The sequence below is a fragment of the Oncorhynchus mykiss genome, chromosome 10 (assembly GCF_057628025.1).
Source record: "Oncorhynchus mykiss isolate SJ-2025 chromosome 10, ASM5762802v1, whole genome shotgun sequence".
NCBI classification, from domain to species: Eukaryota; Metazoa; Chordata; class Actinopteri; order Salmoniformes; family Salmonidae; genus Oncorhynchus; species Oncorhynchus mykiss.
Window position 1 is genome coordinate 35,434,599 of NC_143031.1, and position 144,179 is coordinate 35,578,777.

Here is a 144,179-nt window from a genome sequence, read left to right on the forward strand (position 1 = left end):
ACACGGTGAATAATGCAGATTCCCCCGAGGATGTGTTTATTATTTTGTGGTTAATTCCCCTGCAGTCCTCTAAACCTGGCCGTCACAAGGGAAGGAATGAAGAGGAAGGAGAGCCATATGGAGCTGACTCACACAATATCAATGTGATGCTTATTTGCACACAACTGGCAACTGGATGTCAATGATAACGTAGCTTACTGTAAAAGAGGCTAGCCAACAAGGAAAAGCAGGGTGATCTGATTATAGGCAGAGTCAGTATAAAGCCTGTCCAGATCTTTTGGGGAGTTGCCTTAGTTAAATTGATCCCTGCATTGCGTGGCAGTGGTGTCTGGGCACGGTCAAGTCTAAAGTCTGATGGATTACTCTGCAGTAGTCCCGGTGCCATATTATGACGTGGCCTGCTCTGCCGCTGGCATCCATCCGCGCGGGTGTGTGTGTGTGTGTGTGTGTGCGCGTGTGCGTGTACATACAGTATACTGCATTGATGAATCTCAGAGATTGGTAACTGGTACAGTTACTGGTACAAGCATTTCCCTACACCAGCAATAACATCTGCTAAATATGTGTATGTGACCAATGAAATTTGATTTGATGAGAATGGTGCCCTCACATGGAGATCTAAGACATTACAACACGTGTGTGTCTGGGCGGTGTCACCGGGTCCATGGCCTTGCAGCAGAATCCTGTTAGAGTGCATTCTGACTGTCTGCAATGGTTTAAACCAGAGACAATCTTCTACATTCACCACTACTTGTGTTACCAATGATAGCAGATATAAGACCTAAAACATAAGAAATGTGAAGATATAATGCAAAGCAAAGAGTTTGTTAGCACGCTTGTATGTCATGACATGAAACATAAACATGCAAAAATCCTGTTCATTATATAAAATGTATTTAATTACAATATCAATGCGAATATAGCACTACAGTGATTTCCAAGGTACACCGTATCTTACCATATCAATATAGAATGGCACTCATATATTGGCCACTGTTTTAGTCAACACACAAAGCTGACAGCTTCTGTAAACTAGTTAGTAAATGATGCATAAGTTATCAATTGTTGTGATGAATTAAAAACAATATGATAACTTGGTATATCTGAAATACAATTGGGCACACTTTTCAATGGATTTGGGATAGAACCCAAACTCTGACATGTTTTCAATGTAAGGAATCCCTGCATGCATTGCAGTTCCTTCTCGACCTCAAGATGGTCTTCATCATTGCTTGTTTGTTTTAAACTATAGTCACATGACTGATAATAACCTGGACCATCAAAACTGACTGGTGAAGGGGGCAAAAAGTGAAGCAGTGACTTAGTAACATTGGTGCAATGTCACCTCAACATTTTGGATACTTTTTCACGGGGTGGAACTGTAAATGTACAGGTTGGTGCGAACTATTAAAACAACAACATCAACCAGGAGACATTCAAGTGCCAGAATACAAGTACAGAGGGATTGACTCATCAAAGTACAAACTCCATCTCACATGGCTTTTTCAGTAAATAAAAACAAGTATGTAACAACCACAATAGTAGTCATGTTAGATATGGCCATGAATACTGAAATTGTATTTGTAATTTAATTAACAACAACAGTAGTAGTAGTAGTTCGAGATAGCAGCAAAGTATTTAAGAAAATGTCCAAACAATGTTCAAACTGAGTTGTTCAAACCTGTACATAAATACAATGTATGTAGAAAAGGGCATAAATACAACAACTGTATGTACTGCTTAAAGGGAATATTGCACAAATATGATACGACAATTGTGAGACATTGCCTTCGTCTTGAGGGCTTGTCATTTATTGGTGGAATCATACAGTAATGTGTGTGTAGACCAATTGCAACAGATAAAGTAACTAATTCTTTTTTTTAAACAATTGAACAAATGTACGTTTATACATTATATGCTACATTATATTTATTGATTACAAGTATGAAAGTGGAAACAATTGCTACATTTTCAATACAGTTGTACATATATTTACAGTAATATATAGGGGTTTTGTTTCTCGTAAGCCTATGCTATGTTTTTATGCAGGATCTTCCAGCATTCTGTTTGAGGTGTGTGTGTGATGATGTTACACAGCCCTATCAACTGCAGCTTCTTCTACTGTCTGTGTTGATAGGTGTGTCCGTGCTTTGTTTTCATCAGCAATATGCAACAGTGAGTCACATGACCAGTGGTGTTTTCTTTCACTGGTGATGTTTTTTTGTACAATTAATCTGTGTCCTTTTGTATTGCATTTGAGTTTACAGAATGTGCCATCTGTCATAATGTATTTTTAAATGATTCCCCCAGCAACACTTTCATATTTTTAAACAACTCCAATTTAACATTTCAGCAGGACTTTTCAAGTTATATGTAGTTATATAATGGCATCTTCAAGAATAATGTTAAAATCTCAAATGACCATCTCCTCACAATTTATTGATGTGGTTTTAAACAGTACTGTATGTCTGATCGATGACATGCAGGATATGACACGTTAACTGTGACTTTGAGTTCAAGTCTGAGATATGTTTTGGCCAGCTGACACACTTTAACATCGTTACTCCCACATTGGGAACATATTGCTATAAAATTGCAGAAACTTTGAGAAAGTCTGTATATTTACATTACAAATATGCAAACAGTCAGGTTGTATTTCCCTCTTCAATCATGATTACTTCATCTCCACAATAACAATCTACTTCTACCCAAACAACAAGGCAAACCAATCCATCTCATATGTACTCAACATCTTTCAATGTTTCTATAATAGTAAGAATCCCTTATCCCATCTTATTTTTATAAAAGGCTAGAGAGAAGTGTGTTTTAAATGTCTGTAACCAGGTTTCCATCCAAACTTTTTTTTGTGAGGAAAGTACAAAAAAAATGTAATGCCAGGCCTGATGGAAACAGAACATTTTTTGGTAAACTTTTCAAACGTCGACAAAACAAAATATGCTAGAGAAGGTGGGATCTTTTTGTGTCTGTAAAATTATTTATGCAAGAAATATAGGTGGAAATGCTATTATGCGCAAATATTAATATTATAACCATCATATCGAAGTAAATTTGAAGTCACGCGATGACATGTTGTGTGGTCATCTCACTAGGACTCGTCGGGAAAGGATGCAGTTCATAAGGCTACAGATTAAATAAATTACGATGAAGTTCACAGGGTGGTGAACGTGCAAGGTGATGAGCTTGATGCTACTTTCCAATAAATATTGATGGTTTTATTCGGGTGACATGATCATCGATGCTTGGCTGCCGTTTGACAAATGCACATAATCTTGCTCTTTTGTCCATGATAATCTTTCATCAATATCGGTGTGCACACTCGCTATAATAAAGCAACATGTTTTGTTCGAAAACCACCAGTAGACTTGAAAAAGTATTTTTTATGCAGTACAATTTAATAGCAACATTTATTTTTATGTGCACTAATTCATTACTCACAGCCTTTTATGTGCAGCAAGTTCATTTAATGGAAACACATCTCTGGTGGGAAAATGCACGTATTGTTTTTATGTGGATTTGAGAATATTTGCATGTAAATCTGTCGTCAATTGGATGGAAACCAAGTTTATGTCTATATGCTTGAACACAAGTGTGTATAAAATGTATCTTGCTGAGGATCAACCTTAAGTCTCATTCAAACTCTCCCTCCCAATGTCCATGACATTTGAGGGAGAGAGGTTTCATGTCAACCATGAGTTGATGTAAGCTGTACTTAAAGTAACTGTTCAGTGAAAATCTCACATCAAAAGTTCATATTCTGTTAACTCATACCAAATAATGTTGTTGACTTGTCCTATACTTGTATTTGTGGCCAAAGTATACATTGGAGAGAAAAAACTACTTAAACTTGTATCTCAGAGGTTTAAAAAATGCATGCTATTTCCTCATACTCCTGAGTGGCCTACTCACATTAATATTTTGAATCACCAGTATACGCCCACACCATTCTGTTGTTCTGGTACGCCCACACCATTCTGTTGTTCTGGTACGCCCACACCATTCTGTTGTTCTGGTACGCCCACACCATTCTGTTGTTCTGGTACACCCACACCATTCTGTTGTTCTGGTACGCCCACACCATTATGTTGTTCTGGTACGCCCACACCATTCTGTTGTTCTGGTACGCCCACACCATTCTGTTGTTCTGGTACGCCCACACCATTCTGTTGTTCTGGTACGCCCACACCATTCTGTTGTTCTGGTACGCCCACACCATTCTGTTGTTCTGGTACGCCCACACCATTCTGTTGTTCTGGTACGCCCACACCATTCTGTTGTTCTGGTACGCCCACACCATTCTGTTGTTCTGGTACGCCCACACCATTCTGTTGTTCTGGTACACCCACACCATTCTATTGTTCTGGTACGCCCACACCATTCTGTTGTTCTGGTACGCCCACACCATTCTGTTGTTCTGGTACGCCCACACCATTCTGTTGTTCTGGTACACCCACACCATTCTATTGTTCTGGTACACCCACACCATTCTGTTGTTCTGGTACGCCCACGCCATTCCAACACAGAAAAGCTCATTTTTAACATACTTAATTATAAAATGTTGGAAGGAAAACTATTTCACTCATAATGTAAGTAGTTATAGGTAATATTTCATAGTAATCTGGAAACACTGGACAGTTACTTTAATTTAGGGAAAATTAGGCCAAATGAATTGAACCAGTGTTGCTCTTATAGTATAAATACTTCCTCTTAGAGTATAAATACTCCCTCTTGGGGTATAAATACGCCCCCTTAGAGTATAAATACTCCCTCTTATAGTATAAATACTCCCCTTTTATTTTATATCAGCGAAGTTGAGTCGACTAGAGTTTAATAAACAAATAAAGAGTCAAGGAAGGGCTTTTAGAATACTACATTTAAAGGGTAAGAAATCACATTTAAAGTGTAAAATATCACACAGTACTGACTGATTGTATGTCTCTTCTTGGTTTCATGTTGTATTGGTATATCCCTCAACTGAATCTTCCCCATATTTTTCCATCTCTACAAAGTCATACTTTAAATCACGTTTATATTTCAGTTGTTCATTATTTTTCTGGCCCACACACCTCTAAACATCTCAGTAACCTTGACGACCTTGTATCAGCTCCACATGAAGTGTGTCTTACCATGTGAGAGCACAAAACTCTCATCTTATTCTCATGCATATTCTCTCTCTTCTGTGGTCAGCGGTAATCACACTGTCACTCCTAAGAGAGAAAACAGTCCTCCACCTTTTGTAGAAAGTGATTTCCACCATCTCTCTCCACTTGTAAACTTCTTGTGTCTCACAACAATTGTGCCCAATAGTTCTTATTTAGTACATAGTACTTGCCCCTATCTTTCTACTGTACCTCTCCTGCCCCAAACGCCCCCCTCAGATGGCAGTGTCCCACACCACAGCCTGGGGCCTCTGGCAGGGAGGTGTGCCCGTCTTACGGGGTTCAGGGGTCCGTCTCCAGCTGGGCAGGATAGGCATGCTGTCCTGCTTACACAGGCTCTTGTCTGGGCGCCGCTGGGCCTTGATCTCTTTGCATAGGCAGCGCTTCCTCTCGATGACCTCCAGCAGCTTACCATCCCTCTGGGTCTGGGCTGCGGATGCGGCGGCGCCCCCGGTGTTGGGAGGCTGTCCCTGGGCTAGCTGAGCCAGGTGCTGGAACTGCAGCTGGAGGTGGTGCTGCTGCTGCAGCTGCTGGAGCTGTTGCTGTAACTGCAGCTGCTGCTGATGGAGTTGGAGCTGCTGCTGCTGTCGAGACAGACTGGGACTGCAGGGTGTCTGGGAGGAGTGAGACAGCCCATGCAACTGGCCAGAGAGAGGCAGATAGGGAAAAAAAGGGGAGTTAAAGGAAGATGCATGATTTGGGTATTTTGTATCAGTACATTACCTTCAATTTAACCTGGGGTATGCATGAATACGGCATCCATGTTGTATCCCTGTAAACACTGAATCTTTGTTGTAGCACTGAATGCCTGAACAGCTTCTATCCCCAAGCCATAAGACTACTAAACAAGACTGCTAAATACCCGGACTACCTGCATTGACCCTCTTGCACTGACTCTATGCACACACACTGGACGCTACCCACACACTCACACATACTTACACTGACACTCCAACACACACATACACCCACACACAAATAACATGCGTACACATGCATACTAATGCCACACTCACACACACCCACACACTTTCACACTCACCACATACGCTGCTGCTACTGTCTATTATCTATCCTGTTGCCTAGTCACTTTACCTGTACCCATACAGTGGGGCAAAAAAGTATTTAGTCAGCCACCAATTGTGCAAGTTCTCCCACTTAAAAAGATGAGAGAGGCCTGTAATTTTCATCATAGTTACACTTCAACTATGACAGACAAAATGAGAAAAAAAAATCCAGAAAGGTCAAATGTTTTGTATAAGTCTTCACAAGGTTTTCACACACTGTTGCTGGTATTTTGGCCCATTCCTCCATGCAGATCTCCTATAGAGCAGTGATGTTTTGGGGCTGTTGCTGGGCAACACAGACTTTCAACTCCCTCCAAAGATTTTGTATGGAGTTGAGATCTGGAGACTGGCTAGGCCACTCCAGGACCTTGAAATGCTTCTTACGAAGCCACTCCTTCGTTGCCCGGGCGGTGTGTTTGGGATCATTGTCATGCTGAAAGACCCAGCCACGTTTCATCTTCAATGCCCTTGCTGATGGAAGGAGGTTTTCACTCAAAATCTCACGATACATGGCCCCATTCATTCTTTCCTTTACATGGATCAGTCGTCCTGGTCCCTGTGCAGAAAAACAGCCCCAAAGCATGATGTTTCCACCCCCATGCTTCACAGTAGGTATGGTGTTCTTTGGATGCAACTCAGCATTCTTTGTCCTCCAAACACGACGAGTTGAGTTTTTACCAAAAAGTTATATTTTGGTTTCATCTGACCATATGACATTCTCCCAATCTTCTACTGGATCATCCAAATGCTCTCTAGCAAACTTCAGACGGGCCTGGACATGTACTGGCTTAAGCAGGGGGACACGTCTGGCACTGCAGGTTTTGAGTCCCTGGCGGCGTAGTTACTGATGGTAGGCTTTGTTACTTTGGTCCCAACTCTCTGCAGGTCATCCACTAGGTCCCCCCGTGTGGTTCTGGGATTTTTTCTCACCGTTCTTGTGATCATTTTGACCCCACGGGGTGAGATCTTGCGTGGAGCCCCAGATCGAGGGAGATTATCAGTGGTCTTGTATGTCTTCCATTTCCTAATAATTGCTCCCACAGTTGATTTCTTCAAACCAATCTGCTTACCTATTGCAGATTCAGTCTTCCCAGCCTGGTGCAGGTCTACAATTTTGTTTCTGGCGTCCTTTGACAGCTCTTTGGACTTGGCCATAGTGGAGTTTGGAGTGTGACTGTTTGAGGTTGTGGACAGGTGTCTTTTATACTGATAACAAGTTCAAACAGGTGCCATTAATACAGGTAACGAGTGGAGGACAAAGGAGCCTCTTAAAGAAGCCTCTTACAGGTCTGTGAGAGCCAGAAATCTTGCTTGTTTGTAGGTGACCAAATACTTGTTTTCCACCATCATTTGCAAATAAATTCATTAAAAATCCTACAATGTGATTTTCTGGATTTTTTTTCTCATTTTGTCTGTCATAGTTGAAGTGTACCTATGATGAATATTACAGGCCTCTCTCATCTTTTTAAGTGGGAGAACTTGCACAATTGGTGGCTGACTAAATACTTTTTTTGCCCCACTGTATGTACAGTTGAAGTTGGAAGTTTACATACACTTAGGTTGGAGTCATTAAAACTTGTTTTGCAACTACTCGACACATTTCTTGTTAACAAATTAAAGTTTTGGCAAGTCGGTTAGAACATCTACTTTGTGCATGACCCAAAGTAATTTTTTCAACAATTGTTTACAGACAGATTATTTCAATTATAATTCACTGTATCACAATTCCAGTGGGTCAGAAGTTTACATACACTAACTTGACTGTGCCTTCAAACAGCTTGGAAAATTCCAGAAAAAAAGATGTCATGGCTTTAGAAGCTTCTGATAGGCTTATTGACATAATTTGAGTCTATTGGAGGGGTAGCTGTGGATGTATTTCAAGGCCTACCTTCAAACTCAGTGCCTCTTTGCTTGACATCATGGGAAAATCAAAAGAAATCAGCCAAGACCTCAGAAAAAAATTGTAGACCTCCACAAGTCTGGTTCATCCTTGGGAGCAATTTCCAAATGCCTGAAGGTACCACGTTCATCTGTACAAACAATAGTACGCAAGTATAAACACCATGGGACCACGCAGCCGTCATACCGCTCAGGAAGGAGACGCGTTCTGTCTCTTAGAGATGAACGTACTTTGGAGCGATACGTGCAAATTAATCCCAGAACAACAGCAAAGGACCTTGTGAAGATGCTGGAAACAGGTACAAAAGTATCTATATCCACAGTAAAACGAGTCCTATATCGACATAACTTGAAAGGCCACTCAGCAAGGAAGAAGCCACTGCTCCAAAACCGCCATAAAAAAGCCAGACTAGAGTTTGCAACTGCACATGAGGACAAAGATCGTACTTTTTGGAGAAATGTCCTCTGGTCTGATGAAACAAAAATAGAACTGTTTGACCATAATGACCATCGTTATGTTTGGAGGATAAAGGGGGAGGCGTGCTAGCCAAAGAACACCATCCCAACCGTGAAGCACGGGGGTGGCAGCATCATGTTGTGGGGGTGCTTTGCTGCAGGAGAGACTGGTGCACTTCACAAAATAGATGGCATCATGAGAAATGAAAATTATGTGGATATTTTGAAGCAACATCTCAAGACATCAGTCAGGAAGTTAAAGCTTGGTCGCAAATGGGTATTCCAAATGGACAATAACCCAAAGCATTCTTCCAAAGTTGTGGCAAAATGGCTTAAGGACAACAAAGTCAAGGTATTGGAGTGGTCATCCTCAAGCCCTGACCTCCCTCCTATAGACAATTTGTGGGCAGAACTGAAAAAGTGTGTGCGAGCAAGGAGGCCTACAAACCTGAGTCAGTTACACCAGCTCTGTCAGGAGGAATGGGCCAAAATTCACCCAATTTACTGTGGGAAGCTTGTGGAAGGCTACCTGAAATGTTTGACCCAAGTTAAACCATTTAAAGGCAATGATCCCAAATACTAATGGAGTGTATGTAAACTTCTGACCCACTGGGAATGGGATGAAAGAAATAAAAGCTGAAATAAATAATTTTCTCTACTATTATTCTGACATTTCACATTCTTAAAATAAAGTGGTGATCTTAACTGACCTAAGACAGGGAATTTTTACTAGGATTAAATGTCAGGAATTGTGAAAACTGAGTTTAAATGTATTTGGCTAAGGTGTATGTAAACTTCCAACTTCAACTGTATATACTGTAGTTACCTCATTCCCCTGCACATCGACTCGGTACTGGTACTCCATGTTATATTTATTCGTTATTGTTATTCATTTTTCACTGTGTATTTATTCCTTGTGTCACTAATTACATTTTTTATTTTATCTTTAACTCTGCATTGTTGGAAAAGGACCCATAAATAAGCATTTCACTGTTAGTCTACACCTGTTTTTTTCTAAGCATGTGACAAATACAATTCCATTTTATTTGAGTATTGAAGACCAAGCTCAGCAACCACCACAGGGTCAATAATAATGTGTTGCACCATTTCCTGCCACTAGGGGGCAGTGTGACACCATCTTTGGGCCTGGGGCTCCCCGTGGTGTGCGAGGGAGGGTCAGGCAGCACACGCAGACAGTCTCTGCAGCACAGCACAGCACACTTGAACTGCGTCAGCATTTGAGATGCAGCCAAGTGACTGGGCAAAACGCAACACGATTGGACATCGGCTCACTGCTCCAAAACACTGTAGAGAAGCATACTCCTTACATCTCCGCATACGTCAGTTAGAGCATTGCTCTCTCCTGGACTTATTCTTTAAGGCTGCTGGCCACATCCTTATTCTGCTCACTGAACATATCTCCACACTATAAATAGCTCAGGAGGAGGGTTGTTGCTATCAGCACAGGGCATGATAAGAATGACCATATTCTTCAGAATAATTCCAATACTACTACTTGTACAAATTATAGTAATCACAGTAATACCAAAGATCATCGTTATTATAATAATAGGTATTATTCACCTGACTCAGTGCCTCTCGATGAGGCAGGCTGCTCTGCCTCTGAACGTCGCATCCACCCACCTGCCTCGCCCCAGAGGTGGATGATGAGCGGCCGAATCGACCCAGTTCTGGAACACAAAAATAACAAGCAATGTTCATACACCTGTCTATAGCCACAAATCAATAATGGTTATTGTGCTGGTCATGTTGCCAGGGAGAACAGCTGTGCATATAGAAGGCAGTGCATTCTTACATGTGTCTATGTACAACCGCTGGTACATGTGGGGGAGGTATTGTGTGCATAAGTATGTGTATATGTGTGTATATATAGCTCTGGTACTACACATGCTGCCACTGATGATCTTAACCCATAACACCATGATCATGTGACTGGGGATGGAAGAAATCCACCTAATAGGATCTTCAGAGGCATCTGCTGATGTTATCTCTTTTCTAAATAACTTTTTGTGTGCAAGTGAAATCCTTGACATACTTTAGAGCACTTTCCCTCAGAAAGATTCTGCTAGAAGGATTCTGTTCTAGGTGTCTAGGTGCTTACCTCCATTGCGATAGGCTGGGAAGGTTTGGCAGGGGAGAGGGAGACCCCCTCTAGGCAGGGCTCGGAACCCCAAGAACCCCTCCTCCATCCCGGCCAGGGACTCACTGTGGCCCAGCCCCCTCCCTCCAGTGAAGCGTACTGGGATCCCAGAGTGGCCTCCTCCTCCTCCTCTTCCTCGATGCCCTGGGACCAGTTCCTCCTTGTCCACCCTCAGGAGGGCATCGGCACTACCATTCCATGCACGTCCTTCGTCCTCTGAGAGGGGAATGACAGAAGGGAATTGTTGAGTAAACATACAATGATTGTCTATTGACAGTATAGTAACAGATGACACTCAATTTACAGTCTAATAGTCTGATTATCCCTCAAAGGGATGAGAGGAACTTCTGATAAAAATACATATTTAATTTTAACCCATGATGCCCCCCCAGCACATGTTAACTTACTTTCTCTTGCTGTCTCTCGGCTGCCATGGCTGAAGGAGAGTTTCCTCTGCAAGGGCCAGTAGGACCCGTCGTCTCCAAAGCCACTGCTGTCCCAGGGCATGAACCCAGCCTTCCCCTGGACGGGCCCAGGCACCGTGCTGCTTTTGGAGGCCACATCACCGTGACCCTGGTGGTGCAAGGAGGGCAGATGAGACCCTCCTCGCAGGCTGTCGTACGCCGGGGGTCTCCGGAAGCCCACTGAGGGGTAGGTCCAGAGCAGGGGGCTGTCTGAGGAGGGGGGCTTGTAGGCAGGCAGGCCATGAGGGGTGTGGGAGCGTTGGAGGTGGGAACGAGAGTGAGGGCGAGAGTGAGAGGAGGTGGAGGAGGACTGGTTTGGGTTTGAACTGGTGCTGGTCTGGGATGAATGGCTGTTGGTGGTGGGAGTGCTCTCAGCCTGAGAGGAGGTAGAGTGGGACCCTGTTTCTCTGTCTCTGTCACGGTCTCGCTCTCTGTCTCTCTCCCTGTGTCTCTCTCTGTCACTGTCCCTGTCTCTGTCTCTGTGATTGTCCCTGTGACCGTCTCTTTCCCTCTCTCTGTCCCTCTCTCTGTCCCTGTCCCTGTCTCCTTTGTCTGACTTCAAGTAGAAGCTCACAGACTTGCCCTCCTTGCCAGAGCCCTGGGTCTGGGTCTGGGCAGTGGACTTGGAGGAGGTTTCTGAGCCATTCTTGTTGTTGGTGTTGGGGTTGGGCGAGTCTCCTCTATCTGGCTTGCGGTAGTGGTGGTAGTGTGAGGGGCGGTGGTGGGGGTGGTGGTGCTGGTGGGAGTAAGGGGAGGTGGACTTGGAGGAAGGGGGCAGCGGTGTGGAGTGGCTCCTGGCCCTTAGACCCGGTGCAGGGTCGAGCTGGCTGTCTCTGTCTCTGTCTCTGTCTTTGTCTTTGTCTCTGCTCTGCTTGTCTCTTTCCTTAGACTCCTTACAGCCTGACAGGAGCATGGGGAGATTGGAGGAGGGGGTGGTAGAGGCAGAGGAGGTGCTGGATGGCGTTGTCATACTGGAGGAGGTCTGGATGCTGATGGTTCCCAGTTTGGCAGCAACAGCTTTGTGTTGGACCCCGACCCCGCTGGAGGCAGCAGCAGGCTGGGGGAAGGCGAGCAGCGGAGGCCGGTGCTGCAGCAGGTTGGGGAAGGGGGCCGGGATCTTACTGGTGGACTCTGTCTCTGATTTGTTCCCCTGGAGGAGATAGGGAGTAGGGGCCCGTGGGGGTTGCGGGCTAGAGGAGAGTGGCTGGGGGACAGGGGTGGTGGAGGTGGAGGAGGGGAGGGGCGAGGAGTGGGAAATGGACACTGTGGCTTTAGGTTTGGAACAGGAGGGGGAGGAGGAGGGGCGAGGTAGAGGGGCAGAGATGCCAGAGGAGTGGTGTTTGGAGGATTTGAGTCTCTCGTGTTTGAGAGGGATGCGTTTGTGTCCCTCTCTGTCCTCTGGCAACGGGTACTTCATCTCCTCATAGATGGCCTCGTTTTGGTCTGAGTCTGAGTCGGGTGTGGTGGCGACAGGAGTGACAGGGTGAGGGGTGGCAGTCTGGCTCTCCCTTGTGAACACCTGGCCCACCATCTCTATGTAGACAGGCTCATCATCCCCCTCCTCACCCTGGGGCTTACCCTCACCCCCCTGGAAAGGCAGGGGCGTGGCAGGAGGGGGCACGCGGGCCGGTGGGGGGTCAAACGAGAGCTGAGTGCTGGGACTTCGTTTGGGCTTCAGAGGCGGCACCTTCTTGGACATGTCCCCCGAGTCTGACTTCTTCATTGCTGGAGGGGAAAGAGACAGAGCAATGAACTAGAGATATTTCAATCATCACAACAGGGACAATAATAATAACCCGAATTTCCAAATTTCCCCACTTCACTGCCCTCATTACTGTTGCAGTAGCCTACCATTCTTCTTCTCTGAGTGTTTGGCCTGCGAGTGAGTGGGTAGGGGCGGTGGAGGGGTGTCCGGGAGGACGTGAGGTGCTCTGGGGTCTGAGGAGCTGAGGCGGGTGCTGGGGTGTCGTTTGGGTTTGGTAGGGGGGCAGCGCCCGCCGTGCTGTGACTGGGTGTCAGAGTAATCCTCCCCATTCTCCAGACCTGTGTCTCTAGCGCCCACGGCATGGCAGGACTGGGAGCGGGGGGCCATGGCAGAGGCACAGGAGTGAGGGGACAGATCCTGGGAGGCAGGCATGGTCATGAAGCCCATGCGGAAGTGGCGTCGGAAGGACGCCAGGTCACGGACCTTGCCCACCGTGGCTGAGGAGGGGTCTTTCTGGCTGGAGCTGGAGAACACAGGAAGCACAGCATTCCGTCATTCAGCAGTTAATCACGTCTCAGTCAAGGACCTTAATTTATTTCCCCATTGTGTTGCCCCTCCCCTTTTCTGCCTCGCTCCCGTTTTCTTTTTCTCTTCAGAAATGTTCTTTAAATAGCTTCAGTCCTGTACTCCTCTTCCTCTCCCTCTGTCTGTCACACACACACTGCTGCTCATACATGGATGGCACAGAGAGACTAGCTTCCCGTTGAAGAGTGAGTGATGAGAGATTGGGCGAGGCAGTGCAGCAGCTGTGCATGCCAGTATTGTGTGTAGGGGGGACTCTTCCGTCCTTCCATTTCCCTCCACATCTGCTCCCCTAGCTCACAAACACATTCAATTAGGAAATTACTTCCCCTAAAATCAAACTCCCCAAAATCTAGCAACTCCTCTCTGACTGTAATCTCCCTGTATGTACATCACTGTGTCACTGGGTATCTCTAACTAATTCTTTATCTGTTTTATTACGTTGTCTCTTCACTACACTCGTCATGACCTCTGCCAAGCATTTGATCTGTTTCCATGGCAACTGGCTTGCCTGTTTATTGGTTTAGTGGTTTGTCTTAAAAACCCATGAAATTTCACATGGTATTGCTTGCCAATGTACAGTACTAAACATACTGCAAACAAGCACACAAAGGAACTGCAATTTTTTGGGGCTATTTATTGCCTGGAAAAAAAGGTGTGGCAGTGCAGCATAAAAATTCAAACTGGAGTTTTCTTCAATTAAAATATATTGGAGTTGAATGTATAAAGTACTGTGCTGTTCCTTTGATTAAACAGAGTACTCCATTCTTATTTGCTCTCTAAAGCCAATTTTACTTTCAAAAACTTCATATGGATAATCCCTGAAGGTCTTTTGAAGGTCATCAAGACCACATCCAAACTACCATCATGCATGAACACCAAAGATTCAGAACATCTTTGGTTTCCTAACAGGTGAAACCAAAATCTATATCTCTACAATAAAGCTACTGATTGATTAAATTGGAGCAGAATCCATACAACAGTGTATCTTGATGAGCAACAACATGGGATGGGGAGTTGCAGCTGACATGGTCCAAATCTGGAGTTATTGCATATGAAATATACAGTATAGGTCTGTAAATTAACCTTTATAAAGCTGACTCAGCTGTAACAACAGTGGCTGAAGTCATTAGAAAAACACTGTGCACAACAACTACCGTGAAAAGAGCTGAAATGATACCGCTACAACCATCTAGAAGGAAATGATTGGCTGTCTGGCACAGAACAGAAAGCCTCTACTGAGTGTCAGCTATGGCTCGTGTCCTTTTCAACCTGTTTCTCCGATTCTATTGATCCTGTTCCACCGTGGCGACGAGAGGAGAGGTAGCCATTGTAAGGAAGGAAAGAGGGGATGAATGGGTGGGATCTGACTTCCCTAGCAGGACCAGAGGAATGGTGCTGGAGGAATGGTGCTGGAGAAATGGTGCTGGAGGAATGGTGCTGAAGAAATGGTGCTGGAGGAATGCTGCCGGGGGCAACAACCGCCTTTTTGTTTCCCTGCTGGGAACGAGTGAGGGCTGAGTGTGTGGGTGCACACATCTGTGTATGTGTATGTCTGGTATGTGTGTGTGTTGGTGAGAAAGAGAGAGAGAGAGAGAGAGAGAGAGAGAGAAGAGAGAAAGAGCAAGCCTAGGTAACTGGGTCTTTACGTGTGTGAGAAGAGGAGGAGGAGATGTTGAGCTTCTGAGCATGCAATCAAAGGCCTCATTTAGGAGGTTATCGCAGGTGAGTGAACCCTGAGTGCATGTTGCCTTGTTTGTTTGAGCTAGAGGAAGCAAGAGCGATAAAACATAACAAACTACACGTCAAATGTAGGCCTCATTTTTAGGTCACAATGTGTCCTGTACTACTGATGAGCCTTCATTCTGCCATCATTCCTTATGAAGCGGTGAAGCAGCAGGGAGACAATGTGAGCTTTGCACCTTCCTTTTGAGGGGAGGAAAGCTGGCGCAGGGAGAGGAAACAGCACTGAGCATGTTCATCATGGAGAACAGAGATGCAACTGTTTTCTGTCTCATTGCATTATGTGAAGAAAAGCCAAGAGCAGAGCTCTCTCTGTGTGTGTGTGTGTGTGTGTGTCTTTAAGTGTGCCTGTGTGTATATGTGTGTGTGTGCGCCTGTGGGTGTGGAAGTGTGTGTGCGTGCCATAATCTAGATAGACACCAATGGGCCACATTGGCCCTGTAATGAAGGCCATAAAGCTCCTCTCTTCCCATTTTCTGTTCCTCTCATCTGGTTTCTTATCTTCCTTTCTACATGCCCCCACTCCCCTTAGGATGACAATTAAGAGGTTGCACATAAAATATGAACAACAAAACTCTTCCACTTCAGTTCAGAAATGTACAATTGAACTGAACTGAATAATCTTCATTCCATCTCTCCAGTGCAGCATGCAGCTGTGAGTTGAGATCAGTTCACCTCTCCTCACCTCTTCTTATTGCCTTCCTGGTCCTTGTGCCTCCAGTCCAGCCGGCTCTTACGATACAGCAGGTTCATGTCGCCGCGGGGACACTGCTCCTCCTCGCAGCCAATCACAGCGCAATGTAGCCGCTTGCCCCTCCTCTCTATGTCACGCAAGAAATGCTCCACCGCCACATCCTGGGCGGAGCCAGAGCTCATGGTATAGAAGACCAATAGTGTGAAGTTGATGAATGTCACTGCAGACCAAGCTTGAGTCACCTAGACATGGAGAAGATGGGGACATTGTCATTGTTAATAGTCATTTATTATATGTTGAGCTGACATGACAGAGCCCTGTCCAGTTGTCCTATTATACAGCTCCCCTACACAGCTCTCATGTCGACATGCTGTATGTAGGGCAGTAGCAATTACAACATGGTTATAGTACCTGGCTCCTTCTCTTCATTACAGGTGAACAGGGCAGGAGGGATTCCTCCAGACATAATGAGGTGCTCAGAGACAGGGTAGGACTTACCAGAAGTGAAAGTTAAAAACCAGAGAAGTCGCATTATAAACCATGTCTGACACAATATCTGACCAAAATATGTGAAAACATCCATATAGATGGACAGGCAGGAAACATAACTAATAAGGCTCCTTGTGTCATGGACATCCTTTCCTCCAGGGTAAAATAAACTGGGCATTGAACCAGGTAGCCAGGTAGCCAGGTAGCCAGGTAGCCAGGGAGCCAGGGAGCCAAGCAGCCAGGTAGCCAAGCAGCCAGGTAGTGAGGTAGCAAGGTATTGTATGTTTACCCAGTCCACTGTGTTGTTTACCCCAACGCCCAACCTACAGTGGATCACATGAAAACACTATTTATATTTTCATTATCCAATTATGACTATCTGAGTAAGCATGGTAACTCAGCTGCAGTGTTTCTCTCTGGCTGGGGGCCTTGGGGTGGCCTAACTAGGGCTGTTTGCTACCCAGGCAGTAATGTGGTTTGTCATATGTAGCGCACGCAGGGCTTCCTGCACACGCTATTCACCCCATGAAGAGTCAGGCTTGTTGTGGGGCAGATATTTGAGGGCCCAACAGTGTTGTGTGCATTGGAGTATGTATGTGAGCGCGGCGCTGCGATTGGCTAAGAAAAGCGCAGCTGTCAGCTGGTGTATGAGGGTTCCCAGTATTTTTCCATCTTAAATGTAATAAAAATGGAGTGTGAGTGTTCAAGTGCTTTTGGTGGTTTAACTTATACTGCATGGGACACTCCTTGCAATTGGTTTTAGTTTGAACATAATCACGCAAACATTGGATGAAACGCACACAATACAATGTAGACTAATTCATTTAGAGGCCTACTGCTACTACACATTCAAGAATGCACTCAATGAACCCACCCATACATAACCTTATTAACCCTTCTCCAACAGCACGGGGAATTCTCTAAACTGATTCCATTAGGTTACACATCAATTATTGTCTCTGTACTTTGTTGTTCTGTTGAACTATCTATTTTTACTGATTGGCATTCTATAAGTAAGAGACCAATTTAATATCTATAACCAATACAAATCTAAACCTTAATCTGATTCCAGTGGAAGAGCGCAGGCTGCAGAGTCATGAACAATATGGCTCTGAGAACACAGGGTTCTCTACAGTGAGAGATGACATCATACAGAGAGCAGTGTCATCCCATCATGATTCTGACATGGCCCTGTGTGTCACCCTGTGTGCCATTGTAGCTCCCGCTATTCCTATTGTCCAGTGCCCTGGCCTCGCTACACACAATGCCCTGCTGCATTGCTGTGGCCTGGCTGCCCTGCGTGGCATGGCGTGGGGTGGCGTGTTGTATGACTCAGTGTTAATTAGGTTAGGGAGTTGAGACGGTGTAGGTTGGGCTTCTGTTAACAGGGCCGCTGATTTGGGCTTCCAGGATCTGGCAGCTGAGTAGGCAGCCGTACAATTGTCGCATTACAGCTGTGGGGAAGTGTGCAATTACGCAGGCTGCTGAGGAAAAGGACACTGCTTGGGAGACGGTTCGTCAGGTTCACTAGTCCACTATACAGCACACTTCCTCTACTCCTAGAGCATGTCTTATCCATAGCCTTGGGCCATACAACATATTTTCCCCCAAAATTATATTGCTCCTGTCTGTACAGACATAAATAAAATTATTCTAAATACTACACCAGAGAGCATCATTTAGCTAAAGAGGATCAATAGCTTCAAAAAATAGCTGTGGATTAAGCTTTATCACAAGTCACAATTTGGGCAGAACAAGTGCTAAATATAGAACAGCTTGTAGCATTGTGGCCATAGATATCAGCGAGAAAACGTAGGCCTACCATTTGGAAAGCAAATGCCTACTGCTGAAAATAGAAGACTAATCTGTCTGTAGAAGCGAACAATTGTTTTATCAACAACTGTTGAGGGATTCTGAGTGAACAGCATTGTTTTTCAAAGTATCTTATCACTGGTGAGTAGCCTATGCTTCATCTTCATCATTGGGTGAGTCAGTGTCACTGGACACACAGTATTTATATATATATATATATACTGTACCAGTCAAAAGTTGACATACCTACTCATTCAAGTGTTTTGTCTTGTTTTACTATTTTCTACATTGTAGAATAATAGTGAAGACATCAAAACTATGAAATAACACATATGGAATCAACAAGTAACCAAAAAAAGTGTTAAACAAATCAAAATATATTTGAGATTTTAGATTCTTCAAAGTAGCCACCCTTTGCCTTGATGACAGATTTGCACATTCTTGGAATTCTCTCAACCAGCTACACGAGGAATGCTTTTCCAACAGTCTTGAAGGAGTTCCCACATATGCTGAGCACTTGTTGGCTGCTTTTCCAACACTCTGTGGTCCAACTCATCCCAAACCATCTCAATTTGGTTGTGGTCGGGTGATTGTTGAGGCCAGGTCATCTGATGCAGCACGCCATCACTCTCTTTCCTGGTCAAATAGCCCTTACACAGCCTGAAGGTGTGATAGTCTAAATGATAGTCCCACTATGCCCAAACCAGATTGTGTATTGCTGCAGAATGCTGTGGTAGCCATGCTGGTTAAGTGTGCCTTGAATTTTAAATAATTCAGACAGTGTCACCAGCAAAGCACCCCGACACCATCACACCTCCTCCTCCATACTTCAAGGTGGAAAGCACACGTGGAGATCATCCATTCACAAAGACACGGCAGTTGGAACCAAAAATCTCAAATTTGGACTCATCAGGCCAAAGGACAGACTTCCACTGGTCTAATATCCATTGCTCGTATTTCTTTCTTTGCGACAATTCGACCATGAAGGCCTGATTCACAGTCTCCTCTGAACAGTTGATGTGAAGATGTGTCTGTTACTTGAACTCTGTGAAGTTTTTATTTAGGCTGCAATTTCAGAGGCTGGTAACTCTAATGATCTTATCCTCTGCAGCAGAGGTAACCCTGGGTCCTTATGAGTGCCAGTTTCATCATAGCGCTTGATGGTTTTTGCGACTTCAAGTGCAGTCGCACAAATTCTTCCATATTGACTGACCTTAATGTCTTAAAGTAATGGTGGACTGTCGTTTCTCTTTTCTTACTTGAGCTGTTCTTGCCATAATATGGACTTGGTCTTTTACCAAATAGGGCTATATTCTATATACCACCCCTACCTTGTCACGACACAATTGAATGGCTCAAATACATTAAGGAAATAAATTCCCCAAATTAACTTATTTTACAAGATACACCTGTTAATTGAAGTGCATTCCAGACGACTACCTCGTGAAGCTGGTTGAGAGAATGCCAAGCGTGTGCAAAGCTGTTATCAAGGTAAATGGTGGATACTTTGAAGAATCTCAAACATATTTTATTTGTTTAACACTTTTTTGGTTACTACATGATTCCATATGTGTTATTTTCGTAATGTCTTTACTAAATCCATCAGGGCATTGCATGCATTGTGACGGTCGTCATAACGAGGAGACCAAGGCGCAGCGTGATATGAATACATTCTTCTTTAATAAACGAAGAACACTAAACAAACTAACAAAATAACAAAAACGACCATGACGCTATAATACGAGTGCTGACATGCAACTACACATAGACAATAACCCACAAAACCAAGATGGAAAATGGCATCCTAAATAGGATCCCCAATCAGAGGCAACGATAAACAGCTGTCTCTGATTGGGAACCAATTCAGGCCACCATAGGCCTACATATACCTAGACATACTAAAACCCCATAGATATGCAAAAACACCTAGACAATACAAAAACTAAACCAACCACACTTGTCACACCCTGACCTAACCAAAATAATAAAGAAAACAAAGATAACTAAGGTCAGGGTGTGACCCCCCAAAGGTGCGGACTCCCGGCCGCAAACCTAAACCTATATGGGAGGGTCTGGGTGGGCATCTAACCTTGGTTGGGGCTCTGGTTCTGGACACCGCCCCCCTTCTTTACACTGAGTCCGCTCTTGTATCACTGACCCGTGGATCATCGTCAGAGGCTCTGGACTGCGGATCCTCGCCGATCCCCGCTGTGTGGATCATCGCCGGATGTTCTGGACTGGGGACCCGTCGTTGGACCCGTTGACTGGCCCGTCGTTGGAGGCCCCGGACTGTGGCCCGTTGTTGGAGGTTCCGGTCTGTGAACTGTCGCTCTGGACTGACGCTCTGGACTGGGTACTGTCGCCGGACGCTCTGGACTGGGTACTATCGCCGGACGCTCTGGACTAGGTACTGTCGCCGGACGCTCTGGACTGGGTACTGTCGCCGGACGCTCTGGACTGGTTACTGTCGCCGGACGCTCTGGACTGGGTACTGTCGCCGGACGCTCTGGACTGGGTACTGTCGCCGGACGCTCTGGACTGGGTACTGTCGCCGGACGCTCTGGACTGGTTACTGTCGCCGGACGCTCTGGACTGGGTACTGTCGCCGGACGCTCTGGACTGGGTACTGTCGCCGGACGCTCTGGACTGGTTACTGTCGCCGGACGCTCTGGACTGGGTACTGTCGCCGGACGCTCTGGACTGGTTACTGTCGCCGGACGCTCTGGACTGGGTACTGTCGCCGGACGCTCTGGAATGCCGAGGCGCACTGTATGCCTGGTGCGTGGTGCCGACACTGGTGGTACCAGGCTGGGGACACGCATCTCAGGGCGAGTGCGGGGGGAGGAACAGGGCGTACTGGACCCTAGAGGCGCACTGGAGGCCTGGTGCCAGAACTGGTGGTACTGGGCTGGTGACACGCACCTCAGGGCGAGTACGGGGAAGAGGCACAGGATACACTGGATACTCCCCCGGCTGTGTCCAGGGTCCTGCTCCACCTAATATCTCCTCCCAGGTCCATCTCCCCATTAAGCGCTGTTCCTCCTTTTCACGCTGCTTGGTCCTTGTTTGGTGGGTTATTCTGTCACGTTCGTCATAACAAGGAGACCAAGGCGCAACGTGATATGAATACATTCTTCCTTATTAAACAAAGAACACTAAACAAAATGAACGTGACGCTATAACACGAGTGCTGACATGCAACTACACATAGACAATAACCCACAAAACCAAAACCTGAATTGGCCTGAGCCAATTCAGGCCACCATAGACCTACATGTACCTAGACATACTAAAACCCCATAGATATACAAATACCCTAGACAGGGAAAAACACCTAGACAATACAAAACTAAACCAACCACCCTTGTCACACCCTGACCTAACCAAAATAATAAAGAAAACAAAGATAACTGAGGTCAGGGTGTGACATGCATATAGGCCTAGGCTTCCACTGTATGATATGAATAGAAGCCTATGATATGTATGATATGAAGAGAAGCCTCGGCCTAGACACAGAGAAAGAGAGAGTGAGAGATATGCTTTATCGTTGTCGGATAGGCTACTGCTGTCTGCTATAAAGATATAGGCATACAGAAGAAGGCAAATGTTTTATTTTTTCGATCAGAATATTTTTTGTAAAAATAAGCATTATGTTGTTAGATTATAGGAGTAACTCTGGTAGGCCTAAAACATTCATCCTCACCTCAAGTTCAACTGTCGGAGTCAGTTGGAACACCAAGTCAAGCCATTGTTTATAGGGAAAATACCAGCAGGATATTATATCATGGCAAACACAACATTACAGTTGGAAACTTAATTTGGCCAAAGAAAATGGCTCAACAGAATTAAACAAAACACTTGCTAAGTGGTTTAAACCTTCATAAAAGTTTTGAAAAGGCTATATTGCCGAAATTACCAAGAAAAGCTAGTGCCTGCAGTACCCAACAAATGACAGCAATAGGCTAATGATATTGAAAGGCCTACTTATAACCTTATAATCTTAAACCAAATAAGGAACACACAATTAAAAAGATCAAAACAGATCAAACTTCATTTAGCCAACAAAACAGAATGAAACAAAACATAATTTGCATATTTAAAGAACTGGTTTAGATGAATAAATAGGTCTACAAAAATAACAATGATTTAAAATAATAATAATGATAGAACAAAAAAAACAAAAAATAAAGTAAAAAAATTGCATCCTACCTGAATAGTGAGTTGCCTGCATTGGCCATTTGTGTGGTATTAAAACATATTCTACTAATGTCTTCTAGCATATAAATGATGCAGAAATGCGTTTATAAAAGGCAACTAAAAACATGTCTGCTCAACTGTATGTGTTATAGATGCATGCAATGCTTTACTTTAAAGGGGTATGTTTGTACCCCCCACCCTCCAGCACCCACAAATCAAAACAAATTCTGCAGCTACTGTATGTCCTTAACGGAGCCTAAATGAATATGGAGGCAACAGCATCGCTCACATAGACGTCCCAGTTTTAATCAGGTCTTACATGTGCTATAAGCATACACACGCGCACACACACACACACACACACACACACACACACACACACACACACACACACACACACACACACACACACACACACTACATAGGCTATACTGTATATGCAGCCCACAATGTAGATATGCAACCAAAGCCCCCACACTGACACATTAAATCAGCAATTCAGGGATTGTAAAAGAAGCTTAAGAGGCATTTACAGGGTCAGAAGTCATTTAAATCCACCTCGTTAGAGCTAGGAGGCAGATGGAGGCAGATGGAGGCAGATGGAGGCAGATGGAGGCAGATGGAGGCGTGATTCACATTCCTGGATCTGCATGCAAGGCTGCAGAAAATTTAGCCATTCAGCACTTAAACAAACACAACACACACACACAGACACACACACACAGACACACACACTGTGACACATGAACAAACAAAACACACAAACACAGACATACACACTGTGTCACATAAACAAACACAACACACACAGACACACACACAAACAAAACACACTGTGACACATGGACACAAACACACACACTGTGACACATGGACACAAACAAACACATTGTGACACATGGACAACAAACACACACACTGTGACACATGGACAACAAACACACACTGTGACACATAAACACAAACACACACATTGTGACACATGGACAACAAACACACACACTGTGACACATGGACAACAAACACACACACTGTGACACATGGACACAAACACACACATTGTGACACATGGACAACAATTACACACATTGTGACACATGGACACAAACAAAACCCTTGGAGCTACAACCCCAAATGCTCCCAGAATTAGAATGTAGAGGCTTGCCACAGATTTAGAATGTAGAGGCTTGGCACAGTATTATAATGTAGAGGCTTGTCACAGTATTGGAATGTAGAGGCTTGCCACAGTATTATAATGTAGAGGCTTGCCACAGTATTAGAATGTAGAAGCTTGCCACAGTATTAGAATATAGAGGTTTGCACAGAATTAGAATGTAGAGGCTTGCCACAGTATTAGAATGTGGAGGCTTGCCACAGTATTGAAATGTAGAGACTTGCCACAGTATTGGGATGTAGAGACTTGCCACCGTATTGGAATGTAGAGGCTTGCCACAGAATTAGAATGTAGAGGCTTGCCACAGAATTAGAATGTAGAGGCTTGCCACAGAATTCGAATGTCGAGGCTTGCCACAGAATTAGACTGTAGAGGCTTGCCACAGAATTAGAATGTAGAGGCTTGCCACAGAATTTGAATGTAGAGGCTTGCCACGGTATTAGAATGTAGAGGCTCGCCACGGTATTAGAATGTAGAGGCTTGCCACGGTATTAGAATGTAGAGGCTTGCCACAGTATTAGAATGTAGAGGCTTGCCACAGTATTAGAATATAGAGGCTTGCCACAGTATTAGAATGTAGAGGCTTGCCAAGGTATTAGAATGTAGAGGCTTGCCACAGTATTAGAATGTAGAGGCTTGCCACAGTATTGGAATGTAGAGGCTTGCCACAGTATTGGAATGTAGAGGCTTGCCACAGAATTAGAATGTAGAGGCTTGCCACACTATTAGAATGTAGAGGCTTGCCACAGTATTGGAATGTAGAGGCTTGCCACAGTATTGGAATGTAGAGGCTTGCCACAGAATTAGAATGTAGAGGCTTGCCACGGTATTAGAATGTAGAGGCTTGCCACAGAATTAGAATGTAGAGGCTTGCCACAGAATTAGAATGTAGAGGCTTGCCACGGTATTATAATGTAGAGGCTTGCCACAGAATTAGAATGTAGAGGCTTGCCACGGTATTATAATGTAGAGGCTTGCCACGGTATTATAATGTAGAGGCTTGCCACGGTATTATAATGTAGAGGCTCGCCACGGTATTAGAATGTAGAGGCTTGTCACGGTATTAGAATATAGAGGCTTGCCACAGTATTAGAATGTAGAGGCTTGCCACAGTATTAGAATGTAGAGGCTTGCCACAATATTATAATGCAGAGGCTCGCCACAGTATTAGAATGTAGAGGCTTGCCACGGTATTAGAATGTAGAGGCTTGTCACGGTATTAGAATATAGAGGCTTGCCACAGTATTAGAATGTAGAGGCTTGCCACAATATTATAATGTAGAGGCTTGCCACAGTATTATAATGTAGAGGCTTGCCACAATATTATAATGTAGAGGCTTGCCACAGTATTAGAATGTAGAGGCTTGCCACAATATTATAATGTAGAGGCTCGCCACAGTATTAGAATGTAGAGGCTTGCCACGGTATTAGAATGTAGAGGCTTGTCACGGTATTAGAATATAGAGGCTTGCCACAGTATTAGAATGTAGACACTTGCCACAGTAATGATGTGGGAAAATATGTGAAAATGAGATATGCCCACAATTTAAACTAATCAAACAATAATTACTGTGAGAAGTATCTCTGGTTATAAAAAAAAGGGAAGGGAGTGGCTAACCATTATAGGCATACAGTATATTGAGGATCTGGGGTGTCAAAGGACTGTGGCTGTTTCTACATTTCCTATTTAAACTCAACCTTGGATGACTTCTGGATTCAGGCTTTGCATTCACTGCCATCTGGATTGTTTGTGGGAGACAGTGCTCCCGAGACAGTGAGCCCAACATCATCAACCCCTTCTCCCCCTCCTACTGTCTCCCTCATTTCTGTCTCCCCACCCTGTCTCCCATGTCTCCCCTCGTCCCTTCCTCTCTCCCTGCCTCTCTGTCTGTCTCCCTCCTCCCTCCCTGCCTCCACCTGCATCTCCCTCCCTCCCTCCTCCCCCATCCTGCCTCCCAGTGGTGGCAGAGACCTAGCTGCACCTAGCTGTCAGGTCGTCTGCTCTATTGGGCCGTGGGGCAGCTGTCTGTCACTCCACATTGCTGGCCTGTTACAGGGCTCCACCACACCGCCACACCGTCACAGCATACAGCACAGATCCACATGGCGTATTATTATGGCCTGACCCCTGTGGCCGTGTTATGCCGCACGCATTCACAATGTCACAATCACCACACTCTGACACGCCCGGCTATACGCCGTGGCAGTCCAACACACTGCAGCCAATCAGTCAGGGAGAGAGGGACCGAGAGGAAGGGAGAGAGATAGCGATTGAAAGAGATACAGAGAGTGAGAAAGAGAGCGATAAGGGAGAGGGAGAGGTAGAGAGGGGAGGAGTGGGTGAGGGAGAGAGAGAGACAGGGGAGGAGTGGGGAGGAGGGGAGAAATAAATGGTCCTCTAGAGTAGGATGGGTAGAGATGCATAGACAAGGAGAGAGAAAAGAAGAGGAAGGGAGAGGAAGGAAGACAGCTCAGGCAGGAGCTTGACAGAGAGAGGAGAGGAGGTATGGGGGAGAGAGGAGAGGAGGTATGGGGAAGAGAGGAGAGGAGGTATGGGGGAGAGAGGAGAGGATGTATGGGGAAGAGAGGAGAGGAGGTATGGGGAAGAGAGGAGAGGAGGTATGGGGAAGAGAGGAGAGGAGGTATGGGGAAGAGAGGAGAGGAGGTATGGGGGAGAGAGGAGAGGAGGTATGGGGAAGAGAGGAGAGGAGGTATGGGGGAGAGAGGAGAGGAGGTATGGGGGAGAGAGGAGAGGAAGTATGGGGAAGAGAGGAGAGGAGGTATGGGGGAGAGAGGAGAGGAGGTATGGGGGAGAGAGGAGAGGAGGTATGGGGAAGAGATGAGAGGAGGTATGGGGGAGAGAGGAGAGGAGGTATGGGGAAGGATGAGGGAATCCGATAAATAGAGACAGAGAGAGAGATCAAGGTAGAGATAAACAAGAAAACGAAATGGGGACAGATTGATAGAGAGAAATAGAGATGGAGAAAGAGAGCGAGGGGATGAGTAAATGGAGAAAAAAGGAGGCAATAGATAAACAGTGAAAGAGAAAAGGAGCTGGACTGTAAGAATGGGGAGGGCTGCATGTGAAACCAACATGTCTTTCACACCAGTCAATGCGTGTGTGGTCTCCTAGCAACACTGTCTGCTACTTGTCTCTCTCCAACCGCTAAATATTCACAAAGGGGGATGTTAGCGCTGTCGTTCATGATTATCTGAATGGGAAAGTTAACATGCTAGGGATCCAATTCTACCCCGCTTAATTAGCCTTTCTGTGTACACCTACATTGTGTCTTAATTTCCATAGTATATCTACAATATAGATACCATACACTGTGTAGAGTGCCATTTCCACATGTTCTCCAAATTATACACAGTCATCTCTAAGGCTACCAGTCGATTCCACATATATGTATTACGAAAATACATACAGGCCTATTATGAAATTAAATTGGACGCAACTTTTCCAATGGTGTGATGATGTTATCACGCTGTATTTGGTGTATATTGTTGTGGTAGTTAAGAAAGTACAGTGTTTTGAGTCACTGTGATGTAATGTATGGTCAGAAAGGAACCCCACTGGGACACTCCATGGGATCACTGCCAACCACTGGGCTCCTCACACTAAAACAAATGAATACAAAGACCTTCATTCTTACAATGCATGAGAAATAGAGCAGTATTGGGTGTCAAATGACTGCATGTGACCGGCAGCACTTCAGAATGAAGATAATTAAATAATGCAATGTATAGAATATAGATTGAGTACAAGACAAGTACAATACAATTCTGAAGGTCAGTGATGGGCAATTTAGAAGGGGTGGGGACCACAAAAAAATCTGAACTCATCATGAGGGGTCGCATTGGCTCAAGAGTCTGCATACCCACATCCATACCCACACATGGAGTCAGAGTCGGTCGGCCCTAGACTTTTGGGGACCCTAAGTGAAATTTTGGTGCAGTTTTTAACCTGACATCTGAGTGATAGAGACTAACAAAATCATTGGGGGCACCCCGTTCTGTAATTCGACCATGATTAATACAAGTTTAGATAGGTGGCTAGACTAATTTACCAATCTGCAAAATGTTAGCTGACATGAGCTAATTGAGTGATTGTCAGTGTCTGACATAGCAAGAGAAAAACTGCTGATGCACAACCACATTTCTAAATTGCACCTTGTGTATTCTACTATTCTAACTCTCAACAGTAAGTTGAGACCCCAATTGAGTCCCCCCCCCCAAAAAGAAAAAAAATGAATAGATTATCTGGCATTCCACAGATGTATTCCCGAGAATACTGGGGGAGGAGGAGCAATGAAAATGTACTGTTAAAATGCATGAGGACTTAAAAATACAATTGACTAAGCTGACTAAAACTGATATGGTAGGCAGTATAATCTTCCATTTCTGTGTGATAATTATGACAGACTCAATTTTACCAGATCAATAAAATTAGAATAGAAAGAGAAAGACACTGAAACAAATTAAACTGAGAGAGTACACTTTTAAATAAAAACATTGGATGCTGACCCTAACAAAGTGCACTGGGTATAGTCACCTAGTTCAAAGAACATACAGACTCGTACACACACACGCGCAAAAACAAGCACAAACACATGCGCATGCACGCACACCACATACACACAAGCACAAACACACTGTATATAAACACACTACATCCTCCTTGGTTGGCATATCCCTCTTCCACCCCTGCAATGGCTGCTCCAGCCCCAGCCCAGTCAACGGCTGATCCTCTTCCTCTGCATTGTACAAACTGAGTGAGCGATGAATCTTTCATTGAGTTGGAACCAAAAAGATACTCAAAATACCTTCTTCCGTCCTCACATATATTTCTGTCTCATTGCATTATGTGAAGAAAAGCCAATAGCAGAGCTCTGTGTGTGTGTGTGTGTGTGTGTGTGTGTGTGTGTGTGTGTGTGTGTGTGTGTGTACAGTGCCTTGCAAAAGTATTCATCCCCCTGGACGTTTTTCCAATTTTGTTGCTTTACAACCTGTAATTTAAATGGATTTCTATTTGAATTTCATGTATCAAGCCCCTAAATAATACACCTGTTCTGAAAGGCCCCAGAGTCTGCAACATCACTAAGCAAGGGGCACCACCAAGCAAGCAGCACCATGAAGACCAAGGAGCTCTCCAAACAGGTCAGGGATGCAGTTGTGGAGAAGTACAGATCAGGGTTGGGTTATAAAAAAATATACTAAACTTTGAACATCCCATGGAGCACCGTTAAATCCATTATTAAAAAATGGAAAGAATATGGCACCACAACTGTCACGACTTCCGCTGAAGTCGGCTCCCCTCCTTGTTCGGGCGGCGTTCGGCGGTCGACATCACTGGCCTTCTAGCCATCGCCGCTCCATTTTTCATTGTTCCATTTGTTTTGTCTTGTTCCCCGCACACCTGGTTTACATTCCCTAATCACACTGCATATATATATATTCCTCTGTTCCCCCCATGTCTTTGTGTGGAATGGTTTTGTTTTGTGTTTGTTGTATCGCGCCAGTCTGGTTTTTCACCATGGGCATTGCCTGTTCCCCATTTGAGGAATTATTGATGAACCTTATTGTTATACGGTATTTTGGGCTTGTCACTTTTGCCAGTTGGCTTGAGTTGTAGCTGTTTGCGCCCATCTGTTTGTTGCTCTTGGCTAATGAAGCCGCCTGATCACCTATTCTCTGCTGTCCTGCACTTGACTCGAATGACCAGCAGCGAAAACCCTGACAACAACAAACCTGCCAAGAGAGGGCCACCCACCAAAACTCACGGACCAGGCAAGGAGGGCATTAATCAGAGAGGCAATAAAGAAACCAAAGATAACCCTGAAGGAGCTGCAAATCTCCATGGCAGAGATTGGAGTATCTGTCCATAGGACCACTTTAAGCCATACACCCCACAGAGTTGGGCTTTACGGAGGAGTGGGCAGAAAAAAAGCCATTGCTTACAGAAAAAAAATAAGGAAAAACGTTTGGTGTTCACCTAAAAGGCATGTGAGAGACTCCTCAAACATATGGAAGAATGTACTCTGGTCAGATGAGACTAAAATGTAGCTTTTTGGCCATCAAGGAAAATGCTATGTCTGGCGCAAACCCAACACCTCTCATCACCCTGACAACACCATCCCCACAGTGAAGCGTGGTGGTTGCAGCATCATGCTATGGGGATGTTTTTCATCGGCAGGGACTGGGAAACTGGTCAGAATTGATGGAATGATGGACGGCGCTAAATACAGGGAAATTCTTGAGGGAAACCTGTTTCAGTCTTCCAGAGATTTGAGACTGGGACGGAGGTTCACCTTCCAGCAGGACAATGACCCTAAGCATAGTGCTAAAGCAACACTCGAGTGGTTTAAGGGAAAACATTTAAATGTCTCGGAATGGCCTAGTCAAAGCCCAGACCTCAATCCAATTGAGACTTAAAGATTGATGTACACCAGCGGAACCCATCCAACTTGAAGGAGCTGGAGCAGTTTTGCCTTGAAGAATGGGCAAAATACCAGTGGCTAGATGTGCCAAGCTTATAGAGACATACAGCTGTAATTGCTGCAAAAGGTGGATCTTTAAAGTTTTGACTTTGGGCAGGTGAATAGTTATGCACGCTCAGGTTTTCATTTTTTTTGTCTTATTTCTTGTTTGTTTCACCCAAAAATATATTTTGCATCTTCAAAGTGGTAGGCATGTTGTGTAAATTAAATGATACAAACCCCCAAAAAATCTATTTTAATTCCAGGTTGTAAGGCAACAAAATAGGAAAATTGCCAAGGGGGTGAATACTTTCCCAATCCACCGTACACTTGCGTACATAGTGAATTAGTGTAACTTTTTTTGAGTATGTTTTTAAGGCCAAAACCATACTGTATATTACCTTATGATTCTTTCTTATTTTTGCAAGCAAATTAAAATTACAGTAAACTAGTCGTGCTCTCTCTCTCGTTCTCCCACCATGGTGTAGTCAACATACAAAGGCACTCAATGACCTCCCTCTCCCCCTCCCTCCCTCCTGCCCTCCATTCCCTACCCCAACCTGCCGTTGGCTTCATCATCTCTGGCTGGTATCTGCAGTAACCAAGGTGACTCAGTGCACTCAGCACACATGAACATTCACTGGCCCCACGCACACACACACACACACACACACACACACACACATACTGTGCTCAAGAAAATTACAAATGGAAGAGAAGCTAAAACAACCCCAGAGCTCCAGACACACACAACCACCTCTACTGTCTCAGACAATACCTTAGTGCTGCTCTGTGAGAGAGAGAGAGAGAGAGAGAGAGAGAGAGAGAGAGGGTGAAGGGGAGGGGAGGGGGAGAGAGAGAGAAAGACAGAGAGCGAGAGATAGAGAGGGGGGAGGAAGAGAGAGAGAGAAGGGGGGACGAAGAGAGTGGAAGTGAGAGAGAGAGAGAGAGAGAGAGAGAGAGAGAGAGAGAGAGAGAGAGAGAGAAAGTTGATAGATAGAGGAGCCAGAGAAGAAGAGAGAGAAAGAGAATGAGAGAGAAGGGGGGAGAGGAAGAGAAAGAAAGAGAGAGGAAGAGACAGAGTATATACTGCCACTGAAAGCTCAGCATGTGTGGTACAGTATGTGCATAATGAGAGGCTTGGCACAACAGCACATCACACTCCTCAGTGACACCAATGGGTTGCTGCTGAGTCTCTCATACAACAGGATAGCTTGCCCTTGAGACACAGACACACTCTGCCTCAGCTGCCTCTGTGAGCCGAAATTCACACACTCCAAATGACCAGGCCAGCTTGACCTGCTGCTGGTGTCCTGCGTTGCCATGGGAAATTTGGTATCCACCATCATGTCTTACACCCACAGACAGGAACACACACAAACACTCACTTACTTACACTCAATCATGCACACACAAAAAACAGCATGTCATGCAAACAAACACACACTGATATCCCTCCCACCTCGAAATCTCTGGGGAGCATCTTGGCTAGTTGAGGGTACTTCCTGTGACTACTTCCTGTCATGTGCTGTCTGTGCTACTGGGTTCATCCCTCCCCTCTGGGTAGCTAAGGTATAGAGAAGGCATGTGAGTGTGGAAAGAGGTGTGTGTGTGTGTGTGTGTGTGTGTGTGTGTGTGTGTGTGTGTGTGTGCATATGAAAGAGAGAGAGAGAGAGTGAGAGAGAGAGAGAATGAAAGTGAGAGAGGAGTGAAAGAGAGAGAGAGAGGATTGGTATCAGTAATGAAAATGGTAAAAATGCAGTTCCTCAGGGAGGACGGGGCGCCCCGTTCTGCTGAAGCCTAAAGACACACACTCCTGAACACTAAGCCAGCATTCTTTCCGAAACAGGATCTGACTATCCTATCGTCTGATGCCAATTTCCCTGCAACATTGCCCTGCGCCCTCCTTGGTACTCTGAAATCTTTTGTATAATTCAGAGCATTTGTTTGTTTCTTGACCAATCAAAAAATTATGAAAATATATGAAACATTGAAAAACATGGATGCAAATTTGTTTTTAGGCAAACCTACAATGCCTCTGACATCATTAAAAATGTAGTAGCATCATGAGGCAATGAATCAGGACTATGTGAAATACATACAACATGATCCACAGTCATGTACCAACCCCTTTCATTTCTACCATCTCCCAAAATTGTCATCATATTCTGTCTGAGAAGACACCAATGTCTAAGAGTGTGTCTGTCTGTCTACTGTAGTTGAGGTTTCTGAGTTAAATATATAAACATTTCTGAGTTAAATATATTTACATACTGTGTGGCAAACCCAGATGAGATGAGATCCATGACAATTAACACAGTATTTGGAGAAGATAGAGCCCTACCCCTGGGGGTGTGTACCCTTTGACCTCTTCTGAAGTGGAGCGAGCAGCAAGGAGCAGTGTTTCTGTAATGTTTACCTGTTTCTGGGCCAGCCAGCGAAAGAGAGGAGAAAGGGATGCTACTGGAAGGAGGTCTGCTGCTCTGCACTGCCTTCCATGCCTGTTTCGCTCCCTCGCTGTTGTGTATGATTCATGTTCCAATAAACCACTTCTTTGAAACATTTATGTGGTTTATTTGTTTTTATCCTATCGCTGCCCTCTTTTGTTCCTTTCAACTGCCTCTTTTCCCCCAAAAAAATTCTGCACTGTTACTGAGCAGGAATCATATTCTAAATCTACCTCTCTCTCCCTCTCTCTCTTGTTCACTACAGTCTAAATAGTTGATTAACCCTTTCCCCTTCATTTATCTTCATTTATACTGTATGTCAGCTTTGTGCAGTTCAGTGGGTGAATGGCTTTTATTGCTGGCTCCAACAAAATGGACTTAATCAACACAACACTAACACTAATCACATTATGGTCATTTCAACCAGCATTCTACTGTAAGGCATATTGTACTGTGCCTCCAATTTGAAAGGTCAACTCGACCAGATCACAAATAGATGTTGGACTAGTCTCGCTGCTAGACTCATGATACAGCGACTGATGTTGGAAGATACTAATGTTGGACTAATGTCTGCGCAGAAAAATATAGTGTTTAATAAATTAATATCTGGGTTTCGATCAGACGGAGAGGAGCTCATCCACACAAGCTGAGTTCTCAAAGAGGAGAGGAGAGAAGAGGAGAGGTGGGGGCTGTTGTTATGAGAGACATACACATCACAATATCTCATTGAAACCCTCATCTCTGTCAAGTTTATTGCCATATAAAGACAGTTATTATGATTGATCTAGACTTCCATGTGACTCAGAACCTTACATCATTTTGGGAATATTCTGTGTAGGGGAACTTTTATTTTATTATAATGTATATGTTTTTAGGGGTTAGATCAGCTTTAATATTGCAGATAGATTGTAGCTTCCATCAATGTAATTTTCTGCATAATTTCCAATCCCCCATATATATTGTATATATATATACAGTGGGGCAAAAAAGTATTTAGTCAGACACCAATTGTGCAAGTTCTCCTACTTAAAAAGATGAGAGAGGCCTGTAATTTTCATCATAGGTACACTTCAACTATGACAGACAAGAATAAAAAAAAAAACAGAAAATCACATTGTAGGATTTTTAATGAATTTATTTGCAAATTATGGTGGAAAATAAGTAATAATAAGTCAATAACAAAAGTTTATCTCAATACTTTGTTATATACCCTTGCCCCTGTTGGCAATGACAGAGGTCAAATGTTTTCTGTAAGTCTTCACAAGGTTTTCACACACTGTTGCTGGTATTTTGGCCCATTCCTCCATGCAGATCTCCTATAGAGCAGTGATGTTTTGGGGCTGTTGCTGGGCAACACGGACTTTCAACTCCCTCCAAAGATTTTCTATGGGGTTGAGATCTGGAGACTGGCTAGGCCACTCCAGGACCTTGAAATGCTTCTTACGAAGCCACTCCTTCGTTGCCCGGGTGGTGTGTTTGGGATCATTGTCATGCTGAAAGACCCAGCCACGTTTCATCTTCAATGCCCTTGCTGATGGAAGGAGGTTTTCACTCAAAATCTCACGATACATGGCCCCATTCATTCTTTCCTTTACACGGATCAGTCGTCCTGGTCCCTTTGCAGAAAAACAGCCCCAAAGCATGATGTTTCCACCCCCATGCTTCACAGTAGGTATGGTGTTCTTTGGATGCAACTCAGCATTCTTTGTCCTCCAAACACGACGAGTTGAGTTTTTACCAAAAAGTTATATTTTGGTTTCATCTGACCATATGACATTCTCACAATCTTCTTCTGGATCATCTAAATGCTCTCTAGCAAACTTCAGACGGGCCTGGACATGTACTGGCTTAAGCAGGGGGACACGTCTGGCACTGCAGGATTTGAGTCCATGGCGGGGTAGTGTGTTACTGATGACAGAACTAAGCCAACCTCAGCGTGAGCTTTGGTTGTGAATGGTATGAACTTTGATCTCTTATTCACTAAAGAAGTGAGAAATCCTAGCCATTGAGTTAGCAACAGCAGCTGTAAACGTGGGCTAGGAAAGGACAGACAGAGTATCCCTTCTACCACACAACGATGACACTACAACATAACCCGTTCACCACCAGAGACACTCTTCAAAGGACAAAGGACTCTGTTGGGCAACACGGCCTTCCATCTACCACCAACCTATTGAAGCGCAGCTCAGAGTAAATATTTATTGCATTTTCCTTTTCCAAATGGGCAGTAATTTAGAATGCATAAGATACTGTATTTACGATAGCATGGCTTCTACCTTTGTTCCTCAAGTCTTCCCGCTCTTTCACTCAAACCCAGCCCCCGTTCTTTGTGTCATATCTGTTCCGCCCACTAGGGACGTTTTCCTTCATGACATAATTTGTAATCAATGTATGATTCATTCTGTGTATATGTAATTCTGTGTGATTAGTTAGGTATTAAGTAAATAAATAAATAAACCCAATTTTGTATTGCTGATTCAACTTGTTAGCCAGGGTTCGTGAAGATAACCAAGAATTTACAACTTTCAGATGAGACTGAAACAATGTGACGATTAATGTTTACTGCTATTGATGTAAAATATTACTAGGTCTTTAAGACTTTATTTTGAAGATAACAGCTCCATAAATATTATTTTGTGGTGCCCCGACTTTCTAGTTAATTACATTTACATGATTAGCTCAATCAGGTAATATTAATTACAGAGAAAGGATTTTATAGCATGTCATATCACTTAATCCGGCAAAGCCAAAGACACGACATATACTATCTATTGCATCTTAGCCTATGCCGCTCTGACATTGCTCATCCATATATTTATTTGTTCCTATTCCATTCCTTTACTTAGATTTGTGTGTATTGGGTATCTGTTGTGGAATTGTTAGATATTACTTGTTAGATATTGCTGCACTGTCATAACTAGAAGCACAAGCATTTCACTACACTCACAATAACATCTGCTAATCACGTGTATGTGACCAATTACATTTGATTTGATTTGACAATACAACTGATTGGCTCAAACGCATTAAGAAGGAAAGAAATTAAGCAAATGAAATTTTAACAAGGTACACCTGTTAATTGAAATCCATTTCAGGTGACTACCTCAAGAAGCTGGTTGAGAGAATGCCACGAGTGTGCAAAGCTGTCATCAAGGCAAAGGGAGGCTACTTTGAAGAATCTCAAATATAAAATATGAGTATATTTAAATATAATATGAAAATATGTATTGATTACTACATGATTCCATATGTGTTATTCCATAGTTTTGATGTCTTCACTATTATTCTACAATGTAGAAAATTGTAAAAAAAATAAAGAAAACCCCTTGATTGAATAGGTGTGTCCAAACTTTTGACTGGTACTGTATATTTTCAAAGAAGAGTGAATCATCATTATTTGGACCGGATAGGTTAATGAGCCATATCTGTTATGGGCCAATAACATATTTAAAATCATCCATCTACCTTGAGGATCTGTATCGAAAATTTGCACATTCGGATCAAAATTACTATTAATTAATATCATCACCCCTTTTGAATTTCTTTGCCCATGGGAGAAGTATATCCCCCCCCCCCCCCCCCCCCCAGTCCTTTTTCCACACAACTTCATCTAAAATTGTTGACTGAGTTTCCTGTAAAAAAAAATAGATATCATATTCCTTCTCTTTTAGCCAGGTAAACACTGATAGTATTTTCTTATTATCTGCTAAGCCATTACAATTATAACTGGCTATACTTATTTCACCATTTACCATAATGAGACACAAGTTTCAAATCTATTTATCATAATATATGTTTGTAAACTCATCATTAAAAAGTACCATAGTGAAGCAGATCAACAGCCAAAAGCATTTCCATCGCCCTCACCTCAATTTGCATTATATACAGTATAGCTTATAAAATATATATAAAAAATCCTGCTTATCTTAATTTCCATAATTAACAAATAATATTTGTAATAATGTAGGTGGATTGTTACCTCCCATCAGGATTGTTACCTCTAACCAGGATTGTTACCTCTAACCAGGATTGTTACCTCCCACCAGGATTGTTACCTCTAACCAGGATTGTTACCTCCCACCAGGATTGTTACCTCTAACCAGGATTGTTACCTCCCACCAGGATTGTTACCTCTAACCAGGATTGTTACCTCTAACCAGGATTGTTACCTCTAACCAGGATTGTTACCTCTAACTAGGATTGTTACCTCTAACTAGGATTGTTACCTCTAACCAGGATTGTTACCTCTAACTAGGATTGTTACCTCCCACCAGGATTGTTACCTCTAACCAGGATTGTTACCTCTAACTAGGATTGCTACATCTAACTAGGATTGTTACCTCTAACCAGGATTTCCATTACAAAAATTACATTTTTAGCAAGCAATTATTATTTTAGCAAACAATTATTGTAATTCATCCTATATTGTCCTTAACATCTTTACTCCCTAGCAACAGTTGTGGGATATATACACACACACACACACACACACACACACACACACACACTCAACCCCTTTCCCCACAACCAACCATAGTCTCAGATTCTCAACAGTTGCACCATCCCCGAGCCCAACTCAAGAAACGTCTTGATTTACAAATGCATATACAGTTGCAGCTGTTTGAGAAGGCAGGGAAAACTGAGCAAAAAAAGCAAAAAATTGGTAGATTTGATTAACCATTTCATGGTATCCAATTGTTTGTAGTTACTGTCTTGTCTCTTCGCTTCAACTCCCATACGGGCTCGGGAGAGACGAAGGTCGAGAGCCATGCGTCCTCCAAAACACAACCCAACCAAGCCGCACTGCTTCTTAACACAGCGCGCATCCAAACCGGAAGCACCAATGTGTCAGAGGAAACACTGTACACCTAGTGACCTGGTCAACATGCACTGTGCCTGGCCCGCCACAGGAGTCGCTAGTGCGCGATGAGACAAGGATATCCCTACCGGCCAAACCCTCCCTAACCCAGACAACGCTAGGCCAATTGTGTGTCGCCCCATGGACCTCCCGGTTGCGGCCGGCTGCGACAGAGCCTGGGCTCGAACCCAGAGCCTCTGTTGGCACAGCTCGTGCTGCCATGCAGTGCCTTAGACCACTGCGCCACCCGGGAGGCCCCACAGGATCAGAATCTTGAGGGGGCGGTGCTGCTCTAGTAGGTCTCTGACCACATTAATCTTTCTGATTTGGCTGCATATAGGCTACTTACAGTAGGCCCATAAACAGATAAGGACTTCTCCTTAGTGTATGGGTCTCTCAGGTGGGTGTCTAGGGTATAGGGTTGGGGAGTGTTCCATCATGATAGGACAATAAATAAATCAACTATATTTCTCATTTATTTTCAAATGTATATCCCATATCTGCACAAAAAAGCTCTCGCTTACAAACCTTGCTCGCAAACACACATGGGCTCTGGGATTTGCAACCGTTATCCTTTTTCACTCACTTAACTCCACACTTTTCCAAACACAAAAACACACACCCCACCTTCCATCACAATACATCTGTACATACCAACATACTGAGCCTTCTATGTCTTCTGTGTTTTATCTCTACCATGTTGATTCAGTACTTTCGTGTTCCAGTTCCTTATATTTGAAAATGTATTGTTTCCCTAATGATCTTTTCTTCTAATGCTGTCTTATCAATTCATGAAATAATATAAATGGAAAGTCTAATACTAATTATTTTACAACATTCCCCATCTAGAATGGTATAGTGTAGTTGTAGTTTATTTCTTTACCAATAGTTGTTTTATTACAATCCCTAACATGGCTAGTATTGGGTGTTCCATTATTCAACTCTTCCATGGGAACGTTGTAATATTTAGAATGGCCATGAAGTCATCTTTGTGTCTCAGAACATTTGTATCAATATACAGTTTATTGACTCTGAGAGCCTCACGCTTCCCTTTTATTCTATTCTCCTTGAATATTAGGAACAAAACTCTGCGCCATTCTTCATTTTCCTTCGGGAACTGATCATTCATGCCTATTTTTGTGTTAGCAAGTATTTTACCCAGGCTTTAAGCATTATTTGATCTTTAAATAGCAAATTTGGCAACGATTGGGCGCTCATATCTCAGTCCTCTCTGTCCAAAACGGTGTACACATTCCATTTGGATTTTGTCGACAGCTTTGCGTGGGATCTGAAGCGCTGTAAGGAGGAACTCCCTCACTACACCCTCAGGAACATCTCCTTCTTTCTCTTGGATACCAGTAATACAGGATGTTCTCTCCTAGATCTGGTCTGAATGTAATTAAGGCTTCTCTCAGAAAGATGTTTCCTTTTTAAGTTCATTAACGTCCGTTTCAATCTTATTGACTGTCCCTTTTAGCTTGTTTGTTTCTTTCTCCATTGTCACAGCTTTTTCATCACTCATCTCAAGGCTCGCCTTCAATTCCTTAATACCTTCACTAACTAATTCAAGTATGCCCAGATTGTGATTTATCAATTTTAACAGATCGGTTATCCACCCTTCCCATTCCTGTTGGTGAAAAGCTTAAATCGTCTGTGTCCGTCAAGGAGTCACGTTTTCTTTTGGAGATTGGTTCTCCATCATGTTTGGGTGTTGCTTGTTTTTGTAATATTTGTCGATACATTTCTCTACCCTTATGATTTGTTTTGTGTTGTTATCCAGGTTATTACCTACCAGTATGTGAAGTGCTAATATTTAGACTAACTTACAGATATTGAATATTAAGTTTTTATATTGAGGTGAACTGCACTGCTGTGTTCAGTCCGCCACCTTGTTCCTCTTATTCCTTAACTTAATCTACTAACAAATCTGGGAATTATCCTGATCCCGTGAGCACCCCACTCCTCCTCCCATCAGTCCTCAGCTTTAGAGAGGACTACAGCTGGACTCCACAGTCACACTACAGTCTGTGCTACTCCTACACCTGCTCTGGTTCCTTTACCCACACTCACATACTCTCTCTCTCCCTCTCTCTCTTTCTCTCTCCCTCTCTCTCTCTCTCTCTCTCCCTCTCTCTACCCCTCTCTCCCGCTCTCTCTTTCTCTCCCCCCCTCCCCACAAACAGGGCTCTGAATCATACTGTATATAATCATACTGTTCACACTCTGGTCCAGTCAAATTAAATTTTGCGCTTCCAGGACATCTGCAGTAAAAGATTCATTGCGGATCAGCCAGATCAGGAGCCCAGCAGTGCGGAACTCTAGTGGAGAAATGAGCTTTAAATGTGAGCATCTGCCATGTCTGTCTGACACTCGTCAGTTCCTCCCTTCATCTCTCTCGCGCTGTCTTTCTCTCTCTCTGTCCTCTCTTACTCTCTGTCCTCTCTCTCTCTTTGTCCTCTCTCTGTCCTCTCTCTCTCTCTCTGTCCTCTCTCTGTCTCTCTCTTCTCTCTCTCTCTCTCTCTCTCTCTCTGTGTCCTCTCTCTCTCTCTCTCCTCTCTCTCTCTCTCTCTCTGTGTCCTCTCTCTCTCACTCTCTCGGTGCTCTCTCTCTCTCTGTCCTCTCTCTCTTTGTCTCTCTTCCGTCTTTCCCTCTGTGAGCCTTTTCTTGCCCCCTGTCTGTCAGGCTCATTTGAGTATCCCTCCATCTTTCAATCACTCAACATCTCTGGAATCCCACTGCATGTCTGTGTCTGATGGAATGTCTAAGCCTCCTCAGGCAAATGGCCAGATAGTGGGCTCTCTCTCTTTCCCTCTCGTTCATTGCAGTGGACCCTTTCGTTTTCCCTCTTTTAGTCATCACCAGTTTTACACCGACAGTGCCTTCAGAAAGTATTCACATCCCTTGAGTTTTTCCACATTTTGTTGTGTTACTGCCTGAATTTAAAATGGATGAAATATTGTTTGTCACTGGCCTACACACAATACCCCATAATGTCAAAGTGGAATGATGTTTTTAAAAATGTTTACAAATTAAGAAAAAATGAAAAGCTCAAATGTCTTGAGTCAATAAGTATTCAGCCCCTTTGTTATGGCAAGCCTAACTAAGCTCAGGAGTAAACATTTGCTTAACAAGTCACATAATAAGTTGCATGGACTTACTCTGTGTGCAATTATAGTGTTTAACATGATTTATGAATGACTACCTCATCTCTGAACCCCACATATACAATGATCTGTCAGGTCCCTCAGTCGAGCATGGAATTTCAAACACAGATTCAACCACAAAGACCAGAGAGGCTTTCCAATGCGTCGCAAAGAAGGGCACCTATTGGTAGATGGGTTTTAAAAAAGCAGACATTGAATATCACTTTCAGAATGGTAAAGTTATTCATTACACTTTGGATGTAGCAATTTACCCAGTCACTACAAAGATATAAGCATCCATAAAACAGTTAAAGAGTTTAATGACTGTGATAGGAGAAAACTGAGGATGGATCAACAACATTGTAGTTAGTCCACAATACTAACCTAATTGACAGAGGGCAAAGAAGGAAGTCCGTACAGATTTTTTTTTTTCAGAAACATGCATCCGGTTTGCAACAAGGCACTAAAATAATACTGTAACAAAATGTTTCAAAGCAATTCACTTTTTGTAGTGAATACAGTGTTGTGTTTGGGGGAAATCCAATTCAACATATTACTGAGTACCACTTTCCATATTTGAAAGTATAGTGGTAGCTGCATCATGTTATGGGTATGCTTGTAATCATTAAGGACTGGGTAGTATTTCAGGATAAAAAAAGAAACGGAATGGAGCTAAGCACAGGCAAAATCCTAGAGGAAAACCTGGTTCAGTCTGCTTTCCACCAGACACTGGTAGATGAATTTACCTTTCAGCAGGACAATAACCTAAAACACGAGGCCAAATCTACACTGGAGTTGCTTAACAAGAAGACAGTGAATGTTCCTGAGTGGCCGAGTTAAAGTTTTGACTTAAATCTACTTGAAAATGTATGACACGGACTTAACTTGGTTGTCTAACAATGGTCAACAACCAATTTGATAGGTCTTGAAGAATTTTGAAAAGAATAATGGGCAAATGTTGCACAATCCAAGTGTGGAAAGCCTTTAGAGAGTGTGAATACTTATGTAAATGAGATATTAATGCATTTCATTTTCAATACATTTGCAGGAGATTTTAAAAACATGTTTTCTCTTTGTCATGATTGTAACGGTTTTCTTCGTGAGAAGGAGAGTCGGACCAAAATGCAGCGTGTAGATTGCGATCCATGTTTTAATGAACAAACGTAAAACACGAATCAATGCAAACACTACAAAATAAAGAACGTGATGAACGTAACGAAAACCTAAAACAGCCTATCTGGTGAAAAACACATAGACAGGAACAATCACCCACAAACACACAGTGAAACCCAGGCTACCTAAATATGGTTCCCAATCAGAGACAATGACGAACACCTGCCTCTGATTGAGAACCATATCAGGCCGAACATAGAACTAGACAAACTAGACATGTAACATAGAATGCCCACTCAGATCACACCCTGACCAATCAAAACATAGAAAATACAAAGTAAACTATGGTCAGGGCGTGACAGTACCCCCCCCCCCCCAAGGTGCGGACTCCGGCCGCAAAACCTGAACCTATAGGGGAGGGTCTGGGTGGGCATCTGTCCGCGGTGGCGGCTCTGGCGCTGGACGTGGACCCCACTCCATGACAGTTTTAATCCCCCTCCTAAACGTCCCTAAATAGGTTACCCACCACAATGATAACATGGGACAGAGGGACAGCTCGGGACAGAGGTAACTCGGGACAGATGGGTAGCTCAGCCCTGAGAGGAAGCTCAGCACTGAGAAGAAGCTCAGCACTGAGAAGAAGCTCAGGCAGGTGGTTAGATCCGGCAGATCCTGGCTGGCTGGCGGTTCTGGAAGATCCTGGCTGACTGGCGGATCCGGAAGATCCTGGCTGACTGGCGGATCTGGGAGAATCTGGCCGACTGGCAGATCTGGGAGAATCTGGCCGACTGGCAGATCTGGGAGAATCTGGCCGACTGGCAGATCTGGAAGAGTCTGGTCGACTGGCAGATCTGGAAGAGTCTGGTCGACTGGCAGATCTGGAAGAGTCTGGTCGACTGGCAGATCTGGAAGAGTCTGGACGACTGGCAGATCTGGAAGAGTCTGGTCGACTGGCAGATCTGGAAGAGTCTGGACGACTGGCAGATCTGGAAGAGTCTGGACGACTGGCAGATGTGGAAGAGTCTGGACGACGGGCAGATCTGGAAGAGTCTGGACGACGGGCAGATCTGGAAGAGTCTGGACGACTGGCAGATCTGGAAGAGTCTGGTCGACTGGCAGATCTGGAAGAGTCTGGACGACTGGCAGATCTGGAAGAGTCTGGACGACTGGCAGATCTGGAAGAGTCTGGACGACTGGCAGATCTGGAAGAGTCTGGACGACTGGCAGATCTGGAAGAGTCTGGACGACTGGCAGATCTGGAAGAGTCTGGACGACTGGCAGATCTGGAAGAGTCTGGACGACTGGCAGATCTGGAAGAGTCTGGACGACTGGCAGATCTGGAAGAGTCTGGACGACGGGCAGATCTGGAAGAGTCTGGACGACGGGCAGATCTGGAAGAGTCTGGTCGACTGGCAGATCTGGAAGAGTCTGGACGACTGGCAGATCTGGAAGAGTCTGGACGACGGGCAGATCTGGAAGAGTCTGGTCGACTGGCAGATCTGGAAGAGTCTGGTCGACTGGCAGATCTGGAAGAGTCTGGACGACTGGCAGATCTGGAAGAGTCTGGACGACTGGCAGATCTGGAAGAGACTGGTCGACACAGACTGGCTGCTCTGGCTGCTCCATGCTGACTGACAGCTCTGGCTGCTCCATGCTGGCAGACTGCTCTGGCTGCTCCATGATGACTGGTAGCTCTGGCTGCTCCATGCTGACTGGCTGCTCCATGCTGACTGTCAGCTCTGGCTGCTCCATGCTGACTGGCTGCTCCATGCTGACTGGCTGCTCTGGCTGCTCCATGCTGACTGGCTGCTCTGGCTGCTCCATGCTGACTGGCTGCTCCATGCTGACTGGCTGCTCCATGCTGACTGGCGGCCCTGGCTGCTCCATGCTGACTGGCGGCCCTGGCTGCTCCATGCTGACTGGCGGCCCTGGCTGCTCCATGCTGACTGGCGGCCCTGGCTGCTCCATGCTAACTGGCAGCTCTGGCGGCTCCTTGCAGACTGGCAGCTCTGGCGGCTCCTTGCAGACTGGCAGCTTTGGCGGCATCCTGCAGACTGGCAGCTCTGGCGGCTCCTTGCAGACTGGCAGCTCCATGCAGACTGGCAGCTCTATGCAGACTGGCAGCTCCTTGCAGACTGGCAGCTCCTTGCAGACTGGCAGCTCCTTGCTAACTGGCAGCTCTAAGCTAACTGGCAGCTCTATGCTAACTGGCAGCTCTATGCTAACTGGCAGCTCTATGCTAACTGGCAGCTCTATGCTAACTGGCAGCTCTATGCTAACTGGCAGCTCTATGCTAACTGGCAGTTCTGAACAGGCGGGAGACTCCGGCAGCGCTGTAGAGAAGGCAGGCTCTAACAGCGCTGGACAGGCGAGGCGCACTGTAGGCCTGATGCGTGGTGCTGGCACTGGTGGTACTGGGCCGAGGACACGCACAGGAAGCCTGGTGCGGGGAGCTGCTACCGGAGGGCTGGGGTGTGGAGGTGGTACTGGAAAAACCGGACCGTGCAGGCGCACTGGAGCTCTTGAGCACCGAGCCTGCCCAACCTTACCTGGTTGAATGCTCACGGTCGCCCTGCCAGTGCGGCGAGGTGGAATAGCCCGCACTGGACTATGCAGGCGAACCGGAGACACCGAGCGCAAGGCTGGTGCCATGTAAACCGGCCCAAGGAGACGCACTGGGGACCAGCTGCGTAGAGCCGGCTTCATGGCATTAGGCTCGACGCTCAATCTAGCCCGGCAGACACGCGGAGCTGGAATATACCGCACCGGGCTATGCACCCGCACTGGAGACACCGTGCGCACCACTGCATAACACGGTGCCTGTCCGGTCTCTCTAGCCCCCCGGTAAGCACAGGGAGTCTGCCCAGGTCTCCTACCTGGCATAGCCATACTCCCTGTTAGCCCCCCCCCCCAAGAAATTTTTGGGGTTGCCTCTCAGGCTTCCATCCGCGTCGCCGTGCTGCCTTCTCATACCAGCGCCTCTCTGCTTTCACCGCCTCCATTCTACGGTAACCTTCCTCGCACTGCTCCAGCGAATCCCAGGCGGGCTCCGGCACTCTCCCTGGGTCGGCCGCCCACCTGTCGATCTCCTCCCAAGTAGTATACTCCATACTGTACTCCTCCTTGGGCTGTTCCTGTTGTTTCTTCTCCCGCTGCACCTTAGTGCGGCTACACTCCCCTGGTTTAGCCCAGGGTCCTCTCCCGTCGAGGATTTCCTCCCATGTCCAGAAATCCTTATTGCGCTTCTCCTCGCGCTGCTCCTGCCTGTTGACACGCTGCTTGGTCCTTTTGTGGTGGGTGATTCTGTAACGGTTTTCTTCGTGAGAAGGAGAGTCGGACCAAAATGCAGCGTGTAGATTGCGATCCATGTTTTAATGAACAAACGTAAAACACGAATCAATGCAAACACTACAAAATAAAGAACGTGATGAACGTAACGAAAACCTAAAACAGCCTATCTGGTGAAAAACACATAGACAGGAACAATCACCCACAAACACACAGTGAAACCCAGGCTACCTAAATATGGTTCCCAATCAGAGACAATGACGAACACCTGCCTCTGATTGAGAACCATATCAGGCCGAACATAGAACTAGACAAACTAGACATGTAACATAGAATGCCCACTCAGATCACACCCTGACCAATCAAAACATAGAAAATACAAAGTAAACTATGGTCAGGGCGTGACAATGATGGGGTATTGTGTGTAAATAGGTGAGAAAAACATATATTTAATACATTTTGAAATTAGACTGTGACACAACAAAATGTGGAATAAGTCAAGGAGTATGAAATCTTTCTGAAGGCACAACACAATTCACGCCGGTGTCGCTGTTTGCATCCTACTCATTGATATCTGGAAATGGATGTCAAAATGAATGAGAGGGTTCCTGCAATGCTGCTGAAACATGTGCTTTTCATTCATGTACTTTCAGTCAGAAGCTGCTCAATATAGAGAGGGTTCATTAGGTCCATCGACTCCACTGTAACTGTCCTTTCTCAGGTGGATGGTAGCATTGGCAAAGAAAAAAAACAGAATTCTGTGACATTCAGGGAGAAAGGGTTCGGTGGCATCAGCCACCTTAGTAGGAAGAGAAATATTTAGGCTGTGTGTTCTAATCCACAACCACTAGGAGTTGCTATAGATGATCTTGTTGCTATAATCACTGAACACTGGAGGAGTTTAGGGACTTTGGGTAAGGATGATGATACTTTTTCTACCATTTTACCTTTATTTAACTAGGAAAGTCAGTTAAGAACAAATTCTTATTTACAATGACGGCCTAGGAACAGTGGGTTAACTGCCTTGTTCAGGGGCAGAACGACAGGTTTTTACACATTGTCAGGGCAGGGATTTGATTTAGCAACCTTTCGGTTACTGGCCCAAAGCTCTAACCACTAGGCTACTTAATGCTTTTAAGTTTTGTTTTCAACAATATTTTAGGATACATTGGTACCCTATAATAATATAGACATACACAGAGACACACGCACATAAATACCTATATGGAGATTGATTTTCATATATAAATATGATCAAATCCCGACATATGCATGCACATTTATAGTATAATACCAATATGTATGTAAACTTTCACGATAGCAGAAAATTGTCAAACAAACACACAAGCGAGTAAGAAGCAGTTTGCCATCTTGATGCCAGTCAATTCAGGCATTGCACTGGAAGTTGATGTTAAATTCAAATGACCAGAAATTAAATGAAAATGACCATAAATCAGACACATATTACTGCACATGTACACTCATAGGAACATACAGTTGAAGTCGGAAGTTTACATACACCTTAGCCAAATACATTTAAACTCAGTTTTTCACAATTCTGGACATTTCATCTGAGTAAAAATTCCCTGTCTTAGGTCAGTTAGGATCACCACTTTATTTTAAGAATGTGAAATGTCAGAAGAATAATAGTAGAGAGAATTATTTATTTCAGCATTTATTTCTTTCATCACATTCCCAGTGGGTCAGAAGTTTACATACACTCAATTAGTATTTGGGAGCATTGCCTTTAACTTGGGTCAAACGTTTCGGGTAGCCTTCCACAAGCTTCCCACAATAAGTTGGGTGAATTTTGCCCCATTCCTCCTGACAGAGCTGCTGTAACTGAATCAGGTTTGTAGGCCTCCTTGCTCGCACACGCTTTTTCAGTTCTGACAACAAATGTTCTATCGGATTGAGGTCAGGGCTTTGTCATGACCACTCCAATACCTTGACTTTGTTGTCCTTAAGCCATTTTGTCACAACTTCGGAAGTATGCTTGGGGTCATTGTCCATTTGGAAGAACCATTTCCGACCAAACTTTAACTTCCTGACTGATGTCTTGAGATGTTGCTTCAATATATCCACATAATTTTCCTCCCTCATGATGCCATCTATTTTATGAAGTGCACCAGTCCCTCCTGCAGCAAAGCACTGCCACCCCCGTGCTTCACGGTTGGGATGGTGTTCTTCCGCTTGCAAGCCTCCCCCTTTTTCCTCCAAACATAACGATGTTATTGTGGCCAAACAGTTTTATTTTTGTTTCATCAGACCAGAGGATATTTCTCCAAAAAGTACGATATTTGTCCCCTTGTGCAGTTGCAAACCGTAGTCTGGCTTTTTTATGGCGGTTTTGGAGCAGTGGCTTCTCCTTGCTGAACGGCCTTTCAGGTTATGTCGATATAGGACTTGTTTTACTGTGGATATAGATACTTTTGTACCTGCTTCCTCCAGCATCTTCACAAGGTCCTTTGCTGTTGTTCTGGGATTGATTTGCACTTTTTGCACCAAAGTACGTTCATCTCTAGGAGACATCTCCTTCCTGAGCGGTATGACGGCTGCATGGTCCCATGGTGTTTATACTTTCGTACTATTTTTTATACAGATGAATGTGGTACCTTCAGGCGTTTGGAAACTTCTGACCCACTGCAATTGTGATACACTGAATGATAAGTGAAATAATCTGTCTGTAAACAATTGTTGGAAAAATGACTTGTGTCATGCACAAAGTAGATGTCCTAACCGACTTGCCAAAACTATAGTTTGTTAACAAGACAATTGTGGAGTGTTTGAAAAAACGAGTTTTAATGACTCCAACCTAAGTGTTTGTAAACTTCTGACTTCAACTGTACATACAGTGGGAACTTGTGACAGAACATGAAATTGGATTCAGTCACAAATTGTTAGCCTCCAGACATGTGTAGACATCATTGTACATGTGGAGTTTCTTATCATGTGGAGCTTCTTATCTTTTCATTTTTATCAAAGCTTCCTTCCCCAAGCTAAAACTCCTCACTACACCCTGGTATTCAAATAAAATTGATTATAAGTATTGGCATAGAAAATATGCTTGTATAGAAAAGCTCCACATGGAGCTTTTCTATACAAGGGTGGAGACAAATACAAGGGTGGAGACAAATGACTGCAGTCACAGTCACACAAATAACTTACAGATAGTGTATATTGGAATCCCCCACCCCACCAAACTCCCTCCTGTGATTTAATAGGCCTATATTCTGTGTTAATTTGTCAGTCTGCAATACAAATATTTTATCCTGAAAGGTGTATCTGAGTACTCGTCACGTCTCAGCGTATCCAGCACTAAAATGTTACACACGCCACGCCCCCACGCCTCTGTTTGTCCAATTTAACGACCAGCTTGATAGATGCATTCTGTACATGTGGCATATGCATTCTCACGCTGTCATTAAATGTGTTTAAGACGAAATAATATTAGCTAAAGCACTGATATCAAAATAGCTTCATGAACTCAAAACAAATTATCATCCCAGCCAGACGAGCACATCCCCAACCCCAACACCCCAAAGACGCGCGCATGATAAACCCATTCACCTGACTACGCGCACAGACGCGGTGCGTAGGCCTAATGTCTACACATTTATTCACATAAACAACAGAAACAATGTCATTATTATGAATTCCAACGACACTGTTGGTATGTTTACGCGATGGCCACGTCTGATAAGAGGTTTTTTGACAAAGCCATCCGTTAAAATATGATTAGAAAGATACCGTGCATGGGATCCATCATCACAAGTCAGCTGCTGGACTTTTTTGTTTTTCTGTGAAATATTTACGAGCACTAGTCACGTCACGACTGAAGTTAAACGCACAGTACTAAAACATTGGATACGTTATCTTTATTCTATCGCCAATAAAGCAGACATGCTGACTAGAGTTTCTGTGGGAAATGGCATAGCATACAAACACACGATATATCATCTACCATGCCTACTTGTGCTACAGCAGAAATTGCATACATGTAAATTATTGTGGAAAAACAACTTGCACCGACCTCTAGCTCCTATTTACATTGACTTCACATGCAATATTACAGTAAGGAAGGCTGTATGCAAAAACCTATTTAAGGGATCTGATTTCATCTATGGTGTTTGGGGCAACATTTGCTGTTCCTATAACATGGTATGGGAAATGAAGGTAAAGGCATTACCTTATAGAAATACTGATGTATGGCTTGGCGCAGGGATAACTGCCGATATCCAGTAGTAAAATCAGACAACAACAAAACCACGCCGGGATGTTGATGATGACATTGCCGTCTTTGTGGAAGAACGGTAGAAAAAAACACTTTTCCAAATGTGTCAAGAAATACTGAAAGATATAATAAATAAATGTGGCGGATCTGAGAGGATTCTCGGTTCTTGTTTACATGAACAGCGTTTCCCTCTTTCCACCGATTAAACCGGCACCATACCCTAAGAAATCGGATTGAAATCCATGATGCAGTTCATTGCGACGTTATAAAAATGTTCCTCTCCAAAAAAACAGAGGGATAAACCCCATTCACAAAAAAAATAATGTAATGCTATTAAATTATGCGCCTTTTCGGAACCATCAGATGAAACATGGATGGTTTTGGCTAAAAATAACAACAGCACAAATAAACACAGACATTTCGGTTCAAGCAGTGCGCTACCAGATATTTGCATTTATATTCATATGCATAGCTGTCCAGAAGAGGCCATTGGTTGATAAAAAAAACGGATGCAACGAGGCAGGTTTATGAAGATTATATAATGCGCGTCTCGTTCAACCCGATGTGACGTCGTTTTTTTCGATGGTCGAGTCAACATATCTGCCCGCCTGACCGAGTAGCCTACGAATTTTCTATACGACGTTTTTTTTCTAAATGTATATGTCTGCCCTTTTCTCCACCTCTATCAATTGACTCGGCTCCAGGAGGCTATTTACAATTTCGTCTGCGGACTCGTTGCAGACGTAAGCAGACTGACAGCGTGTGCATTCCTAAACGCACATCCCCAATAGCAGCCCATCTTCACCTTAGGAACTGACAGACATAGGCTACAACATTACATTCACACATAAAATAACACACGGCTTGCGAAAAGCACATTGTGCACCGGTTGACATGACACATATTCACACCAAACTCATTGAACTTCAACAGACAGGGTCAAAACAATTATTCAGAAATACATTAAACCATTTCAGGACGTTGCCGATTAGCCAGTTATGGCCTACTTATGAACAGTTTATTACAGGCATTAACCCTGTCACTTCGTTAGGCTAGTCCTATTTCCCATCCTGAGGTCTGTCTTTTCAATATTGTGAACTGCAAACTGAATTGGGATTGAGTTAAATTGGGATTTTGTCGGCGGTGGAAGTGTCCCAAAACTGTTTGACATTCCACTATGATCTTTTTTTAAACAGATAGCCAGTCTATTCAATTACCATTCTATAACAGTTGCCTATTTAGCCTAAAGTTCTCTAAGGCTTACTTTCATGTTGGTATTCCTTCAATCCCGCCTAGTTTCTCCTCTCCATCCCATCACTCGCCTCTTAATCTATAAATAGAAGCACCTTTGAAAATGGCTGCACCATCATCACTGTCTTATATGACAGGTTGGCATGTGAAGAAGGGAAACATGTAGCAGATTTATTCTCAGAAGCTGAACACTGTCAGGGTGTAACGGGATACCAAAGAGTCTGAGAGCAGTTTTGCAGTTATGTTCTATTTATTTCCTACAAGTTCGCAATTCTAAAGTTCAGGGGGGACTGGAAAGGGGAATGGAAACAATAGCAAAGTATGTAATCTGTCAGCAGGCTTTCCGCCTACAATTAGAGGTTTGGAATGTTCACTCAGGATATGAGCTGCCTGGGTGCGGCGCTGTTCAGAAGCTGTGGTGCTGAATCTAGATGGTCTTCTCTTTACTTAGCTTTTCGCCTTTGCGGTATTGTCCATGGTGCTGAACTACCGTGCTCATGAGCGCAGCGCTGTTCAGTGGCATGGTGCTGAATCAACTGTCAGTCTTCTGTTTAGGCTAGCCTACTTCATGCCGTTCGCGGGCCTGTCCACGGTGCTAAAAGGTGTGTGGGCCTGAGCGCATTGCTGTTCAGTTGAACAGTGGTGCTAAAGTTTCTGTTGACTTTGAGCTGAACTCTTAACTGCCCATGTTGCCATGTTGCTGAATGTTTGTGAGGCGGTGAGGATTATCAATGGATTCCTGCAGGCTAGAGATATCTTCATTGTACTTGCGGCTTCTACAATGTCAGTTACAACGCAGGGAGGGGTTCAATGCTTGGGGTCTCAGTCATGCAGTCAACAGTCCATTACATGCTTTGTTACAGGTAATATAAAAAGTTGTGCATTCCTGGTCCCTCCTGAGAAATGTTTGTATAAGTGTATTCTTTGTCTGTATGTAGCCATAGGCTCTCCATGATTATACAGTTAAAGTCGGAAGTTGACATACACTTAGGTTGGAGTCATTAAAACTCGGTTTTCAACCACTCCACAATTTTGTTGTTAACAAACTAAAGTTTTGGCAAGTCGGTTAGAACATCTACTTTGTGCATGACACAAGTCATTTTTCCAACAGTTGTTTACGACAGATTATTTCACTTATCATTCAGTGTATCACAATTGCAGTGGGTCAGAAGTTTACATACACTAAGTTGACTGTGCCTTTAAACAGCTTGGAAAATTCCAGAAAATTATGTCATGGCTTTAGAAGCTTCTGATTTACATATTTGAGTCAATTGGAGGTGTACCCTGGCTGTATTTCAAGGCCTACCTTCAAACTCAGTGCCTCTTTGCTTGACATCATGGGAAAATCAAAAGAATTCAGCCAAGACTTTTGAATAAAAATGGTAGACCTCCATAAGTCTGGTTCATCCTTGGGAGCAATTTTCAAACGACTGAAGGTACCACATTCATCTGTACAAACAATAGTACGCAAGTAAAAAGATCATGGGACCACACAGCCATCATACCACTCAGGAAGGAGACGCATTCTGTCTCCTAGAGATGAACGTACTTTGGTGCGAATCAATCCCAGAACAACAGTAAAGGACCTTGTGAAGATGCTGGAGGAAACAGGTACAAAAGTATCTATATCCACAGTAAAACAAATCCTATATCGACATAACCTGAAGGACCGCTCAGCAAGGAAGAAGCCACTGCTCCAAAACCGCCATAAAAAAGCCAGACTACGGTTTGCAACGGCACATGGAGACAAAAATCATACTTTTTGGAGAAATGTCCTCTGGTCTGATGAAACAAAAATAGAACTGTTTGGCCATAATGACCATTGTTATGTTTGGAGTAACAAGGAGGAGCTTGCATGCCGAAGAACACCATCCCAACCTTGAAGCACGGGGGTGGCAGCATCATGTTGTGGGGGTGCTTTGCTGCAGGAGGGACTTGTGCACTTCATAAAATAGATGGCATCATGAGGGAGGAAAATTATGTGGATTTATTGAAACAACATATCAAGACATCAGTCAGGAAGTTAAAGCTTGGTCGCAAATGGGTCTTCCAAATGGACAATGACCCCAAGCATACTTCCAAAGTTGTGGCAAAATGGTTTAAGGACAACAAAGTCAAGGTGGCCATGACAAAGCCCTGACCTCAATCTGATAGAGAATTTGTTGTCAGAACTGAAAAAGCGTGTGCGAGCAAGGAGGCCTACAAACCTGATTCAGTTACACCATCTCTGTCAGGAGGAATGGGCCAAAATTCACCCAACTTATTGTGGGAAGTTTGTGGAAGGCTAACTGAAACATTTGACCCAAGTTAAACAATTTAAAGGCAATGCTACCAAATACTAATTGAGTGCATGTAAACTTCTGACCCACTGGGAATGTGATGAAAGAAATAAAAGCTGAAATAAATCATTCTCTCTACTATTATTCTGACATTTCACATTCTTAAAATAAAGTGGTGATCCTAACTGACCTAAAATAGGGAATGTCAGGAATTGCAAAAAACTACATTTAAATGTATTTGGCTAAGGTGTATGTAAACTTCTGACTTCAACTGTATGCAAATATCGCTATCATAGAAATAATCATATCCATTAGGCTACTGTGTAGGCCTAAGCTCCAAACCAGGGAGATGGACGAAATGAGAGTAAAGATAGGGAAAGGGGGATACCTAGTCAGTTGTACAACTGAATGCATTCCACTGAAATGTGTCTTCCGCATTTAACCCAACCCCTCTGAATCAGAGAGGTGCGGGGTGCTGCCTAAATCAAAAATAGCTGAGTGCATATGTGTAATATGTATTCTCTATTCGACTCATAGTCTTAACTTAATTTTACCATTAGTTAAAGGCCAACCTTTTGTGCTTTATACCCTTTCAAATCAAATCAAATGATATTCGTCACATTTTTATTTTTATTTATTTTTTATTTCACCTTTATTTAACCAGGTAGGCTAGTTGAGAACAAGTTCTCATTTGCAACTGCGACCTGGCCAAGATAAAGCATAGCAGTGTGAACAGACAACACAGAGTTACACATGGAGTAAACAATTAACAAGTCAATAACACAGTAGAAAAAAAAGAGAGTCTATATACATTGTGTGCAAAAGGCATGAGGAGGTAGGCAAATAATTACAATTATGCAGATTAACACTGGAGTGATAAATGATCAGATGGTCATGTACAGGTAGAGATATTGGTGTGCAAAATAGCAGAAAAGTAAATAAATCTAAACAGTATGGGGATGAGGTAGGTAAAATTGGGTGGGCTATTTACCGATAGACTATGTACAGCTGCAGCGATCGGTTAGCTGCTCAGATAGCAGATGTTTGAAGTTGGTGAGGGAGATAAAAGTCTCCAACTTCAGCGATTTTTGCAATTCGTTCCAGTCACAGGCAGCAGAGAACTGGAACGAAAGGCGGCCAAATGAGGTGTTGGCTTTAGGGATGATCAGTGAGATACACCTGCTGTTGCGCGTGCTACTGGTGGGTGTTGCCATCGTGACCAGTGAACTGAGATAAGGCGGAGCTTTACCTAGCATGGACTTGTAGATGACCTGGAGCCAGTGGGTCTGGCGACGAATATGTAGCGAGGGCCAGCCGACATGGGCTGAATACAACACCTTACCGTGAAATGCTTACTTGCAAGCGTTAACCAAAAATGCAGTTCAAGAAATAGAGTTAAGAAAATATTTACTAAATAAAGTTTAAAAAAATAAATACAAATAAGTAACACAACAAAATTACATAACAATTTCCAGGCAATATACAGGGGGTACCAATAAAAAAGTCAATGTGCGTGGTACAGGTTAGTCGAGGTCATTTGTAAAGTGACTATTCATAGATAATAAACAGCGTGTAGCCATTTGATTAATTGTTCAACAGTCTTATGGCTTGGGGGTAGAAGCTGTTAAGGAGCCTTTTGGTCCTAGACTTGGTGCTCTGGTACCACTTGTCATGCGGTAGCAGAGAGAACAGTCTATGAATTGGGTGACTGGAGTCTTTGACAATTTTTGGGGCCTTCCTCTGACATCACCTAGTACATAAACTCAGCAAAAAAAGAAACGTCCTCTCACTGTCAGCTGCGTTTATTTTCAGCAAACTGAACATGTGTAAATATTTGTACAGTGAGAGAAAAAAGTATTTGATCCCCTGCTGATTTTGTACGTTTGCCCACTGTCAAAGAAATGATCAGTCTATAATTTTAATGGTAGGTTTATTTGAACAGTGAGAGACAGAATAACAACAACAAAATCCAGAAAAATGCATGTCAAAAATGTTATAAATTGATTAGCATTTTAATGAGGGAAATAAGTATTTGACCCCATCTCAATCAGAAAGATTTCTGGCTCCCAGGTGTCTTTTATACAGGTAACGAGCTGAGATTAGGAGCACACTCTTAAAGGGAGTGCTCCTAATCTCAGTTTGTTACCTGTATAAAAGACACCCGTCCACAAAAGCAATCAATCAATCAGATTCCAAACTCTCCACCATGGCCAAGACCAAAGAGCTCTCCAAGGATGTCAGGGACAAGATTGTAGACCTACACAAGGCTGGAATGGGCTACAAGACCATCGCCAAGCAGCTTGGTGAGAAGGTGACAACATTTGGTGTGATTATTCGCAAATGGAAGAAACACAAAATAACTGTCAATCTCCCTCGGCCTGGAGCTCCATGCAAGATCTCATCTCGTGGAGCTGCAATGATCGTGAGAATGGTGAGGAATCAGCCCAGAACTACACGGGAGGATCTTGTCAATGATCTCAAGGCAGCTGGGACCATAGTCACCAAGAAAACAATAGGTAACACTCTACGCCGTGAAGGACTGAAATCCTGCAGCGCCCGCAAGGTCCCCCTGCTCAAGAAAGCACATATACATCCCCTTCTGAAGTTTGCCAATGAACATCTGAATGATTCAGAGGACAACTGGGTGAAAGGGTTATGGTCAGATGAGACCAAAATGGAGCTCTTTGGCATCAACTCAACTCGCCGTGTTTGGAGGAGGAGGAATGCTGCATTTGACCCCAAGAACACCATCCCCATCGTCAAACATGGAGGTGGAAACATTATGCTTTGGGGGTGTTTTTCTGCTAAGGGGATGGGACAACTTCACCGCATCAAAGGGATGATGGATGGGGCTATGTACCATCAAATCTTGGGTGAGAACCTCCTTCCCTCAGCCAGGGCATTGAAAATGGGTTGTGAGTGGGTATTCTAGCATGACAATGACCCAAAACACACGGCCAAGGCAACAAAGGAGTGGTTCAAGAAGAAGCACATTAAGGTCCTGGAGTGGCCTAGCCAGTCTCCAGACCTTAATCCCATAGAATATCTGTGGAGGGAGCTGAAGGTTCGAGTTGCCAAACGTCAGCCTCGAAACCTTAATGACTTGGAGAAGATCTGCAAAGAGGAGTGGGACAAAATCCCTCCTGAGATGTGTGCAAACCTGGTGGCCAACTACAAGAAACATCTGACCTCTGTGATTGCCAACAAGGGTTTTGCCACCAAGTACTAAGTCATGTTTGGCAGAGAGGTCAAATACTTATTTACCTCATTAAAATGCTAATCAATTTATAACATTTTTAACATGCGTTATTTTTGATTTTTTTTGTTGTTATTCTGTCTCTCACTGTTCAAATAAACCTACCATTAAAATTATAGACTGATCATTTCTTTGTCAGTGGGCAAACGTACAAAATCAGCAGGGGATCAAATACTTTTTTCCTTCACTGCATGAACATAACAAGATTCTGAGACATGTGACAACTGAGACATGTGACTAACATAAATTGAATAATGTGTCCCTGAACAAAGGGGGGGTCAAAATCAAAAGTAACAGTCAGTATCTGGTGTGGTCACCAGCTGCATTAAGTATTGCAGTGCATCTCCTCCTCATGGACTGCACCAGATTTACCAGTTCTTGCTGTGAGATGTTACCCCAATCTTCCACCAAGGCACCTGCAAGTTCCTGGACATTTCTGGGGGGAATTGCCCTAGCCCTCATCATCCAATCCAACAGGTCCCAGACATGCTCAATGGGATTGAGTTCCGGGCTTTTCGCTGGCCATGGCAGAACACTGACATTCCTGTCTTGCAGGAAATCACGCACAGAATAAGCAGTATGGCTGGTGGCATTGTCATGCTGGAGGGTCATGTCAGGATGATTCTGCAGGAGGATGTCTTCCCTGTAACGCACAGCGTTGAGATTGCCTGCAATGACAACAAGCTCAGTCTGATGATGCTGTGACACACCGCCCCAGACCATGATGGACCCTCCACCTCCAAATCGATCCCCCTCCAGAGTACAGGCCTCGGTGTAATGCTCATTCCTTCGACAATAAACGCGAATCCGACCATCACCCCTGGTGAGACAAAACCGCGATTTGTCAGTGAAGAGCACTTTTTGCCAGTCCTCTCTGGTCCGTCCAGCGACGGTGGGTTTGTGCCCATAGGCAACGTTGTTACCGGTGATGTCTGGTGACGACCCGCCTTACAACAGGCCTACAAGCCCTCAGTCCAGCCTCTCTCAGCCTATTGCGGACCGTCTGAGCACTGATGGAGGGATTATGATTTCCTGGTGTAACTCGGGCAGATGTTGTTGCCATCCTGTACTTGTCCCGCAGGTGTGATGTTCGGATGTACCGATCCTGTGCAGGTGGAGTTACATGTGGTCTGCCACTGCGGGGACGATCAGCTGTCTGTCCTGTCACCCTGTAGCGCTGTCTTCGGCATCTCACAGTACAAACATTGCAATTTATTGCCCTGGCCACATCTGCAGTCCTCATGCCTCCTTGAAGCATGCCTAAGGCATGTTCACACAGATGAGCAGGGACCCTGGGCATCTTTCTTTTGGTTTTTCTTTTGGTTCTTTCTTTTTTTTTCAGAGTCAATAGAAAGGCCTCTTTAGTGTCCTAAGTTTTCATAACTGTGACCTTAATTACCTTCCATCTGTAAGCTGTTAGTGTCTTGACGACCGTTCCACAGGTGCATGTTCATTAATTGTTTATGGTTCATTGAACAAGCATGGGAAAAAAAACCTTTACAATGAAGATCTATTTGGATTTTTACGAATTATCTTTGAAAGACAGGGTCCTGAAAACGGGACGTTTCTTTTTTCTGAGTTTAGGTTCTAGATGTCAGGAAGCTTGGCCCCAGTGATGTGCTGGGCCTTATGCATTACCCTCTGTAGCGGCTTTACGGTCAAATGCCAAGCAGTTGCCATACCAGGTGGTGATGCAACCGGTCATAATGCTCTCGGTGGTGCAGCTGTAGAACTTTTTGAAGATCTTGGGACCCATGCCAAATCTTTTCAGTCTCCTGAGGGGAAAAGGTGTTGTCATGCCCTCTTCACAACTGTCTTGGAGTGTTTGGACCATGATAGTTTGTGGCCCTTTGAAGGGAAACAGGTGACACTAGGCATATAGAGCACCATTAGATCTACACTTTTAGAAAAAAAAAGTGTCCCAAATGGGTTTTTCAGTTAGGTTTTCAGGTTACTCTTGGATCCCAAAATGGTTATACCTTGAACCAAAAGGATTCTATCTAGAACCAAAACAGGTTCTTCAAAGGGACCTCTTATGGGGAAAGTCCCATTTTAGGTTCTAGATAGCATCTTTTTTTCTAAGAGTGTAGCCTATTTAAGAAATGTGCCAGAGATATAATCAATAATCAACTCAATAAGAAACATATCCAAGATAATGTAGCTTATGGTGAGTCCCTTTTAATATTTATTAATATTTGGAGAGTCCACACCTTGCTTTTCATATTCCACAGCCCCTGAATAGCCAGATGTGGTAATCAACACACGCTTTCGGAAGGGCCCTTCCATCTCTATAGTATTAGACCTACAGGCCTCCTCCCATGGTCTCGAAAGTCAAAAGACAATGGGCTTGTTCGACATTGCAGCCAAAGGTGCAGGCAACTACCAACTTACTGATCTACAAAGAACATTGCATCATAAATAACTACTCATTATTATTTGTAGATCAGTCAGTCTCAATTTACTCATGATACATTACAGTTATGATCCTTTTCGAACACAGCCATAGTCAGAAGACATATAAGGAGCGTATCAGATACACAAATTCTGGGCAGGCGTGTGTAGAACATCAGATCTTTTCAACACAGGAGGTTGGTGGCACCTTAGTTAGGGAGGATGGGCTCATGGTAATGGCTGGAGCGGAATCAGTGGAATGGTATCAAATACATCATGCCATTCCATTCGCGCCATTCCAACCATTGTTATGAGCTGTCCTCTCAGCAGCCTCCACTGCTTTCCAATGCCTGGATAAGCTTTTACGTCTCATGAACCACATGAATATCATATAATTATCTTCTAATATGAGCAGGCTTGCGCAGAATGTATATCTGGTAAGATGTATTACCATGTAAGATGTAAATGTGCGTCCAAGCTGGTACGTTGCGATTGACATGATTTCCCGAAACTTGCCAAGCACTCCATGCATTGTCTCCCTGTTATGAGCTGTCACCAATGGCTGTCATCAGAGATGGAAGAGGAAGTGCCGCTCGCTGTTGTTTTGTTTTGTTTTCTGGTTCAATGAAAGTCAATGAAACAAGTAGACCAGGCTGACCTGCTATTGCATTGGTGTCTATGGGAGACACCTAGTTAAGTAGACTGGAACTTACCATTTTTTCCAATGGTAAATGGCCTGAGTGAACTATCTTTAGTTACCCACCAACTTTTCTGCCACTTGACAGTCTAGGCCAGGGGTGTCAAACTCATTCCATGGAGGACCTATTGTCTGCAGGTTTTTGTTTTTTCTTTTCAATTAAGCCCTAGACAACCAGGTGTGGGGAGTTCCTTACTAATTAGTGACCTTAATTCATTAATCAAGTACAAGGGGAGAGCAAAAACCCGCACTCGGCCCTCCGTGGAATGAGTCTGACACCTGTGGTCTAGAGTTTAGACCGAGTAGAATAGACACAGATAGAACAATGAGCCAGATGTTTCACCAGATGTTTCATCTGAGCCAAATATGGTGATGAGAGGAAGCCCAGTGGCCGGCAGTGGGAGAAGATTGAGTGAGATGGATTTCGGACAACATTCTGCTAATTTTCTCATCGATGAAACCTTTGATCTCAATATATGTTTCTGTTCCTAAAACTAGAACCTATTACGAACAGAGTGGACTAAGTTTTGTAGATTTTACCGTTTGCCAAAGTTTCTGAAAATTAGAAGGAGTGCAAGGGCGAATTGAGTTATTGCAAACGTGCACTTCGTGAAGTAGGCATTCCCTAATGGAAATATGAAAATAAATACTCAAACACACCAATAGGATCTCGCTAGCTCATACATGGCTCTGCCCACCTCCTTGCTTGTTCTGCCCACTATGATTATTTTGTCGCATTGAAAATGACAGGCTGGGGTTTTGGGGCCGTCGTTGACTGAGGTTGGTGGATGAAGGAGTTGTGACACTTCTTATGCTCTCAAAATGTTGGCACCCGGAGAATACACGTTTCAGAGGTGAGCAGGACGATCAAGAGATGGAGTTACAGTGCCTTGCGAAAGTATTCGGCCCCCTTGAACTTTGCGACCTTTTGCCACATTTCAGGCTTCAAACATAAATATATAAAACTGTATTTTTTTGTGAAGAATCAACAACAAGTGGGACACAATCATGAAGTGGAACGACATTTATTGGATATTTCAAACTTTTTTAACAAATCAAAAACTGAAAAATTGGGCGTGCAAAATTATTCAGCCCCCTTAAGTTAATACTTTGTAGCGCCACCTTTTGCTGCGATTACAGCTGTAAGTCGCTTGGGGTATGTCTCTATCAGTTTTGCACATCGAGAGACTGACATTTTTTCCCATTCCTCCTTGCAAAACAGCTTGAGCTCAGTGAGGTTGGATGGAGAGCATTTGTGAACAGCAGTTTTCAGTTCTTTCCACAGATTCTCGATTGGATTCAGGTCTGGACTTTGACTTGGCCATTCTAACACCTGGATATGTTTATTTTTGAACCATTCCATTGTAGATTTTGCTTTATGTTTTGGATCATTGTCTTGTTGGAAGACAAATCTCCGTCCCAGTCTCAGGTCTTTTGCAGACTCCATCAGGTTTTCTTCCAGAATGGTCCTGTATTTGGCTCCATCCATCTTCCCATCAATTTTAACCATCTTCCCTGTCCCTGCTGAAGAAAAGCAGGCCCAAACCATGATGCTGCCACCACCATGTTTGACAGTGGGCATGGTGTGTTCAGGGTGATGAGCTGTGTTGCTTTTACGCCAAACATAACGTTTTGCATTGTTGCCAAAAAGTTCAATTTTGGTTTCATCTGACCAGAGCACCTTCTTCCACATGTTTGGTGTGTCTCCCAGGTGGCTTGTGGCAGACACTTTTTATGGATATCTTTAAGAAATGGCTTTCTTCTTGCCACTCTTCCATAAAGGCCAGATTTGTGCAATATACGACTGATTGTTGTCCTATGGACAGAGTCTCCCACCTCAGCTGTAGATCTCTGCAGTTCATCCAGAGTGATCATGGGCCTCTTGGCTGCATCTCTGATCAGTCTTCTCCTTGTATGAGCTGAAAGTTTAGAGGGACGGCCAGGTCTTGGTAGATTTGCAGTGGTCTGATACTCCTTCCATTTCAATATTATCGCTTGCACAGTGCTCCTTGGGATGTTTAAAGCTTGGGAAATCTTTTTGTATCCAAATCCGGCTTTAAACTTCTTCACAACAGTATCTCGGACCTGCTTGGTGTGTTCCTTGTTCTTCATGATGCTCTCTGCGCTTTTAACGGACCTCTGAGACTATCACAGTGCAGGTGCATTTATACGGAGACTTGATTACACACAGGTGGATTGTATTTATCATCATTAGTCATTTAGGTCAACATTGGATCATTCAGAGATCCTCACTGAACTTCTGGAGAGAGTTTGCTGCACTGAAAGTAAAGGGGCTGAATAATTTTGCACGCCCAATTTTTCAGTTTTTGATTTGTTAAAAAAGTTTGACATATCCAATAAATGTCGTTCCACTTCATGATTGTGTCCCACTTGTTGTTGATTCTTCACAAAAAAATACAGTTTTAAATCTTTATGTTTGAAGCCTGAAATGTGGCAAAAGGTTGCAAAGTTCAAGGGGGCCGAATACTTTCGCAAGGCACTGTATGTCGGGATGCCACCAGGCCACTAGCAAAGCCGGGAGAAGAGAAATATTGGGACAGGAACATGGAAAAGTGGATTTCGGAGGAGGAATGGAGGAGGGTAAAGAGAAAGGAGAGGTCAAAGGGAATGAGGAAAGCTGAGGTTAAATCTGAATTTGATGAAGATAGTGATTAAAAGGGAGATGGTCTGTCGAAGATGACTGGGGTCAAGTAAAAACAGAGTGAGATGTCTGAACAGAGTGAGATATCTGCCAGACCGAGTTCTGGAGGTAAAATGGAAGTGAATGAGGGAGTTTTAAGTGAGATGAAAGGTGCGGTGAGTCTTGCATCGATGGACATGGTTATAATAAAGTTGAGTTTGGCCCAGTGGGAGTGAGATTCAGGCCTTTTGGCTGTTCCATGTGTGGTATCAGGTTGGGTGGAAAAGATTTTGAGTACTGTTAAATCAGTGAAGGTAACTCAAAGTGGACCTGTAATGTTTGTCTGGTTTTCTTCTGCCAAAAGGGAATGGCCACGCAACTCGGGTCAAGTACCGTTTCTTCATTTGCTCTTAGGAACAGGGCACCATTGAAATGATTGACTTCTGGGGTACCGTTTAATGTGGAGGTGGAGCAACTGAAGTTGAACATCCCTGGTGTTTGTGACGCCCGTCGTTTGGTGTGACACAGACCCGATGGGGAGTGTGGTGAAGCAGAGTTGTCACAGTCTGTCCTTTTGCGTTTTGAATCAGAGTCATGTTAGGATATATCAGTCATCCTGTTAGAGCTTTTGTGCCGAATCCACATCGGTGTTTCGGGTAAAATGCTTATGGTCATGTCGCAGCAGTGTGTAGGAGAGAGATTCCAAGATGTGAGAAGTGTGCAGGAGTGCATGGGACAGAGGATTATGTTGTTTCGGTGGAAAGAGTTGTCTGTGTCAACTGTAGGGCTGCCTATGTTGCTGGGGATCAGAAGTGTCTGGTGAAAGAGAGGCAGGTTGAGGTGGCCAGAGTCAGAGTAGTGCAGAAGGTGTCATATGCTGAGGCAGTGAAGAAAGTAGAGGAGGATGGGTCAAGAGTGAGGAATCCTGAGAGGATCCCTGTGAGTAGTAGATCTGTGCAGCACAGAGGGATAAGCAAACGAGTGAAATATATATTTTTATTTTATTTATTTCACCTGTATTTAACCAGGTAGGCCAGTTGAGAACAAGTTCTCATTTACAACTGCGACCTGGCCAAGATAGAGCAAAGCAGTGCGACAAAAAACAACACAGAGTTACACATGGGAAAAACAAACGTACAGTCAATAACACAATAGAAAAGTCTATATACAGTGTGCGCAAATGTATACGATTAAGTAGGTAAGGCAATAAATACAGTGAGGGAAAAAAGTATTTGATCCCCTGCTGATTTTGTACGTTTGCCCACTGACAAAGAAATGATCAGTCTATAATTTTAATGGTAGGTTTATTTGAACAGTGAGAGACAGAATAACAACAAAAAAATCCAAAAAAACGCATGTCAAAAATGTTATAAATTGATTAGCATTTTAATGAGGGAAATAAGTATTTGACCCCCTCTCAATCAGAGAGATTTCTGGCTCCCAGGTGTCTTTTATACAGGTAACGAGCTGAGATTAGGAGCACACTCTTAAAGGGAGTGCTCCTAATCTCAGTTTGTTACCTGTATAAAAGACACCCGTCCACAAAAGCAATCAATCAAATCGGTGGGTACGGTGGGATTCTAAATGGTCGGTGATCTGTTTGTTAACAAGACTTTAGAAAGGCAGGGTGGGATAGATATAGGTCTGTAACAGTTTGGGTCTAGAGTGTCACCCCCTTTGAAGAGGGGGATGACCGCGGCAGCTTTCCAATCTTTAGAGATCTCAGACGATATGAAAGAGAGGTTGAACAGGCTAGTAATAGGGGTTGTAACAATTACGGCGGATAATTTTAGAAAGAGACGGTCCAGATTGTCTAGCCCAGCTGATTTGTAGGGGACCATATTTTGCAGCTCTTTCAGAACATCAGCTATCTGGATTTGGGTGAAGGAGAAATGGGTGAGGCTTGGGCAAGTTGCTGTGGGGGGTGCAGTGCTGTTGACTGTAGGGTGCTACAGTGCTGTGCTGTGCAGTGCTGTGGGGGTAGCCAGGTGGAAAACATGGCCAGCCTTAAAGAAATGCTTATTGAGATTCTCGATTATTGTAGATTATCGGTGGTGACAGTGTTTCCTAGTCTCAGTGCAGTGGGCAGCTGGGAGGAGGTGCTCTCATTCTCCATGGACTTTACAGTGTCCCAGAACTTTTTGGAATTAGTGCTACAGGATGCAAATATCTGTTTGAAAAAGCTAGCCTTTGCTTTCCTAACTGACTGTGTATATTGGTTCTTAACTTCCCTGAAAAGTTGCATATCGCAGAGCTAATCGATGCTAATGCAGTAACGCCACAGGATGTTTTTGTGCTGGTCAAGTGCAGTTAGGTCTGGAGTGAACCAAGGGCTATATCTGTTCTTAGTTCTAAATTTTTTTGAACGGGGCATGCTTATTTAAAATAGTGAGGAAAGCATTTTTAAAGAATAACCAGGCATCCTCTACTGACGGAATGAGGTCAATATCCTTCCAGGATACCTGGGGCAGGTAGATGAAAAAGGCCTGCTCGCTGAAGTGTTTCAGGGAGCGTTTGACAGTGATGAGTGGAGGTAATTTGACCGCTGACCCATTACGGATGCAGGCAATAAGGCAGTTATCGCTGAGATCCTGGTTGAAGACTGCAGAGGTGTATATAAAGGGCAGGTTGGTCAGGATGATATCTATGAGGGTGCCCGTGTTTACGGATTTAGGGTTGTACCTGGTGGGTTCCATGATAATTTGTGAGATTGAGGGCATCTAGCTTAAATTGTAGGACGGCCGGGGTGTTAAGCATGTCCCAGATTAGGTCACATAACAGTACAAACTCTGAAGATAAATGGGGGGCAAATAATTTGCATATGGTGTCCAGTGCACAGCTGGGGGTTGAGGGGGATCTATAACAAGTGGCAACAGTGAGAGACTTGTTTCTGGAAAGGTGGATTTTTAAAAGTAGAACCTCAAACTGTTTGTGCACAGACCTGGATAGCATGACAGAACTCTGCAGGGAACTCTGCAGTATCTTTCAACTCCACTCCCTTTGGCAGTTCTATCTTGGTGGAAAATGTTGTCGTTGGGGATGGAAATATTGGAATTTTTGGTGGCCTTCCTAAGCCAGGATTCAGACACGGCTAGGACATCAGGGTTGGCAGAGTGTGCTAAAGCATAGAGTAAAACAAACTTAGGGAGGAGGCTTCTGATGCATGAAACCAAGGCTTTTGCGGTTACAGAAGTCAACAAAGGATAGCGCCTGGGGAATAGGAGTGGAACTAGGGGCTACAGGGCCTGGGTTAACCTCTACATCACCAGTGGAACAGAGGAGGCGGATGAGGGTACGGCTAAAGGCTATAAGAACTGGTTGTCTAATGTGTTGGGGACAGAGAATAAAAGGAGCAGATATATGCTTCAGTAAGGTTGGCTTCTTATCGTTCATAGCAATGGTAATCAACCGTATCGCTGAAATGGACCGTAAATCACAGACAATTTAGGTTGTGGTGGCAGCTGCAGAGACGTACTTGAGTGTATGAGATACAGGGTGTGTTGAGTGGTGGTGTTCTGTCCTCCCAGGCAGTTGGCATGGTGCAGGAACAGATAAGGTCAAAGTAGTGGAAAGGGGTAGGTTTTTTTTTTATTTATTTTCCTTTTTTGCCATTTTGTATCAAAGTATAATGGAATTATACTATTGTCCAATTGGGGGCGGTAATGCTTTTTTTGAACGCCAACCGCAGTTAAACCACACAGAAGAAGAATCCAGGCTGCTGTCTATCGTTTGACCAAATACTTTTTATAGCAAAACCAAGATAGACCACAGCCCGTCGTTTCTATTGGGAACAAATTAGTCATAGTGGGCAGAGCCAAGCACAAGCTGGCAGGTCCTATTGGTGCGTTCTTACAGATATTTGCATATTTCCGTTAGGGAACGTCTGCTATGTGAAGTGTGCGGGTGCAAAAACCCAATTCGCCTTTGCACTCCTTCTTAAACAATGCAATTTTTTTTACATCTTTGGGGAAAAGTCTAAAAAACGTTGTTCGCTCTGTTCGTAACAGATTATAGCGTTTGGAAAAATTCTGCGGAACGTTGGACAAAATCAATCTAACGTCATCACTACCATATGTATTATTGAGTGGAAACGCCAAGCGGATGCTTCATATTTATACATCCAGTGAAATATCTGTCTCATTGTTCTATCTGCGGTTCGACTGTTGATCCGGAAACTCACTGAGGGACATACTCTTCCGCTCCGAGATTTGTTTTAGTAAATATATGATATTGAGTTACTATTAAAGATAATAGTATTGTTAATATAGTAACTTGTTCTACTGTCAATGGTTCAACATATTAGACACACTAACAATAGCTCGTTAGATTGTCAAAGTGTTGGGGGAGTGGAAGTGATCGTTATTTGCCATATATGCAACTTGAACTGTGATCGAAGTAGCCTACGTCCATGCAGGGTATAACGTCAGGTCTGCTAGGCTACTCCGGACAGTCGATCGAAGTAGCCTACGTCCATGCAGGATATAACGTTAGGTATACTAGGCTACTCCGGACAGTTGCTCTGTGAACAATTTAGGGGAAATGACAGGAAAGGTAACAGCAATCAAATCCTTTTCCTATTAAATGTAATTTAATCAGTTTGCCAAAATGCATTGTCGTTTGTCTAGATTGTCAAGTAAACTTTTTTGTGGATTATCGATGTTACATTTAATACATTGCCCTGATCTTTTGATTGATATTCCGTAGGCTAGACATAATGATATATTGATGCACAGACATTAGTGCTATCGCCAATGTTAAGGTCACAAGTCAAATTGAATTTAGATTAGTGATGTAGACAATACCACTGCATTTGATTTATCATCTCAAGTCTCCAACAAGTGTAGTAGCCTAGCCTAAAGGCCTACACGTCCCCAAGACCATCTCATTTGAAACACACAAATTGCTGACAGAGCTGGGAATCCCTGATCATATTGAACTATCTATTTTTGCTCTTTAGGTTGAAGGGATGAAGCAGAAAAAGACTAAATGGAAGGATTTCCTCGAGAATATCAGTGTGCTGCAATGGATACTGACCTTCCTCTTATTAGGTGAGACCCCATGTTTACATGTATCTGTGCTTGTACATTTGTGTGTGTGAGAGAGAAACATGCTTTTTAATTAAATGTTTTTAACCATTATTTAACTAGGCAAGTCAGTTAAGAACAACTTATTTACAATGACTGCCTACACCGACCTAACCCAGACAATGCTGGGCCAATTGTTCACCGCCCTATGGGACTCCCAATCACAGCCGGATGTGATACAGCCTGGAATCAACCTGGGTCTGTAGTGACGTCTCTAGCACTTAGATGCAGTGCCTTGCGCCGCTCGGGAGCCCTTATGCTGACTGGCATTGAGCAAAATGTATGTGTCATATTTTGCATCCCTCCCTGTGGACCCACTCACCATTCCCTATTCCTCAGGTCTGGCTTGTATTGGGTTGATGGTGTACCTTATGTTTACCTCTCTGTGGCCACTGCCTACTCTCTACTTCATATGGCAGTTGAAGGACTGGCACACACCTGAAAGAGGTACTGGCATACTGAATGTTGCCCTGAATTCTTCAATGTTGTGCATTTTTCAAGTGATACTAATCTCTTTTTAAGGTCCTATTTAACTCTCAAGTAAACAAAAAAATGAATTCCTGAATGTGTGCAACTTAATTTGCTTGTATGAAAGTTCTGCTCTGTCACCACCAGGTGGCAGGAGAACTGCATTTGTGAGAAACTGGAAAATGTGGAAACATGTAAGGGACTACTTCCCAATGAAGGTATGTTGATGATGACAAGCTTTGTAAATTGACCTGAATGATTGTTTTGTTTTTTTGTCTTAATCATTTTAAACACCCTGCTTCTCTCTCCCAATCTGTATCTCTCTCCCTGCCTTTGTTCAGTTGGTGAAGACAGCGGAGTTGAATCCAAACAAGAACTACATCTTAGGGTGTCATCCTCATGGAGTCATGAGTATGGGAGCCTTTACCTCTTTCAGCACTGAGGCCTGTGGCTTTATGGACCTCTTCCCTGGGGTGCGCTCCTGCCTCTGCATACTAGGTGGCATCTTCAAGGTCCCCCTCTACAGGGAATATGCCATGGCCACAGGTATATATGGCTTCCAGGGAAGTTTAGCTCTCTGGAAGCTGTAGTAGTGGATATTGTAAGAAGATGTAAATGTTTAATGTGAGGAAAAGGGATGTTGTGGTGTTGCCAATCAATCACCATGAATTCCCCCCTTATTGTAACACAATGTCCTTTTACTCGCCTCTGTTCAATAAATTACTCTGTCTGTTATTCCTCTCATCAGGTTGTTATCCAGTCAGCAGGCCCAGTCTAGAGCACCTTCTGTCTAAAAGTGGGAAAGGCAATGCGGTAGTGATTGTGATAGGGGGCGCTGCTGAGTCTCTGCTGAGTCTGCCTGGGGTCAATACTGTGTATATGAAGCAGAGGAAAGGCTTCGTCCGGGTGGCCCTGGAGTTTGGGTGAGTGATCTATCTTATCACTCACACTGATGCAGACTACTGCCAATCTAGTAAGGCCAACCTTACTTTGCTACCTGACACCTTTACGGTTTTTACTTTTTAATTACTGTTTATATTTTGGGATTTTCCCTTACTCAACTTTTTTCATTCAACTTTTTCACTCCGGAAGCTTTATCAGGACATGGTTCGTCAGGACCTCATACAGTCGAAGCTAAGTAGTAACATTAACATGATGCCTTCTAATTGCAGTCGCTGTACTCATAATATACAGGAGAACGATCGCCTTACAGCGAGGATAGCTGTGCTACAAGCCCAGCTTCAGACGCAATTGTTAGGCAAGGGTAATTTCAGTGTAGGAAAGGATGAAACCGCATCTGTGCCACCAGTAAGTGCAGATAGTAATGTTAGTATAAATCCCCTCACACGGTCCCCGCAGCCGGACAACTTTCATGGTTTCTGGAGGGAAATGCTGTAGAAATGCTCAACCGGTGTCGCTCATTCAGCCGACAAACTTTCAACCGGTTTTCCCCATCAAGCAGTGAGTCGGAGTCAGAGGCCGAGCCTTCTCTTGTCTCTACTCCTCCCGTTACGGGGTCTGAGACACCGAAGCTTCCCACCATTAGCTCTGACATATTGAAAACCCTAGTCATTGGCGACTCCATTACCCGCAGTATTAGACTTAAAACGAATCATCCAGCGATCATACACTGTTTACCAGGGGGAAGGGCTACCGACGTTAAGGCTAATCTGAAGATGGTGCTGGCTAAAGCTAAAACTGGCGAGTATAGAGATTGTTATCCACGTCGGCACCAACGATGTTAGGATGAAACAGTCAGAGGTCACAAAGCGCAACATAGCTTCAGCGTGTAAATCAGCTAGAAATATGTCGGCATCGAGTAATTGTCTCTGGCCCCCTCCCAGTCAGGGGGAGTGATGAGCTCTACAGCAGAGTCTCACAGGGCTGACGTGAGTAACTACAGGCCCATTAGTATACTACCTGTGGTGTCAAAGGTTGTTAAAGTGTGTAGCAGAACAACTGATTGCCCACCTCAACAACAGCCCCTTCACATTACATTCCATGCAGTTTGGCTTCAGAGCGAAACACTCCACAGAAACGGCCAACTGCTTTCTTCTGGAAAATGTGAAGTCCAAGATGGACAAAGGGGGTGCTGTTGGGGCTGTGTTTCTGGACCTAAGGAAGGCTTTTGATACTGTTAACCATGAGATTCTCATCACAAAATTGTCCAAGTTCAACTTTTCCCCTGATGCCTCGAGATGGATGAAATCATACCTTGAAGGCAGAACTCAGTGTGTCAGAGTGAGCAATGAGCTGTCGCCTACTCGTAGCTATGATGTGGGCGTGCCCCAAGGGTCAATACTGGGGCCCCTCCTGTTCAGCCTGTACATTAATGATCTGCCTTCTGTCTGTACTGGGTCTGAAGTTCAAATGTATGCAGATGATACAGTGATATATGTGCATGCAAAGAGCAAACAACAAGCTGCACAAGAACTCACTACTGTAATGGTCCAGGTTACAAAGTGGCTCAGTGACTCGTGTTTGCATCTCAATGTGAAAAAAACTGTTTGCATGTTCTTCACAAAGAGGGCAACAGATGCTACTGAGCCAGATGTCTGTGTCAGGGGAGAAGCTCCAGGTGGTATCCGATTTTAAGTACCTTGGCATCATACTTGATTCCAACCTCTCTTTTAAAAAGCATGTGAAAAAGGTAATTCAAATAACCAAATTCAACCTAGCTAATTTCCGATTTATACGAAATTGTTTGACTACAGAGGTAGCAAAACTGTACTTCAAATCTATGATACTCCCCCACTTAACATACTGCTTGACTAGTTGGGCCCAAGCTTGCTGTACAACATTAAAACCTATTCAGTCTACAAACAGGCTCTCAAAGTGCTTGATAGGAAGCCCAATAGCCATCATCATTGTCACATCCTTAGAAAGCTCTTGAGTTGGGAAAATCTTGTGCAATACACCGACGCATGTCTTGTATTCAAGATCCTTAATGGCCTGGCTCCCCCCCCACTCAATATTTTTGTTAAACAGAAAACCCAGACATATGGCAGCAGATCCACAAGGTCTGCCATGAGAGGTGACTGTATAGTTCCCCTAAGGAAAAGCACCTTTAGTAAATCTGCATTCTCTGTGAGAGCTTCCCATGTCTGGAATACACTGCCATCAGACACACAACTGCACCACATATCACACTTTCACAAAATGCTTGAAGACATGGCTAAAGGTCAATCAGATTTGTGAACATGGTCCCTAGCTGTGTGCCGCTTTCCATGTTGTCTGTAGCTTGTGAGGTGTGGAAACACTTTGTTGCTTTTATGAATTTTGTCTTGCTGCTTTTTGTTTTGTTGCTCTGTCTGTATGCTACGTCTTGCTTGTCCTATGTTGCTCTGTCTGTATGCTATGTCTTGCTTGTCCTATGTTGCTATGTCTTGCTTGTTCTATGCTGCTATTGTCTATATTGTAATTGTTTTTAATAACCTGCCCAGGGACTGCGGTTGAAAATTAGCCGGCTGGCTAAAACCGGCACTTTTACTGAAACGTTGATTAATGTGCACTGTCCCTTTAAAAATAAAAAATAAACTCAAACAACTCAATCGCTGGTTGAAAACTGTTTTCTGCCCTCCCAAAAGATAGAAATTTAGATAATTGCCCCTCTTTCTGGGACTCACCCACAAACAGGACCTAGCCTGCTGAGGAGTGATGGACTCCATCCTAGCTGGAGGGGTGCTCTCATCTTATCTACCAGCATAGACAGGGCTCTAACTCCTCTAGCTCCACAATGAAATAGGGTGCAGGCCAGGCAGCAGGTTGTTAGCCAGCCTGCCAGCTTAGTGGAATCTGCCACTAGCGCAGTCAGTGTAGTCAGCTCAGCTATCCCCATTGAGACCGTGTCTGTGCCTCGACCTAGGTTGGGCAAAACTAAATATGGCGGTGTTCGCCTTAGCAATCTCACTAGGACAAAGACCTCCATTCCTGTCATTATTGAAAGAGATCGTGATACCTCACATCTCAAAATAGGGCTACTTAATGTTAAATCCCTTGCTTCAAAGGCAATTATAGTCAATGAACTAATCACTGATCATAATCTTGATGTGATTGGCCTGACTGAAACATGGCTTAAGCCTGATGAGCCATCATCGACTCAGTGGGTTTTGTCCAACATGTCTCTGGACCTACTCACTGTCACAGTCATACTCTGGACCTAGTTTTGTCCCATGGAATAAATGTTGTGGATCTTAATGTTTTTCCTCATAATCCTGGACTATTGGACCACCATTTTATTACGTTTGCAATTGCAACAAATAATCTGCTCAGACCCCAACCAAGGAGCATCAAAAGTTGTGCTTTAAATTCACAGGCAACACAAAGATTCCTTGATGCCCTTCAAGATTCCCTCTGCCTACCCAAGGACGTCAGAGGACAAAAATCAGTTAACCGCCTAACTGAGGAACTCAATTTAACCTTGCGCAATACCCTAGATGCAGTTGCACCCCTAAAAACTAAAAACATTTCTCATAAACTAGCTCCCTGGTATACAGAAAATACCCGAGCTCTGAAGCAAGCTTCCAGAAAATTGGAACGGAAATGGCGCCACACCAAACTGGAAGTCTTCCGACTAGCTTGGAAAGACAGTACCGTGCAGTATCGAAGAGCCCTCACTGCTGCTCGATCATCCTATTTTTTTTTTTCCAACTTAATTGAGGAAAATGAGAACAATCCAAAATTACTTTTTGATACTGTCGTAAAGCTAACTAAAAGGCAACATCCCCCAAGTGAGGATGGCTTTCACTTCAGCAGTAATAAATTAATGAACTTCTTTGAGGAAAAGATCATGATTATTAGAAAGCAAATTACGGACTCCTCTTTAAATCTGCGTATTCCTTCAAAGCTCAGTTGTCCTGAGTCTGCACAACTCTGCCAGGACCTAGGATCAAGAAACACTTAAGTGTTTTAGTACTATATCAATGATGAAATGAAAATAATCATGGCCTCTAAACCTTCAAGCTGCATACTGGAACCTATTCCAACTAAACTACTGAAAGAGCTGCTTCCTGTGCTTGGCCCTCCTACGTTGAACACAATAAATGGCTCTCTATCCACCGGATGTGTACCAAACTCACTAAAAGTGGCAGTAATAAAGCCAAACCTTGACCCAGAAAATATAAAAAACTATCGGCCTATATCGAATCTTCCATTCCTCTCAAACATTTTAGAAAAGTCTGTTGCGCAGCAACTCACTGCCTTCCTGAAGACAATGTATACAAAATGCTTCAGTCTGGTTTTAGACCCCATCATAGAACTGAGACTGCACTTGTGAAGGTGGTAAATTACCTTTTAATGGCATCAGACCGAGGCTCTGCATCTGTCCTCATGCTCCTAGACCTTAGTGCTGCTTTTGATACCATCGATCACCACATTCTTTTGGAGAGATTGGAAACCCAAATTGGTCTACACGGACAAGTTCTGGCCTGGTTTAGATCTTATCTGTCGGAAAGATATCAGTTTGTCTTTGGGAATGGTTTGTCTGACAAATCAACTGTACATTTCGGTGTTCCTCAAGGTTCTGTTTTAGGAGCACTATTGTTTTCACTATATTTTACCTTTTGGGGATGTCATTTGAAAACACAACTTTCACTGCTATGTGGATGACACACAGCTGTAAATTTCAATGAAACATGGTGAAGCCCCAAAATTGCCCTCACTAGAAGCCTGTGTTTCAGACATAAGGAAGTGGATGGCTGCAAACATTCTACTTTTAAACTCGGACAAAACAGAGATGCTTGTTCTAGGTCCCAAGAAATAAAGATCTTCTGAATCTGACAATGTTAATGGTCGTACAGTCACCTCAAATAAAACTGTGAAGGACCTCGGCGTTACTCTGGACATTGGTCTCTCTTTTGCTGAACATATCAAGACTGTTTCAAGGACAGCTTTTTTCCTTCTACGTAAACATTGCAAAAATCAAACTTTCTGTCAAAATGATGCGGAAAAATTAATCCATGCTTTTGTTACTTCTAGATTAGACTACTGCAATGCTCTACTTTCCGGCTACCCAGATAAAGCACTAAATAAACTTCAGTTAGTGCTAAATACAGCTGCTAGAATCCTGACTAGAACCAAATAAATTGATCATATTACTCCAGTGCTAGCCTCCCTACATTGGCTTCCTGTCAAGGCAAGGGCTGATTTCAAGGTTTTACTGATAACCTGCAAAGCCTTACATGGGCTTGCTCCTACCTATCTCTCAGATTTGGTCCTGCTGTACATACCTACACGTACGTTATGGTCACAAGACGCAGGCCTCCTAATTGTCCCTATAATTTCTAAGCAAACAGCTGGAGGCAGGGCATTCTCCTATAGAGCTCCATTGTTATGGAATGGTCTGCCTACCCATGTGAGAGACGCAAACTCTGTCTCAACCTTTAAGTCTCTACTGAAGACTCATCTCTTCAGTGGGTCATATGATTGAGTGTAGTCTGGCCCAGGAGTGTGAAGGTGAATGGAAAGGCTCTGGAGCAATGAAACGCCCTTGCTGTCTCTACCTGGCCGGTTCCCCTCTTTCCACTGGGATTCTCTGCCTCTAACCCTATTACAGGGGCTGAGTCACTGGCTTACTGGTGCTCTTTCATGCCGTCCCTAGGAGGGGTGCGTCACTTGAGTGGGTTGAGTCACTGATGTGATCTTCCTGTCTGTGTTGGCACCCCCCCCCCTTGGGTTGTGCCGTGGTGGAGATCTTTGTGGGATATACTCGGCCTTGTCTCAGGATGGTAAGTTGGTGGTTGAAGATATCCCTCTAGTGGTGTGGGGGCTGTGCCTTGTCAAAGTGGGTGGGGTTATATCCTTCCTGTTTGGCCCTGTCCGGGGGTATCATCGGATGGGGCCACAGTGTCTCCTTGACCCTCCTGTCTCAGCCTCCAGTATTTATGCTGCAGTAGTTTGTGTCGGGGGGCTAGGGTCAGCTTGTTATATCGGGAGTACTTTTCCTGTCTTATCCGGTGTCCTGTGTGAATTTAAGTATGCTCTCTCTAATTCTCTCTTTCTTTCTCTCTCGGAGGACCTGAGCCCTAGGACTATGCCTCAGGACTACCTGGCATGATGACTCCTTGCTGTCCCCAGTCCACCTGGCCGTGCTGCTGCTCCAGTTTCAACTGTTCTGCCTGCGGCTATGGAATCCTGACCTGTTCACCGGACGTGCTACCTGTCCCAGACCTATTATTTGACTATGCTGGTCATTTATGAACATTTGAACATCTTGGCCATGTTCTGTTATCTCCACCCGGCACAGCCAGAATAGGACTGGCCACCCCTCATAGCCTGGTTCCTCTCTAGGTTTCTTCCTAGGTTTTGGCCTTTTCTAGGGAGTTTTCCTAGCCAACGTGCTTCAACACCTGGATTGCTTGCTGGTTGGGGTGTTAGGCTGGGTTTCTGTACAGCACTTTGAGATATCAGCTGATGTACGAAGGGCTATATAAATACATTTGATTTGATTTATGGATGGACCAGTAGTGAGAGGCCACAAATGCACAAGAAAGAAGTGTTGTAGTTATAAAAAAAATACAACCATACATCACATAGCTACATCATTGATCCACTGAACTGACTGGCTAACTGCTTTTGGCTGTGTTTTAAGAATGACTTTTTTTGTACATTTATTAGATAACAACCCAGTGGGTCAGTTCTCATCTCTCTCGTTGTTCCTCAGGGCTGACCTGGTGCCTGTCTACTCGTATGGGGAGAACAATATCTTCCGCCAGGTGATCTTCACAGAGGACAGTGTGGGCTGGAGGTTGCAGCAACTCTTTAAGAAGCTCATGGGCTTTGCCCCCTGTCTGTTCGTGGGTGAATGCTGGTTCTGGATGCCTTACCACTGCCCTGTTACCACTGTCGGTCAGTGACTATGTCAACGAAATGCCTTGCTTAATTTACTGATTAACTTATCATTTTGAAAATGCACAGCGTTGTCTTATGATCTACAATCACTTCCAGAGTCGCCATCGGTTACTGAGGTATAGCTTTTTTCTGTTACACAGTAGTTTGCAAAAGTAGTGGCTTCAGAAGTGTTTTAGTGAGTTTTAAAGTCACTTTAATTCACTAGATTAGAAAACCGCTTCGAGTGACTCTGATTATAGAACGTAGCTTTAAACAAATGCGCTCTCTCTTTGTGATACGGTATGCACAGCAACATAGTGTTAAGTATCTCACTCTGCTCCACCCATTTTTGTGTATTCCTCTCCAGTGGGTAGTCCTATCCCAGTGCCAAAGCGGCCTTCCCCCACTCAGGAGGAAGTGGATCACTACCATGGCCTCTACATGGAGGCCCTGGCCAAGCTCTTCCATGGACACAAGGCCAGCTGTGGACTCTCAGACAGCCACGAGCTGCGCATCATATAGGCCAATCATTTAGACTGTTCCCACAAGGACTATGTGAATGACGAGATGTGTCATGGTGTCTTTCTGTCAGATACTGTAGCCAACCTCCACAGTGAGACTACTTGAATGAACATATTCCAACTCAGGATCCAGCGATGTCCCAATCATTGATCCCTGGATCCACTAAGCTGCCTGGCTAATAACTTTGGACTGTATTTACTGTAAGGGAACAGTGCATGTGCTTTAATGTACCAATAATTTAACCACTTTGGTAAGGGTTTTTTCAGTTGTTCAGGTACACCAAAAAAAAATTATTGAGGCAAGCCGAAGTCGGTAACCCCTTCGTCACGTCGGTAGTCAACAGTAGGATTCTTCAGTAAAATCTTTGTTGTCATTCAGCAAGAGGCGACTCATTTTCATGCACATTTTTTAATTGAGAAATACTGCACCAAACATGTAAAATGCGTGACTAAGATCTCCTCTGCAAAAACTTCAAAATTAATGACAGATTTCTTGAGTCATCTTAGATGAATTCGGACTATTTTGAGAAAGTGTATACTGACTAGGACTTTGGCTAGCCAACCAGCCGGACTGAAGCATACTGACGCTTTCCACTCATCCAACATCCCACATCTCAATGTTATTACCCCCCCCCCCCCCCAAAAGCTGTTAAGTACAACACGCGCACACACACCACAACTCAACGACTTTTGGGGGTAATAATATTGATTGATACTGGCAAGATGCACAGTGCAACAGGTAGATATTATTTATATTTTTAGTAGTTGTAATGTGTGTGTTATATATCCCTCCTATCCATCACAGACCATCGGTGGTGGTGGTACAGGTTGCCATGGAGATGTCTGGATGAGTGGAATGCCCTGCAGGAGTTGAGGCGGAGTTTAACCTCCATAAGCCTGACAGCATGGTGCCCTCTAAAGGAGTCATTATGCTTCAGTTTGGGTGGCACCTAGCCGAACCTAACGAGTGTGCTCGCATACTCCATTGTTTGAAAAATGAGAAAAAAAGTGGCATATGAGACGCTGTAGCCAATAAATACTTTCTCAAAATAGTTAGAATTAATCTAAGATAACTGAAAAATTCTGTCATTAATGTTGACGTTTTTGCCAGAGGGATCTTAGTAACACAATTGTACATCTGAAAAAGAATGCACCAAACATCTTAGTTAATGAAAAAATGTGCATGAAAATGAGTCGTCTCTCATTAAATGACACAGACATTATTAAAGAATCCCTACTGTTGACCAATCACCGACGAAGGGGCGTAGACTTCAGCTCCGAATTTAGGCTCGCCTCCAGAAAAACATTTGTGTTCCCGAACAGCAGAAAAAACCCTCACCGAAGTCCATAACGAACAAAAACGTCACAAAATGTTGTCTTAATTAATGCACAAACTCTACTAAACAGTTTCGGCTGGGAATCATGCTGACGCCTTTAAAATACTCTCCATTTCATAACAAACAGAGATTGATTGTGATTTAGGATTTATAAGGAAATACTGTGCATACACTTCTACATGAATGTGGATGCTACCATGATTACAGGTAGTCCTGAATGAATCGTGAATAATGATGAGGGAGAAAGTTAGAGACATAAATATCAGACACCTGTGAAAGGAGGGAGAGAGGGAGTCATTGCTAAATTATGAGTGGAGAAACTCTCACAAGTTCTACCCATCACAACACTAACAACATTCAACCAAAAGAGAAGAGACCAGGTACACCCTCTGCCAGTGGTGTACCTGGTTTCATGTTGCGTGCCCAGGCAGCGGACACAGCAGTAGCGCGCCCCACAGGAAAAAGTGACGCTGGGGCAGTTTGGAGGGCTCGGCACAGGCAGTCGAGTCCCTCATTCCGACTCAGTTCCTATAGCGAGCAGCTGGAGATGAAAGGAAACATGGATTGTGAAGAGAAAGAGCAAATGATTAAAGAGAGGGGAGGAACGCAGGGCCATATTTATGGACCTCACCTCTTCCAGTAGAGCCAGGATTTTTTTCTGAAATCTCTATTTGAAATAATCTCGTGTTTTCTTCTTCTGGACAGATCAGTGATTGCAAAACTTGTGTATTAGGTATCTCTGATTTGATTATGTTTGCTTTAGACTCATGGCTGTCCTCAAACTGGGGGAGCGTCTTGGTCAGCTGGTTTAGGCTGGAATGAGGATCATAAATTGTCCTTTTCGAAGTGTCTTTAGCTGTCTGGTTAAAGGCCAATTTATGCTTCATCCGAAAATGTGATCGGAGGCTTTGTATGGAGGTTGTGACACCATTGTGGAGCCTCCGGAAGCATTCAGAGGCCAAATCAAGCTCCGTGCACCTCTCAAATGTTGTAACAATGCAGCGGGCTCCGCATTGACGTGATTGGTTGAAGCATGTTGTCTTCTTTTGACTCTATACTCCAAAAGTATGGATTTGAAATCAACTTTAATTATCTTCATCCATATTGGGTGAACGGTATAGAAATTACAGCACTTTTGGTACATAGTCCCCCCATTTTAGGGGAGCAAAAGTATTGGGACAAATTCACTTACCGGTATGCGTATTAAAGTAGTAAGAAGTTAGGTATTTGGTCCCATGGGAGCGGTACTTCCTGTATAAACGCATACTCACTTATTTTTGAATATTATTTTAGTTATTTGCAACAAGGAAAACTAAGTGATAGACGACAATACAGATTAAAACAAAAGAAACTGTGCATGTCTGGTTGGAACCCCAAGGGGTTATATGAAAACGTCACATCAAAATAAACAATATACAATACATAAGTACAAAAATAAAAAAGGTTTGTTAAAACAGATAACAAAACTTACTAATTATAAATGTATAAATTAATTGTAATCATGAAAAAAATATATGTTTTTGTTTATTTGGGTGTGTACATGTGAGTGTATTGACACCATATGGAGAAGATTACAGAGTAGTTTGGTTCATCAGGCTGACCCCAAGTCTTTGCTTGGAAGTTATTGCGGGATGATGATGTTTTGGCAATGTGAAGATAAGAATTCCAGGGTATGGTACCTCCATGTCTGACAGTGACCTGGCAATGTGAAGATAAGAATTCCAGGGTATGGTACCTCCATGTCTGACAGTGACCTGGCAATGTGACGATAAGAATTCCAGGGTATGGTACCTCCATGTCTGACAGCGACCTGGCAATGTGACGATAAGAATTCCAGGGTATGGTACCTCCATGTCTGACAGCGACCTGGCAATGTGACGATAAGAATTCCAGGGTATGGTACCTCCATGTCTGACAGCGACCTGGCAATGTGACGATAAGAATTCCAGGGTATGGTACCTCCATGTCTGACAGTGACCTGGCAATGTGACGATAAGAATTCCAGGGTATGGTACCTCCATGTCTGACAGCGACCTGGCAATGTGAGGTCTTGTGTTATTTCGGTGGATTTCAGAATTAACCTGGAAGAGTCCATTGAAGGGTTTAAGTAAACTGTCTGGGCTGTATAAATATTTGTAGATAGAAGTGCATAATTGGCGTACATTAATGTCATAAATAGACAACATATTGAATTTCTTAAACAAATGTGCAGTTGGTGCCAGGTAATTACAGGTGGCCAGTCTTGAAAATGTATTTTAAATTGTACTGGAATTTTTTTAATGTTTGTGCTTTTCTAATGACTGTTTCCTGTGTTCATGCAAGTGTGACTGACTGAACAAATCCTCACTGTCAGTAGCTGCATTTTGACAGTACGTCCAGACCTTTGTTTTGAGAATGAAAGATATCTGTTTCAAGATCTCAGCTTAGAGAGAAGAAGCCTCGTGAGGTATTGGTATGTCACATGTTATGAGCCAGTATTGGTCAGTCACATGAATGAAACAAAATGGTAATGATGAATGAATTATGCTAAATCATGCAAATATAACTTGTCTGTGTATATCCCTATTTAAGACAACTGCTGGGACTGCCCCTGCAGAGCTCCTGATTGACAAGTGTACTATAGGGCATTGAGTTGGTTGGAACCTCTCCAGCGTGCTGATAATAAAGGATGATTCATTTAAGATTGACTTTGAGAGTCTCTGGTGGTAATTTCCACAACATGGTAGTGAATTTCCACGACAATTTGGCGTCACGAACTACATAATTGATTCTGCCTGCAGAGTTTTCCCAGTGGGGGTCTGCGAGGAAAACCGGTGGCCCATTTTATGAAGCGTGAGGGAAATTCCCATCTGACCAAAAGAGGACAAGAACCTGCCCAGATCAGACTCTTACTGTGAGCTGCGCAGGAGGAGACACATCATCTGCAAACAATTGAGGGATGGCAACTGATTTCAGTAAGTCAATTTAAAGGAATTTGTATAAAAATTATATTTAAAATATAAATAAACAAAGATGTAGAAGGATGGTACCACTAACCTACAAGATAACACAAGGTGTTTTTGAATACCAGGTGTTATTTACATGTATGGGAAGTGGCAAGACTATAGAACCTATAGAGACCATAGCAATCTATTACTATATCAACTATTGACACAATGGATGCTGAGGGACTGTAGATGCTGAGGCACTATAGATGCTGTAGGGACCATAGATGCTATAGCTATAGGGACTATGGATACTCAGGGACTATAGATGCTCAGGGACCATGGATACTGTAGAGACTATGGCGACTGTAGAGACTATAGAGGAACTGCAGAAGATACATATGATGTGGAAGAAGAGAGAAGACTAGAGCGAGGGCAAGTAACAGTAGCACGCTCCACTGACAGCTGTCTGTAGGCGTTTATAAGAGAAATGTGCACGTGGTCTGCAGCCACTGGTAGAGAATAGCATAAGGTGCACTCTGTGCTATTTTATATGTATAGTGAAGATATGATGCATAGGAGATAACGGCAGAGAATCGTTGAAGATGCTCATGGGGTAATAAGGGAGATTACAGAGTGTGTTTGGGAATTGTACTAAGTGAATGTGGATGTGAAAGTTGTGTATGGTTGTGTTAGTGAGGAAAGGATGTGTTAAACTGATTGGAATTTGGATAATAAGCTGATTGATTGAAATTTGGATGTTAAGCTGATTGAAATGTGGATAAAAAGCTGACTGAACAGAGTGAATGAGAGCTGTAAGGGGACTAGCTCCAGTGGGAAAGAGGATTACTGATTCTGTGTGAGCTGAGTTTTCAGATCTATAACATTATCATGGGGTTCTGTCCACCACTGCCCATCGATCTACAGGCTGTGAGCACAGACAGGAGAATACCTATAACGTTATAAAGGGATTCTGTATGGAGATATGAGAGGAGAATATGCTGAATATATTTCTGGACACCTAGCCTGGACACCTAGCCATGGCCCGGGACTGGAAGATGCTTGTCGATATTGGCCAGCAACTCATTTTTCCACCTGAGATTGCTTCTACCAACCTTAGGCCAGACATGGTACTCTGGTCCCCTTCACAAAAGCCTGTGTACATCATAGAGCTCACAGTTCCGTGGGAAAACTCTGTTGAAGAGGCCTACGAGCGTAAGAAACTGCGTTACACAGAGTTGGCAGCAGACGCAACTCAGCGTGGCTGGAATGCAAAAGTCTGGCCAGTAGAAGTGGGATGCAGAGGATTCGTGGCTTCTTCCACCATCAGGTTGCTGAAAGAACTTGGAATCCATGGACAGGCTCTGCGGCAGACCATCAGAGCAGTTTCTCAAGCAGCTGAAAGAGGCAGCCAGTGGATCTGGATCAAACGGAAGGACCCTTGCTGGGCTATAACTTCATGACCACCCCACCCCCACCTGAGAACCCAGTTCAGATCCCTCCAACTTGAGGAGGGCATATGAGGTATGCGGTCAGCTGTAGGGCTGGCTCAGGGAAGAGGACGCCCCTGCCTTGCATAGTCCCGTGGGAAATCTTAATTGGCCATGGGACACAAGCTAAGGCTTGATCACCCTTTAGCTGGCCACCTTTGATGAGGGTGTTTAGTGATTAAAGGCCAAAACACCCACTGATTCGAAGGCACACTACTGAGGATGTGTCCCAAAATGTACATCTTAACCCAGTCTAAGAAATAAACCTCCCATGCCACTCTGTCAACATCACAGCAAATCTCATGTGAGTGCATACCATCTATTGGCACAATGGACAGTTTTTAACATCTCGTCCCGTGTTTTATGATTCTGAATATGCTGTTAAATAGAACACTACTGTAGAGGAGGAATTTGTGATGTAGTACAAATGTATAATGGGTTACTAGAGATAAAGTAACACAATATTTGTATAATGGGTTACTAGAGATAAAGTAACATAATATTTGTATAATGGGTTACTAGGGATCTGATGAAGTAGCAATATAAATAATAATAATAATATACAACTTGCACACCCTCACGTAGACGTACGTAAGTGGTGTAAAAAGTATTCTGTTCAGAGTGGTCCCTTTATGGATCATATATTAAAGTTGAGGTTAAAGCATTGTACGGGACTTGACTTTCCCCTAACCAATAAAACTATACACCCTTATGAGATTTCCTCCATCCTGGTAATACATTTTGAAATAAGCCCATACCCTGTTAAATAGAAAATAGAACCAATGATTTTCTGTATGCTAGGTAGAGACTTATTATGGACAGAGCATGCCATCTACAGGGGACTGATAGACAGTGCAACCCAGTTATTACATGTTGATGCCTCCAAAGCATTACATATGCATCTTAAAATAATAAACATTTAATAAATATTGAAGGAGAAAGTGAATATCCAACAGAAATGTAAAAAAAATATAGAGGATCTTTTGAAGGGATACTAAGATGAAAACAATGCCTTCCAATATGGAGAAAGTTATCATGTTTGTTTTGTTTTAAACCTTTCAATATGGGGAAAAGCAGAATGTTGTTTGAGAGTGATCCGTGTGTTTAAGCAGTAGGGATTGATGTCCGGATGATCTCTGCATCTGTGGTTCCCACCATGAATCGTGGAGGAGGAGGTGTGATGGTGCTTTGCTGGTGACACTGTATGTGATTTATTTAGAATTTAAGCCACACTTAACCAGCATGGCTACAACAGCATTCTGCAGCGATACGCCATCCCATCTGGTTTGTGCTTAGTGGGACTATCATTTGTTTTCCAACAGGACAATGGCCCAAAACACACCTCCAGGCTGTGTAAGTGCTATTTGACCAAGAAGAAGAGTGATTGGAGTGCTGCATCAGATCACCTGGTCTCCACAATCACCCGACCTCAACCTAATTGAGATGTTTGGGATGAGTTGGACCACAGAGTGAAGGAAAAGCAGCTAACATGTGTGGCAACTTCTTCAAGACTGTTGGAAAAACATTTGTCATGAAGCTGGTTGAGAAAATGCCAAGAGTGTGCAAAGTTGTCATCAAGGCAAAGGGAGGCTACTTTGAAGAACCTCAAATAAAAAACATTTTTATTGTTTTTTAACTTTTTTGGTTACTACATGATTCCCATATGTGTTATTTCATAGTTTTGATGTCTTTGCTATTATTCTACAATGTAGAAAATAGTAAAAATAAAGAACAACCCTTGAATGAGTAACTGTGTCCAAACTTTTGACTGGTACTGTACGTTAGAAGCTCAGTAATCGATGAAGACACTGATTTCATCAGAGGCACCAATCTCACCTTGACCTGCTGCTGATATCTTGAAGTTACCAATTACCTCCATCACCTCCATTATTACATCAGGAGGATCAAACCGAAGCAGAGAAGGGAAATGTCCCTTAATGTAATCCAAGGGATTTCCATCAGTTTTCTCCATTTTCTTTGACATAGAGGAACCCATTCACAAAAAAAGTTATTAAATTCACATGAAATAACATCAAATAAATGTATTGGTCACATACACATATTTAGCAGATGTTATTGCGGGTGTAGTGAAATGTTTTTGTTCCTAGATCCAACAGTGCAGTAGAAAAAACTTCTGGATAATAATGTAAGAAATAACACACAAAAAAACAAAACACTGCAAAATTGCTTAGGAGCTAGAAGCAGAGCTGCCGTTGTCTGTCGGCACCATCTTAGCAACTTATCATCAAGTCTTATTTTCAACAATAAATTGAGATGGGATAATTGTAAATGCCTTTTTCTTATTCAACAGTTGATTGATGATTTTCCAAGTTGATGTTATATTATTTAGGATTCTTGGAATTTGTTAGTAAATCTATATTTTTGGGGATATCTTAAGTAGGTGATTCAATTTGTTCTTATACTTTCTGTAATTTGCAGAAATCAGGGGAGAGGACATTTGTGAGAAACGTTTTACACAACTTTGTTTTTAACTGAGGATGTTTTAGCGACCGGTCAGTATAAAGTTAGCCACATTATTAAAATTTGTAAAAATATCAATAAGGGTGTCAGATGAATTGATCACTCTTGTGGGTTTATAGATGAGGGGATACAGATGGCTGGAGTATAAAGTATTTAAAAAGTCAGATGTCAGTGAGTGGTTCTCACTTTTAAATACATTTATGTTGTAATCACCCAATAGAAAACACATTTTATCTTCATTATTAATCAAATCCAAGGTTGATGCAAGGATATAAAAAAAGTGACCAATGTCAGAATAGGGTGGTCGACAGATGCATCCAATTACCACTTTTTTACCACCCCAAAAAAACAGGAGGGAATTTCTATGAGAAGAGATTCAGCATCACTGTTATCAGATGTAAGTGCGAGGTCCTCTCTTACAAATAATTGAAACGTTTATGAACAAAAATGGATATTCCTTCTCCATTGCTATTTTCTTCTCCACCCACCCCTAAAAATCCCACCCGTAATCATTTTTCAGGGTGGGAGGGACATGTTATATGACCATAATAACGCATTTTTGATTGCAATGTTGCAATAAAACATTATGTTCAAGAAGAAAACAGTAGAAGTCTGTGATGTAGTTTCCGCATGTGCGAGGTAGGGTATTGCATGGCAGTCATGGCATAAACCAAGTTCAAGTGCAGCGCTGTCTCTCTAGTAGTTATATACTGTATATTAACAAGTCATACTATAACATTACCAAGGGTAAACAACAGGATATTACAAAATCCTATTATATATATAGTCAGGTCCATAAGTATTTGGACAATGACACAATTTGCATCATTTTAGCTCTGTACGCCGCCACAATGGATTGGAAAGGAAACAATCAAGATTTGCTTTAAGTATAGACTTTCACCTTTCATTTAAGGGTTTTGTCAAAATTATTGTATGAAACGTGTAGGAATTACAACCATTTTTATACAGCCCCCCCCCCCATTTTAGGAGCTCAGGAGTAATTGCACAAACAATCATTAATTAAATTGTGAGTTGTAATACTTGTTTGCAAATCCTTTGCAGTTGAAGTTGAAGTCTGGAAACCATAGACATCGCCAGATGCTGGGTTTCTTCCCTGGTGAGATCATCTGTTCACCTACTCTGCGTCTCACAAAAACATGGCATTTGGAACCAAAAATCTCACATTTGGACTCGTCAGACCAAAGGACAGATTTCCACCGGTCTAATGTCTATTGCTCACGTTTCTTGGCCCAAGCAAGTCTCTTCTTATTGGTGTCCTTTAGTAGTGGTTTCTTTACAGCAATTTGACCATCAAGGCCTGATTCACAGTCTCCTCAATGAAGCATTTATTTGGGCTGCAATCTGAGGTGCTGTTAATGGCAGATTTCAGATGCTCGTATCTAATTAATTTATCCTCTGCAGCAGAGGTAACTCTGGGTTTTCCTTTCCTGTTGTGGTCCTCATGAGAGCCAGTTTCATCATAGCGCTTGATGGTTTTTGCAACTTCACACATTTTTGGGGTGTTACTACATGATTCCTTGTGTTATTTCATAGCTTTGATGTCTTCACTATTATTCTACAATGTAGAAAAATAATACAAATTAAGATAAAAGCTTCAATGAGTAGGTGTGTCCAAACTTTTGATTGTGTGTGTGTATGTATATATACACACATATATACTGCTCAAAAAAATAAAGGGAACACTAAAATAACGCATCCTAGATCTGAATGAATGAAATGTTCTTATTAAATACTTTTTTCTTTACATAGTTGAATGTGCTGACAACAAAATCACACAAATATGATCAATGGAAATCAAATTTATCAACCCATGGAGGTCTGGATTTGGAGTCACACTCAAAATTAACGTGGAAAACCACACTACAGGGTGATCCAACTTTGATGTAATGTCCTTAAAACAAGTCAAAATTAGGCTCAGTAGTGTGTGTGGCCTCCACGTGCCTATATGACCTCCCTACAACGCCTGGGCATGCTCCTGATGAGGTGGCAGATGGTCTCCTGAGGGATCTCCTCCCAGACCTGGACTAAAGCATCTGCCAACTCCTGGACAGTCTGTGGTGCAATGTGGCGTTGGTGGATGGAGCGAGACATGATGTCCCAGATGTGCTCAATTGGATTCATGTCTGGGGAACGGGCGGGTCAGTCCATAGCATCAATGCCTTCCTCTTGCAGGAACTGCTGACACACTCCAGCCACATGTCTAGCCAAACCGGTCATGCTGGAGGATGTTGCAGGCAGCAGAACATTCTCCACAGCGTCTCCAGACTGTCACGTCTGTCACGTGCTCAGTGTGAACCTGCTTTCATCTGTGAAGAGCACAGGGCGCCAGTGGCGAATGCCAAACGTCCTGCACGGTGTTGGGCTGTAAGCACAACCCCCACCTGTGGACGTCGGGCCCTCATACCACCCTCATGGAGTCTGTTTCTGACCGTTTGAGCAGACACATGCACATTTGTGGCCTGCTGGAGGTCATTTTGCAGGGCTCTGGCAGTGCTCCTCCTTGCACAAAGGAGGTAGCGGTCCTGCTGCTGGGTTGTTACCCTCCTACGGCCTCCTCCACGTCTCCTGATGTACTGGCCTGTCTCCTGGTAGCGCCTCCATGCTCTGGACACTACGCTGACAGACACAGCAAACCTTCTTGCCACAGCTCGCATTGATGTGCCATCCTGGATGAGCTGCACTACCTGAGCCACTTGTGTGGGTTGTAGACTCCGTCTCATGCTACCACTAGAGTGAAAGCACCGCCAGCATTCAAAAGTGACCAAATCATCAGCCAGGAAGCATAGGAACTGAGAAGTGGTCTGTGGTTATCACCTGCAGAACCACTCCTTTATTGGGGGTGTCTTGCTAATAGCCTATAATTTCCACCTGTTGTTTATTCCATTTGCACAACAGCATGTGAAATTTATTGTCAATCAGTGTTGCTTCCTAAGTGGACAGTTTGATTTCACAGAAGTGTGATTGACTTGGAGTTACATTGTGTTGTTTAAGTGTTCCCTTTATTTTTTTGAGCAGTGTATATATGTGTATATATATATATATATATATATATATATATAAACTCAGCCACAAATAATTGTCCCTTTTCAGGACCCTGTCTTTCAAAGATAATTCGTAAAAATCCAAATAACTTCACAGATCTTCATTGTAAAGGGTTTAAACACTGTTTCCCATGCTTGTTCAATGAACCATAAACAGTTAATGAACGGTCGTTAAGACACTAACAGCTTACAGACAGTTGTCAATTAAGGTCACAGTTATGAAAACTTAGGACACTAAAGAGGCCTTTCTACTGACTTTAAACACCAGAAGATGCCCAGGGTCCCTGCTTATCTGCATGAATGTGCCTTAGGCATGCTGCAAGGAGGCATGAGGACTGCAGATGTGGCTGGGGCAATAAATTGCAATGTCTGTACTGTGAGACGGGACAGACAGCCGATCGTACCTCACAGTGGCAGACCACATGTAACACCTGCACAGGATTGGTACATCCGATCATCACACCTGCGGGACAGGTACAGGATGGCAACAACAACGCACAATCTCTCCATCAGTGCTCAGACTGTCTGCAATAGGCTGAGAGAAGCTGGACTAAGGGCGTGTAGGCCTGTTGTAAGGCAGGTCTTCACCAGACATCACCGGCAACCTATGGGCACAAACCCACCGTCGCTGGATCAGACTAGCAAAAAGTGCTCTTCACTGACAAGTCACGGTTTTGTCTCACCAGGGGTGATGGTCAGATTCGCGTACATGGTCGAAGGAATGAGCGTTACACCAAGGCCTGTACTCTTGAGCGATTTGGAGGTGGAGGGTCCGTCATGGTCTGGGGCGGTGTGTCACAGCGTTGATATTGCCTGCGTTACAGGGAAGACATCCTCCTTCCTCATGTGGTACCCTTCCTGCAGGCTCATCCTGACATGACCCTCCAGCATGACAATGCCACCAGCCATACTGCTCGTTCTGTGCGTGATTTCCTGCAAGACAGGAATGTCAGTGTTCTGCCATGGCCAGCAATGAGCCTGGATCGCAATCCCATTGAGCACGTCTGGGACCTGTTGGATCGGAGGGTGAGGGCTAGGGCCATTCCCCCCAGAAATGTCTGGGTACTTGGTGGAAGAGTGGGGTAACATCTCACAGCAAGAACTGGCAAATCTGGTGCAGTCCATGAGATACACTGCAGTATTTAATGCAGCTGGTGGCCACACCAGATACTGTTACTTTTGACCCCCCCCCCCCTTGTTCAGGGACATAGTATTCCATTTCTGTTAGTCACGTCTGTGGAACTTGTTCAGTTTGTCTCAGTTGTTGAATCTTATGTTCATACAAATATTTACACATGTTAAGTTTGCTGAAAAAAAAACGCAGTTGACACAGAGGACGTTTCTTTTTTTGCTGATATATATATTTTAAAAAATGCCATTGTCATCAAATGTTTTTATTGAGGTTATACATTCTTTTAATTCAAGTTGGTTACAATTGTACTGAGACTTTGCGCTGCAGACACTGAACAAAAAAAATACGAGGCTAATTCATCACTTAACATAAGGGGATAAGAAGGGGAAATTACAATGATTAGAAACAAAAGAGATTAAAATAAATGGAGTCTAGAAGAAGTCCATGTCATCAGGTGCATCCAGGTCACGGTATTCAATGATGTTGCGTGGATCTCCCCGAGACATTCTGAAGGAGTGCAAAGAGGCACAGCATAGAAATAGGAAAGATTGAGAGAAAAATTAACAGAGGTTTCTAAACGTAAGTCTGTCATTAGCAGAAAAGGAAAGCTTTTTAAAAATGTTTTTATTTAACTCTAATTTTACCAGGCAAGTTGACTGAAAACACATTCTCATTTACAACAACGACCTGGGGAATAGTTACAGGGGAGAGGAATGAGCCAATTGGAAGTGGGCAATGATTAGGTGGCCATGATGGTCAGATTGGGAATTTAGCCAGGACAACAGAATTAACACCCCTCTTACAATAAGTGCCATGGGATATTAGTGACAAGAGTCAGGACACCCGTTTAACGTCTCATCCGAAAGACAGCACCCTACACAGGACAATGTCCCCAATCACCGCCATTGGGAATTCAGATTTTTTTTAGACCAGAGGAAGAAGTGCCTCCTACTGGCCCTCCAATACCACTTCCAGCAGCATCTGGTCTCCCATCCTGGGACCGACTAAAACCAACCCTGCTTAGCTTCAGAGGCAAGCCAGCAGTGGGATGCAGGGTGGTATGCCGCTGGCCGAAGATAATGGTGCGGTATTCGTCCCTAACTGACCATGGTCTCACCTGTTGTTGCGGGGTTTACCAGGGTAGCCACCACCCTGTCCACGGAAGTTGTCATAGTTACCCCGACCGCCCCCATACTGGTTTGGTGGGTAAGGAGGTCCACCTTGGGAAGAGTAAGGTACAGTATGTGTGTCATGTCAGAACAGAACACCGAGAGCTGCAACCAAATTAATTACATAGTTGTGGTAAACTTAAATTTGTTAAATTCTCAGGATAAGTGGTGATGTAAAAAGAGCTTAATAAATCAATGTGATTGATAATATGATAGGAGATGAGGCAGAGGCTCACCTCCGTAACCCATGACAGGAGGACGAGGCTGGCCGGGACCGAAGCCCATGAGGCCCTGGGGAGGGAAGGGCATGCCTGGAGAAAGAACTCCTACAGAGAGATGGAGAGAAACTGGGTCAGTGGAAAAATACACACTTAGATTCAATGATACAGCTACACCTAAACTCTTCTAGAAACATTTGCTCCCCGGGGGGCCTTTTCAGGAGGATGTAACATTACAGAACGTTTGAATACAAAATGTATGGTGTAGAACAAATATGATTGTCAGCGACAACATGGAATCGTGTCAGCGCTATTCATTCTATTTCTATGTGCAACGTGTCCCTCACCCTGTCCTGGGCCAGGCGGAGGAGGTGGCTTCATCTCCGGGAGGGAAGGTCGCTTGGCATCCATGAGGAAATTGTTGAAAAACACCACCTCCTTTTTCACCTCATCAATTTTGTCCCCGTGTTTGTTCAGAATGTGCTTGCGCACAAACTCTGGGCCCTGGCCAGGCAGAGGGATCAAATTAATTCACATTTTAATCTGCACCACACTGTGGCAAGGGAAACGCAGACCAGTACATACTTAATGCTTTTTGGATATACAATATTTCTGTTGACAATTTACTTCCATCCTAACAGACACACACCTTGAACTTCTTGCCACTGAGGGGGCAGAGCCACTTGTCCTTGCCCAGCTCCTGGGTGTTTGCCGACACAAACTTCTCCACCTCATGCTCTGGGTCCTTTCGGCCCATCTTGCCTGCCTCCTCTTCTGATAGCTTCTCCTTCACACTGAATAGGGGGCTTAGCCTCTCCTCAAACGTCTTCTGCCACTCCAACACTGAGTGCATGACAGGGGGAGGGGGAGACAGTCAGTCAATCGTGTGTCAATGTATGATGCAGCCATCTCAAATGTGTGCCTAGCCAGTGTTGAATAGTACAGTAGTGTCCTGCTCACCTTCCCCGTGTGTGATGCGGTTGGGAGGGATGGGCCCACGCACATGGATCATGCCACAGCGGTTGGGCATCTCATCCTCGCTGGGGTACTCGCAGTTGTTGTAGTAGTCAATGGAATGGACAATACGCAGGTACAAGAGAAGACGGTCCAACACCTGGGAAGAGATGAAGGAAATCAAGTCAAGATAATGTACTTTTTCCTTTTCATTTGACCACTTTAGCATCAGATAAAAACCCAAACATTGCACTGCATAAAAATAATGTAAAGCAGCTGTGTGCCAAGGCAGATGGATGGACCTTGACCAGCGTGTCATCCCTCTCCACAGTGATCTCGGCTGGGTTCCCCTCCTTGCTGCCCTCCTCTGCATCAGCTCCGCCCACACTGCCCAGTAGCTCCTCCTCCTCAGCGCTCACCTCCTCTATCAAGTAGTCAGTGATGTTCTTCAGGATGGGGTTCTGAGCCGCCATCTGATACAACCACACAATACGGGATTAAACATCCAAGAAACTGATAAGTTCATGATACATACTGCAAAGACGCCAAATTGCTTTCAGTGTCTTGTACCTCCACAGCAGACACATTATCTCCCCGGGCCTTTTGGCTCCACAGCCTGCCTCTGTCGTCCAGAGAGTGGATGAGTTTGGCTGACAGTTTGATGTCATTGCGCAGCACCTGTTTGTGCTGAGTGATGCCATTGATGTTGCGGACCCTCCGGGCTAGGTCTCTGTTCACCCCCGGGGCCAGCTCACAGTCACGCAGCTACACACAGTCAAGAGGACACATACAGGGTCAGAACACTCACTAACCAGCTGTGTGACTCAAGTGCCATATCTTGCTCATCATCAGATTCCAGTACTGCCTAATGTTGTAGTCTTGAAAGGTTGTTAAACTCACTCTGATGTTCTGGAGGTTCCAGCAGGTCTCCTTGATGTTGACACTACGGTCAAACGTCACCCAGCAGCGTCGGAAGAACCTGAGGTGAATGACAGACGTTACATTTTCAACCGTCTACTACAGTCCATTAGCAGCAAGGAGCAGCAGACAGGGTCAAGCTGTGGATGTGGTCACGTGAAAGTGGAACTAACCTGCGCTCCGGTTGGGGATCAGACAAGCACACTCGCATAAACCCAGGATATCTCCGACATAACTGAGGGAGGCAAAAACAACAGGTTAGTTCTTCCTCCTGGATGCCTCCAGTCATTGTGTGTGTGGGTAACAGCTGTATCTGAGAGTCCCTTGTATCAATGTAACTTCAGAGTAGAGTGTCATTCTGACAGTCCATACAAGTGTTCAGTATGTTTGTACAGTCAAATTGCTTAAACTCACAGCTATGATCTCAGCCTTGGAGATTGTGGGGGCGATGCTCCTCATGAATAAAGAGCAGGTCCTGTGGAGAGGCCTGGGTCTCAGGGGCTGGTCCTCCTTGGGTTTCTTCTCCTCTTGTTTCTCCCTCTCTCTCGCCCTTTCCTTTGGTTTCTCCTCTTTGCTTTTCTTACCGTCAGCTACACAATGAGTGGAGCAGAGAAGTCATTACCTTACCAAAAATACACTGCTCAAAAAAATAAAGGGAACACTAAAATAACACATCCTAGATCTGAATGAATGAAATTCTTATTAAATACTTTTTTCTTTACATAGTTCAATGTGCTGACAACAAAATCACAAATTATCAATGGAAATCAAATTTATCAACCCATGGAGGTCTGGATTTGGAGTCACACTCAAAATTAAAGTGGAAAACCACACTACAGGCTGATCCACCTGTTGTCTATTTCATTTGCACAACAGCACGTTAAATTTATTGTCAATCAGTGTTGCTTCCTAAGTGGACAGTTTGATTTCACAGAAGTGTGATTGACTTGGAGTTACATTGTGTTGTTTAAGTGTTCCCTTTATTTTTTTGAGCAGTGTATATTTGAATACTAGAATTTGTGAAAACAGTGACCCCAACGCAGTGCCTTCATCACTCACCTTCACCCTCTTCTTCCTCTTCATCCTTGTCCTCCCCCTCCTCCTTTTCCTCATCGTCCTTGTCCTCCCCTTCCTCCTTTTCCTCACCCTCATCCTCCTTCTCTGCATTTTTATCAGAGGAATGATGGGAGTTGGAGTCGGAATCGGAGTCACTCTCAGAAGCACTGGCCTCATCTTCACTGTCTCCACTGTGCTTCCGCTTCCTCTTCTTACTCAGCTAACAAACACATGGGAAGGAAAATAGGTGGTGGTAAAGGTCAATAGATCCATCACTGATACAAATCAATTAGCCCAAATCCTAACTTGAGTACTGTTTTAGTGCAAATTTCCCACTGTCATTGATGCAAGTTAGGATTTGGCCCATTAAGAGCAGCACATTCAAAAAGTCAGAAAGACAGACTAAGACACACAGATGCTAAACACTAACCTTCTTAGGCTCAGGCACAACTTGTTTGCTTTTCACCTCTTTTTCTCCTTTCTCTTCCTCACTCCCTTCTGCTGCTGCTTCACCACCACCGTTTGCCCCCTTCTCCGTGCTGCAGGCATCACTCTCCCCCTGTGGCAGAGTTTGCTACATCAATGACTAGTTGACAAGCATTTCACTACATCCGCAATAACATCTGCTAAATAGGAGTATGTGACCAATAAAATTTGATGACTCCCTGTCTCGAGGGGGAAGAATAGAGCAGGGCAAAGAAAAGGTGGTTACGACAAGACAGCATACATTCTCTTTGTCAGCTGGGGGTTTGCGGTCATTGTCCTGATTCTTATCCTTGGGCTCCTCTTTTTTGGGGGGTTCAGTTCCAGGACCAACAGCTGCCGCCCTGTCAGCTCTCTCCCTCTCCTCTTCCTCCTCAGACGGCAGCTCCAATATACGCAGGTCATGATCTGTCCCTCCCTCCATCTTTATCACCGCTGAATGACAGAGGGAGGACAGGGGTAAGGACACTGGTCACCAACCGGTCGATCGTGATAAAGCCTTGCATATCTATTTTTGTCTTATTCATTTCATGCTGTTGGCAGTAGGTGCACTAGCTGCCCTAGCGCTGGCATAGTGAAGTGTTCCCAGTTTGAACCATTTCATGTGTCTGAAGGTAAAACTGTGCCTACCCGGCAGCCCCAGGGAGAAAATCAAGATAACTGCAGACACTGATCTGAGCTTCATTATGTAAAGACTGTAAAAAGAAACCTCAAACGCACAGCAAAGTTGATACTGTGAGATTTAAACCATGACTAAAGAGTGTCAATGAATACAGCAAAGACCTGCTGTTTTTACAAGGAAGTTCACATTTAAGTTATTCAACACTTCACCGTCAAACACTTTGTTCAACACTTTTAGAAGTTATTAAATGTGCTTCTCCCTACTTCCACTACAACCAACACTGCAGTTACAATGCATAAGTAGAAAATTGTATAGATAAGCTTGCGTTATTTTTATCAGCTCGTCTTCAATATTAAGAAATATTCAACTTTCTCTGGTCATAGGAGTAACAACATGAATTGGTGCATGGGGCAGAAATAATGCAGTGCGACTAAAGTTGCCATTAGCTGGAATAATGTGTGTCCTTTTGGTCAGTCTCAGGGAGGGACGGTGAGAGGAAGCCTTCGACGCAGGCCATCAGTTCAGTAAATTTTTAAAAAGCAAATTATGCACTCAGCTGTGCCTCAAGTAATACAACAAATTATATATTACCAGTGTGATTTTTAAATATCATTTCAAAATGGTCTGAGAAAAACATTGAACCACCCTCATTGCTACAGAACTGTTTTTAAATAGGTTCATGTTGCATAGGCGTACATTTTTTAAGCCAGGTTACAAAATTGTGAATGGTAGAACTTGGCTTGCATTTTGACTCAGAAAGTGATATTGAATCAGAAAAGGTTTGGTGACCACTGGGTTAGGAGATATATATATATATATATAACCTGTTGAGGTAACTAAACCTACCAACAAATAACACCCATCCTGACACTGCTCGAAACTAAGGTTGACATCCAAGTACTGTGCAAGAGAGCTGAATGAAGCCATTAGAGAGGTCTCCCACTGCCACCCACCTCCAACCACACCCACTACTCTACCTGCATCCAAGACCTTCATGATGGCCTGGGCCTTCTCCATGTCCAGGGAGACGGTGTCGAACCAGCCGTTCTCCATCAGGAATATGTAGACATTCAGCCGGTTCTGCAAGCCACTGTGGGCCTCAGCCTTCCGCCGGCCCGCCTCATCCGGGTGGTATTTGGATCTGAACCTGAGTTCACAACAATGTCCCCAAAAGAGCACGGGAGAGAGACAGGGCAGGGATGGAGGGGAGGAGAGCAGAATGTTAGAGAATGTCCTTGTATGTATGGCCAGGCCAAATAAACTGGCCTACAGCAATGAACTGGGACTAATATACTGCCATTCTATACCCAAACACTAAATCAAATTTAAAAAACTAAATTAAAATACTGGAGGACAACTTTTTTCTGAACGTTCCTGTATCCTGCAATGTCTTATTTTGGGGGAACACAGCATGTCCATCAATTAAATGCAACTACAATATATACTCAAAAGTATGTGGACACCACTTCAAATTAGTGGATTTTTACCCCCTTTTCTCCCCAATTTCGTGGTATCCAATTGTTTTTAGTAGCTACTATCTTGTCTCATCGCTACAACTCCCGTACGGGCTCGGGAGAGACAAAGGTTGAAAGTCATGCGTCCTCCGATACACAACCCAACCAAGCCGCACTGCTTCTTAACACAGCACGCATCCAACCCGGAAGCCAGCCGCACCAATGTGTCGGAGGAAACACAGCGCACCTGGCAACTGCCTCTGGAAGCAACATCAGCACAATAACTATTTGTTGAGACCTTCATGAAATGGGTTTCCATGGCCGAGCAGCTGCACACAAGCCTACGAGCCTATAAACGCTACAGCATACAATGACATTCTAGACAATTCTGTGCTTCCAACTTTGTGGCAACAGTTTAGGGAAGGCCATTTCCTGTTCCAGCATGACAATGGCCCCGTGCACAAACCGAGGTCCATACAGAAATGGCTGGTTTGTTGAGATCGGTGTAGAAGAACTTGACTGGCCTGCAGAGCCCTGACATCAACCCCATAGAACACATTTGGGATGAATTGGAACGCAGACAACAAGCCAGGCCTAATCTCCCAGCATCAGTGCCCAACCTCACTAATGCTCGTGGCTAACTGGGAGCTAGTCCCCCGCAGCAATGTTCCAACATCTAGTGGAAAGCCTTCCGAGAAGAGTAGAGGCTGTTATAGCAGCAATGTGTGGAGCAACTCCATATGAATGCCCATGATTTTGGAATGAGATGTTCAACAAGCAGGTGTCCACATACTTTTGGTTATGTAGTGTATCTAGGTCCACTCAAGTGACTGGCATTTGAAGAAACACTTTTGTTCTGCACCTGGAAATGCTCTGGTGTCCTACTGTGGATTCTTCACAAAGTTTGCATGGTGTTATGTTTGTGTGTGAGTATAGCCGTTTGTGAAACATATCAGGATGCTTTAGGTCAACGCACCAAAAATAACTCAAAGGCAAAAGGGACACAGATATTCAAATAAAATAACATAACACAGTTTAGAATTTTACAGTTCAGAAGAGCAAATTTGCCATGGAGTGGACAAAATTTACCTTTTTTTCTCCCAGTATAACAACACATATATACTGAGAGGGGTCTCTTCTGTAAAAATGGGCTCCACTTCACCCCCCTACTGTGTTTGTGTGCGCACACAATTTCATTTTCGGTTTTGGGATTCGATTTGATCCAAATATAAAAACAAAAATGGGGGAAAAAAGCATCACATACTAAAGAAAATAAAATATTTCCATGCGCGCAAGTGGTTTATTTGTCTGTCTAGCTAGTATCCCTGGTACTGTACGTCTAAAAGCAACTGCATTGTGCGCAGTGCAAACCCTAGCTGTCTAACAACGATTCCTGCGAGGAGTTCCAGTTTTTCCTCATCTTCAAAAACCTTGTTGTGAAGGGCGGGGGAGGAGTGGGAGGGAAGAAGGTTTGGTTAAGTTAAGAAAAAAAAAATAACATTGACATTGTTTCATAATCCCTGGACACACTTGTGTAAAGTGTGATAAGCAAAACCGACAAACATACTGTTAAAAACTGTGTCAACTGATAATCCAAATCAGACTCACTTAAGAGCCAAATCTCTATCCTGTACTGTTTACTAGCTAGGCTATTTACTGACCTCTCTATTCATGATGGTAACCACCCAAAGCATTAACCAACTATTCTTATCTGAAGGTGGCATGGTATGCATGATAAGCCTGCCCAAAATACCAAGTATTATCTTAACACTTTCAATAATAGATCAAAATCGTTATATATAAAAATAGCTTAAATTAAGTATGTTCAGGATGTTTTAAATACACCCATTCAACTATACCCTTTTTTAGTTAGATAACCAACTAAAAGTATTGTATGCCTTGATAATGCAACCTGTCAAATATAGGCCTAACGTCTTCCACAAACTATACTCTCTTTACCAAGCTATTAACGAACAGCTCCGATAGCGCCAGATCCATTTGACTGACAATTTCTGTGAATAGAAAGGTTGTCAGTGTTGCCAGCCTAATTCACAGCGAACTGATCATGAATACTAATAATAGAGCAGCAAAGGCTATGATAATCGTACCACTCTTCATCTTTGTGCGCAAGGAAGAAGTCCTGCATCTGCTGCCGTCGGAAGTCTATCTTGTACTCATTATAACGTTTGACTGCCTCGGTCTCATCCACAGAGTCATCCAGGGACAGAAGGAACTCCTTAAAGCTCTTCATCACCGGAGGTGGCAGGCCCAGATCCATATCATGGATGTTTCCTAGCCTAGTAGACAAATGACAAGGTTAAAAAGAGTGTGAGAAAACCAGTTACTTAGAAACAGACTAACTAAGGGCAAGCTAATCTATTGGGTGGAACAGTTACAGCTCCAGTCAAGGACATGGTGACATTTTATTGTCATCTGCTTTCCACAGATGACAAAGTCTGCATGAACAGGTTGGTTGTGTCCAGTCTACTCTCCTCTCCTCACCTTGCCTGGATGGGTATGCCATGGTGAGGCTGCATGAGATGAAGGTCAGGGTGGCCCCAAGGCTGTGGAGGGGCGTAGCTGGGGCCTCCGCCACCACCGTAGCCCAAGTCATACCCACCATGGTAGGGATCTCCTCCATGGTCATCCCTGATCAAAACAGAGGGAAGATTAACTCAAACATTGTGTACAGCAATGTAGGTAGTGTAGGTAAATGTGATTCTCACCAATCTCTCCTCATGCGTTTCTGTTGGGGACTCATGTCGTGCCTGGGTGGGGAGAACCTCTCCCTGCGACCTCTCTCGTAGTCCCGATACTCCCCCCGGCTACGCCGCTCCCTGCCCCTGTCCCACTCCCTTGCAGATGGGCGCCAGTAAACGGAAAGAACAAAAAGATACATGTGAAACACCATGTATGTATGACATGGATTGGAATTGTTCTCTCCAATTTCAAAAGTTGCTTCCAATGTGCCATTATTTCTCTTTTGTTTTATACAAGTATATTCCCTCTTCCTCACCTGTCATTCCAGTCATCCCTACGCCTTTCCTCTCTCTCTCGGGAGCGGTCATAGTTGTCGCTCCTCTCACGACGGAACTTGTCTCTCCTTCTGCGATCATATTCATCATCACTGTCCGCCATCACCCTAAAAATGTAGGTCTGTAGACAAATAGCAGACATTAAAATGGTAAGTAGCTAACGGCAGCAAACAAATGAAATCGAACGGGCCACAGTAATCAAGCTAATATAATCATCATAATTTGTTAAACACCAACATTACGTTGTCCTTAGCCAAATGTGTGTAGCAAAGCATGTGCCTCCTGATTGAGTTATGCTACTGGGAGTCACATGACCAGTTAGCTAACCAACATCTTACATGGCATTTCAAGTAGCTAGCTAGCCGTTTATGTAGCTAACGTTAACTAGCTAGCTTGAATATCTGTTTTTCGAAGTAGGTTTAGTGAAGCTAGCTACTTCTTTCTCAATGGTAGGCTAGTCGTAGTTTAATTAGGTACTTCCAATTTACTGCTAGCTTATTTACATGTTCATAGTAGTAAGCTAAAGTTAGCTTAGCTAGCGTCCCCAGCACTGCAATTTATATATCTAACTAGCCGCGTTAGTTGGAAGAAGCTAGCTAGTACCGGTAGACGCAAACAAAGCAAGGTCGGTATTTTTACTAGGCCGTTGTATTTTACGTGCTACAAAACATATGTTGTTACTTTCTTTACATAACATCAGCTTTAGCATACATCCCGTGACAGCATGAAATGAAACTTTATAGGCGGTAAATTACCTGTTAATAAAACAAGTTATTTTAGCAATGCTGCGTGGTCTCTTAATGGCGACGCCGTTAGACAGGAAACACATTTCCCGGAAGTTGGATTACACGTTCAAATTGCGTATTTAGTTAAGCATATAGCCAAACAACACAGAAAAAAAGAACAATAAAACGTATAATAAAAATCACTTTTACAAACTTCACAAAGGTCTTATATCCATTTAATTACACATATATAGGTTGAATGCTTCAAAGGCAACATATGAATTTCAGGGGACGTTAATAATTGCACACAAATATGAATCATAAAGGGGTAGTTTTCATAAATATACACTGAACAAAAATAAAACACAACATGTAAAGTGTTGGCCACATGTTTCATGAGCTGAAATAAAAGATCCCAGAAATTTTACTTGAGCACAAATGCTTATTCTCTCAAATTGTGTGCACAAATTTGTTTACATCCTTGTTATTGAGCATTTATTATTTTCCAAGATAAACCATCCACCTGACAGGTGGTGTGCGTGTGACTCAGATCACAGGGCTGGGACCACCAGGCTACATGATCCTGTCTGGTCCAATACTGTGTGCTGTAGCCAACTCCTCTATCATTGGCATGACACACATGGCATGACAACAACAATAGAAGAGTTGGCTAGAGCACATACAGTCCAGTACTCACCTTTGTCATTCAATGGCTCTTAGGCTCTTAGTCTTGCCCCTGAATTTATTATGCTGGTGATCCAGGAAGTCCCAGAGGATGTGCGACCAGACAGGAGTGGGTTCAACACCCTGATCCACGTTAGACCATACATCCTTGTATGATGATAATATACGAACATCCCCTGACTCGTCATTGACATCTGGCTGCTTAAGAGACATGAAATTAATTTGTAGTACAAAATAGTAATTTGACGAAACCGATGATGGACAGGAAAACACAATACAAACAGTCTGAAACCATCATTTGTATTATACATGAATTACAGTACAAGTGTTTATTTCAGCTTTTAATGGAACAAAGGGTCCCCTAAAACAGTGATGTTCCTGTAGCTAACATATTTTTATTCAGCACAAAGGCAAATACATTTGGTCACGTTCCTCCCTGTCCAGTTTTTAAGGGAACTCTTTGGAAACAAGCAAAAAATATGATATCAATTAGAATAGTAAGCGGGAGACACAAGAGAGGGGGAAGGCGATGATCCAGGCATCCTTTCCCACAACAGACAGTAAGAAATATCAGCTATGTTGTATCAGGTGTAATGAACATTGAAGGTTTTAGATCATTGGAGGCTATATACAGTGGGGCAAAAAAATTATTTAGTCAGTCACCAATTGTGCAAGTTCTCCCACTTAAAAAGATGAGGCCTGTAATTTTCATCATAGGTACACTTCAACTATGACAGACAAAATGAGAGAAAAAATCCAGAAAATCACATTGTAGGATTTTTAATGAATTTATTTGCAAATTATGGTGGAAAATAAGTATTTGGTCACCTACAAACAAGTAAGATGTCTGGCTCTCACAGACCTCTTCTTTAAGAGGCTCCTCTGTCCTCCACTCGTTACCTGTATTAAAGGCACCTGTTTCAACTTGTTATCAGTATAAAAGACACCTGTCCCAGCTTGGTTTGAAGAAATCAACTGTGGGAACAATTATTAGGAAATGGAAGACCACTGATAATCTCCCTCGATCTGGGGCTCCACGCAAGATCTCACCCTGTGAGGTCAAAATGATCACAAGAACGGTGAGAAAAAATCCCAGAACCACACGGGGGGACCTAGTGAATGACCTGCAGAGAGCTGGGACCAAAGTAACAAAGCCTACCATCAGTAACACACTACGCCGCCAGGGACTCAAATCCTGCAGTGCAAGACGTGTCCCGCTGCTTAAGCCAGTACATGTCCAGGCCCGTCTGAAGTTTTTTTGAGAGCATTTGGATGGTCCAGAAGAAGATTGGGAGAATGTCATATGGTCAGATGAAACCAAAATATAACTTTTTGGTAAAAACTCAACTCGTCGTGTTTGGAGGACAAAGAATGCTGAGTTAACATCCAAAGAACACCATACCTACTGTGAAGCATGGGGGTGGAAACATCATGCTTTGGGGCTGTTTTTCTGCAAAGGGACCAGGACGACTGATCCGTGTAAAGGAAAGAATGAATGGGGCCATGTATCATGAGATTGAGTGAAAACCTCCTTCCATCAGCAAGGGCATTGAAGATGAAACGTGGCTGGGTCTTTCAGCATGACAATGATCCCAAACACACCACCCGGGCAACGAAGGAGTGGCTTCGTAAGAAGCATTTCAAGGTCCTGGAGTGGCCTAGCCAGTCTCCAGATCTCAACCCCATAGAAAATCTTTGGAGGGAGTTGAAAGTCCGTGTGGCCCAGCAACAGCCCCAAAACATCACTGCTCTAGAGGAGATCTGCATGGAGGAATGGGCCAAAATACCAGCAACAGTGTGTGAAAACCTTGAGAAGACTTACAGAAAACCTTTGACCTCTGTCATTGCCAACAAAGGGTATATAACAAAGTATTGAGATAAACTTTTGTTATTGACCAAATACTTATTTTCCACCATAATTTGCAAATAAATTCAATAGAAATCCTACAATGTGATTTTCTGGATTTTTTTTCTCATTTTGTCTGTCATAGTTGAAGTTTACCTATGATGAAAATTACAGGCCTCTCTCATCTTTTTAAGTGGGAGAACTTGCACAATTGGTGGCTGACTAAATACTTTGTTGCCCCACTGTACATGCTTTCACAGGGGTGATGTGTACTTGCCCTTTAGAAAGTGTTTGACAACTGATTTTCAGAATGTCTTTCATAAATGGAGTTTAAACAAATAAAATGTGTGGGGGAGAGCCTTATTGAAATGAAAACAGTCAGGGAACAGACTTGTTGAGCTATGCTCAATGTTAATTAGCCTAATCACTGTACTCTGAGGTATTTGCTTATAAATGAACCTGTCTCTTCGACGCAGAATAGAAATGAGAGAGGCGTGGTGACTGGTCCAATCCATTGACCATAACCATTCATGGCTCAGTTCAATTCAACCAATGGAACTGCAGGGCTGGTAAACTGCAGGGGGCTAGAAGCAAATTCATGCTGCCATTCAGTTATGGTACAGTATGAGTCACTAGGTTTGTAGTTGGTAATGATTTAGAACATTTATCATCAAATAAATAGCCTATTTTTAGAATTATTCTGATTTCAACGACTGTTGTGAATCTTATGACAATTGTTCTTCACTTTCAAACACAGCCATGAAAGACACCATTCCCACTAATCATGGTACTTTGGTGGAGGGAGAGGGGATATTTAAGTTAATTTACCATATTCTAACTAATGTCAATAGGAAGTTGATTCCTGGCTGATAAAAACTCTAGACTTAAAACAGAAGCCCAAAATATGTCATTTATTTTTATGGGACCAACATAAAATGTCACAAGACTATATAAATCTTCAGCAGTGAGAAAGGAGGTTATGTAAATGCAGCAGTCAAGGACTAACCGACAATGACATAATAAATGAAAGTGTTACATAACACTTCAAACTTGGTCCCAATGGCATGAGCGCCACAGAAGCTTATAGCCAGTTCCATTACTATTGTTACTAGCGTTTTGCTTGTGCTTAAAGGTACATTGACATAAGTCTTTCATTTGATTTCCAAAATGTTTTTAAAAATACATCTACAAATTAAATTGTGGTATGTGAACATTGATCATTTATCAGCAATAAAGATACATTCTGACTGAAATTAGGCACATTCTACTCAAAAGCTAAATCATACATCATGTCATATGGGAGGAGATGTCAACATATAATTTGTCAACAAATAATTGCCATCCTAGGAATACTAGAATATGCAATGTACACAGACAATCAAGAAATTGCATACAGAAAGCAATAGATTCATAGCAGAGGTGGAGACCAACGTGAATATGTAACAATGTGTAAGTACTGGCATCCCCCTTCTCCTGCTATTTTCAGGGGGAAAAAATATCTAAACAGAGTGTATTTTGATGCATGGACATATAATCATATACATGGTTGCCTACCTTGTTCCTAAAGTGTGTACTGTGTATAAAAGGCTACACAGGGAAAAAAAAAAAAATTACATGAGTACATGAGTATAGTCCCTTAAGATACACACTATTCTCCTAACAATAAATCTGTACTTCTACAGGTAGAGAAAGGCTGATGTGAGGAGACTGACAAAACTGGAAAGAATTGTGCCGATGGTTTGCTATATTCTATGGTGTAATATGTTCATTCAGTATGAAAATAAAACAAGAATATCCATGAAGAATTCTGAAATGTAATTTCCATACAGAGTGAATATGTTCCTATTCCTGAGTTTGTTCAACTTCTTCAGAGAGCAGATGGAATCTCTTTTAGATGGACCATATCACCAGTTATGTCAAAAACAAAAACAGAAAGAAAACAAACAAACATTACAACATCATGAAGAACTCTGAACGATCGATCATAGAAGAGGCTGAAATAAAATCAAACTGGACAAATTCTGAACTTTTAAAAGGAGTAAAAGAAGTTCAAAGAAACAATGCTGGATAATAAAAATGTATTACAGTGAAGTAAAAAATAAATAATCTCCTATGGCATTCCCCAATTACTGGTCAATGATGCATAACAAATTAACAGTCCAAAAACTCCATAAACCCATCTGACAGAGAAACACCCCATAGAGTAAACTATACTCCCACTTAACCAATATAATGACAGAAACCCGTTACAGAGATGCATACAGGTATACTACTAGCATGGGGAAGAGATCTTATTAATGAGACTGCAGCGCTGTAGTTTCCTTTCAACTCAAGTTTTACGTTTTAATGTCACATGCACAAGTACAGTGACATGCCTTTCTTTCAAACTCAAAACCCAACAATGCAATAACAATGTAATACTAGAATAAAAATGTTGAAGAAATATGAAGAACAACTGGTGGATGACTTGAGTCTACTCAGTAACTACAAAAATAATCTCAGGTGGGTTATCTCCTTGTACAATATGTTAATTGAAAATAAGAATTTGGGGTATGTCAATTGTCAAGTAGTGCATTGAAAAAAAATGTATTCAACTAAATACTGCTAGTTAAGATTTAGACTACCTGTCAGTTGATTCATTTTGTGAAAATCTTAAGTTTTAGGGATGGGTGGCGGGGTTATAGTTCACTGGCAAAGACTCAAAGCTAAATGTTTGAACTGATTTACTGTACTTATCAATGTGTGCCTCATGTTGAAGACAGAACTGCTAAAACATAACAGAATCTTGGCTAAATATTAACATCTTAGAGCTAGCAACATTGAGTCTAAGTTGGAGAAAATATGTAAATCTGTTCAACGTAACCAAAGTGACAATAGTGTTCTAGAAAGTCTATGGCTGAGACAACTCCATAGCCACAACTCCATAAACCATTTAAAAACACCCTGCGGGGACAAGCCTGACCCTATTGAGCTAACACAAAGTAATTTTATCTCAGCTCCCTCCAGGCTTTCAGACCCCCACTGCACCCCTAACAATGAGCTGGGCAGTGTCATCATCTGAGGGATGGGAGTCCATCCCCTCTTCCTCGGTATCAGAGTCTGACTCCCCCTGAGGGGAGTAGTAGCCCTCGTACTCCAGGATGGGCGAGTCGCTGTGCACAGGGGAGCCTAGGCACTGGGCGGTGGTTACCGTGGTGACAGTGGCAGAGTAGGCCCCTGGGTTGCCAGAAGGGGAGCCTGGGTTGGAGGGGCGGAGCAGAGGGGTGCGCTCGGTGTCAGCTTCACCCTCTGCCCCCTCTTCATCTGCACGAGATGCCCCATCATCCTCAGACTCGGACTCAGAATACTCTGGATTAGGTCGGGTTACGCGTTGTTTACACACGGGGCAAGTTTTCTTAGTCCCTGTAAGCCAGGGGTCCACACACTTGCTGTGGTACGCTGAAGAGATGACAGAAATAAAACAGTTACCATATGGCCTTGGACCTGTGAGAACAACTTCTGAGTGAGACAGGGCCAAATGTGATCACTTGCAATTACCGTGTGAGCAAGGCAAAACTCGCAGTCTGTCACCCTCTTCATACTCATCCAGACAAATAGCACAAACATCATATTCATCACCTAGAATACAAATAAGATTGACATGTGACAGGTGGAAATACAATGCATTGTAATGCTACGTGTAATGTAATAATAACAGGAGCAGACAATCAGATTACCCTTCTTGTTAATCAGGTTTCTCAACATTCCAGAGAAGAAATACTGTACTGCTGTTTCACAAAGTGTTTTGCAATGTCTTTGACTAGTTACACGGGTGACAGATTCTCATTTGAATGTGTGGAGGGACTCTCTCGTTACCTTTAGTGAACTTGTGAATGGGGATCTTCTTCAGCTGTTCCTTAGTCAGCCTATATTTCCTCATTCTTTTCCTGTACTGCACACAGCGCACAATCTAAACCAAGATGAGACACAGACCACACCAAAATCTAAGGATTGAGAGTCACAGGGCTTTTAATATGCGAATACAATTATTGAATCCCATTGATTTAGGATGTATGAAATGAATATTTAACTATTCAATTGTGAAATCAACTCCCCATTCATAGCAAAATGAGTCTGTTTCCTAAAGGCACTTACCAGGATGACAACCATCACAAGGATGATCATGCCCACTATTCCAGTGAAGGGGATGAGATAGTATGAGAGTGGGAAGGCAAACTCCGGCTTGAGGATCACATAGGCCCTGCATACCAAATACAGCACCATCCGCATTAGTATGGGGGCATTGTTCAGAAAAGCGACCACCTCCGGATCACAAATCTGTACGACTAAGAGGGACAGCAGTGCCAGACTCAACACCACCTCCAACATAGTGATGACGTCCACATAGGACCAGCCAATCGCACTTTATTCCTAGTTATATGTACATATCTACCTCAATTACCTTGTACCCTTGCACATCGATTCGGCACTGGTACTCCTTGTATAATGTCAAGTTATCGTTACTCATTGTGTATCTACTATTACGTGTTTTACTTTCTATTATTTCTCTATTTTATTTTTCTCTGTATTGTTGGGACGGGCCGTAAGTAAGCATTTCACTGTCAGTCCACACCTGTTGTTTACGAAGCACGTGACAAATATAATTTGATTTGAGACCCTCAGCAGGGTTGACATGATGAGTGCAAAGATGTGAAGAATATGACTGAATCTCAGCGCAAATCTGATCAATAAAGGTCCGGTCTTCACTATGGTGCAAGACCATGAACAAATATCCCAAAAAATATTTGTTGAATGGTTACATTAGCAATCATAACCCCTCAACAGACAGTTAAGTCATACCTCCATTTAACATTGTGACTAGAGGTAGAAATTAACAAATAAATAACCAATTAAAAGCTTGTCATGGAAGTTGAGCTTGACAAAAATAAAAAACGTCACAATGGTACTCACCCATGTTCAGGAATGATGAAAGTCCTTAGAATTTGGGAGGCGTAGTAGCTGGTGAATACGGAGGGGATCTCAATCTCCTCTGCAATAGTTTCTACACACAAACAAACAAAAAGGGGAGTACTGCCACTCAGCATTACCAATGTATTTAATTATTAGGATGATACTGGTTAATAAAGACTACCTGAGATTTTGAGGAGAGAGAGGCAACCTGGTTAAGTAAACGTTGTACTAACTGAACTGATTCTGTAAGAAATGGATATAGGCAGCTTAGAGAAGGTGATGATTGTAGGATCCTCACCATTGCTGTAGTTCATGTTGAGTAGAGTCTCTGAGTACATGTTGTGAACAATGGCTGCACTGAATCCAGCTTGCTGTGCATGCAGCACCTGCGTTGAAAACAAAACCAGTGTGATTTTACACTGAATATGTTGCAATACATAATCTGTTGAATTCAAATGTAATTGCAACACCTTATATCCTAAGCAACCCAACAGCATAGCTACACACACCAACCTTGATATCAAAATTGCAGTCATAGCGTCGGATGAGGACTATGTACTTAGTAGTGGTCGTGTTGGGATCACTAGATGTGGGCAGTGGTGGTGGAGGTTCTATCGGAGTGCAGCCGTTGAGTGGTCGTGACTCTACTAACACACCCTTGAAGAGAGAGAAATTATGTTTCAGCTGATGTTTGCAATGGATCAAAGGACATGTTGCTCCTGTATTCACTCTTCCATTACCCTTCTCTCACATTAGTGTTGCATGGTATACGGAAACTTCCGTACTTTTTCGATACTAGAAAATGAAAACGGTTCGGTACTACACCCCAACCCGAGCACTCCGTTCTGCCACCTTAGTTCTCTTGGGCCTCCCACCCCTACGAGAGGGTAGCTCCTGCTCAGCCCAGTCCAAGCTCTTCTCTGTCCTGGCATCCCAATGGTGGAACCAGCTTCCCCCTGAAGCTAGTTAGCAATCAAGTTTAAGATATATAACTTTAAAAATACAGAAATACAGCTGGTATGAAACCATAACAACAAATGTAGACATTCTATCTTTAGCTGATATGGGAGCGAAGACATTGAAGAAACATATCAAAGTAGGAATAGTGTTTTAAGTCACACCGGAAAGTTTAAGAATAGTGGCCGGGGCATATTATTTCATTATATTATTTCACATGGCGATGTGGGATGCTAAAAGGCTAGCTAGCTTGCAATGTTTAGCCAACTTGCTAGCAAGGGAAGAAAAGAAGACAATACTCTTATTTTGCTTTCACAGCAAATTAGAAGACAACAAGAACACATCTGTCACCCCCTTGTGAATGATGCTATTTGAGAGTATGGACTGATGAGATATCATGTAACAAAGGATGCATGACTCCACCCAGCGTACGCACAACTCTACCCACATTAAGTGTGTAGAAACCTTTATACCGTGCCTGCTCCTGCACTGGGAAGGCTGCATCCTATGTTAGCTCCCCACTAATACTGCACAGAAGTTAACACACTTGAATAATGCGACACGGTATGTACAAACTGTTCATTACTGTTCGCAAAACAACATCCATAATGGTTAGAACACTCGACAATGCAAGAAGATACCAGTAGCTTCCAGCGTTGTAAACTAACTTTCATTGCTAGTTTACAGCTGAAGCGAATATCAATTATCTACCCTAGTACTTGGTGATAATATGCTAACCATAATGCAAAATATGCTGATTTAAAAGCTGATTGAATAAAGTTTGTGCCATTCACTTAAAATTGGTCTCTCCGAAAGATTATCTATTGCCTCAACGAAACTGTGTATGAATCACTGAGGTATAATAAGAACTAGAGACTGACTCTAAAATGCCTGACCTCTGTTTTCAAGGTAATCCACTCATGTTTGTATACGCCGATTCATGGACCGGCTATATCCAGGTTACATTTGGTTTACATAGACCAACATCACATGCACACTAGCACCCAGGGTGCACAGGGAGACATTGGGATGAATATAAAACGTTAGGATCTGTGGCTGAGCAATGAAAAAAAAACGGGCCTTATTTGAATAATTCAATGGCTGTTTTGTGAACAAAGGTGTTGACTAAAGTGTCTTATTAGGAAATGTCTAATCTGACTTCTCTATTTGGCCATATATGGAAATTATTTTTCTGGGCCGGGTGTCACTTAAACTGCAGTAAAATAAAATAAATCCCATATGGTTCCATGAAATAAGGCAAAACAAGCCCAATAACTGAATGCATACACACACTGCTATTGAATATGCATTCACTTGGTAAAATAAGAGTAAACTAAAAAAAAATATGAATAAGCAATAGGCCTAGGCTACATCGCAATTTTCCAAAGACATTTACCATTCAAATAAATGAATACCATTATGTTATGTAGTATGGTTAGAAAAAAAAAAAAAATCAAATTGATTGTATGACTGTATAATTGATTCATTAATGCATACAGTGCATACGGAAAGTATTCAGACCCTCTGATTTTTTCCACATTTTGTTACGTTACAGCCTAAAATTGATAAATTGTTTGTTCCCCCAAGCAATCTACATACAATACCCCATAATGATAAAGCAAAAACAGGTTTTTATACATTTTCGAAAAAGTATTACAAAAATGTACTGAAATATCACATTTACATACAGTTGAAGTCAGAAGTTTACATACGAGACATTAAAACCCGTATTTCAACCACTCCACAAATAACTTGACAAGTACTTTTTCCAACAATTGTTAGACATATTATTTCACTGTAAAACAATTCCAGTGGGTCAGAGGATTAAATACACTACGTTTACTGTGCCTTTAATAAACAGCTTGGAAAATTCCAGAAAATGATGTCATGGCTTTAGAAGCTTATGATAGGCTAATTGACATAATTTCAGACTATTGGAGGTGTACCTGAAGATGTATTTCAAGGCCTACCTTCAAACTCAGTGCCTCTTTGCTTGACATCATGGGAAAATCAAAAGAAATCAGCCAAGACCTCAGAAAAAAATTGCAGACCTCCACAAGTGTGGTTCATAATTGGGAGCAATTTCCAAAGGCCTGAAGGTACCAGGTTCATCTGTACAAACAATAGTACGCAAGTATAAACACCATGGGACCACGCAGCCGTCATACCGCTCAGGAAGGAGACGTGTTCTGTCTCCTAGAGATGAATGTATTTTGCTGCGAAAAGTGCAAATCAATCCCAGAATAACAGCAAAGGACCTTGTGAAGATGCTGGAGGAAACAGGTACAAAAGTATCTACAGTTGAAGTCAGAAGTTTACATACACTTTAGCCAAAAACATTTAAACTCAGTTTTTCACAATTCCTGACATTTAATCCTAATAAAAATTCCCTGTCTTAGGTCAGTTAGGATCACCACTTTATTTTAAGAATGTGAAATGTCAGAATAATAGTGGAGAGAATAGTTTATTTCAGCTTTTATTGCTTTCATCACATTCCCAGTGGGTCAGAAGTTTACATACACTCAATTAGTATTTGGTAGCATTTCTTTTAAATTCTTTAACTTGGGTAAAACGTTTCAGGTAGCTTTCCACAAACGTAAAACAAGTCCTATATCGACATAACCTGAAAGGTCGCTCAGCAAGGAAGAAGCCACTGCTCCAAAACCACTATAAAAAAGCCAGAGTACGGTTTGCAACTGCACATGGGGACAAAAGATCATACTTTTTGGAGAAATGTCCTCTGGTCTGATGAAACAAAAATAGAACTGTTTGGCCATAATGACCATTGTTATGTTTGGAGAAAAAAGGGGACGCTTGCAAGCCGAAGAACACCATCCAAACCGTGAAGCACAGGGGTGGCAGCATCATGTTGTGGGGGTGCTTTGCTGCAGGAGGGACTGGTGCCCTTCACAAAATAGATGGTATCATGAGGAATGACAATTATGTGGATATATTGAAGCAACATCTCAAGACATCAGTCAGGGAGTTAAAGCTTGGTCGCAAATGGGTCTTCCAAATGGACAATGACCACAAGCATACTTCAAAAGTTGTGGCAAAATGGATTAAGGACAAAGTCAAGGTATTAGAGTGGCCATCACAAAGCCCTGACCTCAATCCGATAGAACATTTGTGGGAGCAAGGAGGCCTACAAACCTGATTCAGTTACACCAGCTCTGTCAGGAGAAATGGGCCAAAATTCACCCAACTTATTGTGGGAAGCTTGTGGAAGGCTACCTGAAATGTTTGAAATGTTAAACAATTTAAAAGGGCAATGCTTCCAAATACTAATTGAGTGTATGTAAACTTCTGACCCACTGGGAATGTGATGAAATAAATAAAAGCTGAAATAAATCACTCTCTCTACTATTATTCGGACAGATCACATTCTTAAAATAAAGTGGTGATCCAAACTGACAAGACTAAATGTCAGGAATTGTGAAAAAAAAATGAGTTTAAATGTATTTGGCTAAGGTGTATGTAAACTTCTGACTTCAACTGTAAGTATTCAGACCCTTTACTCGGTAGTTTGTTGAAGCACCTTTGGCAGTGATTACAGCCTCGAGTCTTCCTGGTTATGACGCTACAAGCTTGATACACCTATACTTGTGGAGTTTCTCCCACTCTTTTCTGCAGATCCTCTGTAGCTCTGTCAGGTTGGATGGGGAGCGTCGCTGCACAGCTATTTTCAGGTCTCTCCAGAGATGTTCGATCGGGTTCAAGTCCGGGATCTGGCTGGGTCCCTCAAGGATATTCAGGGACTTGTCCTGAAGCCACTACTGCATTGTCTTGGCTGTGTGCTTAGGGTCTTTGTCCCTTTGGAAGGTGAACCGTTGCCCCAGTCTGAGGTCCCTTTTTTATTGAACCTTTATTTAAGGAGCGGCATCCGTCTGGCCACTCTACCATTAAGGCCTGCTTGGTGGAGTGCTGCAGAGATGGTTGTCCTTCTGGAAGGTTATCCCATCTCCATAGAGAGGAACTCTGCCAGAGTGACCATTGGGTTGTTGGGTACCTCCCTGACCAAGGCCCCACCCCACCCCCGATTGTTCAGTTTGGCCGGGCAGCCAGTTCTAGGAAGAGTCTTGGTGGTTCCAAATTCCTTCCATTTAAGAATAATGGAGGCCACTGTGTTCTTGGGGACCATCAATGTTGCAGAAATGTTTTGGTACCCTTCCCAAGATCTGTGTCTTGACATAATCCTGTCTCGGAGCTCTACGGAAAATTCCTTCCACCTCATGGCTTGGTTTTTGCTCTGACATGCAGTGTCAACTGTGGGACCTTATATAGACAAGTGTGTGCCTTTCCAAATCATGTCCAATCAATAAAATCTACCACAGGTGGACTACAATTCAAGTTGAAGAAACATCTCAAGGATGATCAATGAAAACAGGATGCACCTGAGCTCAATTTTGAGTTTCATAGCAAAGAGTCTGAACACTTATGTAAATAAGGTACTTATGTTTTTATTTTTTATACAGTTTTCACATTGTCATTATAGGGTAGTGTGTGTAGAATGATGAGGATGTTTTAGTATTTAATCAATTTTAGAATAAGGCTGTAATGTAACAAAATGTGGAAAAAGTCAAGGGGTCTGAATTAGAGGTCGACCGATTATGATTTTAACGCCGATACCGCAAACTGGAGGACCAAAAAAAAGCCAAAAACCGATTAAATCGGCCAATTTTTATATTTATATTTGTAATAATGACAATTACAACAATACTGAATGAACACTTATTTTAACTTAATATAATACATTGATAAATTCAATTTAGTCTCAAATAAATAATGAAACATGTTCAATTTGGTTTAAATAATGCAAAACAAAGTGTTGGAGAAGAAAGTAAAAGTGCAATATGTGCCATGTTAAAAAGCTAATGATTAAGTTCCTTGCTCAGAACATGAGAACATATGCTGGTGGTTTATTTTAACACGAGTCTTCAATATTCCCAGGTAAGAAGTTTTAGGTTGTAGTTATTATAGGACTATTTATCTCTATACCCTTTGTATTTCATATACCTTTGACTATTGGATGTTCTAATAGGTACTTTAGTATTGCCAGCCTAATCTCGGGAGTTGATAGGCTTGAAGTTATAAACAGCGCTGTGCTTGAAGCATTGGGAAGAGCTGCTGGCAAATGCAGTAAAGTGCTGTTTGAATTAATGCTTACGAGCCTGCTGTTGCCTACCACCGCTCAGTCATTCTGCTCTATCAAATCATAGACTTAATTATAATATAATAACACACAGAAATACCAGCCTTAGGTCATTAATATGGTCAAATCCGGAAACTATCATTTAGAAAACAAAACGTTTATTCTTTCAGTGAAATACAGAACCGTTCCGTATTTTATCTAACGGGTGGCATCCTTAAAGTCTAAATATTGCTGTTACATTGCACAACCTTCCATGTTATGTCATAAAATTCTGGCAAATTAGTTCACAACGAGCCAGGCGGCCCAAACTGTTGCATATACCTTGACTCTGTGTGCAATGAACGCAAGAGAAGTGACAATTTCCCTAGTTTAATATTGCCTGCTAACATGAATTTCTTTTAACTAAATATGCAGGTTTAAAAAATATCCTTCTGTGTTTTTGATTTTAAGAAAAGCATTGATGTTTATGGTTAGGTACATTCGTGCAACGATTGTGCTTTTTCACAAATGCGCTTTTGTTAAATCATCCCCCGTTTGGCGAAGTTGGCTGTCTTTGTTAGGAAGAAATAGTCTTCACACAGTTCGCAAAGAGCCAGGCGGCCCAAACTGCTGCATATACCATGACTCTGTTACACAGAAAGCAAGAGAAGTGACACAATTTCCCTAGTAAGAAGAAATGCATGTTAGCAGGCAATATTAACTAAATATGCAGGTTTAAAAATATATACTTGTGTATTGATTTTAAGAAAGGCGTTGGTGATGTTTATGGTTAGGTACACATTGGTGCAACGACGGTGCTTTTTTTGCGAATGCGCTTGTTAAATCACCAGTTTGGCGAAGTAGGCTGTGATTCAATGATTAACAGGCACCGCATCGATTATATGCAAAGCAGGACAAGCTAGATAAACTAGTAATATCATCAAGCATGTGTAGTTAACTAGTGATTATGTTAAGATTGATTGTTTTTTACAAGATACATTTAATGCTAGCTAGCGCCTTACCTTGGCTCCTTGCTGCACTCGCATAACAGCCTGCCACGCAGTCTCCTCGTGGAGTGCAATGTAATCGGCCACGATCGGTGTCCAAAAATGCTGATTACCGATTGTTATGAAAACTTTAAAATCGGCCCTAATTAATCGGCCATTCCGATTAATCCGTCGACCTCTAGTCTGAATACTTTACGAACACGCTGTCTATGAAAAAGTTGATCCAAAAATGTAAAGTGTAATGATATTGAACTCTAAAGATGCCTAACGATTGAATAGAGCAGTAGCAGAGTTTCTGTCTGGATCAAGTGCCATTCTGTTACTTTGGCTAATATGCCTTCTTTTTCCATGGTATCATTTTGGTATTGAGTATTTTGATATTAAACCTTACTCACTACTCACCATAAGTCCTTCTTTGGGTAGTGATGATCCAAAAAAGGCAGGCAGGTCCTCAAACAACATGTTGGTCATATTGCTGTAATGCTACCAGACAGAGACACAAGTGTTCAAATCAATGCCAGTACACTGAGATCACATGTAAATCCACAACAAACTTGATCACACAGTTCAACAATCATGAGGACTCACAGCATAGATGTACGCGTGTGCAGGTAAGGGAGCCAGTGTACAGCACAGCGCCAGAGTGAGAACGCCCAGTCGGGCACCCATGCACCACAGACCCAACATCCTACCTCACTGTCTGTCTGGAGAATGGGATGAGTAGAGCCAGGAAGCTGGAAAGTTCAGCCTGGGGAGTGGAAGAGGCAAATCTCATACATCATTCATCAATTGCATAATAACAAATGATTCCAATACCAGACCAAATAAACATGGGTGGAATTGCGGCCTGCATTTCGGCGTGTTCCTGCATTAGCAGGAACCTCTCTTTATACTTCTATTTGTACATTGTTAAACTAGCAGAGGCGCTCCAGTACAGTACGTGGCGTTAATGCACAATAACGTTGGATGTCAGTCGCCGATAAAGCCCATAGAAGGGCCGGGGCGACAATGGTATCTAGCTAGCCGTACACCGGCAGACAGTGTCATTCGTCCCCGCCTGTCGGGCACTGTTTTCCCGCAGTTTACGTGTGTTAAAGTGTGCCAGCTAGTCCGGTACCAGCTGTCGGGAACGACACCGTGTGCTAGCTAGCATACACACCGTGTAGCCCCATCCTATCGCGCTAGCGGGAGCGACCGGTAGACAGTAAACCCCCGACTGTACATAACAGGCCATAGCTAACGGTGTCGCGAAATAGCCATCACCCCATGGCGGGGAAAGCCCACAATACAGGAACGCCCAGAATTGCGGGATGCAGTTGCAAGCTGTTGAAATAAACGAACACACTTTCACGGTATAATAGTTTTACTATCAATGGTGCCTGTAAATACAACACAAAGAGCTATTTAGCGTTCCCAGCTAGCAAATAGCGAAAACACGTTAAAAAATTGTAATCAATGGGGGGAAAACATTCGGTCTGGTGGACAAAACTATTATGTTCGGTAACAACTCAGCTAGCTAAAGTTAGTTAGTTTACTTGGCCTGATAAGTTCACGTTAGCTCGCTAGCCGGGTGCGCTAAGACAACAACAAACACGAATTTGATTTACCACGGATTGATAGCTACGCTTACATTAGCTAGCTGTAATCTTAGCCAATATATTTTAACGTTAGCTAGCTAGCGATCTTAAAACTACGGTACTTTATGTCAGGTTGATCATCACTGACTGTCCGATCAACTGATCAGAACCATATCAATAATCGGAAGTAAAACATATCTAATTAGCTATCTAGGGAGAAGTGGTGTGATAATTGATTTATAAAATAAAGGGTTATGATCCTTCTTGTACCAGTCCAGTGCCTTGTTGTTTTGTCCTCTCCTTCCCGGTTCCAGAGGCTAGATTTAGCGAACTAATTTAACTAGTTAAAAGCTTCGAATTTTTTAGAGTCAAGTAGCTAACGGTGTATGCCACAGCTAGCAAACTAAAGTATAATTGGAAAGATAGCTAGATACGTTATAATAGTGTATAACTATATTGTTTGGTGCCTAAAGCCACTCTTATGAAAATACTATGCTAAAGATTTATGCATTTCCTGTATAATAATATCCTGCCGCTAGGTGAACGGTCACAGATAGAAAAATAAGCCAGAAGTTTCCCCGGATGTATAAATCTGAAGCATCCGGTTGGCGTTTACGCTTCCCACCAAATATGGCGATGAGAGGAAGCCCATTGATGGAGTTTGGCCAACATTCTGCAATTTGTTTAACATCGATGAAACGTTTGATCTCAATACCGTTTTCTGTTCCCAGAACTAAAATATGTGACGAACAGACTTTACCCTTTGCCAAATGAATTGCGTTGTTTAGAAGAAGTGCAAGGGCCAATTGAGTTATTACATACGCACACTTGACAGTAGGCGTTCTCTAACGGAAATATGCAACGACATGCTAGAACGCGCAAATAGGATCTCTCTACATCGTGCTTGGCTCTTGTTCGTTCCCATTCGAAACGCCAGTTGGTGGTCTATCTTGGGTTAGTTATACAAATCTTTGGAATGGTAATCTGTTCTTCTTCTTCTGTGTTTTTTAAAGGTGCATTAAGAAATCGTTCCGCCATTTCCTGGTTGCTAAAATTTCAGACAAAACAAGCAGGTATTAAACCGGTGTGAAATATATTTTCCATAACCAAAAATATTGTATTTTCAGCTGTTTGAAGCTGGTGTACAAAACCGAAAGTAAAAGCATAGAAATAATGCACATATAACAGATCTAGCACTTCTTCAAATCAAATTTTATTTGTCACATACACATTGTTAGCAGATGTGAATGCAAGTGTAGCGAAATGCTTGTGCTTCTAGTTTCGACAATGCAGTAATATCCAACGAGTAATCTAACCTAACAATTTCACAGCAATTACCTTATACACACAAGTGTAAAGGAATGAATAAGAATATGTACATAAAAACATATATGAATGAATGATGGTATAGAAAGAAATAGGCAAGATGCAGTAGATGGTATAGAGTACAGTATATACATATGAGATGAGTAATGTAGGGTATGTAAACATATAAAGACTTGCTTTCAATTAACATGACAGATCTATAACTTATTTCTATGTGAATTTGGTAGGGTCAACCAAGCAGTTACATATTGCAGCTTTAAATGGAGGTTGGCAACCTAAATGTGAATTACTGCCACCAACTGGAGATGAATGTAAATATATTTCACTTTGTGATACAAAAGGGAAAGAAATTACCCTGCCAACTAATCCATCACTTATAAAATAAAAACCCACCACCCCATTCCACTACTTTCTGAATCTACCCCAGGTCAACAGCCTAGGAGGATGGGACACCACCATTCAACACTCCTTGTAATCCTCTGCAGTAAAATCTGAAGTGCTTCCCTGCAGCTTCCCCTACAACACCTATTGTCTGTGATTTGCGTTCCATTTCTGCGGTAGAGTTGATAACCATGGCAATGAATGCTAAAAAGCCAACCTGACTGAAGCACATTTAATTCGTGGAACTATTACTCTGTACTGGCAAAGGACTACTATTCACCGGGAGCATTTGTAGAATCCCTCATCCTTGACCCATCTTCCTCTACTCTCTTCATAGCCCAATCAGTTGTGAGTCTACTCTCCACAGATTATAGAAAGTAGCAGGCCAGTCTGACTGCATGTTTACTTCTGATGTGACCCTGAAACACGACAGGTCGGAGCCAACCGTAAGTATATCTTTCTCTCTAAGCATCCGCAACCGATACCGAGTCATACACCTAGACACACCAAAACAAAAAGCTATTTTTTGTTACCATTTTCTGAAAATGTCATTTGAATAATGGCGTAAAAGCCTTGTTATTTGAATTTTTATTCCATTCACTCACATCAGTTGTGGGTGTACTCTCAACAGATTGTAGAAAGGCATAGTAGCAGGCCAGTCTGGCTTTATTTTTTTACTTCTGATACTGATGCGCTGTCTGTTGCCAATCATCATTCTCCATAGTTGTCCTATGTGCCACATAGGCCTATGCACCCAGCAGGCAGTTATTCAGGAAAGTTTAACACGTGTTCTGCTTTCTTTCCAATCCTAGCGGCTAATCCTAGACCTAAAACCTAGCACTTCAATAAAGCCTAAATATTTGTAATTTCACTTTTAAAATGTATGATTAGGCTATTTCAAAAATCACTTCCTGGGCTTGACATTGGACATTGAAATCATGTGTGCAACACTCTCTGGTATCTTTGGCAAATTGTCTTTCAACATTCAAACTGAGAAAACAGGTGACAGTGCTAGTCATAGGCTCCTTGGCCTTCTAGCTGCTGCAGTTAATTTTGTACCATTGGGCTTGTTCCACATGCGGCCAATACAGCACTGATACAAGAGTCACAATCTATGTCCCAGAAGGGACAAACCAAAAAATCTCACAATTTCAATGAGTTGATGGAGAGCAATAGAATCATGGAGCCTAGCACTTCGAACTCCCAGTGGAGCTCTCCTAGTCGTAGTTCACAAATGGGTGATTTTGACCACAGAGGCCTCCCTACAGGGATCGCCATCTTCCTGCCCAATTTCTGTCATTTTGACTTTCCTCCAGGAGCTTATAGCTGTAGGGAAGTTCCCATCTACATTGAAAGTGTATATGGCAGCCATCTGTATGGGACATGACCAGATTACGGGTGCATCACCAGGGGCACACACTCTAGTATCACAATTCATGGAAGGTGCCCACAGGCTACGGCTCCCAAGGCTCCTTCAGTACACTCATGGGAGTTAGATGTTGTCCTATGATCACTTCAGCCAGGGTCTTCACTTAAACTATGTGAGCTCTCAGTCAAGACTGCCTTTCTATTGGCCATTGTTTCAGCCAAGCGTATTGGAGAATAACATGCGTTTTCTACACATCCTTCATGCCTCAATTTAGCAGAAGATGGATTTATGGCAGTGCTTGGGAAAAATACAGCATTCTTACCTAAAGTGCTTTCATCATCATATGCCATTCAGCCCTTAATCATAGCGGCATTTCACCCGCCTCCCCACTTGTCACAGGAGAGTCGTGAGACTGCATACACTTTGCCCTATTAGGGCATTGAGTGCCTATCTTGCTGCAACAAGAAATGTTCATCAAATAGAACAGCTATTTGTGTGTTATGGGGAGAACACCAAAAGGGCGTGCTGTCTCAAAGCAGAGACTGGCATTTTGGATTACCAATGCAGTGTCAAAATCATACGCTGCAGCAGGTAGACCAACTACAGACAGTGTGGTAGCACATTTTACCAGGGCTGTGGTCACTTCATGGTCCATGTTCAAAGGAACCTCCCTGGGCTCTATCTGTGCGGCTGCAAATTGGGCAACACCCATGACTTTCATGAGGTACTACAGGCTCAATGTTATGTCCACACCATCAGTGGGGTCTGTGGTTCTGGACACGGAACTCTCTCTCAACCTAGATAAGTGAGCGTACCGAGAACATTGAGATACCATCAGTGAGATGGATGTTCTATACAGAGGCCTTCCACTCTTGGTGCTGTTGCACCCAATTTGTTGCACCCAATCATGTTGTAAGTTCTAGCTTTCAGCTTGCATGTGTATACAATTGTTTACCACAGCTGAATTCTGTGTTATCCTGTTATACTGTTGAATCCTGTGGTGGATACAAGGACGTCCCAGGGACTCATCTGGACTAAGTTAAAAGGTGCGTTATCCTGACTGTGTTGTCCAAACGGTCTCTTTGGTACAGCCTCTCCCATAGGTCGTTTGGTGACCTGTTATGAAAACGAAATAAAATGTTGGGTTACAGATGTCACGTCACACCACCTTTTATAGTGACAGGTCACATGGGTACAATAAGGGTGTGGCGTGACTGTAAACATCTTTGATATTAAGCATCTCAATCACGTCTCGTGATTTGGTGTTTGGCGACCTGTTACGAAAACTAAAGAGAACCAAGGTTACATCCGTATCCCAACGTTACGTGTTGCTTATTGGATGTGTGTGGTGCATTTTTAACAGTACAAGGGGAGGGTCATGTGAAAATATTTGTATTTAAAAATAGCCGCATGAAGATTTTGGGTGTGGGGGTGCTGCGGTTTAAAAATATATATTTGTTTTAATTCAGATTTTTCTCTTACACCTACTTCTTACCTTCCACTGCTATGCCCCCCCCCCCCCCCCCCCCCTTTAGTCTCAAATTCATATGAACAAGTACAAGGTTGTTCGACAGGTCATTCATCCTCCTTAGGGTCTCAAGTTGGAAAAACTCATAGCCCACTGTGAATGTTTTACAAAGCTTTACAATGTTATCTAAATGTCCTTTCACTATTTACAGGAGTTAATTTATCCCGAATCAGAAACAGAATCATGCTACTATGAGGCTGAACAAGAATTGTTCCACTGCACCAGGGTACAGAGAGGGATGAAAGGCACCTTCCCTCGACATCTTCACTGAGTCTACATTTTCACAAGTCATTCCATGTTTGCTTCATGATTATATCATCCTGTAAAATAAAAAACATTTTGTACATGTTCTCTGTTTTCTTTATCCTTACATTAGTAAATATTGCATTAGATATACACTACCGTTCAAAAGTTTGGGGTCACTTAGAAATGTCCTTGTTTTTGAAAGAAAATAAAAAATAAAATAAAATTGATCCGAAATACAGGTTAGACATTGTTAATGTTATAAATAACTATTGTAGCTGGAAACAGCAGATCATTTTTTTCAAACTTCATTTCTCAAAACAAAAATAGACTGACGAGTTTCAGAAGAAAGTTCTTTGTTTCTGGCCATTTTTAGCACATAATCGCAATAATCGCATAACCCACAAATGCTGATGCTCCAGATACTCAACTATTCTAAAGAAAGACAGTTTTATTGCTTCTTTAATCAGGACAACAGTTTTCAGCTGTGCTAACATAATTGCAAAAGGGTTTTCTAATGATCAATTAGCCTTTTAAAATTATAAACTTGGATTGGCTAACACAACGTGCCATTGGAACACATGGTTGCTGATAATGGGCCTCTAAATGCCATGTACTGTAGATATTCCATAAAAAATCAGCAGTTTCCAGCTACAATTGTCATTTACAACATTAACAATGTCTACACATGTATTTCTGATTAATTTGATGTTATTTTAATGGACAAAAAATGTGCTATTCTTTCAAAAACAAGGACATTTGTAAGTGACCCTAAACATTTCAACGGTAGTGTACATTTTTGGTTAACTTGATGAAAGATGATTCATGTCTCTTTTGGTTTTGTTGGTCATACTTGCTGTAGTCCGATATTTTGGGCCAGACTATGAACTATGTTTAGGGTACTTCATGTTCATGCATTGCCAAAACTTGCCAGAAGTGAACATGGGTAGTACAGTAGTAGCTAGCTAGCTAGAACATCCAAGAAGGAACATTTATAACTCCCGTGGGGTACGGAAATGTTCAGCCTATGTAGTTAATGTATAACTACAATATACATTTGTTAAGCCATCCAATTTCGAGTTGATAGCAAGCAAGCCAAAGTTATTAGCGGGCTGACTTTCTATGGGCTGAACAATGCTAGCTAGAGTTAGATGTGCTAGCTAACGTTAGTTGCTACTTGCTAGCCACAAGATCGTAATGTTTAACAGGTTGCAGTTGTCTAATATGTCACTTGTTTTAGTGTAGAAGGGTTGTTATAACATGATTTATGCATCCTATTCATGATGGGTGGGGTCCAGTGGCAACTCCCTCTGTGCAAGGGATCAATTATCCCAGGCACACAGGCAGGTTTGGCACCCTCGGCCAGAGATTTTGGGGTCTGTGGTTCTTGGCATCTGAGAGGTCCAATCTCGGGAATAGAGGTTTACCTCCGAACGTGATTGCTACTATTCGTCCACATTGACGCTGTATAAGAGGCAGGCATTGGAGCTGGCATATAGCAGCAAGGGGCAAGTGTTATCTATTGATGTACACGCCCACTCCACCAGGGTCTGGCAGCGTCTTGTGTTATTTTAAGGGTTGACTATAGGAGATATTTGAGATGCGGCGAGTTGGCCATCACCACACACTTTTGTGAGGTTTTATCACTTTGATGTCACTGCTCCCAGTGTGCTCACAGCTGGGACAGGGGAAAGTGACTAGGCACCATGACTTGTGCGCAATACCCACACTGTCTCATCTTGCAGGGTCAGGTCTGGGTGGTCTGCGATGCTTTGTTTCATTTTAGTATCTGGTGCGTGATTCTTTTTACCCATAGTATGTTGTACCGAAGTTGACTGAAAGGGAACATAACACATAACGTTATGACTTTAACTACTGTTACTTGAAGGAGGGAAACAAGGTACAAAACATGTTTGCCACCACACTGCCCGTTCCTGTGCTTGGTGAAGAGAGGTATTGAATTGAAGGAATTAATCTGAGCCTCACGCTTATCACTTGTGGAAGGCGGAGCTTCCAGCAAGGTGTGGATTTCATTGGCCTTTTTTAGATTTTCAATCCTTCAACTAAAGTCGCGAGAGTGCAACTCCCCATGGTATGTTGTATCTCGTTTCCCTCCCTCGGGGAACAGTAGTTATAGTCATGACATTATGATTTCAGTCTTGGGGGTGTGGTTTGATGTGGCAGTTACCGATGTTTGTCCCCCATGAGACACCGTAGGATCAAAGCCAGTATCACTTACTCAAAATAGTCAGAATGAATCTAAAATAATTTAAGAAATATGTGTGATGGATGTTATGTTTGTGCTTTTCTAATAACCAATTTCTTTGTTCTGTGTTTGTGCATTTCCGTGTTCAAGCAAGTGACTGTTTGAACTCACTATCAGTATCTACAATTTGGCAGTATGCCAAGAATCTTGTTTTGAGAACGAAAGGGATATCTCAGTTTCAAGGTCTCAGCTTGGAGAGAAGAAGCCTGGAGAGGTATTGGTCTGTCACATGCATGAACCAGTTTTGGTCGGTCACATGAATGATAATAAATGTTAATGATTAATTGATTATGAATGAGGAATAAGCTGAATCACGCAAATGTAGCTTGTCTTTGTAAGCAATATACAGTGCCTTGCGAAAGTATTCGGCCCCCTTGAACTTTGCGACCTTTTGCCACATTTCAGGCTTCAAGCATAAAGATATAAAACTGTATTTTTTTGTGAAGAATCAACAACAAGTGGGACACAATCATGAAGTGGAACGACATTTATTGGATATTTCAAACTTTTTTAACAAATCAAAAACTGACAAATTGGGCGTGCAAAATTATTCCCTTGAAACTCCTGTCCTTGAAATTCTAGGACAGGGGTTATATCACGTTTGAAGGTAAGACCCAGGTGCAGATAATGTCGAAGTAACAAAAGTGTATTAATTCGAACATGGGCAGGCAAAGGTACAGGACGGCAGGCAGGCTCAGGTCAGGCAGAGGTCGGTAATCCAGAATAGTGGGGCAAAGGTACCGGACGGCAGGCAGGCTCAGGGAAGGGCAGGCAGAGGTTGGTAGTCCAGATTAGAGGGCAAAGGTACAGGATGGTAGGCAGGCTCAGGGTCAGGGCAGGCAGAAAGGACAAAACCGGGAAAACTAGAAACCAGGAACATAGACAAGGCAGGCGCAAGGGGAAAACCACTGGTAGGTTTGAGGAACAAAATGAACAGGCAACAGACAAACAGAGAACACAGGTATAAATACACATGGGATAATTGGGAAGATGGGTGACACCTGGAGAGGGGTGGAGGCAAGCACAAAGACAGATGAAACAGATCAGGGTGAGACAGGTTCACAAACTTTTTTGGCCAACGACCCTATTTTGATATCTGAAAATTCACCGACCCCAGCCATTTGAAAATTATGTAATTAACCGCAATGTTTACTTTTTGAATTGGGGTCATTGCAGTCAATTTCAAAACATTCAAACAGTATTTCTGATTGTATTCTAAACTCACCATCATATACTTTTAATGTGGGGCAATTACAGTCAATTTCAAATTAGTCTGACAATTTCTCTTATCTCACCATCACTAATAAGATGGGTGTCCTTGATGCATGTTGCTTCGGCGCTTCTCTAAATCAGGGGGTGTGGTCAACAGTGCGCACCTCATCTCTCCTGTCACATCCAACCTGGATTGATTTGTTTTTAATGCAGGCGAGAGTACTGAATCAGTGCATTGAATAAATGCTCGGAGGGAGATGGCATAGTATTCCCTTTTAGTCAAGAACCAAAATTCCTTTATTGTGACCAGTGAATGTGTTGTCTGCAGTATTTGGTCACATGACAGCTTGATCAGCTGTTCAATTTAATTTACTCATCTATAGAATTATTTTGTATTTCCCGTGCATCCTTGCGTTCAGTTCGTTCAGTTTCCCAAATATGTCTGTTACATAGGCAAGGAGACACATTTTATTTTCAAACCGCTAGTTTGGGAACCACTGTTCTAGGAGAGCTCCATAAGCTTCTTCTTCTTTGGTGGGGTTTTAAGGTGGACTACATCATGAAAAGTTGTATTGCCTGTGAGGCCTGTGAGGGCGGAACATTCGTTGCCAGGATAGTGGGCATTAGATCTGCACTATCGTTTAAGATTGATGTGCCTAGCCAGTAATACACTAGTGTCCCCCGTGGACCTGCTCATAAATAAAGTATCCTCCATTCAGGCTGCAAAGGCATTATTTTCCTCTTTAACTAGCTTTAATGACGTGCCATCTGAAAAGAAATGTGTGCTGTCTTATTAATAAAACAAAAATGTCCATCACCATTTTCTGATAACTTAGTATGTTACACACCACGTTCAGCTAAGGGTAAGTTGTCCGAAATCCCGAAAATTGTGGTGGAAGATTGTGTTTTATTAAGACAGTACACATTTTTTTCCCAGACGGCCTGCAATTTTAAGCTAGTTAAAGTGGAAAATCATGCCTTTGCTGCCTGAATGGAAGATGCTTTATGTACAAGCTGGTCCACAGGGGACAGGAGAGTATTACCGGCTGTGCACATCAATCATAAACAATAGTGCAGATCTAGCACCCACTATCAGCTGCCTAGGCTAAATGCCTCTGCTGTAAATTCCCTGAGCCCCAAAAATACACCTGGCCGCACTAGCGTTGATTCCTATTTTCTCTGATTTTCTCTGTTTATGCTGTGCAGTTTGTAATCACTGCCATAAACAATACAAAGTCCACCTTCTTAACATGCAACATGTCAGGGTCCCTCTGTTGGCATGGAACATTCACTAATGTCTCTAATCCAGGGGTCTCTAACAGGTCGATTGCGAACTACCAGTAGTTTAAATTAAATTGGAATTACACTCAAAAATCTATTTGTTTGTTTTCTTCCAGACCAAAAAAAAACTATATTCTGATGTGATTTAACCATTGAAATGTACTTAAAACATCCAATTGAGTTGTTTCTTTATGAACAATTATAATTTCGAGATTGACATTTTTTTTCTTCTCAAAACAGGAGAACCTAATTTGGGAAAATATTAAAAAGAATCTGCAAAAAAAATCACTGATTTTATAGGAGCCCCTTAGTTGTTTATTAACCATTATTTGACCAGGTATATTAACAGAAAACATAGTGCACTACTTCCTCTTGTACACCAAGGACCAGGGGAAGAGTTGCAGGGCAGAGGAGCTAGAAAACAATGAGTAGCTTGTGACATGTACATTTGTTTAAAGTAGCTCTCATGCTAGAAAAGTTTGGAGACCCCTGCTCTAACCCTGCTACCTATGCCTCTTCAACGTCACTCCCTTCTTTCACTCTTGTCATTTCCTCCGGATAGGAGACATGCTGGACAGCCCTTATTCTTGCCACCTTTGCTTCCTTCACCCTAACAGGACAATCTCCAGAAGCCTGCCAGATAGCGGCTTAAATACTTTTCTAGCCCCAATGCATTTTGTATTATATTTATAATGTAAGTCTTAATTTTAAATTATTTATTCATTAGGCTTATAAAAATACTGAGCATAATAGTTGCGTTACTGGTAAATCCAAACCAGAAAGATACCACCCTCTCCATGAACAGATGAGTGCCTGTGCAGTTAAAACACCCTCAATCAGGCGTGCACATCCCATTAGGCCTACCTGCTACTCCACCACTCTGTCCCGAGAGAGAATCTCAGACAAAGTTGAGATGCAAGATAATGTTCATGTTAAACAACGCAAACAAATATTTGAAACAGTACTAAATATAGAGGATTCTACATTTCTTTGTACTGTCAGGTCCATAATTATTGGCACCCTTGATGAATATGAGCAAACAATACTGTATCAAATAAATAATACAAATACTGAGCTATATCACATGCTCAACATTGTTCTAAAATTACATTTTTTTATACTAATACAATTGTTCAGAGAAAGAGATTTTGTTTAACAAGTAATAAAATAAATCTGATACTATAGGGGTCATAATTATTGGCACCCGTTTCAGTACTCCAGCACCCTCCCTTTGAGAGGATAACGACACTGAGCCTTTTTGTGGGGAACACATTGAGAGGGCTCTTAGACCATTCTTCCGTACAGAATCTTTCCAGATCTTTGTCTATCCTTTGTCTGTGCTTATGGACTACCCTCTTCAATTCAAGCCACAGGTTTTCAATGGGGTTCAAGTCTGGAGACTGAGTTAGCCATTCCAACATTTTGATTCTGTGCTCAATTTTAAAAAATGGTGGATGTTTTTGTGTACTTGGGGTTATTGTCTTACTGAAAGATCCACTTGTGGCCAAGGCAACCAGGTGTTTGGCTAAAATGTCCTGGTACTTGGTAAAGTTCATGATGCCGTTGACCTTAACAAGGGCCACAGGACCAGTGGAAGCAAAATAGCCCCATAACATTAAAGATGCTCCTCCATATTTAACGTAGGTATGAGGTACTTTCTGCATATGCTTCCGTTTTTGACGCCGAAGCCACCAATGGTGTGTGTGGCCAAAGAGCTCTATTTTCATGTCATCTGACGATAGCACCAGCTGGAGTTTTATAAACGGCAATGGCACACGGCTTGGAACCGCTGCTATGGTCAGATGACATGAAAATAGAGCTCTTCGGCCACGCACACCAGTGGTGGGTTTTTACTCATCTTCATCAAGGGTGCCAATAATTATGGACCTGACTGTAAATGCTTTTCTCCACAAAACCCTAGGCTTAGTTTTATCACATGCCTTATTACCGGTAAATGTGTATTATCACAGAGAAGATACTTTTAAGGAGACATAACGTGACTTCTGAATTGATCCTAAATGTGTATTTTCTTTGCTATAAAACCCCTCCAAAAAACTCAGGATTAAAGGGAAAATCTGCAAAACAAAGAATAACAAAGCGGACACCCTGCCACTTAATTATTAAATAGCTGAGGGATGGGGCTGGGCTGGAGAAATGTAACCATTCTCGAATTCATAGAGAGATAGTTAACCATGTTTTTATACAGTGTTTGCTTACAATGGAATTGTTTATACAGCGTTTGTTTACAATGGCATTGTTTACAAACAATGTGGTAAAACAAGCTTATATTTGGGGTTCTGATGGGGTAAGACAGTTGAACTAAGCTCATGAGGCATTTATAAGTTATATTCAAGAGTGAGTGGATATTAACAATGCCTAGCGGATGTCTACATAGCCCTTGCACAGTTTTCACATTTTGCTGCCTTAAAATTCAATCTAAAAAGGGATTCAATTGGATTTGTTTCCTACTTACAGTATTTACACAACCTACATTATAGACATGTTTCTTTATTAATAAAAGCAAAGTTTGAATATGGCTGTCCATCAATGATTCCCAACCAAATGTCCTGAGCTTGTGCATTTTGACAAAAACAATGGATGTAGCAATCACAGATTGCCCCTCTATGCTTTATAAGCTCTTCCAAACAAGAGTGGTGAATACCATTATAGCACCACAATATAACAGAACATCCACTTTTAACCATCCACTCCTCACAGGAGAGCTGTATCACTAATACATGCATTTATTACATTGTTTCCCAGTGTATTTATCATCCCACTCCGCCACCACCATCATCTAAGCCGTGAGGATGGCGGTGATACTATTAGATACAAAGTAGGATATGTTATTTCTTGGGGGGTGTTACAAACAGAAAACTGCAACAAATAAATACGAAGGTAGTCAGACACACAGTTAAGTCATGGAAGGAAGTCCACAGAATCCAAGGTCAAGTGGAGGGACATAAGAAGAAAGACCATACATGCGGATGTGATGTCTTCATGTGTGATTGATCAGAAACAATCTAGTAATTATTCAGTTGTCATTAGAAATGAGAAACACAGCACCTGAAAATAAAATAATAGATTAGTAAGTGCACATATTCAAAAATGAAAGTGTGTCCCACTATTTAATACATTTACTTGATGTGGAACTGTTGAAATATAGACTTACAAGAATCCCTTTCCACAGCCCAGTGGTCCAAAGAACATCTCTGTTGGCAGGCAAAGTTTTCGACAGACTCCACTCAGGGTGGGGCAAGAGAAGGGAAATGATGCAGCCTCATCCTCCACAACTTAAGATCGAACCAAAAGGAGTACAAATTGGAATCAATAAAACAATAGAAACCTAAGAAAAACATATGGGATATACTGTATATACCAATGCAGAGATATAACCATTTCATTTAGCAGTGCTATTTTCATAAGACATGTAAACACAAATGTAATCCAAACTTACCATTAAGCAATAGGAAAACCAGGAGCACCAAAGTGACCATACGTTGACAAGACATTCTGGTGGCTGAAGAAGATGATGTTGCTACTCCAATGACTTTGACACGGAATTCAACTTTTTAGTCATGGCCTGTTTTGTATGTTGGTCTTGAGGGAGGAGTGACTTTAATAGGGAACACTATGGTCACTGTGAGAACCTCAGGATGGAATTATGTGGATGTCTGAATAGACATACTGTTCCTAATCACATTAGTAAAACTGCTTCACTGCAAAGGGTAGGCTGCTCATGATGCAGTAGTGTCACGGTATCCGAGAGCAACATTTTTTTTTCACCTAATCTCAAACTCGTGCTTTAGTCCTTATGTTAATCATTTCCAGGGAATGTTTTTCTCTCTGTGAGAGACAGTCATGTTAGCCAGACTACTGGATAGGATGTGTTGTTTGTATAAAATGTACTTTGCTCATTCTATATTGTCATGACGTTGCCCTCTTTGGGTACAGCAAGCCCATCCCCCTCTCCCTGACTCCCCTGCCTCCTTCAACTAGGCTGCTGTGGTTAGAGAGAGGTCGTAAATTCCTGAGAAGACCCTGCCTCATGGCCACACAGTATAGAGAGAGAGTGAAGTTTCATAGAGAACAAAGGAATTTCTTCCAACTCACAGAACTGGAGTTCCGAACAAATTTCATGTTCCGGAGAAGATATAAAAGATCGGTGAAGAATCCAGCTACGAACTGGTCCGTTTGTTACATTTTGGGGAAGCTCATGGGAGACGGTGCAGCTACATTACCATAATGCTGTTTATATAACAGCCTCAGATATGAGGTTTACATCTAATTGTTGTATAATGTGAATGAGTGAGTATGATACTGTTTGTAAAATTGTGTAATATGATTTTGGACTGTTTAATGAAGGAAATTCCAATTCCAATTGAGTTTAACTAAATCAGAGGACCGCCCCTGAGCCCAGTTAGGGTCAAGCATCCTGGGACAGTCCCTTTTCTGCAATTCCAAATAAAACCCAACTTTGAGAAATTCTCAACCAGACCATGTTTCTCTTAATCACGGGAGTACCAAGGTTGCAGACCATTGCTGAATCTTTTAACCATACCACGTGGTTAAACTCTTAGACTATCGATACCGACAGAATAAGAACAAGTCTTTGATATTAATTACTAGTCTGCAGCTAGGAATTCGGTATCATTGAACGCGAAGAACGACAACCGCCGAAACATCCATTCTATAACAAAACGAATGAATGTCACTCTGAACTATACACTCTAACCACAACAGAGAGAGAGAGAGGGAGAGAGACGGACAATTCTACAAAAGAAACAACTTTTCAACAGCGATCAAGACGACACACTGAGCGTAAATATATATATTGATTGCAATTGTTCCCGATTGAGTGAGCGTTAATGTGCAAAGGATTAGCATTTCAATTGTTATAATTATCACTCTGTAGTGACCTCTCAGCTGACTCCCCCTTTTGTCCACCAAGCCGCGATGCCGGTTTAGCCCACTAGGGCACATTCCCCTATCATTTCTTGTAACCATATTTACCTTGTTTGTTTGATTATGCATTTCTGTGAATTACTTAGTTAGTAATAAATACATTATTTAAGACAATTGATGTATAGATGACATAGTGAAGACTGGGTTCGTGCAGATAACCAACAATTTACGACGATTGGAATAAGACTATAGTGAGGTAAAATAAATAATTAATTAATCAGAAGACTATTTGATCAGACATAAAATATCTTAAAAGTTATTTTAGGAAATTATAACTTTGTAATCTGAAAATTTTCCTTGGTGCCCCGACTTCCTAGTTAATTAGGGTTACTGATTAATCAGTTTGATCGCGTAATACTAATTACAGAGAATCTTTGATAAAACTATTAAGTCTTCCATTTAATGATAGTAAAGACACGACAATATTGACAAGTTGGAGTTTGTGAGTTCTCCTCAGAAGACAAGTTACAAGTTGCACCATGTTTTAGCTGTATTTATGCGTGCATAATATGAAACCACACTATTTACAATTATTACTGGGTTGAAATTTAGGACCAAGCCTTATCAGTGTGTGTGTGGATCTTCAATTAACACAATTAATCTGGAAATACTGCCTCTTCATTGTTGTAACCGGACGTTCTGTAGTGGTTACAACCGGCCTAATACCAGCACCTAACTTGTCCCCTATTTGAATGGTCCCTCAAATCTATAACTTAGCCATATTTTGCATGGTCCTTTCGAGGCGGATTAAGTACTGTAACTGCTACAGCCCAAGGATGCCAGTACACAGAGAAGATCCTCCACAAGATGTGGTTTGTCCCCACCATCAGACTCGCCACCCACATCATCCAAATGACTATGGGGTATGGCACAGACCACCACACACAGCAGCACCCACCTCATCCCAGTCTTCTCTCCCTGAACGAAGACGAACAGACAAGCCTCAGAACACGGCATGCCACTTCCCCCCTACTGGTTGGGGTGACCACTGGGTAGAAGATCAGTTGAATGCTATCAGGCCTCTGCCTACAACCGAGGTCCTCCGCCACAGCCCACCTCTGACCTGATGCTACTTGGATCTAAAGCAGATGGAGCATAAGATGGAGCAGCTCATGGCTACACTAACCAAACCACGCCCACAGCCAGCTGAACCTCTTGTGTCACAGGCTCGTGCCACAGGCTCGTACCAGCACACCATGGAGGTCCAGTGAGAAGACGCAGGGAAGGAATGGCTCAGTATCTATGATGAGGAGAAGATCACCACCACTGGTTACCAGAAGAGATGCCCATCCTGACCAAGAGGGGGCTGACCAGTTTTCACATCTCCTTTCTCATGCACCTTCTCTCTCACTGTCAGCTGCTGTAGCACAGCATCAAGGCGGTGCTGCAGATTTACACCCTGCAGCCCCAGTACACTGTCACCAGCCTTAAGCTGCTCATCAGCGCCTCCGCCAGCATGAGCACTCACCATCAGCATCAAAGTAGCCATCAGCCCCGGTCTCGGATCTGACTCTAGCTGTGGGCTGCCTAGTGGTTAAGAGTGTTGGGCCAGTAACGGTCACTGGTTCGAATCCCGGAGCCAACTAGTTGAAAAATCTGTCAATGTGCCCTTGAGCAAGGAACAACTCTAATTGCTTCTGTAAGTCGCTCTGGCATCTCTGGTCCCTGTCTGGTGGGTTATGCCTAGTCCAGCCTGCTGCTCTAAAAAAAGATGTCCCCCTTCTCCTACCTTTGACGTCCAGCCTGCTGCTGTCCAAATACTTCTACCTGCTCCTCTGTGCGAGTTCCCTCTCAGCTGAAGTGGCTTGGTCCATGTCTGCTGTCAGTCCCTGTCTGGTGGAACCTGCTAGTCTGAGCCTTGGGGTTCTTGCTAGCCCCTACAAACTGTGCCCTGGTAGCTCCAGCCTTGCGAGACCCTCCTGATGTCCCTGTGGGGAACCCTCCCGATGTCCCAGTGGGGGACCCTCCTGTCAGAGGTATTCAGTGTCCTGATGTAGGAGACACCTCACCTTCTTCCCTGCTAGGTCCTCAATCTATAACCCCAGTAGGTCCAGACCACCTTAGCCCTGAGTTCCCTGATCACCTACTGGCTTCACAGTCTCCTGCTAAACTAGGTCCCCATTTTTCTATCCCAGTAGGTCCGGAGCTTTCTGTCCTAATAGATCTAACACCCCCTAGTTCACTGTCTGTAGCCCAGTCAGGCCCCAAGTCACAAGCTCTGTCAAGCCCCAAGTCAACAGCTCTGGGCACTCAGTCAGTTTCACCTGGACCAGGGGTTCAGCTCTCTCCCGCTTTTTTCTTCCTCTTGTTCAGGTGTGCAACTGTCTCATGTCCTGAGATCTCCACCTGTCACTGCTGTGAGGATCCAGCTGATCTCAGCTCCTGACCAGCAGCCCTTTCCTGTCACTGATGTGGGTTTCTGGCTGTCTGCTGTCCTGAGATCTCCTGCCAACACTGCTTTGGAGATCCATCCAATCTCAACTCCTGTCCCGGGGGCCTCTCCTGTCGCTGATGGGGCGACTTCCCTATCTGCAGTCCGGACACCCTCAAAGAGCTCTGCTGTTGCGGACCTGCAGTCTCTAGTTGATCCGGGGCCCTCATCTGGTCACTCTGTATGGGCCCGGCCTGTCCGGTGACCACCGCCCGTTGGTGCTTCCTGTCTGCCCTGCAGTCCTGCGGTCTCCATTCCTGAGACCATTGTAAAGCTCTGCCGCTGCGTCCCTGATGTCTCCAGTCCTGGTGTCCTCAGCTGACATGCCGGGGGTATAGATGGCTCCTGTTCCTTCCCTGGAGGTCTTGCAAGCCCTCACTGCTGAGGTCCATGTTGCATGTTGCATGTTTCTGGGCAGAGAAGGCGGCAGAGACATTCTCTATCAGTTACTCGTTGTAAGTCCCACCTCTAGCCAGTGAGTTGTGGAGAAGCCAAGTGGACTGTTTGAGTTCTCCTCAGAAGACAAGTTAGCTGTACTTGTGCATGCATAATATGAAACCATACTACTATATCTACAGATATTACTGGGTTAGAACTTAGAACCAAGTGTGGTCAGTGTGTGTGTGTGTGTGAATGAGTGAGTGAGTGAGTGAGTGAGTGAGTGAGTGAGTGTGTGTGTGTGTGTGTGTGTGTGTGTATCGTCAATAAACACCCATTATCTGGAAACACTGCCTCTTCATTGTTCTTACCGGACATTCTGTAGTGGTTACAATCGGCCTAATAACAGCAATCTAGGTTTTCCCCTATCTTAATGGTCCTTCAAATCTACAACCTAGACATATTTTCCAAATACTTTGTAGAATCACATTCGGTGGCGATTGCAGCTTTGAGTCATCTTGGTGAACAACAATCTTCAAATCTTTCAAATCTTCAAACCATTCCAGCTTTGGTTTGGCTGTATGCTTGGGGTCATTGTCCTGTTGAAATGTACATATTCTCCCCAGTCTAAGGTTGTTTGCACTCTGAAGCAGGTTTTCATCAAGAATGTGCCTGTGTTTGGCTCCATTCATTGTTCCCTCTATCCTTACCAGTCTCCCAGTTCCTGCTGCTGAAAAGCATCCACATAGCATGATGCTGCTACCACCATGCTTAATGGTAGGGATGGTGTTATATGGGTGATGAGCTGTGTCTGGTTTTCACCATTTCCATTTTTGTCTTATCAAACCACATCATCTTTTGGCTCATTATCTTAGTCTTTCATGTGCCTTTTTGCTGGGCAGTCTCAGGGTCAGGGCAGGCAGGGGTCAATAATCCAGAACTGTGAGGTAAGGTACAAAACGGCAGGCAGTCTCAGGGTCAGGGCAGGCAGAATGGGCAAAACGGGAAGGACTAGAAAACAGGAGCAGAAAAACAGTCAGGAGCAGGGAAACAAACGCTGGTAGGTTTGATGAACCAAACAAACTGGCAACAGACAAACAGAGAACGCAGGTATAAATACACAGAGGATAATGGGGAAGATGGGTGACACCTGGTAGGGGGTGGAGACAATCACAAAAACAGGTGAAACAGATCAGTGTGTGACACTATGATGAAACTGGCTCTCGTGAGGACCGCCACAGGAAAGGAAGACCCAGAGTTACTTCTGCTGCAGAGGACAAATTCATTAGAGTTACCAACCTCAGATTGCAGCCCAAATAAATATTTCACAGAGTTCAAGTAATAGACACATCTCAACATCAACTGTTCAGAGGAGACTGCATGAATCAGGCCTTCATGGTCAAATTGAAACCATTACTAAAGGACACCAATAAGAAGAAGAGACTTGCTTGTGCCAAGAAATACAAGCAATGGACATTAGACTGGTGGAAATCTGTCCTTTGGTCTGTTGAATCCAAATTTGCGATTTTTGGTTCCCACTGCCGTGTTTTTGTGAGACGCAGAGTAGGTGAATGGATGATCTCCGCATGCGTGGTTCCCACCGTGAAGCATGGAGGGGAGGTGTGATGGTGTGGGGGTGCTTTGCTTGTTACACTGTTGGAGATGTATTTCGAATTCAAGGCACACTGAACCAGCATGGCTACCACAGATTTCTGCAGCGATACGCCATCCCATCTGGTTTGCACTTAGTGGGACTATCATTTTCAACAGGACAATGACCCAGCACACCTCCAGGCTGTGTAAGAGCTATTTGACCAAGAAGGAGAGTGATGGAGTGCTGCATTAAATGACCTGGCCTCCACAATCACCCGACCTCAACCCAATTGAGATTGTTTGGATGAGTTGCACCGCAGAGTGAAGGAAAAACAGCCAACAAGTGCTCAGCATATGTGGGAACTCCTTCAAGACTGTTAGAAAAGCATTCCAGGTGAATCTGGTTGAGAGAATGCCAAGAGTGTGCAAAGTTATCATCAAGGCAAAGGGTGGCTACTTTGAAGAATATAAAATATATTTTGAATTGTTTAACTCTTTTTTGGTTACTACCAGATTCCATATATGTTATTTCATAGTTTTGATGTCTTCACTATTATTCTACAATGTAGAAAATAGTACAAATAAAGAAAGACCCTTGAATGAGTACTTGTGTCTAAACTTTTGACTGGTACTGTATTTATATATTATATAAATAGTACATCCTATGATGGTGCCACATTGAAAATCACTGAACTCTTCACTAAGGCCATTCTACTGCCAAAATTTGTCTATGGAGATTACATGGCTGTGTGGCCGATTTTATCCACCTGTCAGCAACGGGCAGGGGTGTAAAGTTCTTTGAAGTACTACTTAAGTAGTTTTTTGGTGTATCTGTACTTTCCTAAAGAAAATAATGTTATTTTTACTCCTTACATTTTCCTTGACACCCAATAATACTAGTTACATTTTGAATTCCTAGCTGGACAGAAAAATGGTCTAATTCACACACTTATCAAGAGAACATCCCTGGTCATCTCTACTGCCGATGACTCACTAACACCAAATGCTTTGTTTGTAAATGATGTCTAAGTGTTGAAGTGTGCACCTGTCTAGTCGTAAATTTAAAAAACAACAAGATCGTGCTGTCTGTTTTAGTACTTTTGATACTTATGTATATTTTAGCAATTACATTTACTTTTGATAATTCAGTACATTTTAAACCAAATCCTTTTAGACTTTTACTCAAGTAATATTTTACTGGGTGACTTTCAGTTTTACTTGAGTCATTTTCTATTAAGGTATCTTTACTTTTACTCAAGTATGACTTTATCACTGAGCTAAAGGCTAGAGCTGCCGCTTTCAAGGAGCGGTACACTAATCCGGACACTCATAAGAAATCCCGCTACGACCTCCATCATACAGGCTAAGCGTGAATACAGGATTAAAATGGAATCCTCCTGCCCTGGCTCTGACGCTCAACGGATGGCTTGTGTTTACAATCTGTTTATCGCAGATTACTAATGGAAGCCCAGCTGTGAGCTGCTCAGCGACACAAGCCTACCGAGTTAAATGAAAGCACTAGCTGTTCCGGAGTGCTTTGTGATTTCACTCTCCATAGCCGATGTGAGTAAGACCTAGGTTAACATTCGCAAGGCCGCAGGGCCAGACGGAATACCAGGACGTGTACTCAGAGTATGCTCTGACCAGCTGGCAAGTGTCTTCACTGACATTTTCAACCTATTCCTGATCCGGTCTTTTTCAAGCAGACCGCCATATTCCCAGTGCCCAAGAACACCAAGGTAACCTGCCTAAATGACTATCACCCTGTAGCACTCATCTCTATAGCCATGAAATGCTTTGAAAGACTTGTCATGGCTCACATCAACACTATCATGCCAGACACCCTGGACCCACTCCAGTTCTCATACTTCCCCAACAGATTCACAGATGATACAATCTCTGTTGCTCTCCACACTGCCCTTACCTACCTGGACAAAAGGAATAACTATGTAAGAATGCTGATCATCGACTACAGCTAAGCATTCAACACCATAGTCCCCTCCAAGCTCATCACCAATCTCAGGAACACCTCTGAACACCTCCCTCTGCAATTGGTTCCTGGACTTCCTGACAGGCCTCCCACAGGCGGTGAGGGTAGGCAACAACATATCCGCCATGCTAATCATCAACACGGGGGCCCAGTGTGGCGCCAGGACAACAACTTCTCTCTCAGCGTCAGCAAGACAAATTAGCTGTTTGTGGGCTACAGGAAATAGTGGGGAGAGTACGCCCCCATCCACATCGATGTGGCTGTAGTGGAGAAAGTTGAGAGCTGTAAGTTCCTCAGTGTCCACATCACTAAGAAATTAACATGGTCCACACACACAGTTGTGAAGAGGGCACGACATCCCCTCTTCCTCCTCAGGAGGCTGAAAATATATGACATGGGCCCTCCCCTCTTCCTCCTCAGGAGGCTGAAAAGATATGACATGGGCCCTCAGATCCTCATAAAGTTCTATAGCTACACAACTGACAGCATCTTGACTGGCTGCATCACTATTGGTACAGCAACTGCAAGGTACCCGACCGTAAGGCGCTACAGAGGGTGGTGATTACAGCCCAGTACATTACTGGGGCTGAGCCGTCAGCCAACCAGGACCTCTATACCAAGCGGTGTCCAAAAAAATTGTCAAGGACTCCAGCCACCCAAGCCAAGGAATGTTCTCTCTGCTACCACATGGCAAGCAGGTACCAGTGTACCACGTCTGGAACGAACACTACCCTGAACAGCTTCGACCACTATGTCAGAAGACTGCTAAACAAGACCGCAAAATATCTAATCAAATGGCCACCCAGATTACCTGCATTGACCCTTTTTTGCACAACCTCTTGCACTGAGTCTATGCACACACACTGGACTCTACCCACACACTCACACATACATACACTGGCACCACAACACACACACACACACTACATACGTCCACACACACATAACATGGGCACATATGCACACTGATTGATGGAAAATGACCTGTAAGTAAGCATTTTATTGTTAGTCTACACCTGTTGTTTACAAAGCATATGACAAATAACATTTGGTTTGGATTTGATTTGATTTTCCTAGTAATTGACAGATGACCTATGGACATTGTCATTATGAAGAGAATGTAACTTCAGAGTTACAGCATATTAACTTTCAACTATAGATGTTGCTATCCAATTTTGGATATTCTAACGTTGTGCACATTCTGGAGGGTTCTCAGTACCTTCTGGGATATCGCTGATGAACTGCAAAGTGGATAAACATGTTTATCAGAGGTCATTATCCACTTGATACTTTCCTCCCCTGGAAAGCAATTAAAAACCACACACTGATGAGACCTAAAGGACACTCCGACCAAATGGAGCACTCTGTGGCCAGTGTCTGGAGGATAGGGTGAAGCAGATGAGGACAGCGCAGTAATTACCTCCCGTCAGACAACACTGATGTAACTCTGATGGAACTGGATGGAGGGAGAAGGGAGCCATGTACCCAATGTGGCCATGCGAACAATGGCAACCCACGTTTGAGGGGGTTAAAATTACTGTAGGCCTATATCGCTTTGTGACCTCTGCATATAGCATTACCTTCCTGGCTAGGGCCTTATTGTAGATGAGAGCTTAGGTCAAATCAAATCAAATGTTATTTGTCAAATGCGCCGAATACAGCAGGTGTACCTTACAGTGAAATGCTTACTTACAAGCCCTTAACAATGCAGTTTTAAGAAAATACCTAAAAAAGTAAGGGATAAGAAAAACAAATAATTAAAGAGCAGCAGTAAATCACAATAGTGGGGCTAAATACAGGGGGTACCGGTACAGAGTCAATGTGTCAATGTGCGGAGGCACTGGTGTCGAGGTAATTGAGATAATTATGTACATCTAGGTAGGGTTATTAAAGTGGATATGCATAGATAATAACAGAGAGGAGTAGCAGCTTTTGGGGGGCGGGGGAGGGGGGGGGGGGGGGGATAGTCTGGGTAGCCATTTGATTAGCTGTTCAGGAGTCTTATGGCTTTTGGGTAGTAGCTGTTTAGAAGCCTCTTGGACCTAGACTTGGCGCTCCGGTACCACTTGCTGTGTGGTAGCAGAGAGAACAGTCTATGACTAGTGTGGCTGGAGTCTTTGACCATTTTCAGGGCCTTCCTCTGACACCGCCTGGTATAGAGGTCCTGGATGGCAGGAAGCTTGATCCCGGTGATGTACTGAGCCGTCAACATTGTGTTTTTGAAATGTACAACATACAGTCTGTTGTACATAGAGTGAGTGAGGATGAAATCTTTTTCAATGACTGAGGAAAATATATTCAAAGTATACTTCATTCAGACTGATTCAAAAGCACAAAAATAAAAGTAGCTGGTTGGTTCATGTTATCTGTGTGTTAGGGCAGTAAATATCATAGCTAAAATGCTTTGTTTTCAGGGAATTTTTACTTAAAGTCCCACTCCAGCTATTTTTTTTTACTTTTCCAGTTAAAAAACAATATTCCAAGTACAAATACAGTAAAGAACACACTCAATGATTACATTTTTTTTTTAAACAAAATTTAGTTTAGACACAACTGCAAAAATTAAGTGTTTGGCAATTCAAGGAGTTGGTCTGATCGTGTACTGTGATGTCATCGGCCTCCCCCTTGCTTGCGGGAACATTTGAGGAGCAATTGAGGACAAAAGAGAAAAGACCCACTCCCACTTGTGCCATGTCAGAGGACACCTGGACTACCTATTGAGCCTTTTGTTAAGTAAATGAGGTAATAAATTAGGTTCTTCAGAGGCTGGTCGGGGATCTTTAAGTGTTTTATATGGTGTGTGTGCGCGCTGTTTTTTATAGTTCTTAGGAAGAATACTTGCAATACTTGGCTCCCACAGGAATATAGATGAATTGCCCTGACCTAGGGTGTTGTTTTTTTCATCCAAACTGAATACATTTCATTGAATCTCCCCCAAAAATGGACCTGTTATGTTTGTTAGCCAACTATTTAAATCTTTGAGCTGCATTCTGTGTATTAAATATGCTATGCAAATAAATGAATTGTTGTAATTATTATTATTATAAAATCCTGGACATTTCTAAATAACCAGCAATAACCAGCAACCAAACCAATCAACTCCAGCCACTTTAATAATGGGAATTGATGGAAATTGATTTAAAATATATCACTAGCCACTTTAAACAATGCTACTTTGTTTACATACCCTACATTACTCATCTCATATGTATATACTGTACTCGATACCATCTACTGCATCTTGCCTATGCCGTTCTGTACCATCACTCATTCATATATCTGTATGTACATATTCTTTATCCCTTTACACTTGTGTGTATACGGTAGTAGTTTTGGAATTGTTAGGTTAGATTACTCGTTGGTTATTACTGCATTGTCGGAACTAGAAGCACAAGCATTTCGCTACACTCGCATTAACATCTGATAACAATGTGTATGTGACAAATAAAATGTATTTGATTTGAACCTATAAACAGTTTGGATCAAACGACAACACCCTTGTTAAGTCAAACATAAGATACAACTTTTTTAAAAACAAACTATCCCTTTAATGTCAGGGCCCTAACCAACAAAATTATTGCTCACTGTGTGTGATCCTGTCCCAAGATGTTTTTCCCATTAAATAAATAAGTTGATCAATTAAAATGCAATTAATTGGTGCAGTTAAGTATATTTTTCATGTCACTACTATATTTGACATTGTTTCAGCAGTGTTATTGACACGGTGTGTCTAGGAACACACAGATTACAGCTAGTGTCCTGTGGGATTGGAATACTCAACATCGGTCAAATATGTTGCACAAATAACTGACGTCATGTTTTCACATGTCTTAACAAAAAGACACTTGATGCAACATTTTCATTCACTTCTGCCAACCTGGGGAGGTGTAACACTGGCAGTGTTGGATTGAGAGGGACATTTCATTGAATTTTTATTGAACCTTTATTTAACTCTCAGACTCTCAGAAACAGGTAAATCATGCACACTGCATTTTCGTTTTCTGAATAACTCTTAATTTATGGTTTCTCCTTTAATTGTTTTCTTTAAAATGTGTTTATTGTATACATTTGTTTCCTTGTTTTGAATTATTTCCTGTTGAGTTATTATTGTTTAATTCAATAACTAGGGATCACTGGAGCTAAGTTGTCTGAAGGTACAATGATATTTAGCAATAGTGTATTTATAAAGGCTAGTTAAAGCCATTTCATTAGTTCATTATCAAATCATTTTTGTGTAACATTTAAGTACCTTACTGTGATTGTTTTCAATACTGAAACTGAAAACGAGCTGTTATTGGAAGAGCGGTTTGGAATTCTCTTTCTTATTGGTCTACATGGGGCGGCAGGTATCCTAGTGGATAGAGCGTTGGACTAGTAACTGAAAGGTTGCAACATCAAATCCTCGAGCTGACAAGGTAAAAATCTGTTGTTATACCCCTGAACAAAGCAGTTAACCCACTGTTCTGAGGCCATCATTGAAAAGAAACAGTTGTTCTTAACTGACTTGCCTTGTTAAATAAAGATTAAAAATAACTAATTTGACCAAAACTCCATCCCACCAAAACAGGTAGAAATTTCAGGTGGTCTTTTCAAACAGTTCGTACACTAAAAGGGTATTAACATAATTTTCACAATTTCATAGAATTATTCCGACCTCATAGTGTGGAAATATATGTAAAACACAGGAAATTACCTTTTTGACCGCAACAGGCCTTTAACAATTCTTTATCCAGTTTGAATAATGACATGCACTTCCTTCTCAGAGGTAATTGTTCCCTGACGTCCCTGGTAGTCGGAACATGGGAGAACCTTAATGCTTTTAATTAAACAAATCAAATTACCACATTCATACAATGCATAAGAGATTAATGTAGATCTTATTTACTAAGTGTTTGCACTAGGTGGAATTTAAAGATTGTTGAGAATAATAAGTCATTTTGATGAAGAATAAATTAAGACAATTTCATGTTTTATCTTATTTATGTGTGTTTTACCTCTTGAAAAAACAGGCAGTACCCACAGAACACCAGTCTCAACATCAACAGTGAAGAGGCGACTCCGGGATGCTGGCCTTCTAGGCAGAGTTCCTCTGTCCATGTCTGTGTTCTTTTGCCCATCTTAATCTTTTATTTTTATTGGCCAGCCTGAGATATGGCTTTTTCTTTGCAACTCTGCCTAGAAGGCCAGCATCTCGGAGTCGCCTCTTCACTGTTGACATTGAGACTGGTGTTTTGCAGGTACTATTTAATGAAGCTGCCAGTTGAAGACTGATACTCTATAGATACTCTAATGTACTTGTTCACTTGCTCAGTTGTACACGGGGCCTCTCACTCCTCTTTCTATTCTGGTTAGAGCCAGTTTGCGCTGTTCTGTGAAGGGAGTAGCATTTTCTCACATGGAATAGCCTTCATTTCTCAGAACAAGAACAGAATGATGAGTTTCAGAAGAAAGTTCTTTGTTTCTGGCCATTTTGAGCCTGTAATTGAACAGACAAATGCTGATGCTCCAGATACTCAACTGGTCTAAAGAAGGCCAGTTTTATTGCTTATTTAATCAGGACAACAGTTTTCAGCTGTGCCAACATACTTGAAAAAGGGTTTTCTAATGATCAATTAACCTTTTAAAATGATCAACTTGGATTAGCTAACACAACGTGCCATTGGAACACAGGAGTGAAGGTTGCTGACAGCCTCTGTACGCCTATGTAGATATTTCCAGCAGTTTCCAGCTACAATAGTCATTTACAACATTAACAATATCTACACTGTATTTCTGATAAATTTTATGTTATTTTAAAGGACAAAAAATGTGCTTTTCTTTCAAAAACAAGGACATTTCTTAGTGACCCCAAACTTTTGAACGGTAGCTTATGTAAATTAGATATTTCTGCATTCAATTTTCTATACATTTGCAAAAGAATGTATAAAAATGTTTTCACTTTGTCAAAATAGGGTGGGTGGATGGGTGAGAATAAAATATACTTCATCCATTTTGAATTCAGGATGTAACAAAATGTGTAATAGACAAGTGGCATAAATACTTTCGGAAGGCAGAGTTGAATAAAGGCAATGTTTCTTGTCTTTTCAGAATTCAAGACAAACATGGACAACACATCTGTAACAGTATTTACCATGACTGCGTATGCTGTCATGGAAAATAACAAGTACCTGCAGTTTTCTATATTTATGTTGTTGTATATTTTGATCATCTCGTTCAATTTGCTGCTGATTGCTGTGATATGCTGTCAGAGAGCTCTGCATCAACCCATGTATGTGTTCATATGTAACTTAGCTGCTAACGGACTATACGGCAGCACTGGATTTCTTCCCTCGACTCTGATTCTACTTTTGTCTGAGACATATGAGATATCGTTGCCATGGTGTCTAATACAAATCTATTGGATACATACATATGCAGCGGTTGAATTTCATATTTTGGCTGTCATGGGATATGACCGGTATGTTGCCATCTGTTATCCACTACATTATCACAGCATCATGTCTATTCCCAAGATGTGTAAACTTATTGCATTGGCATGGCTATATCCCTTTTCTCTCTTTCTGATGTACTTCGGCTTCACTTTGAGATTGAGGTTTTGTGGGAGGTTCATACATTTTAAATTGTTTTGTGTCAATTTTGAATTGGTGAAAAATGCGTGTTCTACTACATCTTACCACAGTATTGTAGGACTTGTGCTAATAGCTTTCCTTATGATCCCACAGCTCCTCATGATTATATTCTCATATGCACACATTTTCAGGGTCTGTCTGAAATCCTCAAAAGAATCTCAGGTCAAAGCACTGAAAACGTGCATCCCTCATTTACTTTCAGTAATAAACTACTCTATTGGAGGGTTTTTTGAAATAGCTCAAAGTAGATTTAACATGAGTGGGACATCTTTTATGGTTCGGCTCATCATGTCACTATACTATACATTGCTTACACCATTGATAAACCCTGCAATTTACGGAATGGCCAATCAAGCCATCAGAACGCATGTCTTAAAAAAATGCCGTGTGTCTAACAGGTTGTCCTCCTGTTAAACATGGGTTAGACACAGTTCTAGTCCTGTAGACAAAGTTTTCATAATGAATAATGAATAAATTGTTAAAGTAAAAGCAATGTCACCGAAAAACTGCAACGTGCAATTATTGCAAGATGTACATGAAACAGATACTGTATGTAAATGTCTCATCAAGATGTGGGTGGAGCCTCTCAGAGAGCTGCCCTTCACCTCTGTTGATTTTTTGTTTAGCTATAATCATTTATGTATGTATCTAAATACACAATTGGTCAAAAAAGGGCTCCATGTGGGTTTTCTTAGTCAAGTCTGGGTTTTATATTTAATATCTTATACAGCATACAGCCGCATCAGTCACCAGACTACATTTTAGTCTGAGGCCTACTGTACATAGAGAATGAGACAGAATAAGTTCACATTTGTTAAGTGATGAACAATAATTGTAACTTATATATATTTCATGGATATCTCTGTCAATTTAATAATAAAAATGAAAAGTACCAGATTACACAACTGTGTTTTTTGTGTGTGATTTCCTTTATTTTGGAAATATCAATCATCAACCTAAATCATGGGTTATCTACGGTATGTATAAACAAATACAAGAGTTTGTAATGATCAAAATGGAAAATATAGACTGGCTGTAATCGATCATTTCTGAAAGTTTTACTGTGCTTGACAAATGGCTGATGTTAGTAATGATGATTGGGAGCCCTTGCATTGATGCGCTATTCACATTGGCCCCGATTCTAACCCAGGGTAAGCACACGCAAATGGAAAGTAATTCCTTTTTATGTACTTTTATCTCTACGCATATTCTGACCTTGAATTTAAGCATGAGAATAGCATGCTATTCACCCGTTGGCTCAGGGTGGAGATTTAAGAAATGAAGGTGTGGCGGAGGTGTCTACAGATGAACCCTGTTCTGACCTTCACTTTATTCCCTCATAATCCCACCACCTTTACGCGCCAAGAAACCTTGAATAAGGTCGAGCAACCCTGCCGGTTTCTCAGTAGAGAAAGCATCTACTTTCTTTTTTTCTGACAGAAATAGTAGCATTCTCCATGCACTGTAATTTATAAATGGATAAGAGCAATATAAAAGAGCTAGGAAAATAAGTAGTCCGTTAGGAGAAGGGAATTGTGAATACACATAGCAATTGTTTTAGATTGTTTTTCCTTAGGAACCATGTAGACAAATGTGAAACTAGCCATATGGAAGCAAACTGAAAATCATATAAACATGACGTGTGGCGTACCCTTTTCCACAGTGAAATAGGCTAGAATAAACAGCTGTATCGTTATTCAACATTTGAATTGTGTGCCCTCACAATTTGCATGGATGAAATTTGGACACCCAAGTTAGAGGCTTCTATAGGGCTGAAC

The 144,179-nt window shown here is 42.8% G+C and overlaps 6 protein-coding genes across 12 annotated transcripts; 2 read left to right on the forward strand and 4 right to left on the reverse strand.

The window, feature by feature from the left end:
• Positions 1 to 877: 877 nt before the first annotated feature.
• On the reverse strand, positions 878 to 49,990 carry LOC110533732 (neuronal tyrosine-phosphorylated phosphoinositide-3-kinase adapter 1). The gene is made up of 7 exons (XM_036990128.2): positions 49,138 to 49,990; positions 15,940 to 16,190; positions 13,076 to 13,452; positions 11,168 to 12,949; positions 10,722 to 10,976; positions 10,184 to 10,290; positions 878 to 5,818 (listed from the first exon to the last, which is right to left on the reverse strand). Exons 2-7 carry the CDS (start codon positions 16,128 to 16,130, stop codon positions 5,393 to 5,395), a joined length of 3,138 nt encoding a protein of 1,045 aa, XP_036846023.1. The 5' UTR covers positions 16,131 to 16,190; positions 49,138 to 49,990; the 3' UTR covers positions 878 to 5,392.
• Positions 49,991 to 63,493: 13,503 nt separating this feature from the next.
• Positions 63,494 to 79,618, forward strand: mogat3b (monoacylglycerol O-acyltransferase 3b). Of its 3 annotated transcripts, none has more exons than XM_090186464.1 (8): positions 63,494 to 63,593; positions 66,655 to 66,745; positions 67,121 to 67,228; positions 67,397 to 67,467; positions 67,591 to 67,795; positions 67,998 to 68,172; positions 74,910 to 75,094; positions 75,444 to 79,618. In XM_090186464.1, exons 2-8 carry the CDS (start codon positions 66,664 to 66,666, stop codon positions 75,596 to 75,598), a joined length of 981 nt encoding a protein of 326 aa, XP_090042590.1. In that variant the 5' UTR covers positions 63,494 to 63,593; positions 66,655 to 66,663; the 3' UTR covers positions 75,599 to 79,618. The 3 variants fall into 3 exon arrangements, 2 of the variants coding, with proteins under 2 accessions (XP_090042590.1, XP_021473889.3); XM_021618214.3 differs by lacking the exon at positions 63,494 to 63,593 and adding an exon at positions 65,393 to 66,248; XR_016483670.1 differs by lacking the exon at positions 63,494 to 63,593 and adding an exon at positions 65,509 to 66,248 and having other exon boundaries at positions 74,262 to 75,094; positions 75,444 to 77,058.
• Positions 79,619 to 88,230: 8,612 nt separating this feature from the next.
• Positions 88,231 to 98,781, reverse strand: LOC110533734 (serrate RNA effector molecule homolog). 4 transcript variants are annotated; one of them, XM_090186467.1, is made up of 20 exons: positions 98,688 to 98,781; positions 97,913 to 98,053; positions 97,624 to 97,766; positions 97,400 to 97,546; positions 97,006 to 97,194; positions 94,421 to 94,590; positions 93,066 to 93,256; positions 92,805 to 92,897; positions 92,342 to 92,558; positions 91,697 to 91,872; positions 91,456 to 91,517; positions 91,265 to 91,343; positions 90,935 to 91,129; positions 90,667 to 90,837; positions 90,371 to 90,524; positions 90,060 to 90,253; positions 89,758 to 89,914; positions 89,429 to 89,518; positions 89,141 to 89,243; positions 88,231 to 88,530 (listed from the first exon to the last, which is right to left on the reverse strand). In XM_090186467.1, exons 2-20 carry the CDS (start codon positions 98,033 to 98,035, stop codon positions 88,455 to 88,457), a joined length of 2,730 nt encoding a protein of 909 aa, XP_090042593.1. In that variant the 5' UTR covers positions 98,036 to 98,053; positions 98,688 to 98,781; the 3' UTR covers positions 88,231 to 88,454. The 4 variants fall into 4 exon arrangements, with proteins under 4 accessions (XP_090042593.1, XP_090042591.1, XP_090042594.1 ...); XM_090186465.1 differs by having other exon boundaries at positions 92,769 to 92,897; XM_090186468.1 differs by lacking the exons at positions 97,624 to 97,766; positions 97,913 to 98,053; positions 98,688 to 98,781 and having other exon boundaries at positions 92,769 to 92,897; positions 95,987 to 97,194; positions 97,400 to 97,542.
• A 3,302-nt stretch (positions 98,782 to 102,083) lies between these two features.
• On the reverse strand, positions 102,084 to 115,395 carry LOC110533735 (E3 ubiquitin-protein ligase RNF167). Of its 2 annotated transcripts, none has more exons than XM_021618217.3 (10): positions 115,080 to 115,395; positions 113,821 to 113,980; positions 113,635 to 113,715; positions 106,651 to 106,794; positions 106,436 to 106,523; positions 106,138 to 106,228; positions 105,322 to 105,427; positions 105,043 to 105,136; positions 104,725 to 104,805; positions 102,084 to 104,625 (listed from the first exon to the last, which is right to left on the reverse strand). In XM_021618217.3, exons 2-10 carry the CDS (start codon positions 113,917 to 113,919, stop codon positions 104,198 to 104,200), a joined length of 1,212 nt encoding a protein of 403 aa, XP_021473892.1. In that variant the 5' UTR covers positions 113,920 to 113,980; positions 115,080 to 115,395; the 3' UTR covers positions 102,084 to 104,197. The 2 variants fall into 2 exon arrangements, with proteins under 2 accessions (XP_021473892.1, XP_021473893.1); XM_021618218.3 differs by lacking the exon at positions 115,080 to 115,395 and adding an exon at positions 114,392 to 114,555.
• An 11,925-nt stretch (positions 115,396 to 127,320) lies between these two features.
• defbl1 (defensin, beta-like 1) lies at positions 127,321 to 127,937 on the reverse strand. Its single transcript, NM_001124434.1, has 3 exons — positions 127,873 to 127,937; positions 127,588 to 127,708; positions 127,321 to 127,481 (listed from the first exon to the last, which is right to left on the reverse strand). The coding sequence occupies exons 1-3, from the start codon at positions 127,925 to 127,927 to the stop codon at positions 127,460 to 127,462; spliced, it is 198 nt and encodes a 65-aa protein (NP_001117906.1). The 5' UTR covers positions 127,928 to 127,937; the 3' UTR covers positions 127,321 to 127,459.
• Positions 127,938 to 141,625: 13,688 nt separating this feature from the next.
• On the forward strand, positions 141,626 to 143,187 carry LOC110534898 (olfactory receptor 1496-like). The gene has a single exon (XM_021619817.3). The coding sequence runs from the start codon at positions 141,841 to 141,843 to the stop codon at positions 142,813 to 142,815; it is 975 nt and encodes a 324-aa protein (XP_021475492.3). The 5' UTR covers positions 141,626 to 141,840; the 3' UTR covers positions 142,816 to 143,187.
• Positions 143,188 to 144,179: the final 992 nt, after the last annotated feature.

Excerpts from the sequence above, each read along its gene's own strand:
- LOC110533732 (XM_036990128.2), bottom strand. The coding sequence starts at position 16,130 with ATGAGCTCTGGCTCCGCCCAGGATGTGGCGGTGGAGCATTTCTTGCGT. Across the intron at positions 13,453-15,939 it reads CAGGAAGGCAATAAGAAGAG|CTCCAGCCAGAAAGACCCCT; the intron begins GTGAGGAGAGGT and ends TGTGTTCTCCAG. Across the intron at positions 10,291-10,721 it reads CCCAGCCTATCGCAATGGAG|AACTGGGTCGATTCGGCCGC; the intron begins GTAAGCACCTAG and ends TTTGTGTTCCAG.
- mogat3b (XM_021618214.3), top strand. Across the intron at positions 67,796-67,997 it reads GGAATATGCCATGGCCACAG|GTTGTTATCCAGTCAGCAGG; the intron begins GTATATATGGCT and ends TCCTCTCATCAG. Across the intron at positions 68,173-74,909 it reads CGGGTGGCCCTGGAGTTTGG|GGCTGACCTGGTGCCTGTCT; the intron begins GTGAGTGATCTA and ends GTTGTTCCTCAG.
- LOC110533734 (XM_090186465.1), bottom strand. The coding sequence starts at position 98,035 with ATGGCGGACAGTGATGATGAATATGATCGCAGAAGGAGAGACAAGTTC. Across the intron at positions 97,547-97,623 it reads AAACGCATGAGGAGAGATTG|GGATGACCATGGAGGAGATC; the intron begins GTGAGAATCACA and ends TGTTTTGATCAG. Across the intron at positions 91,344-91,455 it reads GATCCCCAACCGGAGCGCAG|GTTCTTCCGACGCTGCTGGG; the intron begins GTTAGTTCCACT and ends CATTCACCTCAG.
- LOC110533735 (XM_021618217.3), bottom strand. The coding sequence starts at position 113,919 with ATGTTGGGTCTGTGGTGCATGGGTGCCCGACTGGGCGTTCTCACTCTG. Across the intron at positions 106,795-113,634 it reads TACCCAAAGAAGGACTTATG|GGTGTGTTAGTAGAGTCACG; the intron begins GTGAGTAGTGAG and ends TCTCTCTTCAAG. Across the intron at positions 104,626-104,724 it reads AGTTTTGCCTTGCTCACACG|CGTACCACAGCAAGTGTGTG; the intron begins GTAATTGCAAGT and ends TCATCTCTTCAG.
- defbl1 (NM_001124434.1), bottom strand. The coding sequence starts at position 127,927 with ATGTCTTGTCAACGTATGGTCACTTTGGTGCTCCTGGTTTTCCTATTG. Across the intron at positions 127,709-127,872 it reads GGTTTTCCTATTGCTTAATG|TTGTGGAGGATGAGGCTGCA; the intron begins GTAAGTTTGGAT and ends TTCGATCTTAAG. Across the intron at positions 127,482-127,587 it reads GGCTGTGGAAAGGGATTCTT|GTGCTGTGTTTCTCATTTCT; the intron begins GTAAGTCTATAT and ends TTTTATTTTCAG.
- LOC110534898 (XM_021619817.3), top strand. The coding sequence starts at position 141,841 with ATGTTTCTTGTCTTTTCAGAATTCAAGACAAACATGGACAACACATCT.